This window comes from Chenopodium album, chromosome 22 (genome assembly GCF_948465745.1).
Source record: "Chenopodium album chromosome 22, dcCheAlbu1.1, whole genome shotgun sequence".
Classification (NCBI taxonomy): Eukaryota; Viridiplantae; Streptophyta; class Magnoliopsida; order Caryophyllales; family Amaranthaceae; genus Chenopodium; species Chenopodium album.
In genome coordinates, this window is record NC_137855.1 from 8384507 (window position 1) to 8512139 (window position 127633).

The 127633-nt window shown below is 34.3% G+C and overlaps 12 protein-coding genes and 2 pseudogenes across 23 annotated transcripts; 7 read left to right on the forward strand and 7 right to left on the reverse strand.

Moving 5' to 3' along the window:
• Nucleotides 1–24: 24 nt before the first annotated feature.
• LOC145605573 (DNA excision repair protein ERCC-1-like) lies at nt 25–5700 on the forward strand. The gene is made up of 9 exons (XM_081661647.1): nt 25–336; nt 414–480; nt 2706–2809; nt 3339–3438; nt 3607–3683; nt 4117–4216; nt 4409–4480; nt 4559–4627; nt 4923–5700. The coding sequence occupies exons 1-9, from the start codon at nt 56–58 to the stop codon at nt 5226–5228; spliced, it is 1176 nt and encodes a 391-aa protein (XP_081517773.1). The 5' UTR covers nt 25–55; the 3' UTR covers nt 5229–5700.
• A 1839-nt stretch (nt 5701–7539) lies between these two features.
• Nucleotides 7540–11247, reverse strand: LOC145604979 (putative serine/threonine-protein kinase PBL7). The gene is made up of 6 exons (XM_081660976.1): nt 10637–11247; nt 10256–10503; nt 9089–9474; nt 8595–8727; nt 8390–8479; nt 7540–8295 (listed from the first exon to the last, which is right to left on the reverse strand). Exons 1-6 carry the CDS (start codon nt 10965–10967, stop codon nt 8119–8121), a joined length of 1365 nt encoding a protein of 454 aa, XP_081517102.1. The 5' UTR covers nt 10968–11247; the 3' UTR covers nt 7540–8118.
• A 5892-nt stretch (nt 11248–17139) lies between these two features.
• LOC145605697 (uncharacterized) lies at nt 17140–20891 on the reverse strand. Of its 2 annotated transcripts, none has more exons than XM_081661768.1 (4): nt 20760–20891; nt 19614–19825; nt 18793–18892; nt 17140–17504 (listed from the first exon to the last, which is right to left on the reverse strand). In XM_081661768.1, the coding sequence occupies exons 2-4, from the start codon at nt 19791–19793 to the stop codon at nt 17248–17250; spliced, it is 537 nt and encodes a 178-aa protein (XP_081517894.1). In that variant the 5' UTR covers nt 19794–19825; nt 20760–20891; the 3' UTR covers nt 17140–17247. The 2 variants fall into 2 exon arrangements, with proteins under 2 accessions (XP_081517894.1, XP_081517895.1); XM_081661769.1 differs by having other exon boundaries at nt 19614–19856; nt 20760–20880.
• Nucleotides 20892–35130: 14239 nt separating this feature from the next.
• LOC145605518 (uncharacterized) lies at nt 35131–37525 on the forward strand. The gene is made up of 3 exons (XM_081661587.1): nt 35131–35393; nt 35495–35570; nt 35799–37525. The coding sequence occupies exons 1-3, from the start codon at nt 35364–35366 to the stop codon at nt 37268–37270; spliced, it is 1578 nt and encodes a 525-aa protein (XP_081517713.1). The 5' UTR covers nt 35131–35363; the 3' UTR covers nt 37271–37525.
• A 7807-nt stretch (nt 37526–45332) lies between these two features.
• Nucleotides 45333–52481, forward strand: LOC145604594 (cation/calcium exchanger 5-like). Its single transcript, XM_081660491.1, has 2 exons — nt 45333–46230; nt 51039–52481. Exons 1-2 carry the CDS (start codon nt 45427–45429, stop codon nt 51801–51803), a joined length of 1569 nt encoding a protein of 522 aa, XP_081516617.1. The 5' UTR covers nt 45333–45426; the 3' UTR covers nt 51804–52481.
• A 1389-nt stretch (nt 52482–53870) lies between these two features.
• LOC145606060 (nuclear transcription factor Y subunit C-3-like) lies at nt 53871–60656 on the forward strand. 3 transcript variants are annotated; one of them, XM_081662125.1, is made up of 4 exons: nt 53871–54038; nt 54346–54411; nt 58716–59483; nt 60341–60656. In XM_081662125.1, the coding sequence occupies exon 3, from the start codon at nt 58717–58719 to the stop codon at nt 59464–59466; it is 750 nt and encodes a 249-aa protein (XP_081518251.1). In that variant the 5' UTR covers nt 53871–54038; nt 54346–54411; nt 58716; the 3' UTR covers nt 59467–59483; nt 60341–60656. The 3 variants fall into 3 exon arrangements, with proteins under 3 accessions (XP_081518251.1, XP_081518249.1, XP_081518250.1); XM_081662123.1 differs by having other exon boundaries at nt 60344–60656; XM_081662124.1 differs by having other exon boundaries at nt 53871–54032; nt 60344–60656.
• Nucleotides 60657–61304: 648 nt separating this feature from the next.
• On the reverse strand, nt 61305–63965 carry LOC145606059 (increased DNA methylation 2-like). The gene is made up of 3 exons (XM_081662122.1): nt 63902–63965; nt 62079–62954; nt 61305–61699 (listed from the first exon to the last, which is right to left on the reverse strand). Exons 2-3 carry the CDS (start codon nt 62929–62931, stop codon nt 61425–61427), a joined length of 1128 nt encoding a protein of 375 aa, XP_081518248.1. The 5' UTR covers nt 62932–62954; nt 63902–63965; the 3' UTR covers nt 61305–61424.
• A 2016-nt stretch (nt 63966–65981) lies between these two features.
• Nucleotides 65982–73169, forward strand: LOC145605070 (alpha-crystallin domain-containing protein 22.3-like). 2 transcript variants are annotated; one of them, XM_081661084.1, is made up of 3 exons: nt 65982–66094; nt 70373–70677; nt 72462–73167. In XM_081661084.1, exons 1-3 carry the CDS (start codon nt 66075–66077, stop codon nt 72707–72709), a joined length of 573 nt encoding a protein of 190 aa, XP_081517210.1. In that variant the 5' UTR covers nt 65982–66074; the 3' UTR covers nt 72710–73167. The 2 variants fall into 2 exon arrangements, with proteins under 2 accessions (XP_081517210.1, XP_081517211.1); XM_081661085.1 differs by lacking the exon at nt 65982–66094 and adding an exon at nt 69333–69378 and having other exon boundaries at nt 72462–73169.
• A 2290-nt stretch (nt 73170–75459) lies between these two features.
• LOC145605069 (root phototropism protein 3-like) lies at nt 75460–78548 on the forward strand (annotated as a pseudogene). Its single transcript, XR_014104999.1, has 5 exons — nt 75460–75665; nt 75749–75988; nt 76087–76159; nt 76843–77975; nt 78118–78548. The product of XR_014104999.1 is annotated as a root phototropism protein 3-like (transcript).
• Nucleotides 78549–80486: 1938 nt separating this feature from the next.
• LOC145606090 (uncharacterized) lies at nt 80487–90711 on the forward strand. Of its 2 annotated transcripts, XM_081662148.1 has the most exons (11): nt 80487–80952; nt 83572–83921; nt 84005–84088; nt 85186–85430; nt 86454–86662; nt 88076–88416; nt 88503–88760; nt 88958–89267; nt 89930–90027; nt 90107–90156; nt 90455–90711. In XM_081662148.1, exons 4-11 carry the CDS (start codon nt 85196–85198, stop codon nt 90484–90486), a joined length of 1533 nt encoding a protein of 510 aa, XP_081518274.1. In that variant the 5' UTR covers nt 80487–80952; nt 83572–83921; nt 84005–84088; nt 85186–85195; the 3' UTR covers nt 90487–90711. The 2 variants fall into 2 exon arrangements, with proteins under 2 accessions (XP_081518274.1, XP_081518275.1); XM_081662149.1 differs by lacking the exon at nt 89930–90027.
• Nucleotides 90712–94029: 3318 nt separating this feature from the next.
• On the reverse strand, nt 94030–96019 carry LOC145603875 (uncharacterized; annotated as a pseudogene).
• LOC145603426 (BRAP2 RING ZnF UBP domain-containing protein 2-like) lies at nt 94499–101944 on the reverse strand. Of its 6 annotated transcripts, XM_081659323.1 has the most exons (19): nt 101734–101944; nt 101549–101598; nt 101311–101429; nt 101159–101184; nt 101010–101065; nt 100587–100700; nt 99075–99240; nt 98942–98985; nt 97791–98064; nt 97591–97644; nt 97325–97468; nt 97130–97165; nt 96856–96997; nt 96428–96517; nt 96242–96310; nt 95844–96127; nt 95617–95755; nt 95412–95511; nt 94499–95097 (listed from the first exon to the last, which is right to left on the reverse strand). In XM_081659323.1, exons 9-13 carry the CDS (start codon nt 97866–97868, stop codon nt 96953–96955), a joined length of 357 nt encoding a protein of 118 aa, XP_081515449.1. In that variant the 5' UTR covers nt 97869–98064; nt 98942–98985; nt 99075–99240; nt 100587–100700; nt 101010–101065; nt 101159–101184; nt 101311–101429; nt 101549–101598; nt 101734–101944; the 3' UTR covers nt 94499–95097; nt 95412–95511; nt 95617–95755; nt 95844–96127; nt 96242–96310; nt 96428–96517; nt 96856–96952. The 6 variants fall into 6 exon arrangements, with proteins under 6 accessions (XP_081515449.1, XP_081515452.1, XP_081515448.1 ...); XM_081659326.1 differs by lacking the exon at nt 97130–97165; XM_081659322.1 differs by lacking the exon at nt 97130–97165 and having other exon boundaries at nt 97308–97468.
• Nucleotides 100911–116213, reverse strand: LOC145603876 (uncharacterized). The gene is made up of 8 exons (XM_081659849.1): nt 114070–116213; nt 113279–113443; nt 112115–112155; nt 111425–111529; nt 101379–101429; nt 101170–101184; nt 101010–101065; nt 100911–100916 (listed from the first exon to the last, which is right to left on the reverse strand). The coding sequence occupies exons 1-8, from the start codon at nt 116211–116213 to the stop codon at nt 100911–100913; spliced, it is 2583 nt and encodes an 860-aa protein (XP_081515975.1).
• Nucleotides 116214–116292: 79 nt separating this feature from the next.
• On the reverse strand, nt 116293–117350 carry LOC145603877 (uncharacterized). The gene is made up of 2 exons (XM_081659850.1): nt 116906–117350; nt 116293–116753 (listed from the first exon to the last, which is right to left on the reverse strand). Exons 1-2 carry the CDS (start codon nt 117348–117350, stop codon nt 116293–116295), a joined length of 906 nt encoding a protein of 301 aa, XP_081515976.1.
• Nucleotides 117351–127633: the final 10283 nt, after the last annotated feature.

The window sequence follows — 127633 nt, forward strand, 5'->3', positions numbered from 1 at the left end:
CCCCCCAAAATTTCCTACCAAATCCCACACAAACAATTCCAGAAATCAATCAAAAATGGCAGAAAACCCAGAAGAACCCCAAAATCAAAGGAAGAAAAGCTCAATTATAATAGAAATCCCTTCATATCAAGAAGTTCTTCAGAATAATCAACACAAATCAACACAACCTTCTCTTTTCAACCCTTCTCAATCCTTCACTCAAGCTTTTGCTTCCATTAAAAAATCCGAATTCTACACTCCTCCTCCTGCTGCTCCCCCTCCTTCTACCTCTAATTCTCAATCTCTATCCTCATCAAATGCTTCTTCTTCGGCTTCGGCTGCGCCCTCTTCTTCTGGGTATGTTAATTTGATCTGGGTTTCAATTTTATTTTTGTGGGTATTTTTGAATTGAGTTTAATTTGTTTTTTTAACAGGCAAACTGGGGTTTCGAATAATAATTTTGTTCAGAAGACTAATGCCATCATTGTCAGCCACAGGCAGGTATTTCTCTTGTTTTTTTTTTTTTCCCCAATTTTCTGGATTAAATTGCTGTATTGTTGAATTTTTCTTGGTTGATTGTGTATTGCATAATGTTGTGTTAGATAGAATTAGAATGTAATTAAGTTGTTATGTTGAGGAATTGTAGATTTTTGAAAATATGCTTAGCTTAGTGGGTTAAGTATGCCAACAAATTAAATGGGGCAATGAGAAACTTGTTAGCAGTAGTGCAGCATGTATTATTTGTGGAAAAGTGAAGTTCTTTTTGTGATTCGTCAAAATTCTTATGATGAGCTAGGACAGTCTATTTGAGTCGAAGTTCTTATAAATTTGGGTTTGTGATTCATCGAAATGCTAATGATGTTGAGGTTTCTAGGTCGGCATTGAATGCTTGATAGTTTGGAAGAAAGAACTAACATTGGGATTTCTTTATGAGAAGATTTGTTATTCTAAAAGATGTGGAAAGTTATACATATATAGTTGAAATTAAAGCTGTGCTTGCATGGTATTTGGGCTTTATTATTCATTTTAGCTCAATAAAGGAATGGTAGTTTTATGAGCATTATAACTTAATGCTAATGCTAATGATGTTGAGGTTTCTAGGTCAGGCTTGATGCTTTGGATGAAAAAAATAAACTCGGGTTTTGTCTATTGAAGAAATACTATTTCAAAATATATGGAAAGCTATACAGATTTTGTGGAAATTTAAGTTATTCTTATATGATGTTTGGGTCTTTCTATTCAGTTTTGACTCAAGAAAGGAAAGGAAGTTTCATGAACATTAGAACTTATTACTAACTCGCATCATTATATTACTTCAGCCATTGTGAATAATTTATCTCTTAGAAATCAGGAGGTGAAAGCAGCTCAGGGTGCAAGAAGGAGATTGATGGATGCACAATTGACCATAGATGAAAGAGAAAACTGAGGTAGCTGATCAGTTACCTCAGTACATAGTGCGGTTTAGTGTGTTTATTAGTTATAGTATGATAGGATAGGAAGAGTAAAGGTCTAGTTTAGTATTTTTCGTAGGATATAGAATGGTAACAGTTCAGACATTTTTGGTTGGAAGGGGAAAGAGGAAGGGAATTTATCAATCTCTTTGGTTCATAAATTAATTAGCATCTCTATGTCATCCTCTTGCTTCTTTTTGGGTTCTGTTGGGGAACAGGGTTTTTTTTTTTTTTTTTTTTTTAAATATCTTCTCGTATCTTTGCTTTGTGAACCTCTTGATTAAACTTTGTAGTAAAGTTGAATAGACAAGAGCACAAGACTTAGTCACTGATATCTTTGATGAGGAACAATGGTTCAGCTTCTATCTACCATTATATTGTAGTTGGGAAACGAAGAAAGGAGTGGAGCATATATAAGAGGGTTAAACAAGTATTCTTCTGGTGATAGATACTCAGTTGGTGGTTAGTAAGGAAGAATGGAAGATAATTGACCTGCAACTTTAAATTGCTGAAGAAGGACCAGGGATTGGTCAAATATATTGAATCCCCTTGTTGATGCTTCACTTCTTTGTATTTTTACCTTTCCCTACCTTTGTTTACTATTCACATATATGTCCTTTAAGCTGCTATAGTAGGTCTATGGTGTTCTTGGATTAAAATATATTTGTCACTAGTCATTCATCACTGTATTTTTTGTTGGAATGGGCTTCTGAAGTTTATCTGATTTTTTTTCCCCCCTTTTTTATTAATGTTTTTTCCTTGGTCCATGGCCTGTTCAAGTATACTGCTTCCTGATAATGCTAATGCTTAATTAGTTATTGCTTGAGATCTACTGCTCAGACTGTTAGTGAAATTACATTTTGCTCTTCATTATTATTTTTGGGATATGGGAATTAACCCTGGGGCGTGTTAAAGTGTCATCAAATGACATATTTTCTTTGTAGTATATCATCATTTAGTGGTTTTCTAGCTTATTGCTGTCAATTTAATCTTTGGAGGCTTTAGTCATCATCATCATCAAGCTGCTGGCCAAGTTTGCTTCATTTGATAATTTGTTCACAACAGTTGCTATTTTTGCCTCAATCCTTAGTCATTCAAATTCTTTTTTCAAGGAAATGTCTTCAAAAAGATGAAATGATTGGTTGGTTTTAATGGAACAAAAGGCACTTGCCTTTGGGAAAGGCGAGTGCGATAGACCGGCTATTTGCTTCCTGTTGCTCTGCAGACTTCCAGAACTTTGAGAATCTAACTTTACGTGTCAATTTCCTTTTGCAGAAAGGAAACCCTTTGCTCAAGCACATCAGAAATGTAAGGTGGAATTTTGCTGAAGTTATTCCTGACTATGTACTGGGGCAAAACTCTTGTGGTCTTTATTTAAGGTTAGTTAAAAGTTAAAACATTTTAATGCAAATCTTCCCTTTAAAAATACCCTCGGGGCCTTGGGTGGTTACAACTTTACAAGGTAGTGTTTGAATAGGAGGAGTTTCATGTAAATAATGTCTTTAAGTGAATTGTAATTGTCATGACTTATGAATTAATTTCAATGTAACCCCTTCAACATATATTTTCGCTGTTTTTTCACTGAAGTTACCTACATATCTCACAGGGAAAAAAAATGCTGATATTTCACATTATAATATCGGTAGATGCTTAATATTATTTCTGGTATACTGTATTTCCTGTTTTCTCAACATAATATTATTAATTGATTGGCATGAGTTCCGTCAATCGCATGCCAAGCTGCAAAGGCATATCTTGTTTATTCAATGTCTGGTCTGAATGGCATTTATGTGAAAATTTGCCAACTTATTCTATCGATTTTAGTTTATCACATGGATTTTTTGTTGTTGTTTTCTATCATCTTCTTCAATTGTGTGAATGATATTCCTAGAATTTAATATTGTGCAGTCTCCGCTATCACCTGCTTCATCCAGACTATCTTTATTTTCGCATAAGAGAACTACAGAAGAACTTCAGACTTCGTGTGGTGCTATGTCATGTTGATGTGGTAAGCTGCTACTAGATTGACTCAGTAACTATTTGATAATCTTGGTCACTTGGTCAGGTTGATGTATGTTATGGTCCTTATGGAATATAATTATATGGCAGTGTCATTGACATATATTATGACTGCTGTAATAATAATTGTGTCCAACATTATGATTATGTTTTTCAGGAGGATGTAGTAAAGCCTTTACTTGAAGTCACAAGAACTTGTCTGCTTCATGATTGCACTCTTCTCTGCGCTTGGAGGTGAGAAAGACGCACTTCTTAAAATATATTCTCTTAAAGTTCCTTAGGGGAGTTAGATTCTGTTGTTCATGGGATTTAATGATATACTCCGTAAAGTCCGTATTCATGTTCATACCCTGATGTTTTGGTGAATGCCTCCTGACTTTCCCCCACTCCCCAAATTTCTTCTAGAATCGGTTGTTTTGGAGCTATCTCTTTTCATGGGATGATAGAATGTGCTACCTTCCTTTATGTAACTATTACATTACTAGTGTGCGTCAACATGACCAATAATTTTCATCTCACTCAATCAACATCTCCACTTCAGCATCACCTTTGCATGACCTGTTAAGCAAAATTTAGTACTATATTTGTTGTATCTCGATCCACATGCAGGCTTATACTAACTTTGCTTTACAATTTTCCTGTCAATTTCTTTCTTTGTTTATATCAGCTTGGAAGAATGTGGTCGATATTTAGAAACGATTAAAGTCTATGAGAACAAGCCAGCTGATATCATTCAAGGACATATGGACTCTGATTATTTATCAAGGGTATGTCCATATGGGATAGTTCTCTCCATAAATTAGTACTCCGTAGTGCTTTAATCCATATATATAATGCGGCCGAGTTAAAAGGCTCTTAATGGTTTGTCCTTAAACAGTATGCTATCTTATGAAAGCATATAATTGTGTGGTGAGATATTTTTTTACAAAATGTTTGCTGAACCTTCTTTCTGGTTGCAGTTGAATCATGCCCTTACTGCTGTTCGACATGTTAACAAAACTGATGTAGTTACACTCGGTTCCACATTTGGGGTAGGCAAGATGATCAATTTTGTTATAGATAAGTTTTTCTTGAAGGCAATTTTCTAATGGTTTTATTGCGCTTTATAGTCTCTTTCCCATATCATGGATGCTTCTATGGAAGATCTAGCCCGTTGTCCTGGCATTGGGGAACGTAAGGTACTTTCAAGTCTTGTCAATAATATTCATTATCTTGATCCATAGTAACATCGAGTGATATTTACGCTATCAGTTTAGAACTGGCTTTATTCTCCAATTCTCGAATTTAATCTGAGTTTTTTCAAGTTTCTCCTTAAGTACAGCTATAGTTTGCACTCAGCAACTTTACCAAAATTCTTCTCTGCATACATTTTCTCCTTTCTCTGTCTGTGTGTGGTGATGTGCTTTTCTGACATGGTGTCAAAGTCCAAATTTTGAAGGCACCAGTGACTAACGTATCTTGTTGATTAATTAGGTTAAACGTTTATATGACACCTTTCACGAACCTTTCAAACGTGTGGTGCCAAACCGCCCTGAAGCTCCTGTGCAGAATGATCCAACTCCTACCTCATTAGAAAGTGAACCACCAGCTGTTGAGAAGGAATCAGAAGACACTAGCAAGCGTCAGAAAAAAGATCCAGAAGTGATCTTAAAATCTGCTTTGTCTGCAGCCTTTGCAAAATATTCAGATAAACTTGGAAAGAAAAGCACACCATCAGATAAGGAAAGTGGTGAAAGCTCAAACATCCAAAAAGAATCAGAAGCTGATTCAGAAATTTGAAGTAAGAACTCTTACATCTGAAATTCCTCTTGGTGATTGAGTCTTGGCATAGACCCCTCGAAAGTTTTGTGGTAATATAAAAAGAAAAATTTATCTCCTGATAGCGTAACTATCTGGTGTTCCGGTTATCAACTGGTTTTTCTTTTCTGGACTGCTATAATAGCTCTCATGTAACTATATCTGTGTTGTAGCTTTAGCTTAAATTATGTTAGTTGATGTAAACTTTGATTAAGGAAATAGTGCATCTTTACAAATGTAAATTTAGGCTTAGAATGTTATAGTAGGAAATTTCCTTTGCTAATTGGCACATAACAAGCTGCACTGCTGCAGCATGCATTTAGAGCACATGACGTGGTCCCAATAGTGGCAGTGACATTTAACATGGGTTTGTATTGCTTTGAGCTATAAATTACGGAGTATACAGAAAGACTCAATAATTAATGTAGCACTTTATGATTTGTTTTTTTTCAAATGTATGTTGTAATACTCCCTTTGTCTCTAAATAATCACCCTCAATTGATTCGGAGTCAAGATAAAGGATTTTGAATAAAATTGTCTTAATAATTCATAAGTCCTGTACTCTTCAAAGTTTAATTAATATCTTTGTCGTCACAACGTCGCCCTTCCTTGGCATCCATGCCTTCTTGGTTAGGGTTTGTAAAGTTAACTATTTTGATATGATTCAAATTAGATAGCAACCTATTATAGATAAATGGAGAACTGTGTTTTTTTTTTTTCTCTCTCACGAGTCGACATGGTTATTTCAAAGTATTTTGACGGAGGTCTATATCAATATAGGTTATCACATCTTTGCTTGTAGCCTCAGCATATATTTACCTTGTCCTCTCTGTTGGTTTTACTCACTTCACTTGTTACTTTCATTTAAATCAGTGGTGTTCAGCGATCAGCATATTGTTTTGATGGCGAAATATCTCCTGACATTTTGTCATTTTCATGTTTGGTTTTGCGCATAGAATATTTTTTTTTTTTACAGTTTCACTTTGCTTTCAAATAGATCCTGGGTAGATGTGTTAGTATGTTGCATGACTTGCATTTCATGAGTGTGTATAACAATCTTGTAATTAAAAATTTCTACAATCATTTTATCTTTGAAGACAACCTTTGTAGCAAAGCAACACCATATAACCATTGAAACATAATGGTTGTCATTGCTGCAACATGATGCTTGTCTTCAATGGACAAACAGTTAGGCATAGTAACAATGTCGCGTTACACAAGTTACCATAAACTCAGTGGTAACTTCACTAGAATTTAGCTGTTAGTTGCAATTTCAACACAGAATTTACATGTACTTCCTTTATTGAACATTTGAACTTGGTACTGAACCTGACTGCTGATGTTCTAACTTTTGCAAAGTACATAGAACTTTTCACAGTTTACTCTACTTTGTTATTAAATGATAACTAAAATTCTCCTTCTAATTCATCTGTATCCTAACTTTTTAATTGTTTGCATTCATTGAATTTTTTCGTCATTAAAATCAGTTTCTGAGGCGAACAACGGTGGTTCATTGTTTGATTCCTTTAGACAAAATAGCATGTTTCTGATTGATTGCACAAGTAATAGAATTTAGACCGGCATGAAACCTTGTACGTGCTAACTGCCAGGCCAATTTTCTGCTAGAATTTACAGTAGTAGTAATGAACTGATTTATACTTCTTTGTTGTCTATATGTAGGGACTAAAAACATTGTAAGGTTGTATTCATTCAAGATTCTTTTGGTGAAATGATAGGTAAGTTTCAGATCTGACAATTACAATATGATATAAAAGACAAACTTCCCCTGTTAATTGATGAATAAAAGAAGGAAAGGAATATTTTCTTACTTGCCTTTTTTTCATCCCATAAACTTGTAAATTAGGAATGATTTTGAATTATTGGATCTCATTCAAGGTTGATTTTGGTTTACTCGGTTGGGTCACATCTGTGTCTATTGCCAATTATCTTAATATGATTATCAGTCACAATTCAGGGTGTGATAATATGGTACAGTTTAAGTTTAGGTCAAGTAATCAAATACGAATCAGTTTTTCCACGTCTATTAATACTTATATGTGTTAGTAATGCTCCCCTTGTTTGATAGTGACTTCCATAATTGATAGCTTGATATGTGAATCTTGCAAGCCTGTGTTCCCAGTATTTTATCCTCACTACCTGTTTCTTGTAGCTAATTACTTAATCATGTGCTTATTTGATGGATGAATCAAAAGCTTCTAACATACTAGTTAGGATTTTTTTTCCTTGTTTTTTTTGACATTAGAGGTCCTGCATTAAATAGGCAGCCCTGTTAGTATATGTGAATTTGACTGTAATCAAATGAAAACAGACAACTGATTCGAGATCACACTCAATTGGTTACATATTAGTGTTTGCTCTTCTTGCAGATCAAACTAAATCAAATTGCTTTAAGAATTATAAACTCAGACAACTATGTCTATAAGAGCTGGACATAATCTTCCCCGAACTTTCCTTATTCTATACTTAAGCAAAAGCTTACAGAATGATAAACCAATAAACCATTGTAGTATTCATGTACAGCATTAAATTATCAGACACCACAATGTGTTTTTCTTTTGACTTGGTCTAACTTCCAGGTACATGGATTGGAAGCTATGCCGTGAGCCTAATGCTGTTATCTTGAATTATTCCTGATGTTGAATTGCATGGTCATGCTGCTCTTTGAACTGTGTGTACTTCATAATTTACACTGCAACGTAAATCTTTTCAATAATCCTGATTTTGGCCGTGTTCATGTATTTGCATGCCATTTTTAATCTTGATCATTGGCTTGTAGGAGAAAAAAAAAGTACAGGAATCTCCATCAGATTAAAAAGAATGTAAACCAATTTTTTCCAAGAGAAGCCATTTACTATGACAAAGACGGCCTCTGAGACCTTGGACTGACGAAATTAGTGAGATATCTGGATGAACTTGAAGGAGCATATGAAAGATTTTTCACCAAAGGGATTAAAGACTGCACAACATCCGTCATTAAAGGTCTGTAATCTGGCTCTACTTGTACACAAACAGCAGCAATCGCTGCAATCTGTAGAAAAGAAAAAACGATGAATTAGGATCATTTAAATTAGCTTTGCTGTCGCATGATCATTATTTAAAGCTAATGAAACAGATTCTCTGACCTGAATTATATCCTTTTGGGAGTATTGCCCTTTTAAATTTGGATCAATCATTTCCATTACCTTCTGTCTGTGAGTTAATCTTGGAAGAGCCTGAAATTGAAAGCATGAGTCAATTTTAATCAGCAAAAATCAGTTTTTTAGTCAGTAGTAATCAGTTCAGCTCAGTAAAAATCTATCGAGGACCTAGTCATTACTATATACTAACCCAATCAACAAGGACATGCTCTCCTGATGGGCGCCTTGTATCTACGGGTACACGTCCTGTAATGAGCTGTAAAAGAACAACCCCAAAGCTGTAAACATCTGATTTCGTTGTGAGCTTCCCTGTTGAAGCATACCTGTACAACTAAAATCAATTAGAGAGCGAAACTCCAAGAGACCGAGAACAGAAGACCACATGATATGATAAGTAAATAGGACTAGTCATTATGAATTTTTAGCATTTAGTGTGTCCTTACTAATTAAGACAACATTCTAATTTCCTTCCTTTTTTATAGGTGAAGATTAGCATATTGTCCTTAGTATGATTCTTTAAGCTTCATAAATGCTATTCAGGATAATGTTAAGCCTTACATGTATACTGTAAGGACCACACTGCATTATTAGAGACTCGTAGTTTTCAGTTATATGGTTAAGAAAGGGATGCATGAGAATACAGCGGGGGGTGGGGTGGGGGTGAGGAGAAGGAAAAGCACCCACTCTGGAGCCAGGTATCCTGTGGTCCCTAAGACGCGAGTTGAAATCTGACCGTTGATCTTATTAGAACCTGTCTTAGCCAAACCAAAATCAGACACCTTAGCCCTGAAGTTATGGTCCAATAGAATGTTGCTGCATTTGAAGTCCCTGTGGATTATGGAAGGTGTTACATGCTCATGAAGGAACTCGAGGGCACGGGCACAATCAAGGGCAATACGTAGTCGAGTGCCCCAATCCAATGGCTGAGGGTATGTGTGAGGTGAATGTAGGTGCTGCTGTAGGCTGCCGTTGGGCATAAATTCAAATATTAGGAGCCTGTGATTTTGGTCCGCGCAATAGCCAAGTAGCTCAACTAGGTAAGGGGATTGTAAACGGCTTAGTAGGTCCACCTGCCCATAGAAAAGCTATCTTATTAATTCTCAAACCATGTGAATAGTTGATGAGGCTTCATAAATGCAAATTCATATGGATACAAAATAAGCACATAATCTAGTTATTCTTTACTGAGGTTTACTTAACTTGAGAAGAAAATGACAAAATATAATAGAGCACAAGTCAAACCCCTAAGAAATTCTCTCTTTTAAACTAAGGTTAGGACTTTATTTAATAGACAAAAATATCTTTAAGTAAAGCTTAAGTCCCTTTACAATAAGATAAGTACTTATCATTAAAAATTTAATCCCATATAAGTTGTTTTCATTAGATTCTTGCTAGTGAAAAAGAAAACGCTATAAATAGTTTCAAGGGTTATGAATAAGAAACTTGAGTGGCTAATAATGGATATTTAATAACGCCAATTAACCCGTGTTTTTGTCACTATGAGTAATATCTATAGTCGTCCTACATGCTATGTTTCTGAATCCTTTTATTATTCCTAGGCTGATTAAAGTCATAACTTTTTAATTGGTCAATAACCCAATTAAATTATACTTTCATAAGAAATTTCATTTCAAATCTATTACAGTAATTCAATTTCAATTTTCTGAGAGTTGACAACCCTACAAGAATCGATACAATTAGAACATTCTGACAACAGCTAATCCATCATTCTATCCTGCTGTTTGTATTGAAAGAGGAAAAAGAACAAAGGAAACATCATATGAATAGATATCTTAAAATTGGAATAAGAAATGAAAGGCCAAAAAAGAATTTAATGAAAGGCAACCTTACCTCTATTCTAAAAGCACGCTCTCCTTGCTTGCCATTGCTGTTCACCATCTTAATTGCTGTCACAGTCCCATCTCCTAGGATTCCTCTGTACACCACCCCGTAACCTCCGTGCCCTATCACATTCGCCTCGTTGAAGTTGTTAGTTGCCATTTCCAGCTCCTTGTATGTGAATACTTGTACACCTTTTTGTCTAAATTGTGATGATGTACGCCTCGAGCTTGGGTTTGATATACACCCATTCTTCACCTCTATTCAGTTATCATAAACCAGTATCCTATATCAGACTTTTACTGACAGTCTGAATAATAAAATCTTAAACAAAGTAATAATTTTTAACACTGAAGAGTGAAATCTAGTACAAGTAGTAAACATTGTTGTTACCTGGACTGCTTTCAGTAAAACTGATGGAAGTATCAGCTGGAAACTTGCAGCTGTTGTCGCTGTTGCTGTTGCTGTTATAATTGTTACACTTCGACGAACTTCTCTGTCGTCTAAGCAGTATAATAAGGACTACGATGAAAGAAAGCAGAATAAGTATGAAAATAGGTATGACAATCAGGAGAATGGAAGTCAGGGAAAGACTCCCCTGGTTACCCTGCTTATCATCATAATTTCCGGGTGGCGAATGGTGAAACGAGTGTTCACCACCGCGGTAGTTGGCTGCAGCACCGTCAGATGATTCTGCAGAACCAAGAATGGAGGAAGTTTCCATGACAAAAATGGGAAGTACAAAGAACAGAAGATTGGTTAAAAAAGAGATTTTTATTTTATGCAATTATGAACTGAAATCTGGTGGAAAAATTCTGATGTAACTTTCTGTTAAGTAAGCACAGAAAGCAATGTATGAAATAAAAAGAAGAGGAGAGAGAAAATAACAGATTTGGTAAGAAGAGGAATGAGGGGTGTATGTATAGTTGTAGTGTATTGCCTTAGTAGAAGGTCATCCTACAAGTTTAAGGCACATGAATATCTTAAGACTTTTTATCTATCTTCCCGTGACCAAGAAAAAGAGGGTTATTTAAGTTGGTTTTAGTTTGGCTGTTCTTTTGTTATTTGGCTTTGGAATAGTCTTTGTCTTTGACAAGGAATAGACTAAGAGGCATATTTTGGTCTAATTTATTTGCCTGCGATTTGCGAAACTGCAAGTGGTAAATGGGTCATCTGAATCAAGTTTAGTTCAAGTTAGTCATTTGTCGTCTTGTCGAAGAATTTGTTACAATGTACAAAATTTTTGAAATTGTGTCATGTCAAGATTAACTTAAAAAAAAATAGTACTCTTGGAATACTTCTCTATGTCACAATAAATTGGTAAAAAAAGAACAAAAAGATGATTTGTGTTAGTTAAACTTATACTTCCTCTGTTTTTTTTTTTACTTGTAACACTTTACTTTTTACGTTTGTCGATGCATTATTTCAATCGTTTATATCTTTAATTAGTAATATGTAAAAATTATAAATGTTAGACATTAAAATAGTATAAAACGAGACGAATCTAACAAGATCACACATGACTATATTTTTTCTTAGCTATAAATCGTTAAAGCTAGTCAAAGTGGAGTACATGAATAGTGTAAAAGTCAAACTGTTGCAAGTATAAGAAAACGGAGGAAGTATAATGTTTCACATATTTAATGGTAAACAATACATGTGACAAGCTACATCATGTCTTAGTTTTTCATCTTGTCCTTAATTTATCTTCATATTTGAAACACGAACTCTCCTTAACCACAAAGTCTTTATATGTGGTTGGTCACACAGAGGAGTTACTTCGCTAGTGTAATGGAGGTTACTTGGTCAGTGTTAAGGGGTTATTTCGTCATTGTTATAGAGTTACTCGGTCAGTGTTATAGAGGGTTACTCGGTCGGTATTATCGAGATTACTTAATCAATGTTACAGGGATTACATTAAGTGGCCACACGATGTGGCCAACCGCACACAAGACAGGTGCTCCTTAATTTGTTAAATTGTGTTTACTTGGGTTTTCAAAGTACTTCGTATTACAGTATTTGATTGTTCAATCTTCAGCTTAAATTTTGTGATGGTGTGCTAGGGGACCAGTTGGAAGGGACCAACATGAAAAAGAGATCCATTGAGCAACTAATGCCATTAAATATAGTTTAAAAGAATATAATCATGTAGTAATATTGTAAAGTTGGTTATCTTTAAAACAACAATATAAAGAAAAGGTATAAGACCGTTTTGAAACATTTTAAATTCATACCTCATATGAAAGCTTTATCAATATTAACCAAACATCAGATAATAAAGTATAAAATTCCATACTACATTAGATATGAAATGTAAAATTTTATTACAATTCATAACTTATTCTAACATAAACAAAATATTTTTTCAAAAAACTTATTATTAAAAGCATTTAACTAAAGAAAACTCTATAGGTAATATTAATGTTGATCTTATTGTAGGAGAAAGTAAGTTGAGCCTTAGTACCACCTTGAAGTTGCCTATGTTGAACATAATCATCGGCCACATAAATGTGATATAAGTCAGAAAGAGGTGATCTTGAGTCTTGAGACTGTAACACCATATAAGTTACATAACCTGTTTCTGTGTCATTCACTTGTATATCTGTTGCTCCACGTTCCCTAAGTTCATCCCTCTTTTCCTTGGTCATTTTGTCCATGAAACAATATTTTGGAAATGAAAACCTTTTTTTCGACCCGTCGTATGTTGCTTCATACTTGCAACTCATGATGATTCGGGCTAAATCGATCTTAAGTGTGTACGAGTATTGTTTATGTGAGAGTTAAGGTTGTATATATATCGATTCAAAAAAAATTCAACTCTATTTATATGACCAACGTGTCTAATTTTACGTTACGATTTATTTACATAAATAACGTACTTTTATTTATGTATACATTACAAAATATGGTTAAAATACAATTGTATATTATGAAATATGAACATGGCAAATTTGAAAGAATGGAAGAAGTGTGTACGTTAAAAAATAACTAAGGAAATCAAATCTTCCGTTTTAATTGTGGCGACAATTTTAGCATAAAATTTTCTCTTCCACATACAATCCTTAATTACCATATTAATGATTTTAAATTATAGCTAATTATTTTATACTAGCTTGTAAATACTTTCCATCATTATCACTCTATCTTATTTTAAGTAATTCGTGACCTTACAATAATTTTGCAAATGAAGAAAGGGAATTTTTGTTAACCAGTAAGGCAATAAGTCAAATGGTGTGAAGTTGCAAAGTTCTTTTAGGAAATTAGTGCGTAGTATCAATATACTTCGCATGATATTAAAACATATGCTAGAAATTTTATCCACAAAAAAAAAAAAAAAAAAAAAAAAAAAAAAAAAAAAAACATATGCTAGAAATGACATATGTGCTATTTTTTTCCCTCTAAAAACATTTTCCAAACAAAAAATTTCTTTATATCTTCTTTCTATATCTTTTTTCCTTGACAACCTTATTAGACAATAACTAGTTATTGGCCCGGGCGATGCCCCGGGTCATTATAAAATTTATTACTTTAATCAAAATATATATTTTTTGGCTTTTTTGTCACTAAGAGTTTAAGTGGTTTATAATTATTTTTTTTAAATTAAAAAAGGTGATAGTTTAAGTAATTTTTTGTTTTTATGAGCTGATTTGACTATAAAAATAATTTTTTTTGCATTAATAAATATAGGGTACATGATAAATCAATTAATTTGTTGTTAAAAAAATTGATAAATCAAATCTATAAATTTGATGTCAATATATACACTACGTACTTAGTAATGCACAAAAAAATATTACTCAACAATCACAATTGTAATATATGTATATATAAATCAACTCGTTTATTCTATAATTACAATTTTATTAATTAATGCACAAAAATGGAATAATTTTTAATTTCTTACAATTTTTATTATTGTGCAATTATTTAGGAGTTACATTCAAAAGGAAATTTAAATAGGGAGTTATGCACATGAAGAGTTTTTCAATTAATTAAACTAAACATTAATACTATTAATGCATGGAGTTTTACGATCATTTATGGGCTGATATGATGTGGCGCCAAATGGCAAAATCGGTGACACATGGCAAAATAGCATGTTTTGCCATGGGTTTTAATATATATATTGATTGATGTATTTGTATTGACTTTATAGTTTATATATTCCTAATAGTGATATTAATATTATCTGCTAAGAATTTTTAATTTTTAGTATATTTTAGTCAAATAGATTTAATGATGGCAAAGTGATAAGTATATGGAATCTATACGTATAGTTATTCAGAATATTGATGTTGAAATCGGCCACATGCATCTAGGAGCTAGAGCTAGAGCTAGATGTACCAAGCTTGTTTGGTGTAGTTGGTTAGAGATTAATCTTTATAGCCTTGGGGTCACAAGACCAATCTTTTCAGCTGTAGTACTTGTGAAGTTGTGAGCGAGGGAGTAAGGGTTTCTTATAGTCCCCATCACTTGCATATGTCTCAACCGTAAATATTGGATCAAAAAACTAAAAAGATTGGAGTCTGATCGAGATCTTTCTCCTTACATTGAAAAAAATATACTTTTGGCCATGTGGGTACTCTCAAACCAAGACAATCACGGTAATTATCCATACTAGCACATTGTCCTGTATTGTTTGTAAATCGCAAGTCTATATAAAGAAAATACGGAGACACATCTTCACACAATAGTAAAGGTACTTCAAATTACATGGTGCTTTAAAAGAGGGAAAGGGCTATTGCACTAGTGAGAAAGCATTGTGGAGTGTTTGTAAAAGTTGATATATAAAACAAAAAAATGTTTTAAAATTTTGAGAGCAAAATCAATAAATTGTAGAAATGCCATGAAACATTTACAACTGGGTCCGCAACTACTGTTAGCATGGATATCTCATTTAATAAAGTGTGACAAATTTGTGTTGAACTTATCAGGTGCTTCCAACTTACAATAGTAGCATGACATTTGGTGTTACTTAGGAACAAAGCATGCTTGTATGAAGCTTATACCCGTGAACAATTCTGCTTAATAGGACAATTTAAAAATAAAAAAATAAAAAAAATAAAAGTCAAAATTGGGCTTTAACACCCTTAATTATGCTTAGGCAACATAGCACACGCTTGCACCTCAATTAATAGTTGGTGGTATATTTGCTACGAGTCAAGTTCAGAGTCCTACATGCACCTAAGCTAAATTTCAAGATATTGTGGCCAAATTTGCCTGATAAAAATGCACTCGTAATGTAAAAAGAATTGAGACTTCAAAATTAAAACTTGGTTTTGTCTCAAAAACACGTTTTTACTCTCAATAGTAGAGTGATAGAAGATTCCTATAGTACTCTCTCAAGAACAAAGAAAATTCAAAAAAAAAAGTACTCGTACCATAATTTATAAATCAATACAAATAAATCCAAGCATAAATCTACCATAATTTACGATCAATACAAATAAGTCCAAGCATAAACATACGTGGGACAGTTTAAAGAAGATGCTTTAAATGTAAGTCTAGTGATACCTTTGCAACCCAAATGAGCTTGTGGCCAAGCATTGCTGTAGCCTTGGTGCCTGATTTTGTCTCTTCCAAATACAACCCTTATCTACCATATCTCGGATGGCGACGGCGTAAGCTAAAAAACACGGTGCATGTGATACCAAACTCGCTAACTTCCATCAATATTGGCGCATTAGTATGCTTAAATCACTGAAGAACAGCAGACTAAACTCTCATTTCCACATATCTAAGGCAACAAGTATCTTACTTATCAATCTTTCAACTTACATGTGATACTCATATGTTGGCTAAACGACATTCGATAGTGTTTTGATCATATATTTTGAAGATTCGAAAGAATAGTTTAGCGACTTGTAAGAAAAAAGTTTATCCTTGTATGTACGTTTTTGCTTGGCTAAGATTATCTTTATTATGATAATTCATCCCCATCCTAGTCACTCCCCTGTCTGAACCTAAACAACACTGGTACTGTATGGATGACGATTCCTGCCTTCTTCCTATGGAATGATCTGCCAAAGCAATAGGTTTACATTGCAGAGGATCTCTAGGTCAACAACCTTGGCTGAAAGGAAGCTCCTAGTTCAGCAGTTATGGACAAGACACAATAAGCCTAATATCTGTTTAATGTTGGAGCCAATTGGCCTAAGGGCCTGTTCATATTTACTTAATTTCAGTTCAGTTCAGTTCAGCTCCAATCAGTTCAGTTCAGTGCAGCTCCAATCAGTTCAGTTCAGTTCAATTTAGTTCGGCTCTTAATTTCCCTCTCACATAAAATATTCATTTCAGCTCAATTCAGTTCAGTGCAGTTCAGTTCAGTTCAGCTCCAATCAGTTCAGTTCAGCTCAGTAAATGTGAACAGCCCTAAGCCGTTCAGCTGTGGCAGTCGAAAACTACCAAAAAAAATAACTCCCCTATTCTACAATGCATTAATAGATTACAACATTATGTTACTACAAGATATTATAGCCTAAAGCTGACCATAAGAAGGCCTAGAATAGGCAATCACCAAATTTTCCAGGGATCAGGTCGAACCACAGTTATCGGCTGTAAAATTCAGCCCAACCCAGCACTGATCATGCTAGGCCAAGTAGGCCAACAGCATAAATGGCTTACAAATTCAGCAATTAAGGCCAGGCAAAACTCCAAAAGAAAGTCCAAAACAAAATGAACCGGACCACAGTTCAGGGCTAAAAATTCTCTGCATAACCAGGCATGAAGAATTGAAGATGTTTGGTCAAATCACTAATCAAACACTTCAATAGAGAAGCTAATATTTTCCATTTCAAAGATATATTTATCACTCCACTTGTGATAGTTATGACTAAATGGTATATCATCATCTATAACTGGATTACTCGACAAAAATAGCATTGTAAGTATGAGAAGAAAGCGATAATCAAGTACTGTAAATAGAATCAAAAAATATCAATCTAATTGTCTGAATTAGCACAGATGAATTTAAAATAGTTGAAGGATTTAGTAGTGTGATTTGGTTAATCTACTGGGAAACCTAAAAACCTGTTTATAAGCGTTGCAACCGGTTTAGCATCACCAGCAGGATATGGAAGAAGAGAATCTGGATTCATACTAGCAATAGTCTGGTGAAGGGTTTGAGGGTGTGCACAGAACAAGTGTCTCCTCTCTGCTAATTCTTCAGCCAGTTCTTCTTGATGATTATCCATCAAATCCTCATTCACCACGACAATTAAAGGCTTATGCAGCCGTAGTGTCTCAAAAATGCTGCCTGATCCTGTAAACAACCAGTAATATTGTGTCAGCTAGGTGAAAATATGTCTCAAGCAGATAATGCTATGCTGAACAAACATACATCAACTCTCAAGAGGCTTTTGTTAATTTGATAGCCATGATAGGAAAGGTCTCATTCACATACGAAAATTAATCTCATAAAATCTCACTACTTTGTTCCAGCACATATTTATTCAAGGAAATACAACAGTCTCTTTACCAATTTTGACCGGCTAGGTGAATGTTGTATAAAACTTAGTACCACGGCATGCTACAACAGAATACATAGTGTGGGGGTTTATCAATTGATATGATTACACAGGAAACAAATCCAATCAGCAGACCAAGCAACTCATTTAAAGTGAAGATACCTCGGCCACAGAAAAGTGAGCGCATGAAAAACGCAGTTAAACATGCTTTAGCAAGCACCTTATTCATAATACACTAAATACAGTCATCATAAGCTGAAAAGAAATCGAATGACATTGTTGGGTTAAAGAAGGGGAAAACCAAGCATGGAAAATTTTGTACATCATTGGTAACTGATAATTCTTGTGAAGCCAAAGCCAAGCCAGACCTTGACTCGCTCTTCCCAACACAGCTTATTAGTTAAGAGTATTACATAAACAAGTGGTCATGAGGAAAAATACAAAACATATCATCCAAACACTAATACAATTACATAATTGGCCACCATAGGGCAGGGAAATGATAGAAAACATTAATCAGATACGGGTTAATAGGAAAATTTCACAATATGACCAGCATCAGATATCTAAAGGGATACAAAAATTGCCAGGAGAACCATGCGACTTCAAGGATCTGTTAAAGGCTAAAAGTTATACCTTTTAAAATGAGATGACCCAAAAACACAACCCAACATATTAGACTTTCGATAACTTTTTATAGACCAAAACCCAAACGGACCTGCTAAAAACAGCTTTAAAATGGACTTAAATGAAATGATGAACTGAGATCAACTGAATTTTAGGTTCTGGTTGAGTTAACTAACTCAACCGGAACCTAAAAATTACTTAAGCTGAAATTAATCTAGACAAGTCCAACTGCAGCCACTGGTAGAGACTAGAGAGTCTCCTAAAATATACTTTAAGCAAACCAAAATCTCTCAAGTTTTGATAATAATTATTTCTCAGAAATTTCGTGATTTGTACTCTACTTCAGGCCTAGAAAATAATGCCTATCAGAAAAGAAGAAGAAGAAAAAAAAAAAAAAAAAAAAAAAAAAAAAAAAACCATCTAACACCCAATTTTTTTAAAAATATGTACAAATACCTGCGTGACTAATGACAAGAGAAGCTGATGACAGGCTCTCTGCAATGCTAGACGAAAACGTGAAGTATTCAACGGCTAGGGACCCATCGTCGCCAGTTGACTACATGTGAATCAGACAAAAACAAAAGTCAGACCCTACATGAAGTGAAGATTTCAATCAGCAGTATGACTGATGCCATTGAAACTTTGATAATGAACTTAGAATACAATTTCGCAATGCACTAATGCAGACCAGACCTGGCCCCAAAACAAGTTTCTCCTTATTTTTGTCAACATGAACTCTCAGATATATTATGGTTACATTTACTTGTGTATCCTTATCTACGATAAAGAGCCTAACATACAATGGCAATACCCCAGTATGAAGTCAAATAGAATGTGCAATTACTTTATTTTAGAAGCTTCATAAATTAGATGTAAAGCACTTTCATACCTCCAGTTGCTATTGATGGAAATCATGTTTGATATTCAACAGGCAGTTTATAAATGCAAGCTCTAATGAGAAATCAACTAAAGCAGCATTTTCTCTTTCGTTATCACCAATTTTAACCAGCCATAAAGAATAATGCAATGCAGTTTATTAATGCAAGCTCAAATGAGAAACCAACTAAAGCAGCATTTTCTCTTTCGTTATCACCAATTTTAACCAGCCATAAAGAATAATGCAATGCAGTTTATCAATGCAAGCTCAAATGAGAAACCAACTAAAGCAGCATTTTCTCTTTCGTTATCACCAACTTTAACTAGCCATAAAGAATAATGCAATGCTCTAAAACATCACACACAAGTTCGGGTGGCAACAAGGCCAAAATTCAAAATACCCTGGCAGGGATGTAAGAACCACGACCGATTTGAATCAGGAGGTGTGTATACCCTTTTGCATATAATTCTTGCTTGACTTCAGGAGTGTCCACTGCTTTGACAAGAGCATCAAATAGAGTAGTTCCTACGGTGACAAAAACTGTTCTCTTAGGAATCTTACTGCCATCGGCCCTTTCCATTTTCACAACGTATACACTTCCAAGCTTCACAGCTGTTCACATACAGGTTCACTTATTAAACACCTTCAGAAGAAAACAACATAAATATGCGGCTATATAGCTCAAGAACCTCACATGCAACATTAAGAAGACTAACTTTTAAATACAATGACAGATCAAGGGATTGACCCATGTGAGTTCGGACTTTGGAGTAGACCTGGTTATTGTGCGGTTCAGTGTTGGTAAGTACAGGGCCAATGTGGGTCAGGTTCGGGTCATGGCATAGTGCAAAAGCAATCCGGGTCGTCAATGGGCCTTTACTTATTGATATTGTGATTACCCGTAACAGTAATTATGAGTATATTCTCTCAATTCATATAATTACAATAATTTTTTTTAGGCAGGAAATGTTGAAAATACTGCTGTACAATGGCGAAAGATGAAGGATCGCTAATGGAGGAAGGCCAAAATATATAATGTTCAAAGGTCCACCAATTCCATTTGTAAATCGTACTGTAATAAATACTTTATAACAAAAATCAACAAATGAAAATTATAGGCCTAAATCGATAACTGATCAAATAAATGAAACAACAAAATTGGACCCGAAATTCAAATACATGAGCAGAACAAAAACAAATTGGTGACCTCAAACATTAATGAAATCAATCAAATAATTCAGCTAAGTCGAAAATCAAACCCTTAATTGAACAAAAAAAAAATGGATAAAAAAAGACACTTTTATACAGAGAAGATCACTTATTGAGATCAAAAACTGAGCTCAAGTGATGAAATTCAAACGAAATTCTTACAGCTTATTAATATAATTCAAATCTAGGATCCGGAAATCAATCGAAAACTTACAAATTTAGCGATCATGAAACTAGTAGAACACGAAGCTTTAATAAGTGAAGTATTAATAAGAAAAATTCTACAAATTAGCACATATAAAAAAATAATATGAGTAGATTTGTGAGATTGGTTTACCTGGAAAGCTGAATAGAATTAAGAAGCCATTGCACGGCGGTCGACGGTTGTTCAAGCGGCGTCGATTCGCCGATGAGGCGGTGAAGGTTATATAGAAAGGAAGAAAAAAGGAATGAAGAATTGAAGATCCCCTGTTTGGTTGGGATTGGTTCAATGAAAGTTTTCGTGGTTTGATCATGGGCGGAACCAAGGAATCGGGCCGGGCCCAAGTGTGGTATGGGCCAAAAAAATCATTCTATTTTAGGCTTGGCCTAAGTGGGCCCAAAACTGATATTTTTTGGCTCAGGCTGCAATGCTGCATGCATTTGATAAGGCTTTCTCCATTTTGATTCAGACTTGTTCTCTTTACTTGAAATAAGGTGCACGTAACTTAATTTGATTTTAATAAAGTCTTTTCTAGACTAAGGATCCGTTCACATTTACTTAATTTCAGTTCAGTTCAGCTCCAATCAGTTTAGTTTAGCTCCATTCAGTTCAGCTCTTAATTTCCCTCTCTCATAAAATATTCATTTCAGCTCAATTCAATTCAGTTCAGTTCCAATCAGTTTAGTTCAGTTCAGTTCAGCTCCAATCAGTTTAGCTTAGTTCAGTAAATGTGAACAGGCCCTAATACGAGTACGAATTTTTCTAATATGATCTAATTTATTAAAATGAATAAATTTTGACCATTTTTTTACTCTAATCTATAAGGGAAAATACATTATCAAATTATTTTAATTTTACTAGATTCGTCTAATAATATGTATTTTCCGAATATATGTAATTTTACTTGTGATTCCAATATTGATCTAACACATTAGCATAACATGCCGTGGATGAACCTTGATTAACAACATGTTCCAATATTGATCTAACACATTAGCATAACATGCCGTGGATGAACCTTGATTAACAACATGCAAACACACGTAAATTATATGATTTGTATGTAGGATTAATTTTTGAACGCTATATGCATTTATATTTATTTACGTACTTTAAACCATGAAAGCTTAGTTTCACATGGCAAAAGGGGAAACATTACCAAAAAGAAATAGCATGAATATAACATTTCACTCATCCATCCATAACATCATTATTAATCGACAATCTAATAGCAAAAACTGAAAAAGAAAAAATGTGAAAGACAAATAATCTTTACCCCTAAAGTTCTTTTACTATAAATATTTTTCCTCCAATTTTTTTAAACCCTTTTTATCCTTTTCATATGGTTTGAAATCCAAAAAATAAGATTTTATGAGAAAATGTGAAAGCAAAAGGAGCAAAAAAGAGAAATTATGTGGTATAATGAAGTGAATGTTAATAACAAAGGCATAAAAAGCAACCTTGGGATCTTCAAAAGTTTTGCATTTGATAATGATCTAATATTGAAAGAATTGAAGGAAGCTAGCGAACACAAACACTATCATAGTTCATAAGTTCAGTTGTGTAGTGAAGTAGTAGTGTAATTGAATAGTGAGTGGTAGTCCAATTTTTTGAGTCAAAAAGTTTGATAAAAGAGAAAGTTAAAGGAATTCTTTGATCAGAATTCTTCTTATTCTTCTTGACAAAGTCCTTTTCTTTGTTTTAGCAGTGTCATGGTTTGAACCTTCATCTTGTGTTATGTGCAAATTGTTCTAGGCTTTATGTACGGGACTTTGACGCGTCAATGAACCAAATGGGCAAACTATGTCTTTGTATGCTAAAGCATGTAGGCATATTATGGAGTACGAAATAATACTAAATATACGATACCTGGCTCAAGAATAATTTCATAATATGTTGTAATTTAAGTTTTACTAGTGTTGTAAGGAAGATTTTGATGAAAATAGAAACGAGTCAATCAAATTGATGCACTCGAGTAAAATAGAAATGTGTATATCAAACTGATGCACTCGAATACAAAAAGAGTAATAAAAAAGATCACAAAATTAGGAGTACTCCATAGTCCATATCATTTACCGCAATGTACAATCGCCTCTACCCAAAAGGAAGGCGAGTGAATAAAGTGGAGGTAATTTTCATTATTGAATCATTTGTTAGGTGGGTGTTATTATGTCACATGCCCTGAAAATTTGTATTTTAGCATCCAATTGGTTGGTTTTTCTTATTTTCGGCTTAGAATTGTGTCTTTCGTACAATAATATTAGTTGTATGATTTTGGAATTTATCAAAAAAAATCAATTCAAAACTGAAAAGGATTTGGCTTATTGGGAGAGGACGTATACAAAATGAGTTAGCTAGTGTAAAAGCAGCGTCAGTTATTTGATGATTAATGTTTTCAATTTTGGGACTCCAAAAATTGTTGCATGTCTTTGATTGTTTTCCATGAATGATGAACCTACTCACTGGTTACTCATTTATCACACATCTTCTCGCCTTAAATGACATTGCTCATTTATGATGACGATGCATGCGCATGTAAATCCACCCATTTATTGCATATCTTAGTATCTATTACAGGGTACACGGGTTAAGGAATTGTTTGTAAACTCCGATCGAAAATTGATTTTAGCACACCCATTGTATGTTGAGTCCATGAGAAAACCCACATGTGAATGGTGTGTTATCCCAAATTGATTGAGTTTATAAGTGAAAAGTTTGTATTGGGATATGTATCCCACATTGAAGAAATAAAAAAGTTGTGTTCACTTTATAAGGATTAGGGGCTACTCCCCTCATTGTCATATAGTTTTGAGTTGGAACATCCTTGGTTGTACAAAGTGGACAGTTGTGACGGGAGTGGCCTAGACCCGTTTATCCTTAGTCTCTTTTGACGCGTCTAAATCATTTTTCATTTTATCTAATGTATTAAACTTATTTTGTTTGAAGCAGCGTAGTATATTCAATTTATTACAATAAAACTTAATTTTGAGTGTATCAAAATTTATTAAAGATAAAACTTATCTCAACTTATTTGATACTAGCTTACTACGTATTTGATTTTGATATAACTTGAAAATCCATTGAGCGGCTTGTCACATAAATGCCTCTTTCATTTCTATTTTTACTAGTGTAATGAATTATATTTTGGATTGAAGAGATCAGAATACGTCTACATCATATATTCCTATAGTTGTACTCATATTTCCTCTACCTCTAAGCTATTCATATTGGATCGGTTAATATCTAACTAAAACAATTCAAATAGTAGAAAGAACATTTAGAGACGAAACTCAAAACAGTTTAGTTATTTCATTCCTATCTCAAAGATGAAGTTGTTGATATAATTGTTTTGGTCAAATAAGATCTAAATGCGCTAATCCCAATGAACAATCTCCACATAAAGTTGTTGATATCTTTAAAATTTCTAGTGTAAATGGGGATGTGATTATGTAGGCTTAACAAAAATTAATTTATACTTAGGACGTAGGACCATACTTTTGTTTTTGGGAGTGGGGTTGTTTGTGTTTGCATAGGGCAGGAGCAGGACCACTTAATTACTCTACTTAATTAATGTATTACTGGTACTAATAACGAAGTCTACAGTAATTTTAAATTAAAATGGGGGTTGTCAAATTCTGTGCAAATTCGGAACATTAAATTTGTCCGTTCCAATTGCAAAATGTATTTCCCTCTTTTCCGTGAAGTTGTGTTTGTAGTTTGTACTACCATTGTTTTCTCTAGTCTATTCTTTTGGAAAATATTGTCTTTACTTTATTTTGGACAAGTCATATACTCGTAACTCATAAGTGTATAACTTTGGTTAGACACTTAAATTATACTTAGGGCAGCTAATGCGCGCGATGTGCGCGCATAGTTAGTCTAGTCATATCTAGTTACTCTTTCGGCTTGGTCTTAAAATCACAAATTTAGTTATTGGCAAAATTAGTGACAAAAAAATATGTACACAACTATGTTTATGAGTATAAATATCCAAGACAACTAACATTAATGCATGAAAGATTGAAAGCAAATAAGTACGTAATTAAATATTAGGGTATAATTGTCCAAACACTATTCATTAAAAAAACTTGTACATATTAAGGAAATTTTACATTAAACCACCTTTTATAACACTTTAATTGCAAGAAACCACCTTATAAAAATTTTTTCGCAAAAACACACCTTAATCGTAAAATTTTTTGCAATCACACACCTTTTCCCAGAAAATACCCATTGACTTGGTTTTCAGGGGTTGACTCGACCATGAGACGCCCTAAAACTGCTAACCCTCCCTTTTCCCCGGCCACCCACTTCCAGTGGTCGGCAACCACCTCCCTCCTTCGTCGCCGACGACCTCATCCCCTCCCTTTCCCAATTCCCGTCCTTAAACCCAACCCTCAAGCCCTAAACCCAACCCTCGTACCTTCGTGAAGAGTAACATTGATCCATGACTATTGACGAACAACGGAGTTTGGGTCTGGGCAATAAATCGAACGACGACGCTTTAGGAGGAAGAGGAGGAGAGAGAATTTGTGGGAAGCGCTTTAGGAAAGTGGGTAGTGGTGGTGGTGGATCTTGGGTTCGGGTGGTGAGAGTGAAGGAAGTGATGGTGGTTAGGTGGAAGAGGAGGAGAGAGAATTCGTGGGTTGGGGGAAAGGGAAGGGAGCAAGAACGCTGGCGCAAGGGTAGGGAGGTGGTTGCCTTCGCCGGCAGTGGGGTGGGGATTTTGGTTAGCCGCCGGAAAAGGGATGGTTAGTGGTTTTAGGGTGTCACGTGCGAGGCACGTGGTCGAGTCAACCTCAGAATACAAGGTCAATGGGTATTTTCCGGGAAAAGGTGTGTGATTGCAAAAAATTTTACGATTAAGGTGTGTTTTTGCGAAAAAAATTTTATAAGGTGGTTTCCTGCAATTAAAGGGTTATAAAAGGTGGTTTAATGCAAAATTTCCACATATTAATGAGGGTATATATGTAAATGCACATTTTTAAAGGGTATAATTGGCATTACACTATTCATAAGAGTAAGTTTCTACTTTTTATAAGGTAGGGATATAGATATACATACTCATTAGTCTTCCACTATATAAAATAAAATAAAAAAACTCTTGCTAAATTAATATTCGAGGATGGTGCTTAAAATATGAGATCAAATCTCATTTGTAACATTTGTTCTTTCTAACTCTTTTTACATTAAAAAGATATTGATGCTCCCTTATACGAATCATGAAAACATTTTAACTGATTAGATGAATATGAATTAAGGCTCAAATATTGAAATATATACATTGTAATAAAAAATTTATTAAATAAATTAAATCTTTTTTTACTTACTATAGTATTTTGCAAGTATTTTTCATTGGTAAGAAGATGGAATTGAAATATTATTTATCAATAGACTCGGATTTTAGCCAAAAGCCTATTTGAATATATGAAGACTTTTTTAAGATTACCTTTTTTTTTTTTAAATGGACTTTTTTAAGATTACTTTTTGTACACCTATTTACGTCTGTTAAGCATTTTTTTTTTTTGTTTTTAAAATTTCATTAAATTAAATCAAGTTAAAGCTTCTTCTTTCAAAAAAAAAAAAAAAAAAAAAAAAACAAGAGATTATAGCAATTTAGATGAAAGGACCCTCCAATTCAGTGGCGGATCTAGGGGGTACATAGAGTTACAACTGTACCCCCATTCCGCGAAAAAAAAAAAACTGATACAAAAAGAGACCGCCTGTATCTAATAGGCGGTCTCTTAGATGCTGTTATCAGTATTCCGCCACAATAGCCTAATCAGCGCGCCTTTTTTGTACTAAACTATAAGAGACCGCCTATTTTAAAACTTGTATTAGGCGGTCTCCTAGGTGATATGTATTCCACAGACCACAGTATTGCTTTTGAACAAAGAGACCTGTTGTTACAGTAACAGGTCTCTTAGGTAATATTGTTTATTTTTCTTCGGTAGAATTGTACTTTTAATCAAAGAGATCTATTATTACCATAACAGGTTACTTAGACAATCTCTTTTTAAAAAGATATTTCGTTACTCAATTATAAGCCTTGTTGTTGAAGATAGGGTGTATAGTACACGCAAATACTAATACAATAGCTAAGAAATTATTATTACGCTCCACATATTATTTTGTATTTTGTAATTTAGTTAAGAAAAAATTATTACGGTCCACATATTAATTTTTATTTTGTAATTTTTTTTTATCAAACTTAAGTTCGTACCCCCATTCTCCAAATCATGGATCCGCCACTGCTCCAATTTCCAATAAAACTTCTTTTCAAAGTGAAAGAAACACTCGAGTACACAACTACACACTATTGGCTAGCAACTTATTTATTTTCCCTCAAAATAAATGTACGTCATTTTTAATTTTTATCATGGATGTCCCATAAACCCTGAGGTCCATGACCAATTGTACCATACTACCACAATTAAGGAATAAAAATGGTTAAATGGTACATTAGCCATATTTTTTTTTTTTAGTCTTAAATCTGAAAGATTCTTTTGTTTGAAGTCAACTAAAATTCTTACTTACTTTTATCAAATAAAAATAAAAATAGTATTATGAGAATTCCAATATATTTGCATGTTAGATATATCAGTCGATCAGCCAGCAACTGTTAAAAGAAAATTGACATCTAGTGATATTCGTTTGAAGGGTGTGATGATCGAGCTTCCCCAAGTGACTATGTTTGACTTCCGGTGAAATTCGTTACTGGTCAATATTACTCCGTATTTACAATTATAAATGTAACGATGTCTGATAATTGTTATATTCTATTTGTTTCCTGACACTATAAGCTTAATTAAGTACAATCTTACCATACGGAGTAATTAACTTTTATTTTCCTGACACTTTTTTTTGGGAGAGGTCTTATGCAGTTTTTTTTTTTTTTTTAAATAAATTTGGTTACTTTGTATAAAAACAGGATATAATAATATAATCATACAACTATACAAGTATTGTTTGTTGCATTCGATATTTGTGACTCATAAAATCAAACAGGGTGAGCTACATGAAGATAAATTGATAGGTAAGGTTGTAAAGGACAACATATGTTAATTACGGAGTAGTAGTTTTTGATTCGAATCTAATAATATTCATTGCTGATAGTGTAATTTGAATGAGCACTAAAGTAACAACAACTAAAATTAGGGCATGTTCATATTTACTGAACTGAATTGAATTGAACTGATTGGAGCCGAACTGAACTGAGCTGAAATGAATGTTTCATGAGAGAAGGAAATTAGAAGTTGAATTGAACTGAATTGATTGGAGCTGAAGTAAACTAAACTGCAGTGATTGAAACTGAACAAATTTGAACTGAACTGAAATTAAGCTGAAGTGAACAAACCCTTAATCCGAACACCCAAAAATGAATATTATTAACATTAGTATTTACAAATCTACTTCACTGACAGAGTGAGACTTTAATTATTAGTTAAAGCATCAAACAATCACATATAATTAACACTCTTGAGTCTTGACGGTGGAATAGTTAAGGATCATGTGAATTTCAAGGGAAGCGGTGTTTTGATGTGTTTAGAATAAACTAATTGACTTTATTTATTTATTTATTTTATTACTATTATGAACTTATCGTATATAGTGATGTACTTTTTATTTATAGATATGCGTAAGGAATGGGTGACAAAGTATAGAAACGAGACTGAAAAGAACTTGCAAGATCACTAATTAATTATGATAAAAAAATATTAAGTCTACTAACTAAACATTAACCTTAACATGGTACTCTAATACGGAGTATTATAAAATTCCAAACTATTAAAGGCTCCCCAAAATTTCCACATGATGTGATGATTAAAAAGTCCTACTTATTTTTTTATTCAATTAAAGTTTACAAAAGTTAATTAGTTTATGAAAATAGCAAATTTAAATCAAGGTTATAACATGTTTGATAAAGAGGATTCAGATCAGGTATAGTTTTTTGACATAAAACATACATAAACTTTTTTAGTCGTTAAATACTCATAGCTTATTAATGTGAGTGTAAGCAGTCTCAAAACAGGCATATATATGTGAAAAGTGCTTCACAGACAAAGAAAATTAAGAGTATTACAAAATAATACCGAGTATATCACTTGTAGTTGAGGCCGCTTTTAAAATGTATTCATACTAAATATACAAAGGTTATATTGTAAGTTGTAAGTAGGATATTTTTAAATAAATAAAACACCATAAAGTTGAGTAATTTGATACAACTACGAAGATTGGTCAATTCTTTGGAAAAAAAAAAAGGAAGATTGGTCAAGAACAATGACTGAGACATAACACTCTCTTAACCTCTTGGTCCTCCTCACACGATGTATTAATGAGAAGATATTGAGGTTTTTCTTGCTTTCATAAATTTTTGCTAGTAGTTGTGACTATTAAATGTCTTTAATTCTAATAATTTGACATTGTTATTAGTGTGTGTAATTTTGTAAAAGTGAAATGGTCAAATGCACTTGATATTATTGTCCTTCAAAAAATAAAAATGCACTTGAAATTGAAGGACCTGTGGCACGAAAGCTGCCCTGAATTACTAATGTTGATGTGTGGATGAGGGCATAAGTCATTGTGAGAGGTTTATTGCCTATTGTGAGACTTTCATGTCTCTTACGGAGTAATCAATACGACTCATAAATTTTTTAACTACCAATTTAATTATATTACTAATATTTTTGTCTCCGACTTTAAGATCAGAAGTCATTTATACGGAGTAATAATTATGTCAATGAGATTCAAGAATGTTAATGAGGTAGGTTTAGATAGAGACACGACTCACATTTGCTCCATATAAGTGGGGATGGGTGAGATCGAATAGTACTCTAATGGATGTTGGGAAGAAGATAGGGATATTATAATTTTTTTCATAACATTATACTTCCTCCGTTTTCTTTTACTTGCAACACACCTTTTAGGCACGCAGTTTTAGGAGATAATTAGTGAGGGTAAACGAGCGATTTTATCAATATAATTTTTACACAAAGATTAGAATAGGGTTAAGTATCATTTGTAAAAATTATAATGAATAATTTATCCGTTTACATTACATAAACCCGACCTTAAAACACATGTCACAAGGCTGTGTTGCAAGAAACGGAGGAAGTAAAAGTTAGTAGAAAAATTCAAAAATTGGTCGGTCTAGGTTTGGATCGGTTTTACCGGTCTGATTCAAGTCCATTCCACTGAACCCCGGACTCGATAGCCGGACTGAGGGAGCCTCCCGTATTGGTCGTTCTAGTTCAATGCACAGTCTAACAAAGGGAGATGTTCAGATGTACAATATATACTGCGTATAATAAATTGCTCACATATGTCAGTAGGCTCAATGATCAGAAATTGTTACTCAAGTGAGTATATAATCTTAATTTGACCTTTAATTATAGAATCCCAAATTCACAATTAACTCTTGGGTGTCGTTTGGTTGCTATGGGAATTTATTTCCCATAGAAATTTGTATTTCATGGGAATTAAATTCCTACATCAAAATCATGGGAATTGTATAAAGTTGTCTGGTAGGCATGAGGGAAGTTGCAAATCATGGGAAATTTGACTTACCTAGGGGGATTAGGTAATTAACTTCCCATGTTTTGTGGATGTCACAATTCCCATGAATTTGTAATTTCCTTATTTACACTTTTTATTGTCAACCAAACAACTCGTGCATTTTTAAATTCCCATGATTTTTCAATTTCCCCGTCTTCTTTGTGTAACCAAACAACCATGATATACTACTAGTAGAGAGGGAAAAAATAGCAATGCATTAGTGCGTGGTGTCATATCGTGATGTGAAACTGTCAAAGGAGAATTGTGTCTCCACGACATTACTTTTTTTGTTTTTGGACACGGTTAGCGTTTTTCATTAGAATTAGAGGGAAAACTAAAATTCGTTTTAGCTTCATAATGCTACGGTCCTAAATTATTTGCCAATTGTCACCAATTGGCCGGCATGTAATGATAGATTTAGGAGAAAAAGAATGTAAAACTGCTTAACTTATACTCCGTGTCTCCGTATTATGTGATTCTATGAGTACATATAGTACTCCGTATATGAGTAAGCAATAGAATGCAACTAAATACATTTGAGCGTTTGACTAAGTACATTAGCTAAGAGATAGAAATATTTTTTACTATCATTTTAAAAAAGTAAATTAAGGGATTACATAATTTAACAATTAACACAAACATGTTCACCAAAAAAATAAAATCAATTAACACAAACATGCTAAACGAATTTTAAGAGTTGGAGTAAAATTTAAATGGATCTGAAATACTTCGTATATACCCGGTATATATAATTTGATTCAAATGTCAAAAAAGGGTTTATTTAAATTTTCATTGGAGTATAAGTACAAAGTATATGTCCACATGGTTTCAAAAAAAAAAAGTATATGACCATGTCCGGGCACAGGAAAAAGAAATGAAACACAGCACTCGACATAAGAAAGGAGCAAGAAGCCATGAACTCCGTATGTCATTTTGACTCCAAAAAAAAAAGAAAAAAAGAAAACAAAAACGTGTAGTTTCCAAAAAAAAAAATCTATGAAAAATCTTTATTTGAAAGTGATGAACCCAAACCTACCATTCTTCTTCATTCGTAGTTTGTAGCTTTGTACAATACTTTGTCCGTTCTTCTTCTAGTAACACGTCTTTTATAGGGTTTGTTAATACTCATAAGTAATCATATGAAGTATTGAATATAATTAATCGTCAATAAATAAATTACTTCGTATTATTTTCATAGTTTGTAAATGTTCTTTTTATTTGGAATCTAAAATACCATTTACAGCTTAAGAGAATCTTCTAAATTATTCCACATAATAAATATAAAATATAGCAAATGGGATTTTGTTTTGATTCATCTCAATTATTATTTTTTTTTAGAATACTGAGTATTCCCTCCGTCCATAAATTGCATTTCTACTTCTCTCTATTATGTGAGAAATAAATGTTAGAAGTAGAAATGTAATTTAGGTTTGGAGGGAGTACGAAATTTCAAACTCTTACAAAATACGAAGTACGGAGTATAATTTTCACAAATATGTACTTTGTGTATTGCAAAATTCTATATACTAATATACCGTATTTTGCAATATACCACGAGACAAATCTAACAATATTTCGCACAACAATTTTTGTTTGTCCAAATCACCAAAATTAACGAAAAATAAAAAGAGTCGTAAGAATGATAGAAGTACAAAAAAAACCTCTCGTTAAACCCTGATACCCCTACAAAAGAAGAAAAACGTAGGTAAGCCACTACACCTTGTTTCATGCATTTGGAAAATTATGAAATAAAATTGCCTTTTTCTGTGCCACTGTCACCCTACCCTCTTTCCTCCCTTCTTTGAATTAGCCGACAACACTGCTACAACACTACAACGAACATAGAGAGAGAGAGAGATTTTTAAAGTGAGATGAAACCCAAAAGACCCATTTTAATGCTCCTAATCTCTTTTCCCTTTTTCTTTTCTTTAAATTTTTTTTTTTTTCTTTTCGTCGTCTCCTAAATTTACATGCTTTTAATGACGATCACACAAATGATCAATGCAATTATAAGTCCGAAAAAAGCAACACAATTAGTGAAAATTAAATTGTACCAACTTAAAGTTAGCTTTGCTCTTCAATGCCCCTACTATCTTTCTAGCTACTTAAGTGGTTACTAGCACCACTCCCCTCCTTTTTTTTAGTTTGTTTAAGGTTAAATTGTTTATGAAGTTTGATCCCTATATCTCAGGGATATGACGTATTACTATGTCAGAATTGTTTGACAGTTCGAGTTCGGTTCGGTTTGAAATCGGTTCGCTATTAAATTGGGTCGGTTTGAAATCAATTTAAATGTTTCGCGGGTCGGTTTCAATTCGGTTTAAATAGTTATCGATTCGATTCGGTTTTGGTTTATTCTTGAACGGTTTTAATTCGATTCGGGTAGTAAACGGATCGGTGCAGACGGTTGCGGTTTGTTAATGGTTCAGTGTAAACGGTTTTTATTACGGTTCAAACAGTTTCGGGTTGGGAACGGTTTCGGGTTAGAAACAGTTCGGTTCTTTTTAGGTTCACTTTATAATTAGTTCGGTTCAGTTTATAACTGGTTCGGTTTTTTTCGGTTCAGTTTATAACTAGTAGGTTCTTTTTCGGTTCACTTTATAACTAGTTCGGTTCTTAAATGCTCGATCGATAGTAAACATGTGTGCATAATTAAATTTCATTTAAAACACATTTTTACTCGATTTTAATATTCTTTTTATAGTAAGCACTTTGTAGCCGATTCGTTTATAAGCGATCCGGTTCATAAACGATTCGGTTTACAAGCGGTTCGATTTATAAACGGTTTGGTTTATATACAGTTTGGTGCAAATGGGTTGCGGGTTGTTAACGGTTTTGTGTCAACGGTTTTATTCCCGTTTCAAACGGTTTCGGGTTGAAAGCGGTTTCGGGTTAGAAACATTTCGTTTCTTTTTCGGTTCGGTTTAGAACTAGTTCGGTTCATTAACGAGTTCGGTTCTTATACGGTGTAACGTTATTCGGATCGGTTTGGTTTAGGGTTCATTCACATACGGTTCAAGTTGGTTTTCAGTTTCAAAAAAATTGGTTTTTAATCAATTCGGTTCTCATTTGGGTCGGTTCGTTTCGGGCAGTTAAACGATTTTGGTTTGAAATTTGACAACATTTGGCGTATAAGTGATGCCACTACGTACTCCATCACCTCAATGTTAATAGTATGAAGCATTAAACATGTATATTTAGGGCTTGTTCTTATTGACTGAACTTAGCTGAACTAAACTGAACTTATTAGAGCTGAACTGAACTAAACCGAATTGAACTGAACTGAAATGAATATTTTATAAGAGAAGGAAATTAGGAGTTGAACTGAACGAACAAAATTGAAATGAATATTTTATAAGAAAAGGAAATTAGGAGCTGAACTAAACTGAACTAATTAGAGCTGAATTGAACTGAAAATAAACGTATTAGAACAGGCCCTTAGTAGTATATTTGTAGAAGTATTAGGTTTTTATTTTTCAATTTCTATGAATAGGGTATATATGCACTAGTAATCTCCTTATAACAGGAAAGACAGTTAAAAATTTGAAATTATATATATTTAAAGTTTTAAATCTCAAGGAAAGGTGTAAATATAAAAATAAAAATTCATTAAGTATACTAGTAAAAATAAAAACAAAACATTTAAAACAAAAACCACAACTTCTTAAAGAAGCTAAAAAAGCTTCTCTAAAGCTTCTTTAAAAAGCTAAAACCAAAAGCTTCTGAAAGAGGCTAGAGCAAACAATGGTGAACAAGGAGATGACAACCACCACCAAATCCTCGGGAGCTAAATTCAAAAGGTAACAAAGAAGCAATGGCCAACAAGTGACGACTAAGGTCTTGTTCTGATTTACTGAACTGAGCAAAACTAAATTGAACTGAAATGAAATGAATAGTTTATGAGGGAAGGAATTAGAAACTGAACTGACTAAAGTTAAACTGAACTAATTAAGCTGAAAAGAACAGACCATAAGGCCTTGGTCTCTTGGACTTATTTTGCAGTATTTCAACTTAATTTGGTTCAAACCACTTATGCGTAGATTATTCAATCTAAACTTACATGACTTAGGGTCTGTTCTGAAACGATTATTTTCAGTTCAGTTTAGCGCTAATAAGTTCAGTTCAGCTCCTATTTTCCTTCTCTTATAAAATATTTAGTTCAGTTTACTTCAGCTCTAATAAGTTCAGTTCAGTTCAACTGAGTTCAGTCAATGTAAACAGGCCCTTAATTGTGTTTAAAGATAAGTTAAGCCGTTAAGGTCAGAAAAATGAATTGAATTGACCTTGGATCAGATCGAACCCAAGATAACCAATATAATCTCTGCTTCTACAAAATTTGAAAATCGATCTGATCTTCAGACTAATTCGGTCCAAAGTCTCATAAAAAGTGATTTGAAGTTTTCAAAAAATATTCAAAATCCTTCTGCATCACACTATCTTACCATGTATGACGTGTTATAAACCAAAATAGACCATAAACATCATATTACACTGAACTTAGATCACACAAATATGCAATAATATTTTTTTGTTTGAATCGATATGCAATAATATTAATATACCTACATCAGTATAATACAATCCTCAACATATCTGGACTTAACCCAATATTCATTTTGAAAATGTACTTTACTAATTATACCAATAATACAAATATAAACATATAAAATTTGTTTTAAGTGGAATACCCCAGCTCATTTCTACTAGTCGTACTAGCTAGTAAGCACTGTACCAGCATACTCTATTCGTACAACAACCAAACTTTAATAATACAACCAAAAACATACATAAAAAATAAATAAAAATAACAATACTAGAAATTAAACAAAAGATATTTATAATTCATTCTTTACTTGGCCAAACTGTCCACATCTTACACTATTCATTTTCTCTCTCCTCCCTCACTCCCCTAGCCTATCCATCTATCTATACATAGTTACATACAAACCCTTCGAAAACTAACACCTAAAAAAATAAAACATAAAATAAAATAACAATTTAACTTGAATTGCATTTTCTATCTCCTCTTTAAACCGCCTCCCTCTTTTTTAGCTTGTGAGCTGCTCTCTACTCCACTTCTTAGCCACCTCTTCCTTACTTTCTCTCTCCTCTTTTTCTTCTCTCGTTCTTTTAATACCCTTCCATTTCAACAGATCTCTTTCAGTATTCACACTTTCTTACATTATGAACAAGCAAGATTTCTTAAAAACCCAGGTATATTTTTCATGATTTTCTACTTTTGTTTTTGTAATTTTTTTGTTCAAATAATTACAACTAATGTGTACTAATTAATGGGTTGTTTTTTTGTTTTGTAGAGTTGTGTTCTTAGAGTGAACATACACTGTGATGGCTGCAAGAGTAAAGTCAGAAAAATTCTCCAGAAAATTGATGGTAATTTCATTTTTTCTTAGATCTGGAATTACTGTATTTTTGTTACACTAGTTACATGAGCTTTTTTATTTTTTTTTTGGTATGCCAGTAAATATATAGTGTAACCTTGGTTATATTGTACTTTACTTTTATGTCTCGCAAATAATACCCTTTGTTGCAAGTAATAAGAAACGAGGTTGAATATGTTATAACAACGGTCTAATTAAGTTGGTTAATGGTTTTGTTCAGGGGTTTATAAAACAGAAATAAATTCAGAGCAAGGGAAGGTGACGGTAACAGGGAGTGTAGACCCAGAAGTATTAATCAAGAAACTTGAGAAAAATGGCAAGCATGCCGAGTTATGGGGCCCAGCGAAAGGCTCTAACAACAACAACAACTTCATGAATCAGTTTATGAATGTTAATAATCAGATGAAAAACTTCAATTTAGACGGGGGTAAAAATGGAAAAGACAACAACAAGGGTCAAAAAGGCGGTGGTGGTGGTGGAAAAGATCAGCACAAAGGCGGACAACAACATCAGCAACAACAACAACCTTCACAGCAACAAATGCAACATTTGCAGTTTATTCAGCAACTTCAGCAACAGCAACAGATGAAAGGAGTACAAGGTGCAAAAATGATGGCTGCTCCGCCTAAGGAGCAGCAGCAGAAGGCGGTGAAGTTTATGGCCCCACCTGAGGACGATTTCGATGACGAGTATGACGATGATGATGAGTTTAGTGATGAATATGACGAAGAATTTGAAGATGAGTTTGATGAGGATGATTTGGATGATGATGTTTATGGTGGAGGGCATCACCCGGTGAAGGGTGGAGCTGTTATGATGGGTAAGGATGGAAAAGGCGGGTTTAATGGCGCGGGTGGTGATAATAAGAAAGCGAAGAATGGTGGTGGTGGTGGAGGTGGAGGTGGGGATAATAAGAAGGGTAAAGATGGAAAGGGTGGTAAGAAGGAAGGTGGTGGGATGGCTAGTATGATTAAGGGTATGTTAGGGGGTGGTGGTGGAAATAGTGAGAAAAAGAAGGGTAATGATGGAAAGAAAGATGGTAAAAATGGTGGGGGTAATAACAAAGGAGGAGGTGGTAAAAGTGGTGAGCATGGTAAAAATGGTGGGGGTGGGGGTAAAAATGGAGGAGGAGGAGGAGGAGGGGGTGAGGGTAAAGTGGTAAAACATGTGACATTTGAGAGTAATAATAAAGGTGGTGGTAAAAATGGTGGTGGTGGTGGGGGTAAAAATGGAGGAGGGGGTAAAAAAGGGGGAGGCGGCGGGGGCGGTGGTGGTGGAGATGGGAATATGATGAGTATGGGGCAAAAGGGTAATTTCCCAATGGGTCAAATGGGAATGGGCCCGGCCGCGGCAGGGTTGCCAGCTTCTCACATGATGATGAATGGTGGTGGGCCCGGTGGTGGTGGGTATTATCAAGGGATGGGCCCAGGTCCAGGCCCAAGCCCAGCCCAATTTAATCCCCAGCAGCAGCAGTATATGGCAATGATGATGAACCAGCAGAGAATGAATGGCGGTGAGGGTTACGGGATGATGCCGCCTCAGGCGGCTCAGCCGATGAATATGATGTATGGAGGACGGCCACCGATGGGGCCGATGGGCTATGCACCTTCAATGGTTCCTCCTCCGGGGTACCATGACCCTTACACTTCCTATTTTAGTGATGAAAATACTGATAGTTGCAGTATTATGTAAATTCTTCTCTGTAATTTTTAATTTTGGTAATTTATTTTGAGGATATGTTTTTAACTAGGTTAGATTAATTAAAAATCTAGTGTGTGTTTTTAGAGCCTAGTAATTTAGTTTCATGTGGGCTTTTTAAATTTTAATTTTATTTTGGGGTAATTTAGTATGAATGTAGTGCTTTTAGTTCAACTTGAAGAGTTGATAATGATAAGTGTCATTCTCGTGTAAGAAGAATAGGAAATGGAAGTTTTTGTTTATTGGTAATATATGGTACTCCCCACTAATCCACTTGAAATCTTTTATTGTGAATTTCATGTTACTTTCATTTTCATGTGTTATTATCTATATTGTCTTCATCAACTAGTTTTTGTCCAACTTTTGATGTCTTTGTCACATTTAGTGAGATTTATAACTTTGGTGAAGAGTTAATATCACGTTTTCATTTGTCTATAATAACATATCATTCCGTCCATCATTTGTGTAAAATTTCCGGGTTCATGAAATCATAAACATGATTGTATCTATTATCGTGACAACTAAATCTGAATGGAGCGTAGAATGATGAGTTTTGCCAAAATCCGTTTTGACTCTAATTAGGAGTGAATTTTACTATGCCGGATTATTATAATCCAACTATGCTTCTAAGCTGGTCCATCCAAAATTGAGTTTTGACCCAAAGATGAACTTTAAGTTGACAGGATGAGTTCTCCCAACTGAGTACTGAACACCTGATCTGGTCATGTGTGGTATTGACTTTTAGATTAACTACATTGCTTTTTTGACTAACGGACTGATTTGGGTGAATTTGGCGTGGTTACCAAATTTTATAAATTAAAGCTGTTTTTTTCGATTTTGTCACAACTAGTTTGTTTAACAATTAATGTATTCTGATTATTCAAATGCAATTTTATGGGCATTCATCATATGATAATGGTACTAGTACTATTAATGTTTCAATATTGCCACAACTTTAGGAGTGTGTAATCTAACAAAATAAGGTTTAGATTAACAAAATATATTCATATATCATATATGATAACTTGAATATGTTACATAGTAAGTTTTTAACTACATAGAAAAGTACCTAAAATAAAAACATCAAGTCAGTAAAATAGTAAATTTAATAATTGATAATACAGTATTCCTTTTTATAATTGGTGTTAAAAATCCAATTGACAAGATCAATAAGTTGTACTCGGAGTTTTTATTTTTAATAATCGACCGAATGAAATATCAAACCTCATCAACAATCCCTTTTCTCCAATTCAAGAAACCCAAATTGGAAGTTGCCGAGATTACCAAAAATTGGATTACTTTGTAGAAGAAGAATCAAGGAACACTCATTATTCACTCAAAAATTAGATTACTTTGAAGAGGAATAATCAAGGAACACTCATTATTCACTCAAAAGAAGCTGCTTTCCCTCAAAATTTCAAAGGAAGAACTTTACATAATTGCACATAATAATAACAGAAAAAAAATGTTCTAACAGATAATTTTCCAATTATACTATGTCCAAGAATGAATTTTTTGATGGCCAAAATTGAATATAACAAAAAGTTTCCCTTTTTATTCTTTATATACAAATATCTTAAAATACATAAAATGAAGTACTTAAGTACTTTGTATAAAATAATGTCAAAATTTGTACTAGAGACTAGGTATTTTTAATTAAATGTCAACTTGATATAATTTGGTGAAACAATTAATAGAGTATAATAAATTAAACCAACTAGAAGGATATAAAATATGAGAGGGGGGTGTTTGACAAGTGAGGGAGGGAGCAGGAAGTGATAAGGCACTGGCAATTGAAAGCTCCATATATGGCATTACGCAACTTGGGGGCACATGGAGAAGGGTCCCTTCTCTTTATGTTAGTACACCATTATATCAACAATATGTAACTCCTAAGCTAAACATATATGGTACCAATTATTGATAATTTGAGCTGGATTAGCTTCTTCAGTCCACTTTTTTCGATCGCAAAATCATACGATGTATGTAGATAGGGTTTACTCGATAATAAGTTGGAAGTTTTCGGATAGTTCGTAGCAATAAATAATGAGATGGAATAGAACTGATTATGAATGTGACCGTAAAAAGGGACAAGTGAATGGGCTTGACCGATCCAATCCGTTCATATTAGTGGGTGAGCGATGGCTAAGCTAGTTTAAAAACTTATATGCCTATTTTGTTGAGTCCCATTTATGTCACGTGTACAAGTGTGTTGTCCATGTCTTACATAAGTCGCATTAAATAATTAAGATCATAAGCGAAGAAGTAATAATTAACATATTGATTGCTAAAAAAAAACCCCACTCGTATAACACAAGCATAAATTGTTTGAAGTATTATTTAAAATTAAGAGACTTAATTTTGAATTTCCTATAAAAAAAAAAAAAAAAAAAAACCTTGTTTTAAGACATATTTATCCGTTACAAATAGGGTGTTATAAATGACCTTTCTTCCACTAGTGAATAGTGATCACTAATAGAGCACGTATACTTTAACTCAAACTAATGGTCTGTTCTCTTCAGATTATTTTCAGGTTAGTTCAGTTCAGTTCAGTTCTTAAGTTCCTTCTCCCATAAAATATTCAGTTCAGTTCAGTTCAGCTCTAATCAATTCAGTTCTTTTCAGCTCAGTTCAATCAATCAGAACAAGCTCTAACGTCACCATACCCAATTTGAGACTAAACCGTATTACATAGTACATGAAGATGAACAAATTGGTCCTATTTAATCATGAGTGCGTTAAAGGCCATTTAATACATCCTCCAAATTAATCATGATTTAAAATAAAGTTTTCTATAAGAATAGAAGATTCCTAAGGTGTCAATGCATAATTAAGCTTATGATTAAAGAATAAAAGATGTTTCAAACTTTTTATTATAACAAGAGGGATTTTTCTTACATATCCCTTTGTCGGAAAATATATCTTGGGGTTCCTTGTAAGAGCAAATTCAATGCATCATATGATATTCATTTGATTTTATTTCTCCTCTCTACAAAAATTACACGTTTCGTGATAATTGAACTTAGATACATAGAGTTCTTACAATCAATTATAAAAATGAAGTGGTATTACGTATTAGTCGAAATGGGGCAGGGAATTGAGAGATTTGCGGAGGTTAGGAAGCATTCAATGTTTTCGTTGGGAATGAGATGACATCTTAGATTAGACCTTAGCTTCTTCTAAAATGGACAAACATGCATGTAATATTGTAATTTTAGTTTGGGGGCTTTTGAACATTTTATCGACTTTGGAGACGTTTTTTTGTTCACTTCTCAACGTATCAGGTTTTCCATAAGGTATTTATGACCAACCTATTTATTCGGGTAGAGTTAATTTTAGACCTACGTATTATCTTCACAAATGAGTCATTCTTATATTATGATTATTATCTCCGTTTCACAATATGTGTATCTAAACTAATAATCAGATATATTATTCTATAAGAAAATCAACCATATACACGTGTTAATTATTTTGAAATAAAGGCGGTATTAGGGTACGTCAATTAATTCGTTGCTTAAATTTTGTTTTTCTAAGGATAGTAGGGCTGTAGGGGCCAATGTTCAACTCAACAAATTGAGTAGAATCCTAAACTAGGATGCTAAATGATCAAGATTTCTCAATATAGACATGTGACTTCAATTTTCCTCTCTTTCGTTGTAGGCGCCAACAATTAAGAATATTTTGCATGTGAAGATAATTTCATTTCATTTCTACTAAATTCTAAATCCTCTATTCATTACTTTGTGGGATTTGGAGGGGCTATTATCAATTAAACATATATAATTAAGCTTCAAGGGTAATTAAACCATCCATTTTAAATAATTATTAACGGTTACATAGTACTCGATCGTATTTTGTATCGTATAATCCTATTTGATCACGAATCTATGCTACCGTCCTGCCGATACTACTTCTTTCGTTCTAAACTTATGTATAAGGAGAGGAAGGCCCAACTTGAAATAACAAATGCATGCATTCATAGAGGAATATCAATTAATTAAATCATATTAAGACCTAATAATACGTAAACCTTAGGATAAAGTAACATTAGTTAGAGTCTATTCGCATTTACTTAATTTCAGTTTAGTTCAGTTCAGTTCAGCTCCAATCAGTTCAGTTCAATTCAGCTCCAATCAGTTCAGTTCAGTTCAGTTCAGTATATGTGAACAGGCCCTTAGAACTCCAATTGAAATATTGAAGTGATGTTATAGGCAAAAAATGGGATTAGTGGATTACTTTAATATAAATCCTGTATATTCCTAGATGACACAATTAGTAGCTCCATGTGGGCAAGTCCATCATATTATAGTAGCTAATACTTCGTTCAAGTAATTAATTGCATTTCAGAAGAAATATTTATCGTTCAATAATAAAGAGATGCACGTGCTACATGCCTATTATCATGTATGATTTGTGCGTAATTACACTCATAAATGTACAAGCAGCAGTCAATTATAGACCAATCTTATAGCTTAATAGGTTAATAGGCTGTTTCTTGTGTAAATTCCTTCATGCCGTATATCAAGATTTTAACTATAGTAACATGATCTTATTGTCACTATTAAAATCTTATAGAGATCTTCACTAGGGATTATATTATTCACTCGATTCAAGAGTTGCCTATCTATATATTTTTAGGAGTTTGGAAATATAATGGATTAATGGTCATGTACATAACGTTTTAAATTTGATTTTACCATATATGAGCTAGCTAAGCTAGGCTAAAAATCATCAACTTGAATTGGTCGTCTTACGGGTAATATGTATTACACACTCAATTGATGATGCAACTTAATCAATAACCTCATCAAATCAGTACCTGTTTCTCTTAATAATTTCTTAAAATTACTATAGATTTATTGACGGGTAACATTATAACTTATTAATTACTTCAGCTTTTTTGTGTATGTATTGTCAAAAGTTTAATCAAGAACCCCATACATACATTGTCAGTTCTCATTTGAATCGATACCCACATAAATTGTTTCGCATTTCAATATATATCACTAAAATCATTTGAATCTGTCACACCATCAACTAATGGTATGACATGTTACATTATTGAGCTACGAAAAAGTCACTAAAAATACGGAATAACCATTAACAAGCAATTGAGATACAAAGTACTATATTTGACCCTAATTTCCAAAAAGAAGGGGTACACAAAAACAAGAACAACTCCCACCTCATTGAATTTCTCCCCAAAAACGCATGCAATCTATCCCATACAACCTGAATATTCAAATGAGTTTCCTCAAGTTATTGTCGGAGGTATATATAAATATAATTCCATGCTTTTCAAACCATAGTGTATATTTTAATTATCAAAACTTTGAGACTTGTATAATTTTCGCGTCGTGGGGTGAATCGCATCTTAGTTGTACAATAGTACAAGAATCTACATTACCAAAAAAAGGTGCAATGCATATGAAAATTAATGATTACATGCGTTAAATTTATGAAATGAACAAAAAAAAAATAAAAAAAATCTAGACCCACCAATTTGATTGAAGAAATGTTAGTGTTAGGCATATTTCGCATTCTATTTCTACCGACCAAAGAGCCGTGTGATTGTCGTATAATATATGATAGATAGATGTAACTTTTATATGTAACTTTCATGATAATCTCTAATTTAATTAATGTATGTAACTTCCGCCATGAAATATGAGGCTTATGTTACATAAATTCATCATGAGAAGTTGTTGTACATTTGTGTGGTTAATTTTCATAGTGAGTCAAAGGTTTGAAAAAGTTATGTTGAATTGATAACTTTGTTTACATGTAATTATTAAGCACTTTGGTTGGAATTCCATTAGTGTCAACTACCAATTATTTTGACGCAATTGTTTTTTCTTACAAACACCTATAAAATATTTAATATTTAATCATTTTAATGTATACTAGTCAGCAAAACAAGAGGTTTAACATTTATTGGTGAGTCTTGGATTATGACTAAACTTGGACCAAAAATGTAAAAAAGGTGGTTCAAGGTTGGAACTATTGCGTTATTTTCCTCATGCGTTTAATAGAAAGAAAATAATAATTTATTTAAATATAATTTTCGAGTCTAAACTATCATTGCATATTTGGATATGTACAATGTATTATCATCACTTTGTTCTATTGAATATCCATATGATAATCGTTGCTCGTTACTAAAGATTGATGAGCTCGCTCAAATAGCCAAAGTTCAAATTAAACTCAACTTATACACTCCCTTCATATCTAAATAATTACATCACTTAGACCAATTAATGTGCCAATTCACAATTTGGCCTTTGACATCTTTAATTTCGTATTAATCAAATTTATAGAAATCGATATTATGAAGCTATACATTATGACGAATCTAACAGAATTTTACATAATCAAGTTGGTAAATAAACAAATCAATGTTACGACTTACGAGTAGTATGTAAATAAATAAGCAAAAGTCAAAGTGCATCACTATAGATAATGGAACAGTAGTGGTGAATCATGCGATGGATCTACTCAAAACGGATTTTTAAAATTTGGGCTCTACTTAACTTTATGGACTACGGAGGCTTAATTAGGCTAGCGTTTTGGGCTTCTGTACATTTGGGCTATATCGTATGGCAGGCTAGCAGCTTGTCATAAAATGAAAATGGAACAGTAGTGATGGGCTTTTGAGTATTGGGCCAATTGACTTTTTTTCTTCACCACTTAAAGGCCGACCATGCTTTCCAATTACTTCAACAGATTTTCGCAATGAACACTTCGGTTAATTAAATCCAGTTAAGCCGCTAGGATCATTAGGGTTCTTAACTAGTTCTTAAGGTTCCTAGTCTAATTTAATTTACCAAACACCATGTAAAATTCTAATTAGAACGCTCCACAAATTGTGGTGCTTACAAACCAAAGTTTATGGGATAGATGACTGGGTCATTACCGAGTCACTTTGTAAAAGGTCAAATGTGGATTGCAAGTTAATAGTGGGTGGGTCGATAGACAAGCAAGGTAATGAAAAGATGAGAGAAGTACGTACATATAGATTGTGACCGTAACTCAAAACTTATTGAATTTCCCCGTCCTTCAACAACCCTCACAAAGCAACTATGATTCTGAAAGACTATAAAAGGTTACTTGACTAGCTCATTTGGTTAAAGCGTCGAGATATACCTAATCTATATTAACTCAATGACAAAAAAAAATGAGAAAAAATTGATAATAAATACGAAGTATGGAATAGAATGATTATATGAAATTTTGATACCCATAAAGTACAAGTGTTGTGTCCATAGTAAACATAGTTGTGAGATGTGCCTCGAGATGGCTCCGCATTCCTTGGCTAGGCCCAACCCACGATTAATTCCACTCGCTACGTGTTGTGTTGAAATCTTTAAAAGGGTTGTCATGCGAAACCCAAAAGTTCATGTGCCATTGTATCGTGCTTGTGTGCTCAATCAAATTTAACTTAGTTTAGCATGCTTTTGTTGTGTCTCGAACTCTAGGTCATATTAAGCACATTCTCTCTAACTTTTCGATACAAAGCTTAACACTTACCTGTTACGTATAACACAATTACATAGCATTACAAAGATAAGTTCAAGTTTAGTATGAACATGGACAAGTATTAGAGAATGAATCCACATAATGTTTTCTTGTTAGTCAACACAATTACATTAATACTAAAAGTTAAATTCCCACAAATAATCACATACATTCAAATCCTTCTATTGATTAATGCTCATCTCAGCTGTAAAATTCTTACTTTAAATATACGATACATATTAGGTTGACCATTCCCCATATCTTATTGTGTTTTTAAAAAAAGTAACCCTCGCCTAATCGGCTAATCCACAGCACAAGACTAACAACACCATGCCATGATGAGTTTTTTTCACATTGGTTCGTATGTAATGGTCAAGTGCCATCCTTATTCCTTACTCATAGCTCAAACTCGACATTGATTTTTTTTTTTTTTTTTTTTTTTTTTTTTTTTTTTTTTTTTTTTTTTATTGTAATCAAACGCGTATAATCTAGCCAGAAGTCAGCTGTATCCCCACAAAAAACTCCCTGCAATCTCCACTGTAAACCCTTTACTCTAAAACAGTCAACTTCACCACTAAAAAAAGCAACCTTATTCTTCAAAACTCCATTTTTGGAGCTTCATCTCTAATGGCATGGCAATAATCTCTCTTCAAACCCTCCATTCTTCCACACTAACCCTCTTCCTTCTCCTCACTCTCCTCTTCTTCTTCCTCACAACCCCTTTTTCTCTCTCCTCCCCTTCTCACAGATCTCTCCTCTCTTCCCCCACCTCAAAACGCTGCTCAATCCTCTCCATTAATGGCGGATTCCTCAATTACCTCTCCCTCCATTCCTGCTTCTTCCCTTCCAACCCCATTTTCTCTCTCCTCATCCTCTTTCTCACCCTATTACTCCATTTTTACATCCTCATCAAAACTGCTCAAACTCGGTTTTCAATCATTGTAACTACCCTTTCTTCCCACCTTTCTCTCTCCCCTTCAATGGCTGCCGTTACGCTCTTAGCTCTCGGAAATGGCGCTCCCGATGTCTTCGCGTCTGTTGCCGCCGTTGCTGGCGGCGAAACTCGAACTGGGTTTGGGGCAATTTTGTCGGCGGGAACTTTTGTGTCGGCTTTTGTGGTGGGGTTTGTTGGGATCTATGCGGCGCCGTTTTGTGTTGATCCGTCGTCGTTTGTGAGGGATGTGTTGTTCTATTTGATGGCTGCGTTTCTTCTGTTTTATGTGTATTTAAGTGGGGAGTTGTATTTTTGGCAGGCTTTTGGATTTGTGGTGTTCTATTTGTTCTTTGTTGGGTTTGTTTTTTGGATGGATTTTGGAAGTGGGAGTAAGAAGATTGTTGATTTTGAAGCGCAGAAAAGTGTTGAGATGATGGATTCTGAAAAGGGTGATCATCATGTTCATGAAATTCATTCTGGGGTTTTTCCAAATTTAAAGAAGGTATATGATTTTGATTTTTTTTTTTAAAACTTTATATTGCTTCTTTTGATTGAACTGGAATGAACTTTGATTGTTTGAACTCACATTTTATTCACCTGAAATATTTGTATGTAGATGATTTTGCAACATTTGTTTGAGACGAAGGTAGAGTTTGGTTTGCTGAGTTGTTGATAGATATTATGCATGATTGAGTTGATTCTGTTATTTGCCTGATCAAGTATTGGTGGTGAACTTGCAAACATAGTTTAATACATTAATATTATGCTGCTGCTTTGCTTTGAGGTGGGATTCCTTTCCATTTCCTTTGGAAAATGGATGGGTGTATGGAGAGGAAATATATGGATGGTGGTGGACAGCGTGGAATGGTGGTAGGGGAGGGGTGGTTGTTTCAGCAGTTGGTTGGTTTCTGATTGTAAAGATGCATATATTGGCTTATTTTGGCTGCTAGTTTTAGAACTAACTATGTAGCATAGCAAATAGTGTTGATTTGGTCTTTGTTGTTAGGGATTCTGGTTTACACGAGTCAGGGCAACTAGTGAGTGTGCTATATGGAATAGCGTAGCTAGTAGAGTAGTTTACTGGGTTCATATGATGCAAGTATGTGTATCAGAATAAAAGGCCAAAAATCATTTTGGTTTTTAAGGCTTCAAGCTATAGTATATGTCTGATTTATATGTATGTAGATGATTTTTGCAACATTTGACTGAGAAGAAGCTTGAGTTTGGTTTGTTTAGTCTTTAGTGTTGATATATTGTGTAAGATTGGGTTTATTGTGTTATCAGTGGTTAGCTTGCAAATATAATCTAATATGCTACTGTTTACTTTGCTTTGAGGCGGGATCCTTTGCATTTGGATCGTCCATTTCGTAGAAGAAAGGTTGAGGATGCATGAAGGGTAAAATATATCTGGGGGGATAGGGGTTAGGGGAGTGACTGTTTCAGCAATCGGTTGGTTTCTGAATTTAAAGATGCATGTATTGGTTTGTTTTGCTTGCTAGTTATAGAGCTATGTAGTACAGTGAATAGTGTTGATTTGCTCTTTGTTGTTTGGGATTCTGGTTTAGAAACAGGACAACCAACTAGTGAGTGTGCTATATGGAATAGCATAGCCAGTACAGTAGTTTACCGGGTTTATAGACCACAAGTATGTGAATAAGAATAAAAAGTAAATAACTGATGTGTTCTTCGAGGCTTCAAGCTATAATAGCTGTTTTATTTCTAGATAGGAACCCTGCCAATTTGGTGTATGGCTTGCAGTTCGCAAAAATAAGAATGCTGCTTTGAGGATTTATGGAGTCATAAGATTAGAAATGGTGGGGTGAAAACTTTCTTTTTGTTCATTGGATATTCTCTTCACTTGGTACTTTCCTATTTCGTGGGTTGCTACCATCTCTTGTCATGTAGACTAAGATTGGAATACTACTTGTTATGATGATAAATTGAGATGACTGATGACCATCTAATCTGATTCTGGTTAACCAAAATCTGGCCTGAAGGCCGTAACCATATGATTTTATTTTATACTTGCAATGATTTTTATCAATAATAATCGTTTTTATTGCTTGAATCAAGTTCCCTTACCTAGTTGTTTATACCTTGAATAAGTTTATTCAAATGATTTGCAAATTAAACCTTTTGATTCTAAATCACAAAGCAGAAAGGAGGAAATCATGGGGAACATCAGATGGATTAATGGTCTCACAAATAAAATTTAGGGATTGCAGTATCCACTGGATGCCGTGGATTCATTTTGCTTACTCCAGTAGCATTACCTTGAGTTGACTAAGCGCTTATTTTTTAACTTTAGATTAGGGATATACAAAGGTGTAATTATTTAAGAGTGAAGAGCCAAAGCACACTAGGTGGACAAATGTGTTCAATGGTTTCAAAGCATTCCACAAGCATTGTTGGGGATATTACTCAACAAATGCAATTTTGAAATCCACTGTAAAAATAACAGCTTTAAAATGTTTCTTTTTGTTGCTTCAGCTTGGTGGAAACAGAATACTTATTATGTTAGAAGTAGAGAACAAACTAACTAGAATGATTGTTAGAATGCCTTCAAGGTTGATAAAATGTATGGATCAAATATTGTTGCGGTGTAGATACAATTGTTGCATGTAAATTGTGCTGCTTTTATCCAAAATGATGACATGTATGATTTTGCATAAAGTGTTTTGAAAGAAAGTGCAAGCTTTTTTTCTTCAGTTTTCGCATATTGTGCGTGATTTGATTGCATTTGTTTTTTGCTTGACTAAAAGATATCATGTCGCTGCTGCTTGCTTTACTTTGGCAGTTGTTTGTTTCCTTATTGTAAAGATGCAAACATTAGCTTGTTCCACAATAGCTTATATTGAATATTATAGTACCTCCTATGAGCCATCCTTGGAATGATTAGAATCTTAACCTCAAATAGATCTTGCTCTGCCTGTTTCCTGGCATCTGTTTGGGACTAGAGCAACTTGTAAGCATGTTATAGCTTTGAGTGATTACCAGGTTCATAGTAAGTAAAGTTGGTGTGTTTATGAAGGCTAAACAGCTGCTTAATTTTAAATTTTTAACTGGATAGAGAACCTGGTAGATATTCACACCACTGGACTCTGGTACAAACAAAAAAATCAAGATGAGGAGAGGGGTGTCAGAAATATCAGAACGTCTAGGGAATCCTTGTACTTATAGTGGAGTGAAAACTCTGTTCTTGTTGAGTTGATAGTATCATCTGCTACACTCAGATTTAATTGGCTTGTTAATATTTTCTATCTACTAAAGTATAGATACAATTTACACTTCTAGTTACCAGTCTTATGTAATGATCTGTCTTCAGGGAGGGGTATTATGGGTAGTTTAGTTTGTTAGTAGTGATCAATGCAGTACATAAGAAGGGTAAATAGGCAATAAACTAAGAGATGCCACCTGTGCACATGAGACAAAAAAACTCAGTCTAGAATAATCCTAGGGAGGGAGAATGTAATTATAAAAAGGGAAGAGAGAGATTGAGAAAGGAGGAGAATTCTGTGTTGGAAAAGCTAGAGAATTATGGCCTCAAGCCATTATTAGAGATTGATAGCCTCAAGCTATTTAGAGCATAAAGCTATTAACCCTATTGTTTTGTAACCCTTCCACCATTATCTATTAATATCAAAGCTTCAATCTTTTGTTGAAATCAGAAATTCTTGCTGTTATTTTGGTTTTGCTGTGTGACTGATCTGAATCCATTGCATATTACCATGCAAAAGCTGAGATGGGTGATGACCACAGAATCTGATTCAGGAGAATGGAAGTCTGTCCTCTAAGGTTAGAAGATGGGATAAGTGTTGAGTGCTGAAAAGTAGCTACATATTGGGTTTTGTAGGTCAATTAATGTGCTTAAGTCAAGACCATGGCTTCGGAAATACACAGTACTTGGGAAAAGTTGGTATATCTGGTTCACTGGATACGTAATGGAAGGAGCCATAGTTTAAAGACAGAAAGTATCATTTGTATCAACATTTTGTGAGAAAGGCCCTTTCATAAAAAAAGTGGCAAATTGGGACCTTTTTTGATTTTTGATTTTTGATTTTTTTTTTTTTTTGGTGAAAAGGGACCTTTAGCCGGATTATGAGCTTTGACTTTGTTTTCCGGCTTTGACTTCACATGATATTGGTTTTTGCCTTGTAAAATTCCTCACCTCCCCAACCTCCATGTCCACTGTCATCCCACCACTAGCCCACCCCCAACCTCCCTTCACAACCACACCAAAACCCAACCCCACCTCTTCTACCTTCTTACCTTTACTCCCTCTTCCTCATCTGAATCCACCAGCAGCTGCTCCATCACTCCATTTAGTACTAATTGTCGCTGCCCCAACAGAACCCATGACCTCCACACATATTCAAGCACCACCCACAAGCACCCTTCCCATTTTCCCCTCTCTCTAGTAACTCTTTCTTTTCTCATCTATTTGAACACATCACCGTAACCACCATATATGGACCTAACACCTACTGGCGACCCGCCACTGCCAAGCTGCCATCCATGCAACTCTCCTATTCCCTCTCCTCATTATCCACATTTGGATGTAATTTTAAGCATTTTGCATATTACACTTGCAATTCATCATTGAAAAGAGGAGTTGATTTTATTTGGTTTGTGGTGACTGGTGAGTTTTAATGGTACAGAGTAAGAAGTTGGAAGAGATGATGGTGATGAGAGGGGAAAGATTTGGATAGATGGTGGCGGGTTGGTGGTGGGATGGTGGGTGTAAAGGTTGAGGAGGAGAAATGACAAAACTGGAGGTAAAATTCAAGTCACGTGATGGTCAACGTTGGAATATGACGGTCAAAGGTTGGAATCCGGCAAAAGGCCTCCATTTACAGCAAAATTTTCATTTAAGTTCTTAATTTGCCACCTATTATTTATTTATTTTTTCTATAATTTTAATGAAGGACCTTTCTCACAAAAGTTTGAGGTCCTTAACAAATTTTCATAGTTTAAATAGGAATCCACCATCTGAAGTACTTGTATGAGCATACTTTTAAAATACTTTGTCGTTTGCCCTCAATGTTATCTCAATGCAATGCGGTTGATGCATGGAATTGATGTGTACGATTGTGTTTCTTTGATATTTTGCAAAGAATGTGATTGCGAAGTACCAAGAATGTGATTGCGAAGTACCCCCCCCCCCCCCCCCCCCCCCCCCTCCTCTTTTAATTTGTAAGGTTGACTGTTGGTGAGTCAGTTTATAATTGTCATCTTTGTCCTTATCAACTCTTTCTATTTGTTTGAACTAGCTTCGTTATTTAATACCAATTTTCTCTCTGTTATGCTTAGATCTCAAAGATATGGGAGGCTCCAGTCTCTCTGCTTCTGAAGCTGACTATTCCCCAGACTTCGCCATCCGAGTGGAGCCGGTTTTACCAGTCAGCTAATATTGCTCTTTGTCCACTTGCGCTTCTTTACTCTTGCAAATCATTTATGCCCATGTCACATCCTGTTATATTTTTGATTCCACATATGCATCTTCCTCTATGGTTAGTGGTACTCTTCTCAAGCTCTTCTCTTGCAATACTCCACTACATTGTTGAAAAGGAACCTCCCAAGACCGAGCAAATCCATGTTGTGCTAGTTGCATTTGTGATGAGTGTCTTCTGGATATCCAATGTAGCTGGAGAACTACTCAACTGTCTAGGAGCATTAGGGAAGATTCTGAATTTGCCACCCTCAATTCTTGGGCTAACAGTGCTTGCATGGGGGAACTCAGTTGGCGATCTTGTTGCTGATGTGGCAGTTGCTAAAGCAGGCCAGCCTGCATTGGCCATGGCTGGATGCTTTGCAGGCCCAATGTTTAACATGCTTATTGGGCTTGGCACGGCTTTAATGATACAGACAGCCAAGTTCTATCCTGAACCATATGTGCTCCATTTCCATGTCAGCATTGTGATAGCATTTGTATTTTTATTTTTGAGCTTGATGGGATCACTCCTAGTTGTGACTTGGTCAAGATTCCGGGTTCCAAGGTTCTGGGGTTTCTGTCTTGTTGGCCTCTATGTTCTCTTCATCTTTGTGAGCCTTGTCATAGCCAAGTTTACTGCCTGATCAACTTACAAAGACCACTTGGATGATACAGGGGGCCAAATATTCTTATTTCCTAAACTTGCTAGTGCCAGGTTAGGCACTAGGCAGTAATATGGGGTGTAGTGATAACTCTGATGATTAATCAGTTTCCATTATACGCTCTTTGTTTGTGCATAGTCTGCTATCAGAGTTTGGAGCAATAGAGAAGCAAGGTCACTGGTTTTAGCCTTTATCAGATTCGAAGAGAATCAAGATCACAGGCTGATATCTTCTTCCACTGCAGAGTGATTGATCTGTGGAATATATTGATGCCCGATTGCTCGCTTATAAGAGTATAAGGGCTTCCTTCCTTCCTGGTATTTTGTTGGAGCTCAGATGATGTTAACTGTCAGTAAAATACACTGTATATTACACGACCAGAGGTGATTCTTTTGGGATGTAAACTGCCACGACTATGTAAAGGTTTGCTCGGATTGGGGACAATGGAGTGGATAGTAATATTGGGCTGTCCAGAAGGTGGGGGGTGCGTAAGGGTGTGAGTTCTGGCTCATTTTTGTTGGCCGGAACGGGGGATTAATGCCTGGGAATTGTCATCTATTTCCTCACTGTAACTGTAAAACTATACTTTTGATTTCTGAAATGAAATCTTTTCTCAGAGGTCAAGATATTGAGACTTATCCAGAGTCCAGACCTCTTATACCCTTGTTGCATGACCTAATTATACTTAAACCCGTTTGCTTAACCTATTTGCATTCTAACTGTCCCCTATTAGTTCCCTAACTAATATTGTCTTATAGTTTATCTCCAACTGTAAAGTGTATTCCAACTGTTGCGATTCTTCAATGATTAATCAGTTGGAGTGCCACCAATCTATTTGTGGAAGTAAAAGAAGCTAGGTTGCTTTGATACCCATATGAATGGTCATGAATTAAAGTCATCGGTTGGAAAAGACATTGATTCCAACTGGAGTTATATTACTAGCTGATCATGCTGTACTAGGAGTACTAGATATCCTCTTTTGAAAATTCTCCTAAGTTTTATTTTGGCCTGAACAACATATCGACTGATACTCCCTTTATCTCATAATATAGTGGCTATTTAAAATAATTTGAATACTGATGGTCAATATTTTAAAAGGAATGTTTTGAAAACCTTTCAAATGAATACTAATATTATGAGATGGAGGGAAGAGTATCGAAGAAGGGGTTAAAAAAGAAATTGGCAATGTTGAAGGAGCAAATGCACGTGAGTCTTCTCATATTTATAAGCTTACCTTCTCGAGTACTTGGTTTTTTACTTTAAACCACCCAATTTATTTGTTTAAAACTCTAAATAAATCACCCTAGAGATTTCAAGGATTGGCTAATTTTTAATTTTGTAATTTTGTAATTTATTTGTAATTTTGTATGTAAGGATTGTTAGGTGTGTTGTTTCATTCCTAATTAAGGTTTAGGTTTTACACATGGTTAACTACAAACAAATATTGTACATAAAAACCGGCGGGATTAATGAGATGGTGTGACCAATGTTGTGACTTTGTAATGATTTCTACCGAAATTTATTTAGAATTTGGCAAAAACAGATTTAAACTGAATACGTAAGAAACAATTATTATTTCTATTTTGTCACTATTATCAAACTTAATAAATCGCCTATATGATTAGATTACTCGAAAGTGATAGTATTTTTCCCAACCAAAAACTTTAACAATTGCATTCTTCAAATTTCAACATTACCTAAAATAAATATCATCATGAATAAACCAATCAAGAAAGTACATGACTTCATCCTTAATGATAGATTGATAACCTACCTAGATTTTATATTACATTATTATTTTAGGGGGTGGAGGTGGCAAATGCTTTCAATTTTTTTTTTTAGTTGGTAAAGTGAGAGTAGGACACATAATTTGTGACATGAAAGAAAAAGACAATTTTCATTTAATTTAAACCAAAGTTTAATTTAATTTGATTATTTAATTATTTATTATTCCATTTCCTAAAAGGGTAAAATAGTCAATGCAAAAAAGCTTCCCAATTTTTATTCAAACAAAATATAAAACCCTTCTATTTCTGACATTGCTAAGTCAGAACAGAATCAAACTCTCTTTCATTTCTTTCTTTTCTCTCAGCTTTGATCAAACAGAAAAAAAAAACCGAAGTAAAAAAAAAAAAAAATTATATAAATAAATTAGAAAAACAACAGAGAAGATTCATTTGTTTGCAGCTGCCCGTTGTTCTTCAAACCTCTGCAAGTGTACTTTCTCTCTCCTCATTTCTTTGATTTTTTATTTTCTGGGTTTTCCCAAATCAAATCAAAACCCTAAATTTAGAAAAAAGAAACGATTTTTTTTTTTTTTTATTTATTTTTTTCAAAGATTTGATTTTTATTACATATCCCCACCTTCCCAAATCATGGGATCAATGTTAATTTTATTTTCTGATTTTAATTCTAGGCACCCTTTAAATTTTTATTTCATGCAATTTTTTTTCTTTCAATTTTCTATGTAATTAATGGTATTTTTTTTGATCGGTTGAATTGGTGTTCTTGTTTCTTATTTCAGGTGGTGGCGTACTAGACTACTAGTAGAAGGAAATTACTGGGAATTTAATACTTTTCATTAATTAAGGTAATTTGGTTTTTTTAATTTCTCTGTTTTAATTTTGCATGGATATAGATTTGCATGTAATTTTATTGGATTGTAATTTTATGGTGATTATAATTTCGAATTTTAGACCCTATAATTTTGGTGTAATTGATTCATGGCAAACTTAATTTGTTGCAAATTTCGGCTATTCGAAATCGAAAAAGATGTTTGATTATGTGAGTTTAATCAATTTCAACGCTTTATATGAGTAACAACTCAAATTCCCAGAATGTAAATTGATGTTTGCTGGTCATATAGTTCAATTTTCATTCGTTTTATGTCTATTTTCGACTGTTTCGATATCTCTCCCCTTGTGTTTTCTTGTCAAATTAAGGTTAAATCAGCTTTTATTGAATAAAATCCTTTTTCCTTGTATGTTTAATGCTCAGTAAACGTGTTTAAGTATGTGTAAGCTGGGGGGTTTCTATGGACCACCTTCATGAGATGTCTAATAATTCCAAACTAACATTTGCCTTTGTCTCTGTCTTTCTATACAACTAGTTACAACAAAACTGCTCCTATGTATGTTTTGTTTTCGTGTTTTTGGCGTCGTCTAGGGTATATGTGGAGTACTTTTTTGTAATGTCTGTAGTGATTATTTTTGTGACCTAATTTGGTATGCCCCAATAATATCTTGCGTCTAACGGTCCAATTTAACTTACATTGTCTTTGAAATCTGTAACGTTCACTTGTTTGGTTTGTTTGTAGTATGGAAATCTGTGAGAACATTAGAGTTTTAATTCAGTTAAGATATTCATTAGCTTGATTTCCTGCCTTTTTTCAATCACTTTTGAAGTAAAAACTATGGAAAACAAAAACTGGCAAAGTACGGAGTATAATAGAAGGTCTACGGTACTCAAACTTGCTCAGTTTTACTTATCCATAATTTATCTTCTCAGCACCCAAATTTTGTGAAACTAAAAAATTCTCGGAATTTTTCACTTTCACATTGATTTCCTTATTAATGCTTGGCGCTCCCAAACACACTGTTGAATATTAGCCCACTCAAATTATATATTCTTCTTTTTTTTAACTTCTTCCAAATTTGAAACTTTAATAAGAAAATTTGAGAACTGGATATATTTTCTAAAATAACCATAATGTTTGTAAGGAAAGTTAAGGTACATATTCAATAACAAAAAAAAAAAAAAAAAAAAAAAAAAGAGAAAGAAAGTGTACACATTGATTGACTGTTTTGGGGGAGTGATGGCTACATTTTTGGATAGTTGGGGAAGTCACAAAGTACACCATAGTTGTAGGAAGAAAAGTGAATAATCTTTGAGCACGAGTAATTGAAATGCATTTTGGGATGTTGAGAGACAGAAGACAGAACTGAAGTGGGTTTTTAGCACTATATAGAAAAAAAAAGCCCTTAGCTATAAGTTGGATGAGTGTCTAATTAGTTTTGTTGTAACTATCAAGTTTAGTACAGCTTCAAGCAAGGTTGTTGAAGCAGTAATTTTCTCTTGGGCGAAAAAGAAAAAAGAGGGTATTGCACAACATTATTGTGAGTAATTTGATCACTTGGACATCTGAGGTTGGAAAAATATGTTTTGGATAAGTACCTTTGGGCAATAATAGATCTTGAACTCTACAAAGTTATATAATAATCTATGCTTTCCATGTAGGTTATTTTTGTTTGTTTTCTTTTGAGCCAGGTTCCCACTTTGTTTAGATGTATTGTGTACTTCAACCTTGCCTTATGAGAATGCATTTGGATTGTCTTTCATGGATTTTTGCTCATAGTCATGTAATCAGGATTCCAGTTTTTTTAGCCATTTTTAGATCACATATTCACATATGAGATTGTAAATTTTTAGATTGAGGGTACCTTGAAGTGTTGAAGGGTGAAGCATGCAATTGGATTTGTTTGCTGAAGAAGCTTCTTTTGATCATTATTGTAATATTCCAGTTGAAGTGCCTTGTGGAGCCTTGACTGTTATGAATTGATTTTATACTGTTAAATTGTTAATCTCAGATTTGCCTAGTGTCTTCATGACAACTCTTTCTGAAAGGATAATGATGCAGTCAATCAAACAAATAGAAAGGTGAAATAATTATGATTTGTGTATGGAAGGAAAATATGTTATGACATAGTGTTCTTGATGATATTGGATTACTGGATCTTCGAGGTTGTATTTCTAGTTTTCTAGATATTTTAAAGAACTCAAAGGGACAATTGGATTAAGATGATGAAGATGAATCTACCTTGGTGCTTCTCCATGATATCCTGGAACTGTTGGCAGCAATTTTAGTTGCTCCATATGTAGGGTTTGGGAGTAGGGGAGCCATACATGGTACACGTTCTTTGCCACATGACTCTATTCTTTTCTATGGGATGTAGCTGTGGTGAAGATAACTTGTTAATGAGTTATTTGTATTTATGCCTTTTCTCAAGATACTATATCTTGTTAATTTTTGGAGTAACTTAATTACTTGATAAACGTATGAACTTTGAATTTTACATATCTTTAAGTTCTTTACATCTATGTATTAGGATGTGTTCCCCTTTCTAGGATTATGAACCATAACATGAACTGATTAAACGGCATGTAGTGATATCATGTTTACTTTGGAGTATTTGAGTAAATTGGCGCTATAGAAAACTTACAAAGCAGTATTTCTAGAAAAAGTGACAGATGTCTGATTCCCAAAAGCCTGAATAAAATCTAATGCTGCTCTGAATGTGTTGCTCTTTATTGCAATATTGCTATAGTAAATTTCTCCTTTCCTTTAACAATACGACAACCACCAGACAGCGAACTTTCTCAACAGTGTATCTTAATTGTCTCTCAAAGATGTGAGACACTTGAGTGGGTGGTAAGAGTGTTAGACTACTATATTTGATAATTAGGATGGACTTTAAGTATATGTCTTGTAGAAAGTGTAACAGCCCATGAATGTAATTAGAGCTAGAAACCTGGTAAGTGAACTTGGATATGCCGGTGGATTGTCATATGGCTTATGCTTTAGTGAACCTTTTCATTTGGATTTATTACTATTAATACTGCATTACTGCCAGTTTTCCGGATTTGTTGCATTAATTTATGGGATATTACTTGATTAGAGTTGCCTCTGGTTCAAGGCAATATTAGAGGTTTGGTGGGTTCTAAACTTACTATAGCTTCAACTTGAAAACACCAAGAAGCTTGCTAATTATATTGCATTGTGGTTGGTAAAGGGAATGCTGGAGGAGGTGGTTTTTTCAATTCAAATCATAAATTTACCTTTCCTTTTATTCATTACCCCTGGTTTGCTTGTTAGCCGACCTATCTACGGCTCAAGCTCTAGATTATACTTTCACGGATATGCTATTTATAGTGCATTATCTTTATTAAGTTATTGTTTGACGGAAATTCAATTATATTAGTCTTAATTATACTTCCCTAATTCATGACTTGTTTTATTAAGGTTCACCGTATGGGCCGATGTAGGCTTGTTTTCTGGGCCGTGAGAGTAGAAACGTAGAATTTGGACCAAACCCATTTTCCCACCAACTAGCTGGCATTTTGATCGATCATTCACTGTCTTTCGTAGGTTTTGTGTTATATTATGTATTTTGCAGCCGCAGTTTTGTAGAGAGATTTAGCTTTCATGAGCTCTGTTAAAAAGTTTGCTTTCATAATGCCTAGGTGTGCTGTCTCATTTCTTGTTTATCTGTTAAGTGTTGTGTTATCATACTTTGTTTTGTTTGAATTGAATTTCTAATGTTATCTTTGGGTGCTTCACCATGATGCAATCACATGTCCAGTTTGTTCAGCCATTTGACTTTTAATCTCTTCATCTTGCATGCGTTGACTACATTTCTATAATTCTTTATGAAGATTCTTTGTTCCTTGATTTGCTACACTGACACTTGTCGGGATAAAATTTGATAGATTACACAAGGGCATGGGAATTAAAATTTATTGACATTTCTCATTTATGATGCTATCATTGGAATTTTGTGATTCAGCTTTGAATTGTAGAGATATTATATGCCATGTTTACAAATACTTAAATTGGCTAAATATATTGACTAATTTTGAGATAAAATCATCCTGAATTTTTTTGGATAGTGTCTGCTAAGAAATCGGGTGTTTTATCATAAAACTGTGTGAAGCAGACCTGTTGATTACGAATACCATATTGCTGGGAAATTTTGATCAGTTGTTATTCTGGTTCCTGTTATTGTTTTTTTCTTGGAACTCTATGAAACTCTCTGTGATCTTTAGTGTACAAATACCTAATATGATTTGTAGTAAAGTTTCAATTAAATGATATTTGTTTCTTTGTGATTATTCCAGAATGGACCAGCAAGGGCATGGTCAAGCTCCGGTAGTAGGAACAGTGAGTGGTGCCGGTCAGGTTCCATATGGTGGTGCATACCAACCAAATCAAGTTACTGGGGCACCTGTCCATGGTTCTGCACAACCCTCTGGGGCACAGATGGCTCAGCACCAGCTTGCTTACCAGCAGATTCATCACCAGCAGCAGCAGCAGCTACAACAACAACTCCAGTCCTTCTGGCAGAATCAGTACCAGGATATTGAGAAGGTCACAGATTTTAAGAACCACAGCCTTCCCCTGGCAAGGATCAAGAAGATCATGAAGGCTGATGAGGATGTCCGGATGATCTCAGCTGAGGCTCCTGTTGTGTTTGCACGGGCGTGTGAGATGTTCATACTTGAGCTGACCCTGCGATCATGGAACCACACTGAGGAGAACAAGAGGAGGACCTTACAGAAGAATGACATCGCAGCAGCGATCACAAGAACCGACATCTTTGACTTCTTGGTAGACATTGTGCCAAGGGAGGATTTGAAGGATGATGTGCTTGCTACTCTCCCAAGAGGAACAGGCATGCCTGTTGCTGGCCCTGCAGATGCACTTCCCTACTACTATATGCCGCCGGCACAAAACCCAGCTCAGGCTGGACCTCCAGGTGTGATGATGGGAAATCCTAATGCATATGCCGCACAGTCTCAGCCATACATGGGTCAGCCAATGTGGCCTCAGCAACCACCTCAGCGACAGCAATCTTCTTCTGATGCTTAGCATCCTTCAATGTAAAGGTAGGTGTGTACCTTATGGTTTTTCCTAATTCAATAGCAAATTGTCCAACTGTTGACTCGCACATAGCTGGATGCTTGACGACTGAAAGATGGAAGAAATTTTAAAGGTTCATTCTGTGTTCACAACGTTAACCATCAAGTAGGGAATTTTATTTAATTATTTATTTATTTTATCAGGATCTTTGATCGAAAACCATCAACTGTAGAAATTTATGAAGTGTCCTTTTTGAGTTTATCTGCTTGCAAATGACTAAGAACGACGTTCAAAAATTGACACTGAAATTGGTCATTTAATTGTTAATGGCACTTAAGATTGGTGGTCAAAGGGCTATGCTGTGAAAACTGTTTAAGCTGTAGCCTTTTGACTGCAAGTTTCCACTTTATAAAGTAATCCTTCATAACTGGGGTGTTGATTTGTATTTGGAGATCCTATTTGAAGGTGGGTTTTTTTTTTTTTTTTTTTTTTTTTTTTCTATAGCTGTCCAACTCAGTAACTCACTAACTAGGCAAATTCATTTGTAATTTTATATTAGATGTTTATTTCCCTTATTTATAAGCAGAAGTCACCCCATGTCTTGTAACAAATCATTGGTGTCTTATCGTATACCTGTTTACCCTTAATTTATTGAAATTCATTTGCAATAAGAGCCAATTTTTTTTTTTTGTATCCCACGCCTAGCTTGGCTGAAGTGATACAATCTCCCCGCCCTCTCCTTCCTTCCCCCTCTCACATTCCTTTCCCTGGCCAGTTGAACTGTCTTTCACTATGTTAATACTTGTTAAATTTGTCTAACTGATTGATTTTTCTTTCAAATATGTGAAATTCTAACTAGACTATTCTTCTAACTGGTTCTTAGCAGATGGGAATGAGGACGCGGGTGCTGAATGCAAGCTGGGGATAGAGCGACATTTTGGTTTTCTGTAATCAGAGTATCTTTATCTTTGGTAGAACATGTGTTTTGTTACCTTGTGTAGTCTGTTTTAACGGTTAACCTCAGTTGGTACTGTGAGGTACTTGATTTAATGGCTGTCATCAATAGCTCTGCTACTAGAGATCAGTTGTTCTTTACCAAATTAGAATGCATAAGTAGGACAGTTCTGTTTTGAGTTTTCTATACTCTTGCCATTGTAGCCTTTTGGAAGGTTGAATGCATGACTTATCTTTACAGTTTAGTTATTGGTGTGCATGTGGATATATCTTCTATCTGTATGTATAAAAATTCAGGGACTGTTTGGTGATTTGGTAGCTCTGGTGCCTCAAGCTGACTTGGTCCTCGGATGCTCGTGGGGAGTATGTAGGAAATGGGTTACTCTTCAAGTTAAATATGTGAGCTGGTATTTTAGTGTAAACTACAGCTACCCTCCGTTTCTGATATCAAACTCTCTCACTCTCTTGCTGTACTTCGTATCATTTGAGGTGTCATCGGTTCATGTATTATTCGAGCAGTACTGCAGGAGTTGTTCAATTTAGTCTTACTAGTATAGTTTGGGTGAATTGGGTCTAACAAGTTAATTCTTGTGATTTCATTTTATTTCAAGGGTGGGTTGGGTGATCTGAGACAGGTTTAGTTTTGCTAGGTCTAGTTTTGTGGGACTGTTGACAGAAGATTACAATTCAAATTTCACTAGGTTTTATTTTGTTTTCTTTTTTTTTGTTTTTTTTTTCCCCCTTCTCTAGTTTTTAATATCACCGATTCATTTTTTTTTTTTGAAAAACAAACTTCACTAGTTTTTAGTATTACCGATTTACCGGACATAAGTGAAGTCATACTACTTAGGTTGACAGTCTTGTTACATTCTGGTCATACGGAAATTAGCTAGTAGCTACGAATATTTACACACAAGGTGGGATGTCTATCAGCTAGGAATTTACAACGGCTTACTATTCATACATTGCTTACTGGGAATAACTAGCAATGCGACATTTTTGTTAAACAGAATTTACTGCTCACCGCCAAATTTGATTAATCTTGTTGAAGGCATCTGCTTCATTACAACACCCTCGAGGATAGCATCAGAACCAAAACTACCTTTGAATCTTTGGGGATCAACTGGACCTGGCAGCTGAAATGAGACAGAAAAGGGTCCTGTTGGACACAAGTTTTGTGTTTGCATGATGAATGTTTGTGAAAAGCGGTAAACTCTCTTCTCGCCTGTGATTGTTTCTCCCTTTATCACCACCCTGCCATCGCTATCTACCTCACATTGGAATGCTCCTGCATATACATCATCAAGGAGCAAATTTAAGCACAAAAACAATTTGAAGCAGTATTGGCATGTGCCAAAATGCGTAGTATGGACTAGCTACTGCAATTAACCTTAAGACAACCAATAATCAACCCGAAAAAAACTTAGCTTTCAACCTGGAATCAAAACTAATCCAACTTGTATCATCTAAAATTTGCCAACTGATTTTTTTAGACAGAAGTTCTGGGGTTAAGATCGAAAACAACCTGATTAAGTCAATATTGACCAAACCAACTAACCACCTGTATGAATAATCAATCAGCTGCAACGAAAATTTGAGAAGTTGTGTAGAGGCACACAATTATGAAAATTTAAAGATCATGTGTACAGCTAGAGTGTGATACTTACTGTTTTCTCTTTTAACTCCAGGAAGGGCAACACGGAATAGGTATGAATCCTCAGATTCACTAATGTCCATCAGTCCAATAACAGATCCCACCTGACCCTTTGCTGCACTTCCAGTCACTGCATATGAGTTTCTTGCTATCTCCACAATGCGACGCAGTTCCTCTCTGCTTGGCTGGGAAGGGAGAATAACAATACCAGGCCCATCTCTCACTCCAGATGGTGGCAAAGCCAATTGAAGTGACTGTGGTGACTTCAGATTCTCAGTTTCCAAAATTTCCTCTAATCGACGTTTCCTTTTAGGGCTTTTACACTCACGAAAGTAACTTCCGATGGGCTCCTCTTCAGAGTCATCATCGTCGCCCTTCTCCAGATATATACCATTTGGCAGCCTTACAACAGTGTTTTCTATGAAGAGCTCTTCTAGTCCTGTCAGCTTCTTGAACCTCTCAATATCCTCCTGTTTGATATAAAAGATAGCTGGATTTCGAATAAATGCAACACTTGCTACAATTCTGCTATGGTTAAGTGACTCTGTTTGAGGATGCAAATGGGAAGGAAAGAGTGTAAGGAAGTCTTCACCCTCGGAAGGATGATTTCCTTGAATGAACTGTAACAACACGGGTAGTTTGACGATGAGTGACTTATCTGCTTTCCTTACAAGATAATAGTAAATTTGCTCGATTTCAGAGGTTCTGATGTGGGAATCTGCCAACTGATCCAGTGTATAGGGAGGAAGATCTTCTGCTATCCTCTGTAACGCCGACTTTTGGGTCTTCTCCCCTTTGAGATCAGGGCCGAAATATGTGCCCATAATGAAGTAAAGGAGAAAGCAACAATCCTCATTTGCATTCATCTTGATTATCACGTTGCTGATACCTGTATAATCAATACCAATTTCAAGTCTAATCAACAACAATTTACGTTCGAACTAGACACACCCTACAATAGAGTTATTAGGAGATAGATGATTTACAATAGAAACAACATACTAACATAGAATCCGATCAGTAAGGATGGTGGCGAAGCATATAGATCATTCATTCCAACTTACTGATAGCACAAATATCAGATATCTACTAGTCAATTATGGACTATACTATACGTTAACACTATATTGCAATGTTCTGACCAAACCCACTTCTAGCAATTTGTACCTATACGTACATAGAACCTCTATTATGCACCCGAGTGTACCTCGAGCTAGGTGCACCCAATAACTACCCGAGGGTGTTTTTTGCTACTACATAGTCTACATTTGCTATTTAGCTCTATATATTATTCAACCAGCTGCTGAAAATCAAGAGATTAAAGTTAAAAGGAGTAGATTCTGAATCTTACAAATCTCACTGAATAAACACTTTCTAAATAATACTCCATATTAATTTAAGCAAGTATCTGGTATTAAGAAATAACAGCACATTTTACTAAGTTGCAGTATCAAAATACCCCAAAATTAGTAAAAAAATTATAAAGAAAAATTGGAAAGCAATCAGACAAATTCCAGAGAATCAGCAAGATATATACATATTTTTTAAAAATAATTTCAACAAAATAGCTATTTTCTGGGTTATATACCCAGATGGTAAAGGACACATTCGCAGCTTAATTACACAATAATAACAACATAAAATCACAATCATACAAAATGGGGTTACTCAAATTGCTACAATATCCAACATTTTGAGCTCAATTAGTTGAAATCTAAATGGCAAATTTACTATAAAAAAGAAATTAATTCAATCATCAAACACAAAAATACTAAAATTACTAAAATGCAGCTAGATTATTAGCCAAAATGAGAGAGTGAGGAGAGAGAAAATGACCTGAAATTCAGAAATGGAGGATGAAAATCAGCAGAGTTGAGAATAAAGAGAGTGTGAATTTTATGAGGAAGAAAATAAAAATAGAAAGGAAAATAAATAAAAAGGGAGAATTATTTATTTATAGAGTAAGCATGCAAGAAGGCTCATGTAAAACATGACACATGTGATTAGTCAAGGATAAGTAATGGCAATTGTCATGCTAATTATGTTGTGGGTGTTAATAATATTATATTAATTTGGGGTATGTGTGTGTTTTGTTTGAGGGAGAGTGAAAAGATGATGGGTAGTATAATTTAATACTTGCATAACTTAGTAATTTGCATGATACTCCGTATTTTGTTGTTATATTATTGTGTAATTGTCATTATAGATGTGAAAGATTGGGTTATTTACGATTAAAGGTGTTTGGGCTTTATGATCTATAATTAGTCGGTCCAATTCTGTTAAATGGATGTCCATTGAATTATTATTATTATTATTATTATTATTATGTATTCTTACAACTCTATGACGTTGTTTGACAATTAGTTGAAGGTTGTAAATTGTCTATTACAATGCTAGAAACTTAAGTTATAAAGTTATAAAAAAACTCTTAATTAATTTATGTCATCAATCATCAACTATTAATTATGTAGTGTTATACATATAAGGGAATGGCCGAATGGGTACGAACGTTAATCAATAATGCAACCAATAACCAAAAACCTTAAACATTAGACAATTGATATCTATTTTTTCATTAGGGTAAGGCAATGAGTCTTGGATTTATCTATATAAGTCAATTGTGAAGATTATTGATAAGTTTTTGCATTGGATACAAGAAGTGAATTTGAAATATACTGTATTTAGGATTTTATTTTATTTTTTTAAATTTTTTTTTTTAATTTAAGGTATGATTAAAACATTAGAATATCTTCGAATTCTTCACCAAAAGTACAAAATGTAATAATGCATTATGTTTAGGATTTATTATTAAGAAAAGTTCAATATTCACATAAGTTTCATTTTTTTTGTAATTTTTTTTAAGCATGAAAATTTACAAAACACAATAAGCTATAATTAACTGTTGTTGCGAGTAAGTGGCCTTGTGTACCCTATCGCGATCCACCATGTGAACACTAGCTCAATAAAAACCTCCTTTGATTCGATGTATCTTATATTCTTATCTATAGTACGACACATAGTAATAATATTAGTTACTTGTGGATCCCGTAGCAGTTGCACTATTGTCGATGAACCTGTGTAAATAGTAACTGCCCGAACCAATGCCCGCTGAGCTGCTCATTGAAAACCCCTCAGACAAGCTTCAATTCATCTCCGCATGTAGGTTGAAAGTACAAGGATAGAAGATGCACCTCCCAATAAGCCCTATGCCCCTTGTTTCTTTCTCTTCGGGCACCATCTTACGTTAGGAAGAATACACGTGTTTCAACTTTTCAAGTAGTTTTCATAATACTTTCCTTAAGCGTTAATATTGTTTGGCAGCGCAAGTTTTAGAGTATGAATAAATGCAATCATTTTTGAGTATTTAAGAGCATCAAATAAAAGTACTAGAATAAAAATTCATAATGCAATGAACGTTCATGCATATATTAATTAAAGAGTTGTTTATAACTTATAAGCATATTTAGATATTTCATTGACATAACAAAATTAAGAAATTTCATTGTTTTAACTTCACACAATTACAAATTATAGCATCATTCATTAAGAACGTGCATGGATATATTATTACATACTTATTTTATAACAATTACGTACTTAACTAATACGAGTACTAACATATTGGTAATTTCACATAACAAAAGATAGATTCAATGATTATTTTCTAAAATACGACTCCATAGTTGACTCCTATAAACCTCAAACTATGTTTCCTTAATTATTTTTTGACACAGTATTTCCTTAATTAAAACACTTGGTTATCAACATATAATTATGGACTATATCCAATGTACTCCGTATTTATTTTTAGTTGTCAATTCTCCAAAAATGTTGTGTCGTGTTTCTTCATTTAGCCATTTTCAGGTGTATAAATAGTGTTCTCCAAATAAAGGGCACATATATTACCGTTTTCCTCTCTATTAAACTTTCCCCATTTCAATTTCCTCTCTCTTTCTCTCTCCTCAATCACTTTCTCTCTCTTCACTCTAGAGCTTCAACTCCAACTTTCATGGCGGCCAATTCCAACAGGTACTCCAAACAACGCTCTCATTTCACTCTTTCCTACAATTTTTTGCTCTTTTTTCTCTTTTATATGCTTAACTGTCGATTTTTGCCGCTATTTTTATGTTCTGATCTCAGCGTAATTTCTCAAATTATTGATTATTGGAAGCTTTGTTTAATCTTACTTTAATTGCGCCTTTGAAGTTTATACTTGACATTTTTGTTGTTTGATTCTGGATTTCAGAGTGTTTTTTGTTGTTTTTTTTGGTCATGTTTTGATTTTTGGAGGTTGCATTGAATGAAAGCTTTAGGAGATAATGAATGATTAGAATGAATTTTAAATAGAAATCGTTTAATTAGGGCTGATTATTTATGTATATAGATTTAGGTTTTTTTAATGTTGTTTTTATGTTCTTCATTTAAATGAAATTGATTGCTAGGCTATATCTGATATATTTCCGTTGAGTGTTTGTGAGAATCAAATGCTAATTTTGCGGTTGGGTGTGACAAATAGAGTCCAGTTTTTGACTAGGTTATCGTGGTGTCGCGTTAAAGCTTATGCTATAATAATCATGTGAAGTATTATCGTTTGTTTATGTGTGTAGATAATTACTTATTAATGTTGTTTTCATGTTATCTTTTTGATGAAATTGATTGCTTGGCTATTTTTGTTGCTTGTTTTGGAGAAACAAGTTTAGCAATTTGTATATTTGCGGTATTTAGTGACATAGGGGATTAGAGTCTGGCTGTGTAGAATAGGCCCTTAATGTGTCGTGCACTCGTGCCAACACTTACGGTTTAGATATCATGTGGTGTGACCTTTTGGAGGAAGACCACGTTCGCTTAATTTTGAGATAATTGAAGATCTTCAAGTTATTGTAAGAAATGATTCCCTATCTGTTTTTGTGTGGAATGAATCATTCATTACCATTAATGTGAAATATGAATTTTTTATTTTTATTTTTATCATAAATGTGTTTAAAGAATTAATAGCTACCATAAATGTTAATATATGAGTCATGTAATCAATGAATACGTCTAGCAGATAACGATTCACTGCTGAGCCAAATTCCGGCAGCCGTGATCCCTAGAGTCATGATCCCAAATTCCGGCAGCCATGATTCTCTTGCTCACACCCAAATTTCGGCAGCCATGATCCCTAGAGTCTTAGGCATACCATTTAAGGCTTGTCTTGACTACTCCTATGGCTTTAAATCCTCCAACAGTGTACTGCTAGCAGTTCTATTGGTTGTCCTGGTGTCACAGGTATTTTGGCTCTGGGTCACGGACTAATAGTGTACTGCTAGCAGCTCTATTGGTTCTCTGATGTCAAACATTCATAGAATGGTTTAAGATACTAGACCTTATTAACACAATTAAGAGCTTGGTGGTAAATTAACAAATTTGGCAGTATTAACTATTTAAATTTCATTAATTTGTTTCTTGTTTCACCTAACTTAAAAGGCAAAGTATAACATGCATTCATCTCAAAATACAATTGTGTGGTTCACTTCTCTCTTTGATAAGCTGAGATAGAGCCACTGAGCATATTCTCTTACAATTAGGGTATTGAATTTTCAATTTGTGGAAGGTTGTAATTTAGTCTGGGATCAAAAGAAAAATTTGTCTAGTATGCAGCTGAATTTTGAGTGGCAAATCAAAAACTTAGTGCTATCTTTCTTTTTTTTTTTTTTTTTTTTTTTTTAACAAAAATTTAGTGCTAATTTTAGTCAAAAATATGGTTTCATGAATGATTTAAAAGTTAAATTTTCAACAGTATTGGCAAAATTTTATACATGGACGTACTGGGTTTAATAGATATGTTTATGCTCCTGAATAAGTGATGCTCAAAGGTAATAAATGATGTGAACTCTAAAACAAATGATGTAAGGGTTTTTAATTAGTGAATTAGTTATAGACACAATTTACCAAGTTGATTCAAGTAATATGAGATTGAAATTTTCATTCGGTTTGTCGAAGAGATTAATGATCTATTTTCCGTTACTACTATCTTTAGTTATAATTTTATTGATCATCAAACCAATCATTGCCAATTGATTGAATACATAAGTATTCAACAATTTGGTCAAGTCAAAATATTTTAATCTCATATTGTAATCTATACTTTTTTTTTTTTTTTTTTTTTTTTTTTTTTTTTTTTTTTTTTTTTTTAATGTTGGAGGGGCAATACATGCCATCTAAAAAACTCAGCACAAGATTATAACTCATGCTTACCTTGCATCCATAGACTTCACGTCTCTAAACTACTGTCAAGCTTCCAAGTCAACTTCATAAAAGTCCTATTAATATTGTGTTAGAGTACATGAAGATTCCATTATTTAACAGCATCAGATGCACAGTTGTTAGATTAACTTAAAAAAGAGAGAATGAAATAGTTAATCATCACACAATTTACTTAGGCGTATAATACTCAAGAAAGGTTACTGAAAACCCACAAGCCAAAGGTTTCTTCTTTAAATTTCACTTCCTGTCTTATTATATTTTTTTTCTAAGAATTATGTTGTACTTGTTGTTCTTATGTTATAAAGCTCACTTGGTAGCTTTGGCAGTGAGAAGTTGATAGATACTAGGCTCCAAGTGTTTTTTTTTTCCCCCAAATGCAAATCACATACAAGTTTCATATAATGTCATGGATGTGGGTCCACGTCATCCATTGAAATGGTATGGCATGTCTTGTCCTTTAATTATATGAACAGTACAGATTTTAAATTGCATTATAGGAACATAATATGAATTTTAAATGTTATTAAGTGGCTAGAACTTAGTGGTCTTTTAGAATGATGGCACAAAGCTGTGTTGCCTTACAACATCTAATACAGAGAGGAAGACATTAGTACTTATTTCTATTAGGTTGTACAAATATATTTTTTTTTTGCATTTGATATTAATTTTCAAGGCGACACAATCTCTCTTTCTATATATATGATGCTAAAGTTGTAAGAAGTAATGAAGATTTAAAATAGGAAACTTTGTAAATAACTAACCTCAAAACACACTATTTAGAAACTAACCACCCTTTTCTATGAAATTATAAAATTTTAGTTTAAAAGAGTTAACGATCACCATCCCTTCTTAGATTCCGGCCAATTTTCCGACATGGGCCCCACGTAACGGCTAGTTTTTTGTTTTTTAAACCCTTGTACTCAATTTTTTCCTCTTCATATTGAAATTTGAACTGCTATGCTCCTCAACATAACTCCAAATTCACCCAGAATTCTCCAAATTCTCTAAATCCTGTCAATAATTCATTTAAAAGTGTAATTCAGAACAGGTTGAAGCGAAAAATTAAGGTAATTGAAAAACAACTTCGTTGATGCTATATAATGAAAGGCAATTCGATTAATAGGTTAATTATTGCTAATTATGTGTTGAATTGCTAATTTTTTGCTTTAATTGTTGTATGAAACATTCAATTTGACCTGTTGGAAATTAGGGTTCTTGAAAATTAATTTGGGGATTTCTTGAACTTGACCCACAAAGCCCGATTAAAGCCCAAAATGAGCAAGCCACCTTGACTGGGTACTGATATATTGGTGGTGGAGCTTAGGTTTGAGGGTGTAGCGGCGGTGAAGATGTGGTGCAGTGTTCTGGTTTGTTGTTGTGTGCGGTTTGGTGGAATTGGGAGAGTTGGGTGACGGTGTTGCAGCCCTTGCAGGTTGGAATCGCTGGCGTGAGGGAAGGTAGGTATTGCAAGGGTTGCTGCGGTTGGTGGTGGTGGATGAGTGATGGACTGATGGAGCTTCGAATAAGGTGGCGGTTTGATGGTGGGTTTCTAAGATGGATCTGAACACAACAAGAGAAGGAAAAAAATAAGGAAGAAATATGGTGGGACGGTGGTGATGAGCGATGATATGATAATGATTTTCGGTGGTACAAAAAATATCGTGAAAACAGAAGAGAAAAAAATGGGCCCCAAGTCGGAAAATTGGCCGGAATATGAGACGGGGTAGTGATCGCCAACTCTTTTTGATTTAAGGGGTGTTATTTCATAGTTTCGTATAAAAGAGGTGGTTAGTTCTAAATAGTGTGTTTTGAGGGATGTGATTATTTACTAAATTTCCTGTAAAATTTCTTATGTTGAATTTCATGATTGATGTGAAAAGGCCATAACATATAATGGTGGTCACTTGTATATGACTAATTGCATACAATACTCTCTGAATCAGGCATCATGTATTTTCATTGCTGTGGGGGTTATTTATCTGTTTAAACTCACCCATGTCCCTTTAGTTTTTATTCTATGTTAATATACTGTATAATTAGCTTATTTTTTGTTCGTTATAGGGCTCCTCTGCAGCCAGCTCTGAACGTAACTCCTCTTAACAGCATGCCCTACATTGATCCCATTCCACCACAAGGTAGTGATATCTCATTAGATCCTGTTGATAAGGCCAAACCAGCTTTGGTATATTTGCCTTCTGAACCTACTAAGGAGGAATGGGGTCCTATCTTATCTGCTACGAAGGGCGGAATTGGTTTGGGTGGCAGTGCAGCACTTGGAACAATTGGGCCGGTTCTTGGGAAGTTGGATATTAGTGAAAGTGAAGATTCTTACCTCTTTCGAGTGTCCCTTCCAGGTGTTGCAAAAGGTAAAATTATGCTGCCTTTCTCAATTTTGCAAAATTTACTTCATTTTCTATTTGTTAATCTTATTTGTCTTTTTGGAGATTCTCTCAAATTTAGACAAAGTTCAAAGATTCATTATTATGAATATCTTATATTCTGGCTCCTTGCATGTACTGGAACAATGTGTTTATTTTGATCATCTTTTGAGATTCTGAACAGAATTTGTTTGGTTTTTTTTATTTATTTTTTAATTTTATTTTATTTTTTGTCTTCTGAACTTTCTAAACACAATTTTGCAAATTTAGACATGAGTTTTACATTCATCATTATCTTATTTTCTGGCTCCTTGCACATACTGGAATAATGTTTTAGTTTTGATGTTGGGTATGCATTGATAAAATGTGGCTATTTATTGCTCCTTGCACATACAGAAATTATGGTTAATCTTAGATATTTATCTCCCCTGTTAGTATAATGAAGTACTTTGGAAATTTTCTTTTTTTATATCTAGGTTCATTCATCTATACGTTCAAAGTTAACCCTGTCAATTTTCAGACATTGACAGCATTAAGGCAGGTAGATTTACACAATAACCCCCCCCCCCCCCCCCCAACCCACACACACACACACACACACACACACACACACAAAAAAAAAAAACACAGAACTGGTAACAAACAGAATAGTTTCTGGATTGGGACTTTGGCAGATTAAAAAAATGAAAATCAAGATCTGAGCTCTTGCAAATATGCCGTTTTGGTCAAAGTGCATCATCTTACATATCCCATATGAGAATTATTTTTGCTTTGCATTAGTGCATTCCACTGTATCACCTCTCTTGAAAATTGATTAACTTGATATTAGCCTTCAGTTCCTATTCTCAAGATGAATGGGTAACAAATCCATCAGGATCTTTTGAGCAGTAGTTGTCGTTGTAGCAGTTATTTGGTTGATGTGGGAAAAGCCAGAAGTTGTACATGGTAAGCTATATGTAATTATGTAAGAACCACTTATGGAATATGCGAATTTCTCAGTTCCCACAAGATAAGTGGCTGACCTACCTCCCTTAATAGTCGATTGATTTCCTTTTAATTAACCAAACAATTTTAAGCAGTTCTCACGAAATTGAAAATTGAATTTGAAAATTGAAATTTTCTTGAAATGTAATTATTTGCTTCCAACCAAATGGTAACTTATTCTATATATTATATACATATTGAAGTGCCTAGGAAATAGATTTATATGTATTTTTACGAAATTTCATGATATTGATTCTTAACTTCAGCTTATTAATTTCCATGTTTTGTCTTGTGAAGAATAATCTACACACCCATTTGATGTATTATTTTGGCTGGGAGTAGAATGCTTTTGCTTTTGTGTACATATCTTTAACATATTGATTCTTTGACTTGGACTTACTATATAAAGTGATAAACCAGCTTGGCTAGAAGGCCTAGAACATGTTCATCACACTGCTTGGACTCATGAAATGGTTATTTAAACAATATTCTTTTGTTTGAAAAGAAAAATCACCCACATTTAATTGCCAAAATTTCTCATTTATGAGTCTTGATTTTCAGTACATCAGTGACCTTCTTGTAAATGCATTTGAGAGACTAAGATGAAGAAATTTGTCCTCCACAGTTCACTTTACCTCAATTCTGAGTTATATTGGACTTGGTCAGTGTGCTAAACACAGAAATCCTATTCATGGTGACCTTGATGCCCTTGACCTGCTTATTTATCACCCTTGCTATTTTTAGAAAATGCCGGATTCTGATTAGTTGTCTACTTGTCTTGATTACAGAAGATTTCTCATGTGATGTGGATCCTACTGGGCATATAACTATCAAGGGTGTTACTACAACTGGAGAGAAGACTGTGTACAAGAGTTCCTTGAAATTTGAGATGCAATCTCAGAACCTGTGCCCACCGGGTCACTTTACCATCTCATTTAATCTGCCAGGACCTGTTGTTTCGCCATATCTCTCTGGCCATTATGGAATTGATGGTGTTTTTGAGGGCATAGTGAAAAAGAAGAAACCATCAGCTTGATGTGTTTGTAGAATTCTATGTACATTCTTTAGTTGTCAAACCATATCATAGAACAAACAGATAGGCATGACTGCCTATTGATTTATTTAAATTATTATACCAGAAGTTGCATTGGAGTCTTCTTAGAGCAACAGATGGGCCCATCCCGATTGACAGCTTAACAAAAGGAGGTTTGATTGATCCATTCTATCGAAATTTGCAATGTACAAGCAACATTGTTTTGGGTTTTTGCTACTGGTACTACTGGCAAGCAGGAGACGCAGTCCATTATGCGTTTCAAGTTTACTTGCAGTTCTCAAGCAGACCTTCATTTTGTTGTGGCTTTTGTACTTGAATGTTGTAACAGTTCAAGTGAAAACTTAGAATTATCAAAAAAAATTGGGCTTGGTTTTATAATTTTCAGAGTTTTTCCAATTATAGACAATGTCATTCTATCTTCTTCGAATCCAAAACTCTATATTGCAGGTGGTAGATTTTTATGGTGATTATCAATTTCTGCTGCAGAAAAAGAATTATTCCTCTCGGAACAGCTTCTTTTAGCACTCAAGGTATCCTCTTTTCAGTTTTACGTCAAGAGTCTACAATTTTCGCACTCACTATACATCTTTGTTTTCCAGCCAGCACATTCTTTTGCTAGTGCTATATACTTGTGATAGTTGTGAATGTTGGTAACATTGAACTAAACTTTACAAGAATGAACAATATGGCAGGCAATCAAACACTTTGCTATAAAATCATTTCTTCTCATTAACAGGTTTCGATTACAACTATTCGGGTTTGCGCTAAAGCAAAAATCGCAACCCTAAGCCTAAACAACAATAAGTAGTAACAAAAACAGGGTAAACTGTAAAAAAACAGAAAATTACAGTACATTTTCTCTTTTGTTCTTCATACTTCATACCCATCTTCTACCTTTTCTTCTCTTCTTTTTTATGATAGAAAAATTCAAAGAATTAACCCTAAATTCATCAACCAATCTCACAAAATTTTCATTATTTCTTAATCCGAAACCCATTAATGCAGCTCCACAAGAAAATCCCAACACCCAATTTTTAATCTCTCTCCTCCATCCTTTCACCAAGCAATAAACAGCAAATGCAGAAACTAAAACCATGAAAACCCAGAAAACCAATTCACTATCATTTCCTCTCTCCAAAACAACCCATAATGCCAAACTTGATGAAATTAATAATAGGTTTTGGATTTGAATTTGTGGGTTAGTGAAATTAATGGAGAAATTGAGGGTTTAATGAAGATTAAGGAGATGGGTTGAGCGATTTGTTGCATCTCTGTGTTTGGTTTTTACAGGGACATCAATGTTTTGGTTTCTATGTGGAGAAAATTGAGAGAATATTGAGAGAGAATAAAAGAGGAAAAGTAACCGTTTCAAATGATAAAGAAGGAACTGAGGATAAAAGGCTCGGTCTGAATTCAAAACAGACACTTAACATTACTAAGAATTTTTGTTATTTGGGGGGACAATATAATATTTAGATTGGGAAATTTGATCAAATTGAAAAAATTAAATTAATAACATTTCTTTTTTAAAAAGTTTCTCTAGTCACATAAAAATAAAAAAGTAAAAGTATTAAAATTCTCTAGTACAAAATCGTCTTCTTATTTAGGGTAGGAGAATTGTTAACTATTACGAATAATGTGAAATATAACCTTTTTTTTTTTTTTTTTTTGGAGTGGAGGTATATAAATATTTTATGTGTAGCCTAATGTTTTTTTATTTTTATTTTTTTAAAATAATTATAAGTGCATGATGTGGCGTGGACATTCTTAGGAACACCTTGTGCATGACGTGGCGTAATGAGGGGATTCTACGTGACACGTTGACGTTTTTATAAACGCCTTTTAATTTATTAGTATAGGTAGGTAACTGGTGCAACGAATGGAAAAAAAAAAGACCACTGAAGGAAATAGGCAAATATTGTTTTGTTTTGTTCGAACTCTAATTTCTCACATTTTCTTTGGACATATTGTCAAGATGTTTTTTAATGGTTTGTTATTATGCTTTTATCTAATAAAAATAAAAATAGGCTTAAATGTTCGACATTATTCAACTACGATAATTGAGTCCCTCAAAGGAAGCTGCATCGTTTATAGTTGTAAGCACTCTTACTTAGAGCTAGGATAACTCTCAAAGGATTCATAAGTAATGAACGCAATTCAACTTGAATGTTTTCAGCTGCAAGGCCTGCAGGCATGTCAAAGTGTCACATTACATGCTAGCTTGATCTCATTTTCGTCCTAGTTTGTATACTGCAGATTGTGTTAATATACATTCATGACTCAATCTCATATGCCTCACTAGGCTAACTCCTCCTACAGCAATGCAATATCGCAGTTGGGAGTCTTGGGACTAATTGCTTATTATGTTAACAAGAGATGCATATATTCACAGTACTTGTGGTTCGTACTCAATTACTATGCTATTTCTCAAATTTTCTACTGTGTTTCTTGAACTTAAAATTATCATGAAGTTGACACACTTTTCATAGCAAATCCCCTATTTCTTATAGGGGATCTTGGGTGCAAAGCATTAAAAGTTGACTAGTCGTTCTTCGCTTATGTCAATTTAGTAGTAGTTGTGCCATTATAGCTGCTGGTTATCTGTTCTTATCATCAACCTTGCCATAGATGATTTGATCCCAAAACTGTACACAGTATCATCTATATTCTCAATACATCGTCCATTCATTTATGCTTTGTCAATTATTTTGTCTAACTCGTTTTCCATTTCTTTCAGTGTATTCATTACACCGAACCACAACCACAAGCATATGGTATAAGATTAAAGATCATACTCATATAATCTAGCCACATATCTTGCATTTGGATCAATTCTACTAAAAAGTCATGCAGATGTTAATATCACATTTTGGGAGATGTTTAATGCGAAAACACAATAATGCTAGCCCAAATGACATTCTCTTGGTCCCCAACTGCAGTAAGTAAATCATTTATTACACATATCTCAATCTGTTCTGCTCTGTGCAGAATTCTTGGCCATTAATTCACATATATATACAGTGTTCAAGACTACAAGTTATTTCTCCTCAAGTCACTGCACAGAAAGATTTTGGAGTTTGGACCATAGCTTGCAAGTTACAAATTTGCAATGAAGAAGAAATCTCTTCCAGTTGTGCAAGAGAAAGCCGCTATGCTAGGGAGGCGAAGTTCTGTATCTGCAGATAAGCATAACCGCTGTATGATTGTTCCATCTACAGTTAATATGGTTGCAGAAGCTATAGAAAGAAAAGACTCTAACTGGTATAATTTTGCCTCCTAACTCTCCCCTTTCAGTTCTCCATATCTGCCTATTGTTAATTTTTTGGTTATCTCGTTGTGCTGAGCACTTCTGGCTGCAGGTTTGTTCGGACAAAAGTACCTAGCGATCTGGTTGTACAAATTGGAAAGAAGAGGAAGTTCCACCTGCATATTGTATACAAGTTTCCCTCTCTTCTTATTTTCTAAGTCCTGCCTTTAAATTAAATTTCTTTCACAATTTATTCTCATGAAGTCATATTTCATTTATTCTATTCCTTACTGACTGTATGTAACATAGCTGTCATATATATATACACATTCTATACATCTTGTTTATTAAGTACAGATTTTTAATGTGAAACAATGAGAAGTTTTCTAAGGATTTTGGGTTCATTGTTAATTTCACGGATGTAGTTATAAAAATGTTCTGCAGAATGTTTTTATAATAAAGTTACAATGTTGTGTGTAGTCTTTGAAGATTCAGGATTTTGTGAAAATGCTAAGATCCATCTAATAAACTTAGATATGAGTGAACAGAAACAGAACCAGACATCTTATTTTTAATCAGGGGATATCTATTTTGCATATCATGATTCTTGAGGGTGTTATTAAGTTATTTGGGAACTTATGGAGGATGCATTTGGGGAAGCCTAGAGAATTGTTTAGGTCTTATGGGTTGTGATACGGATGTGTTTTCGTATGGAGTTTTATAGTTCAATCCTTTTACAGTTTAATCTAGTTATCTAAGCTATTGTCTCATCCTGCTAAATTCTTGAGAAGTATGGCTACATCCCATGCTTCTTGCTCTTTGCCGTCCTTGGCTAACATATTACTTCTTTGTTCTTGTTCATATATAGCTTCCTATGATCTCAAGAAGTGCCTATCTGAAGAGAATTGTGTTCGAGAAGAAAAATGCTGGCATGAGCATTAACAACTTACATCTCGAACTCTGAATAACCTTCCGGGTGGAGCAGAGGTATTCGAGCTGATAGTGAAGTTCTGTTATGGTTGGAAGGTAGAGCTAACAGCTAATAATGCTGCACCATTATACTGTGCTGCAAATTTCTTGGAAATGGTTGATGAACTAGAGATTGGTAACCTCATTTCCAGGACCGAAACTTTTTTAAGCTTCATAATATTTTCTTCCTGGAAAGACACATTCCAAGTTCTGAAGACCTGTGAAACAATTTCTTCATATGCCAGAGATTTGCAGATCCAGAGAAGGTGCTCTGAGGCGATTGCTTGGAAAGTTTGTACAAATCCAACCGCAATCTCTCTTGGCAATGATGAATCACAATGCTTCAATTTTTGGGTGGAAAATCACACTGATTTTTCATATGAGAAAAAAATAGCAGAGAATTGGCGGTTTGAAGATGTTTCATTGCTTAGAATTGATCATTTCATTGAAGTAATGACTTCCATTAGGAAGAAAGGAGTTAAACCCGAGGTTTTGGGGTCCTGCATAGCCTACTGGACAGCTAAATGGCTATCGTGAATCTCATTTGGGGTTCGGATACCAACCCACAAAAGCATAAACCATCAAGTAAGAAGGGTGATTGTTGAGAGCTTAATTAGGATAACACCTGTTGAAGAAAACTCAGTACCTAGCAATTTCTTGCTTCATCTTTTGAAGCTTGGTTTGATGATGAAAATCGATGGCAGTTTATTGTCTAATCTGGAGAAAAGGATCGCCTCAACCTTGGAGAGCTGCCAACCAGTAGACCTCTTGGTTAAAAATTATGGAGAAAGTGAGACTTTGTATGATGTTAACATTATAGCAAAGATAGTGGATGCTTATGTTTCACTTGCTTCTAGAAATTCTGCGTCGAAGATCTTTGTAGTTGCAAGGCTAGTGGATGGCTTTCTGGCACTTATAGCAAGAGACAAGACTCTTCCTGTTGATGATTTTCGAATGCTTGCAGAATTGTTCCGAAAGAATGTTCGATACTCTGACGACAATCTTTACAGAGCTATAGATAGATACCTCAAGGTATGCTCTCAATAAGATCATTTTACTAAGTTTGACTCAATGGTCAATTTTTTTTTACTAGTATTTAACTTTATGCAAGTGTGGAGTACTGCATCCTATTTGCAATGTGTGTTGATTTGAGTCGATTATGTTTAAAATGCAGGCACACCCAAACTTGTCCGAGGAAGAGAGGGAAGGGGTATGCAGAGCCATGGAGTACCATAAGCTATCACAAGAAGCACGTGAGCACGCGATAAAGAATGATAGGCTGCCATTGAATATGAACGTGCAATTTATGCTGCTTCAGCAAGTGAACATGGTGAAGTCAATGGTAAACGAAGGGTCGATGTGTAGAAGAACAAGTGCACAGATGATTATCAGCAAGCAAAGTGATTGCTTTAAGGTTCAAAAGCAGATGAAGATTATGAAACAAGAGGTTGAAAGCTTAAAGAATGAGCTGAATAAGGTGCAGCTATGTAGAGTAAATATAAAAAAACTCGCTAGGAAATTGTAAGTTGAAAAAAAGGCTAAATTTCTGTTTATGGTACTTTGATATGTCTTTAAGCACCAATATAACGAGATAATTCAACTTTATACGTTTTGTCTAATAAGGGTGTGTGTGCTAATGCATTGGTAAAAAGCATTATTCGTAACTTAGTAAATTTAATCAGAACATAAGCGATAAATATAAGACAGGATCAACAAAAACAGTAAGTCTAGAGTACTATTATATTACTAAATTGTATATGTATATATATACATACTTCGTTGACTAATTTAATCGATACAAACAAGTAATAAAGCAAGTAATCAAACTACCAAGATAAGCCAAGTAAATCAACTAATATAGTAAAATATTATAGGCTATTAGGTGTAGTTTATATATTTGCTTGATTTTCACTCAAACTTTATTATAACTTATTTAATTAGTTACATTTTTCAATTTGTGTAGTTGGTATTAACCATTTATTAGACCTTTTTTTTTTTTATTTATCTTATTAAAAAATAGAAATAAAAAGATGAACAAAATATGGCCTAATCAACAAGATTGTTGTTGGGGCTTGCCCCTTGTGTGCACAAAAAAAAAAAAAAAAAAAAAAAAAAAAAAAAAAAAAACAAGATTGTTGTGAGATGGAATTCTAATTTTTCTTCCATGTTTTTGCATACATAACATTATACTATTAATAGATCGACTTAGGATACTTGTATGATGAGATAATGACAAAAATTATCACTAACAACTTTCATAAACTTCTCAAATTTCCACACTCATAACAATATAACATAACCACTCCCTTTTTGGATGGATAAAAATTCTACGGCAGTCGGAAGAAGAGAGGAGCCGGATGCAGGTTGAATTTTTGAAAAAAAAAGGGTTAAATAAAATATCTTTGCATTAAAAATCAACTAGTCAATGTGCAGCCTAGTGGTAACTTTTGGAGCATGTCTTATTAATCCCTCCCACAACCCCTTTTTTAACTAGTCGTCCGCTGGCTTAAAATCGCTTGAAAAAGCTAGTCTTTTAAGCTTTCACGAATGCTTGCACAAACATATTACTATCAACCCAACTTATTTTATTGTATGACCACCTAATATTCCTATTATTTGAGCAAAAAAAAAAAAAAAAAGGTAATTCAATAATTAAGCTGGGAAAGTCAAAAGGGCAAAGGATGACATCAATTCATCATGAGGTTAAAAAAATATTAGTTTCCTGCTTATATAGGAATTGTAATTGTAGGCAGAGCATACAATCCATACAAGTATTTGACAGCAAAGGTGAGAATATAATCCCTAAATTTACCTAAATTTTTTTCTGCTTGCTCAGTTTTTGCAGCTTCATGTATCTTTCAATGAGCCCTCTCTGTTTTTCCAACTCCTTCCTAAACACTGAATAAATAACATAGTCATATTATGAATAGTGTTGCCATCTTTACTCAAACTCAAACTACTCAAAAGCATCCGTCAGATATAACTAACTTATAACAACATTTTCTTTCCCACTAATATACCTAGGCTGGTTGCTGCAAAGTTTTATAAACATGCCAAACTTTATACACGAGGTGACAATTTATAGAACCACACAAAATGCTGAAGCAACTTAGTCTCATTCTTGTATGTGAGATGCCTAATTCAATCCAAATAAAATCAGCAGCCCAACCATAGCAGAGTCCTTATATAGGTGATTGACATGTTCATACAACAATGTAACCAATTCAGCAAGTTGTTTACAACAATGTAACCAATGTTCATTGATGATTGACATGTTCATACACCTTATCAAATTCAGCAATGATAAGGTGTAAGATCGTTCTCATAACAGACTAAAAATGTGAGCGTGTGAGCTTGTGACTAAGCACTACAAAGATCGGTCTCATAATCAAATTCAGGTGTAAGATTGTTCTCATAATCTGTTTTAAGGTGTGAGCATGTGATTGAGCACTACAAAGATCAACCTTAAGGGATATATTTTTATTTTACTATGCTCATTGCTTATTAAATTAGCCCATCTTTTTGTGAAACTTTTGGAGCATGTCTTATTAATCCCTTATCCTCCACAACCCAAATTCGTTGCTGACTGCTTCTCCACGGCTCCACCATCTGCCCAGCAGCCCAGCGAGTAACGGAGTAAGGTACTCTACAATACTACATTTGAAGCACGCAACCCTACGGCGACGCGGCGACGACGCCTCGTCGGCTTCTCACAACGGAACAAAACCAAACGAAACTCAGTGTCAAGCGACACAACCCTAACTCCCTCTCTGTCTCTCTCACATCATTTCGATCGGCGACCACCAGGCATCGTACCACTACCGCAGTAAGCACCAGCCACCATCTACGACGACAACCAGGCACCAGCGCACCTTAATGCTGTAGTCTGTAGATCTGTGACCACCAGTCCTCACTCTCCTGCCTGCCGCGCCGCCACACCGCCTGCCTCCACCGACCGGAGTGACCGAGTGAGTGAGTGACCACCATTGAAGCAGAGCAACTGAGCAAGGTATTATTGTATTAAAATTTATATTATGGACTATTTAATTTGTTATTTAGTTTTAATTTTAATTATGTATAATTTTAAATTGAACTGAATTGTTGATTTGTTGTTCATTATTGTGTTATTACTTAATTAATTATGATTTTAGTTTTTTATAATTTCATAATCTTGACAGTACTTTGACAAGGTTGTTCAATATGTTCATTGTGGTGTTGAAATGTTGAATTGAATTGAACTTTATTTGGTAAAATTGGTACTTTGTAGTCTTGATTAGTTGGTTATTGAACTTATTGTTTCATACTTTGATGTAATGGGTAGAGCTATCAAGTTTTGTGCTTTGTTGGAATCTGGTGATTTGGTTTATGCCCACCAACTGTTTGATAAAATGCCCCAACCAGATGCTTCTATATACAACACCTTTTTTTTTTTTTTTTTTTTTTTAAAACACTTCTATATACAACACCTTAATCAGGAGTTATTTACTTATTTGCAATGCTATTTGGATAGGGAATGCTTGATTTTGTACTTACGAATGTTGCAGGACTCTGTTTTGCCTAACAATTTCACGTTTCCTTCTCTTGTTAGAGCTTGTCGCATTGATAATTGGATTTTAGAAGGCAAGCAAATTCATGCCCATGTTGTCAAATTTGGGTTTTTAAATGATGGGTTTTCTCATAACAATGTGCTTTACATGTATGTGAGTTTTGGGTTTTTAGAGAAAGCTCGTCGGGTTTTTGATAAGATGCCACGAAGCTTCGAAATGATGGATTCAAAATTTTTTGGTACTTTTACAGGTCATCAAATTCAGGGTGACTCACGAGCTGAAATGCAAAACTGAAATCAGAAGCTGAATTTCAGTTCTGAAATCAGAAGCTGAATTTCAGTTCTGAAATCAGAGCTATATTTCAGTTCTGAAATCAGTGCTGAATTTCAGTTCTGAAGTTCAGAACTTAAAATCAGAGCTGAAATTCAGAACTAAAATAATCAGAGCTGATAATTCAGAGCTGAAATTCTACTGTAATTGTATTTTGGCTGGTGGTTGTTATATTTAGAGCTGAAATTCAGAATATAATGTCTAGTAGTTGTTTATGGCTGTTGTTCTATTGTAAGTATATTTGCTTGTTTCTAATGAACTTGTTCTAATAGTTATATGAATGAAGAATCTCGTATGTTTGTGAAGAATATGATAAGAATATGATAATGTTCAATATATATTCATTGTGGATTTGTGGTGTCGAAATGTTGAATACTTGAATTGAATTGAACTTATTTGATAAAATTGGTACTTTGTTGTCTTGATTAGTTGGTTATTGACTTTATTGTTTCATACTTTGATAGGTCGATTTGTTTTAGATTTGATTGTATTATTTGTATTCAAATGAAGTGAAAATATGTATACTTGATTGATTGTATATTTGAATTGCTGAATTTTTTGTTATTTATTAAATGATTTTCAGAATGAAGCGGAAGCGTACTTCAAATAAAATGCATAATATTGCTAGTTTCTTCACTAAATGTAATCCTTCTAGTCAACAAAACTCTTCTCCAAATGAACAAATTTCCACTCCACATCATGCTAGTGAACAACATACCTCTCCCACACAAATTTCACCTCAAATTTCCCCTCAAAGATCACAAAACTCGTCGTGAACAATTGTATTGTACTATGTGCTTGTAATATATTATTTGTAATACTTTCGGTTTGTAACTTGTAAGATGAATTTTTTAAGTACTATTTGTTTGTATTATGGATTTTTATGTCTTATTTGTTTGATTGAAATCAAGTTGGTGGTCAGATATATATATTTTTGTTAATATTTTTGGATTCGAATTTTTTGTTGGTACTTTAACAGGTCATAAATAATTCAGGGTGACTCCGCCACTGTCTACAATAATTCTACATACTTCAAAACTTAATTGTTAATTCAATTAATTAGATTGTAAATTTGTAGTGTTTATAATTGATTGATTGAAATATTGAATACTTAGATTCTTAGGGTTTGTAATTGATGATCGTTGTTAAATTAATTTGATGTCTTAAATTGCCATTTTATTTGTGTGTACTGTGTTACTGTGTAGTTGATTAATTGTATGATTGTTGTATGATTTGTCGTGGGCATGATGAAAGTGAAGAGTCTTGGAGGGGTAATTTTATTGCACTCTTAACATGGCTTGCAGAAAATAATAGTGTGATGTTGCAAAGGTTGTTCTTAGTAATGCTCAGGGCAATAATCAAATGACTTCTCCTTTAATTCAAAAGGACCTCATTAACTCTTGTGCCAAAGAAATCACTAAACTTCTCATTGATGATATTGGGGATGATTATTTTGGGATACTATCCGATGAATCTAGTGATATATCTCAAAAGGAACAAATGGCATTTTGTTTACCTTATGTCAATAAAAAAGGGAAGATAACTGATAGGTTTCTTTTGTAGGTTTTTTGTTTTTTTTTTTTTTAATTTAATTTTTTTACCATTTTATGTAAGTGTAATCCATTTGTAATTTGAAATTTGAACTAATGTATTGGTTATTTAATTAATGTATTTGCGTTCCTTTTTTTTTCCCGAGACCGAACCCGCTGTTCGGAAATTCATCCTTTATTTTATTTGAACCTTTATTTCAGGAAAATGAGTTTCCAAAAGGGGCTTCAAATGTACAAAAAAAAAAATAGGATTATCGATGCTATCAAGTTTACTGTCAGACATATTATAAAATGTTTTCAAGATAATTCTACGGATAATGCAAAGGTAGCTCAGTTTTCTTCAATTATCAGTACCTTTGCTTCTGAGTTTCCTCGGTTAGGTTTACCGGCTGAATGCATGAGTAGATTAGAGCACCTGGTGGAGAAGTTACTTTCTGCTAAGATAGTAGACGACGTTCTTGAGTTGACTGCTGCACCATATCCTGCTGGTTTTAAGATTCATTTCTTAGAGCTGCGGATGCGGGTATATTATGCTACAGGGAACATGGAGGGTAAGCTTAATACTGTTATTAATTTTTTATTGTTATTGTTGCACTTGTTCTTGTTGTAGTTGAAATTTGTTTTTATTTTCCAGGATTTTGGGAGGATTTTGGGAGGTTGCTGAGGTGTGGGAAACAAATGAGCTGTTTGCTTATCCTGAAACAGCTTATATCTTCGGGTAAATTTCTTTCCTTGTCTTTTCTACAATTTTGATTATAATATTATTTTTACGGCTATAGTTTTTTAACACAAAATAGGAGATATATATTAATAGATTATCCTTACATCGAAAATATTACAAAGAAAAATGATGAAGGTAATCCCATCACAGCAAGCTAAGCACCAAGTACTAGAGTTCCAAAGATAAAACAAGGAGTAATTAAACAAATTACACAAGATTCCTTCCCACACCATCAGTAGTTATAAGACATCCAAGGAAAGGGAACAGGGAAGAAAGATTAAGCATCAGGAGCATCCACAGCTGGCTCCAAGTCTCTCTCATAAAGCCCCTTCACACAATCAGGAGGAGAGAAGTAGCTTCTATAACCAATGGCCATATCGTTTCCAACCTCAGCAAGAGTATGAGCCAGATCTCTACGAATGTGATATAACTCGAACTCCTCAAATTTCTTGATGCTTGTAGCTATGTCATTAATTGTGGCAGCAAGTTGGTGATGAGCATTATAATTCATCGTATCAAACATGACTTTGATTGAAAGAGCATCTGTGAAAAGCTCAACCTAAGGAATCAGCCATGGCAAGAGCATCTCTGACTGCATACAGCTCAGCAGCAAGAGCGGTGACAGCATTATACTTACTAGAGAAACCAAGGAACCAAGTACCATCCTCATTCTGAATAACAGCACCACCAGCATCAATGTTAATTTGTCTCCAAGAGCCATCAACATGGATTCTTTTAAAACCAGGGGGAGGAGGAGTCCACCCCATACCAGCAGCTTTACCAACAGCACTGGGAGGACCAGTTCTGAGAGTAAGGAAAGGGGCAGCAGACTCACCCCTAATATCAGAACAAGAGCCAGAGATGAAAGGGGCAGTAGCCTTACCCCTGATCTCTGAACTAGGGCCAGCAGAAACAGCTCCCAGAGGAGGATCAATCACCATATCATCACTAGAACAGGCAGTAGCAGAAGAGGAAGCAATTCCTTTTCCTTTGTCCTGCATATTTTTACAGCTATAGACTTTATCTTTGTTTATTTAGTTTAAAGTTTTTTTGAAATGATCTAATGTTTATTTATTTATTTATTTTTTTTATAGGACTAAGTTGATGGACTCTGGATCTCTGCAGAAGGCAATTAGTATCTTTAAAGCAGGATATACTATTGCTGAAAGTGAAGAAAAAAAAGAAAGGATGAAAAATTTGCTTAATGAGGCAGAGACAAGAATGAAAGCTGGAAGAGAACATGCAGCACCGGAAGAAGAAACTGTACCTGTACCAGATGAAGATGTTCAACAAGTAGCACAAGATGATCAACAAGCTGAACATGAAGCCGAAAGACATGGTAATAACTAATATGAGCTAAACTTAAAATTAAATTAATTTGATTATTTATTGTAAACTTGTAATTTAAGTACTTCACCAACATTGTCACCTAAATAATTCATGAAATTTAGCAATATTGAAATTGAGAATTTCGAAGTTGATATTGTAATGAAAAAAACTCAAGACTTGTGATTTTAGATTTTACTATTTGTGAAGTACAGCGTGAGTTTGGGTTAGAGGAATAAAAGGATAAACTAATATGATATTTCTTTGGTTAGGACTTTAGACTTTGAGAAATTAGAGCCGAAAATTGAATATTTTATTATTTGCAAAGTGCCCTTTCTTTCTTTGATTTAATCTGTAATAGTGTAAAACTATAACAAAAAGGGAAAATTCCAAGCTAAAAGTTTCACTCTAATAGGCTAATTTTACATGAACACACAATAATGGGGTAAATGGAAATCGGTAAAAATAAAATTGACTACTAGAAGTTTAGAGGAAATTTCCCGCCTAAATTTAAATCAAATGACCATAGGATTACTAAATTATGGCCTTATAGGAATAGGATGGTCTACTTGAAGTTACAGTGAATATTTATAACCTACATTTTCACTCTAATTTAAGACATTATTACATATGATAGAATCATAGAAGTATTGATGTGTAGTCACTAGTCCATCTCATATCTGTCTGAAATTGACTAGAATCTTAGTGAGCATGAACAACCCTTACCTCATGATTGATTCTTTAAATTATCACCATGCTCCATTATGCATCTATACAAGATGACATTGTCATGTGCTTTTAAGTACTTCAAATACAACTGATTTCAAGTTATACGATCTAGAATTAAATCAATCACTAATGTATTGAATTCAAATTAATTGAAGTAAATTGATGTGTTTAATTCGACCCAAAACTGAATCGATTATTAAGTCCCGCCTCTGGATTTATGTAGCGTTTTTTTTTATACAATTTATGTGAACAATATCAAAAAATTTCTTGATTACTAATCTTGTTTAGTTTGTGATTATAAAAATAGCAAAAGAGCTTTTGGCGGAGGAGGATGTGAGAATCACTGCGGAATCAAAGAGGAAAGCCGAGGAAGAAGAAATGAGCAAAGGAAAGCAACTTTCAATGGTCAAGAAAGCTGTGGAGGTAGCAGATGAGTCGGATAGAAAGGTTTTGGAAGAAAAGAAAGAAGACAAGGGAAGTGGATCAAATTTGGTCAAAGAAAGAGAACCGCCGGAGGTAAGATCCTGTTATTTATCAATCTATTTGTTTAGGAAAATTAAACTTGTTAGAACATAAAAAAATATGTTTGTAAGAGCTTCATTAACAATGAGCCAATAAAAAAAGCGAAACCCTTTGTGGGCCCTATATATTGGGAAACTTTTTTTGTGGTGGCCTTGTCACTACTTGAACTCTCCATTGTAGCCCGAAAGTTTGGAATTGTTTTTCAATGTGACCAACAAACGGTTTTTTTCCTGTCATGTTTGATATTGAAACTCTAGCACGCGAACTGAGTTGTTTCTTAACACGTAAAACAAGACTTGGTCATTTTTTACAATTTTGACGTCAAAACGATTCTTCAAGAGACACAAAGACCCCTATTACCCTAAATTAAGAAAGTATTATTGGTATGAAAAATGAGATGTTTTCTAGTGCAAAAAACAAGGAGATTTGGTTATTTTGTTCCCAAACTAACTACACTACCTGTTATTTGCGTCTTTCAGTTTGCGTTCTAAGGTTACAAATTAAAACTTAGCAGCGGAAATCTTTAGTTGGTCATGTTGGAGGAAAATTCTTAACTTTATAAGAGTTAGAATGGAGAATTCAAATGGTGACAAGGTCACCACATATAATTCCCCATAGTCCCAGACACAGGGTCACCACGTAGAATTCCCCCAACAATAACGGTTCATGTTTTCACTCTGACCTACATTTCTTAAGCAAGTGTTGTTTTGCACAATATGCTCCTCCCTTGGTTTCTTTTTGACGTGTCAAATTATTCTTGTTAGTAGGATCTGGTGTTGAATGCTTCCTTAGTTGATCCCATAGTGTCTGATTCCAAGGATGTATGTCCGGACATTATATAGAGTTCAATCAAGTGAAATCTGTAAGCAAAAGAAATAAACCCAAGATGAATAATCAAGGAATTATAGCTACTGTATAAGAGTAACTAAATTATTATATAAAAGCTAAATAATAACTACTGTCAGTACTGTGTAAGTGAATTATAGGCTTATAGCTGCTGCATAACTTATATAGTGAATAATAGTTTGGATTTTAGGCTTATAGCTACTGCATAAATTATAAGTTTATAGTTGAATGGTGATACAAAAAGCTACTGTACAGATTGAATAAAATAAAAACAGAGCACAAATAAGCTACTAAATAATGTTTAGTACAAATTAGCAGTTATCATAACTCACATTATAGTATACAGGACTTCAGGGCGCACTCAGACTTCTAGTCCTGTTTCATACCCATCATCCTTTTTTTTTATTTTTTCAGATCTGACTTTCATAGTCTAATTGACAAATTGACATAGCTACACATTCTCTTACAGAATTACTACAGCAAATTTACCTTTACATTCAGCATTAATTACAATATTTGGCATCAAACTTAGTATAAAGTTGACTTCTATTTTATTTGCAGTTTGAGCTGACTATGTCTGTTACGATGGAGGACCTTGATGGAATTTCTTTTATGGGATCTACAATGATTAATAACACTGCAAAAGTCAAAAAATCATTCATTGTAGCTGAGCCGTCGCATATAGATAACATTCAAGAGCTTGTTTCTTTGTGTCTTACTCATGACAATCTTTTGAAGATTGATCAAGGCTTCAAGACATTGAAAGGTAGCCTCATGCTGCTTTCTAGTGAAGATGTGTGCAGTATTGAGTGTTTTTTTAGGCGTGAATTGCATAAGATTGCCCCTCAATCACAAGAATCTTGGTGGGAATCAATCAAAGATATGTTTTGGAAAATATTCAGGTGATTTTTTTTTAGGTTATATTGTGTTTTTATTAGTTTTTAGATATAACTGTTCACTGACAATCTGTTGTTTATAATATGTATAGAGACGTGACTCGGGGGCTTATGCACCTATTTGTAAAAGGTGAATCTTGTGGCGATTTGGTGTTCAATGCGTTTGTCACGTCAAAATCAGAGGGTCGAATCGTTCCATCTATGAAAAAGGTGAAACAACAAGAAGACTTGAAAGGATTGGTAGATTTAATGCAAACTGTGATCAAACTTCCTTTTCCTCACCAAAGCGATCTATTCTTTCTCCCATATCAGTTGAAACATTTTTTCAAACTGATTGCTGAGTTTAATGCGTAAGTATTTAATTTTCAGTTTTCCACTTATGTATCACTATATCTTGGGGTCTATACATCTTATTCTATTATACTTTATATTTGTAAATTATAGTTTGCTGTTAACTGAAAAGAAGACTTTATTTTTTCTTTATGTAAGTTTGAGATTTTTCTTTATTTTTTTAATTTTTTATAATTTGTTACTTTTGTATCAACAGGTCCGTTCCTCTGGAATTCTTAATTGACCATCCTTACTTCTGGAATGTGGCGGAAAAGATAGATTTTACATTTAAACTAAGGAACTTAGTTAAGCGAACAACTACACCTTTTTATTCAACACTTCGTGCTTTGAGTTATTTCAAGACATGGAAGAATGACCTTAGTGGTGTGTATCACTCAGTATTAATGGAGGCTTCTAAGCGCAAAAAGACCAAAGCGTACAAACAAAATGTAGATATTGTACGGTATTTATGTGCTGTTTATACCCATATTAATGAGTACGAATACAAGGCTGCTCGAGGTTATAAGGTTTGAATTTTGTTTTAACTTTTTTATTCATTATCTTTTTATTAGCTTTGAAGTTATGAAATGGTAGATTGAAATTGAACATTGCATAGGGAATTACATGATAAATGATTATACGTCATGTGGGGTTAAATCAAGGAATAGTCATACAGTCTTAAAAGTGATATTCTATATATTTACAGGTGCAATCAAATGAGCATAACTAATAAGAATCTCGAGTCTTCTTTTATATGCTTAAAACTATGTCTCAATTGTCATCTATACTGATGTATGAACCCAGCCCTTCCTTCTTACTATTAAGTACTCATTAGTCATGAGCCTGATTAGGCTCCAAATTAGCTAGTAGTGATTGTATTTAAATATGAAATTGTGGATGCACTTTATCTTGTTTTGTTGGAGAGTACAAAATTATCCCACCCTCCATATGCCACATTCATCAAGTACAATTGAGCTGGTTATTTCTTTAGCTGCAAGTTATTATTCATAAAAATTGGAGCTTTTAGCTTTCATTACCTTAAGCAACAGTGTCTTAGCTTTCATTACCTAAGCAACAAAATGTCTTAACTTTTTGTAATTGAAGTATAAATCCCAGTCTCGAAATCTACACCTCTTGTTTTAATTAGCTTTTGTTATTCTATGATTTACTTTTTTCTTTCTTTTTGTAGACATTTTCAGATGAAAAGATCGAGTCAGATCTTGCAAATATTTTTCCCGACTTTTACATTAACATGTTTCGCTGTTTGTGCTTCTGCTTCCATAATGGGTATGTAACATAATTTGATTTTTTTTTAAAGTGTCATAGTTGACTGATTTTAATATTTATTTTTTACCTCTACTGTTAGGCACCTATTCTATGCAGATTTAAAGGGCGTATCTCCGGTTCTTTCTCATGGTGAGTAGGTTTTAACTTTTTCTTATCCACTGTTTGTTCTTGTTCTGTCTGTGTCTAGTGTCTTTGTAGTCTGGGGGTGTAAAAAAGGGAAAGGATATGAATGTTGCCACTGAGTGGTGAGTAAATACTTGTTTACCCAGGGTTATGTAAATTGTTTATAAGATTGGTTAATTAGTATGTGCTAGTTTAATGCACTATTATATCTATGCTCTATTGCTCTTTGGTCTATTTTTTCTGTAATAATTTGTGCAGTGGCATCTTGTGTTACTATTATTACTATGCCTTTTCATGCGTGCAGTGCCTGAAGTTCCTGAAGAAGAGATTGTGTAGCCTTTGCTCCCGCCTCCTGCTCTCTTTATCTAACTGTAATTATGCCAAGTTATGGCCTATAGGTTCCTAAATTACATACTGTAATCAACTGCTGTATTAGTGCAACTTTTATTCAGCATCTTTTGAACTTTTATTAGAGCTTCATGCTCTATATGCTGTACGTGCCTAACTGTCTTTTGTCAAGGAGGCTTAGATCTACTTGATTGATTTTATATGAAGTATATATTTCCCTTTTTTGCTAAAAAAAAAATGTACTTGTATTATTTAGGATATATTGGTGAAGATTATACATGTTTGATCAAAGCATTTGACCTTCTGTAAAAGCTGTGAACCTTGTCATGATTTATTCATGTCTTGGGGATTAGGATCATGGATGTCTGCAATGTGCATGCTTAGCTGCTGTTGCAATGTACGTGGAAATAGGGGTATATTCTGTTACTCGGAGCTTCCATTTCTCCCTGCCATTAACAATCTTTTTTTATTAGTCGTTGGAGAATTTCCCATTGAACCAAACACATGGAAGCTTTTCTATTAAGAATTGATCACAGGATGAAGAGTACATTGTAACCTAAGTTTACTGTTATGCTTGCTGAAATATATGGATGAATAGATGATCACCAGTAGGTCCAACCTTCGACAGCCCAAAATCAAAGAGCTTGGCATTGAAATGAGTGTAGTAAGATTTTGGACAGTTTAAGGTTGTGATAGATGCCTGCAAGAACGTCTTTATGGTGCATATATATATTCTGATGTTCTAGCTATCCCCGCCTAAGCTATTTTCATTCTCGTGTACCAACCTAAGCTATTAATGTTTTTCCTAAAAGAAAATAATATTTTTTTTTTTTTTTTTTGACAGGAAGAAAATAATATACTTGATAAATGATAGTAACTGTTATAGACCCCTCTTAACTAAAAGCCTAAGATAATGGAACTCTCCGTTTTCTCATGGTCCATTCATATCCAATTGCTGACGATATCTCAAAGTTGATCCTTCAAGGAAATTATTACTATGTATTTATTAAAGTAAATACTGGTATTAATATTAGGGGCGGAGCTTATTAAAGTAAATACTGGTATTAATATTAGGGGCGGAGCTACAAGGGGTCTGGCAGAGGCCCGGCCCCTGTAGCCCAAACGCGGCCCTTAATTTTGTAAACTGGCCCCTACAGGTTTTTTTGCAATTAGTATTATGTGCACCATGGTGCACCTAGAAATAGGTGCACCACAACTATATTTTTAAACATTTAGTAAAAAAAATTGAACATTTTACAAAAAATGAAAATGAACATTTTAGTAAAAAGATTATGAACACGTCACAAAAATTGAACATAAACATGCAATTTTTATGTTCATATTTTATCAAGAAATGTTCATTTTGTATACATTAAATGTTCAGTTTATATTACAAAACTATTGAATTATTACAAGTCAGTTCAAAATTTGTCTGGCTCGTAATAATTTAAAATTTGTGATTGTTCAGATTTTTTTTACTAAATGTTCAAAATTCTTGATTGTTCATATTTTTTTACTAAAAGTTCAAAATTATAGGCGTGGTGCATTGCGATTGTTCATATTTTTTTACGAAATGTTCAAAATTGTGATGTTCAGATTTTTTAACTAAATGTTCAAAATTCTTGATTGTTCAAATTTCTTTTACTAAATGTTCAAAAGTATAGGCATGATGCATTGCTATTGTTCAGATTTTTTAACTAAATGTTCAAAATTTGCGATGTTCAGATGTTTTTACTACATGTTCAAAATTTGTAATTGTTCAGATTTTTTTACTGATTGTTCAAAAGTATAGGCGTGGTGCACCTAGAAATAGGTGCACCATGGTGCATCTTAAAATTTGCCCATGTTCATCATTTCATATCCTTCTTGTTAAAATTCTAGTGGCTCAATGGTGAGTGGGCTTACAATATCCTCTTTAGGTCCAAGGTTCGATTCTTCTTAGTGTGCATTTATTTTTTTTTTTTACAATTTTTTTTCCTCTTTTTTTTGCCAAAATTCTATACTAAACTTCTTCAACTCCTCCATAAGTAAATTATCTTCAATCTTCTACGTTCTATTATTATTTTTTTTACGAGTACATTTTATTTTTTCCTCTCTTTTTTTTTTTTTTTTTTTGCCAAATTCTATACTAAACTTCTTCAACTCTTCCATAAGTGAATTATCTCTTCAATCTTCTACATGTATTCAATCGGATAATTTTATCCAATTGTTTAGTAATAATTTGTCTATAGATCACCTTTTTTTTTTGGATAATATGATTGGTATAATCATAAAATAAGAAGCTCTTAATTTTAAAGTGAGTGGTTGATAGTCAACCAGTGAATTTACACTGATTTTATACATAAGAAAATAAATTGCCAATAATTTTAACAAGTAAGCTATTATTGACATTTTTTTTTAATATGAAAACTCATAAATTGCGATTCAGCAAAAAATTTGTTATAATATTAAGCCATATACAATATTTATATATTGATTCAACCACCGACCCCCCTAGCTTAAAAATCCTGGCTACGCCCCTGGTATTATAGTTGCACTTGTATGGCATATTTCGTATAACTAGTTGTGGACCCGCGGGCGATGCGCGCGGTTTCCCAAGTTATCGGTATTACTTATTAGCTAATTGTTTTGACATCAATAATAGTTACATAGTTTTGTTATGTTGTGGTTTTATAAAATGTGTAATCAATTATTATGATTTATGAATACAATATATCAAGTACTCTTATACTATGAGCCTGTTCTCATTGACTGAACTCAGCTGAACTGAATTGAACTGAACTAAACTGAACTGAACTGAGCTGAACTGAACTGAACTGAACTGAATACTCCTTCCATTTTTAAATACTTGCTCCACTTTCCATTTGCGGTCGTTTTTAAATACTTGCTCCATTTCCTTATTTGGTAAGCTTTTACAATATTTAATTAATTTCTCTCACCTAGTGGACCCAATATACAGTCTCTCTCCACTACTTTTGCTTTCTACATTTTTTATTCTTCCACCAACCCTACTACCTCCATATTTTATTACTTTCTCCAATTTCTCCTAAAACTCCGCGCATTTAGGAGAAATGGAGCAAGTATTTAAAAACGGAAGGAGTATTTTACAAGAGAAGGAAATTAGGAACTAAATTGACCTGAGCTGAGCTGAACTGAATTTCAACGTAAGAGAACAAGCTCTAATTTTCAACGTAAGAGAACAGGCCCTAATATTGTACTTCTGACCAAAATTCATAAACTTTGCCAATCATATTTAATTTTATTGACGCTGACCCGCACCTTTTGGATTATATAAACCGAATCTAAATCGAATTTGAATTCAATCCAATCCAATCCAAACTGATATAATTCGGTTATGGAAATTGAATAGTACAACTCCTATAGCTTATTTCACTTGTTCTTTGAAACTTTACATTGTGAAATTTGTGACACGACATGCTAAACTAAGGTGTTAGGAGATCTATTCTTTTACATTGTGTTGTGGGCAAGGCTCATTCATTAAACTTCCAAAATAAATTGCTTGGGACGGAGTGAAGGACAGTGCAAAAGAATCAATAATCGCTTCATTTATACAAAAACTTGATTTATTACAAAATTATCTATGTATTAATCTTACAATCAATTATACTACGTACTTAACTATGTATTAATCAATTACACACAAAAATAAAAAAAAGACTCAAGAATGGTTTCCTGCAAGACCAAGGACAGAGGAGTGATTGAGTGATCAACAACTCTATTACTCCGTACAAAACAATTGAGGAAGAAAATTGATGAACAACGAAACATTGATCATGATCCCTATGCCCTTAACTATTCGTAACTAAAGCTTCTTAGCTATGGATAATCCCTCCTTAGTTTGGTCCAGATCGCTCATTGCGACAGAGATTGATGGCGTGCCTCTAAATCCTCTAAAGTTATTGTCAGCAACTCATTTGAGTCCATACAATCAAAGCTAAGCCTAAGGTCCAAATACTCCCAAGCATTAACCAACAATGGATCAATCAAACCACCATTCATTTCCTGGCGTTGCTTTACAATGGTTTCTCTCTCAATTCTGCAATAGTATCCAAAGTGCAGAGAGAATGTAACCTAAATCCGTATAATAAGCTACTTTCAACTTGGCTGTTCATCTTTACATGGATAATGTTGGCAAGATCCTTAGAACTAAAATCATCAAAATAGAAAAACTTCGTCACCCTTTTACAAAATCCTTCATTGGAACATATTACCCGTTTCATAGCTGTACACAGCGAATATGACCACTATCTTCCCATTTTCCATTATTGACATCATCTCTTCCAAAGCCTCCCACCCATAATCCTTATCGTCTGATTTCTGCATTGGTATAAGACGGTAGGCTTCATCCACAAAAAGAATCCCCCCCTCCCTTCAGCTTCTTTAATCTATGCAATTTGAGGTCATTTAAACCCACAATGTTTGACAATTCACACTCAAGTTCATCCATCTTAGATATTGTCAGACTACAAGTTTCAAGGGCTTTGTGCTTCCTCTGCTCCTCCAGATATTGCTTTAATATTTTCTGCAATTTCTCACTACCAGGACACAGTGCAGATGATTTAGAGGGGTCAGGATATCCTGCATCAGAAACATAAGAAAATTGTTGAATATTAGCCAGCTAGCATTTAAAATAAACTTGAGTTTTGAATATTTAAGCATGGTGTCCATTGACCCACGTCGTCCTTAGCATTGCAATCAGCATCATACTCAAGCAAGGTATTCACTGTAGAGCAGTCATTTGATCGAAGTTAATGCCAAACACCAAGATGCAAGGACATCATTCCATTTGCACAGACATAAGTAAGAGGTCTTACAAATTCTAGCAGGTTTACCAAGTCCTCAGCATTATATTAGTAACCATATAACAAATGGAGAGAGAAAAGGCAGGTTACATTGGCTTTAGCCTCCACAAAAGCACGATGAGAAAGAAGCAGCTTAGCAGCTTCATTGCAGCCATTCTTTGTTGCCATGTGTAATTGGAATTTCGCCATACTGCAAATATCAGAGTACTATTAGAGATTGAAATAACAAAAAAGTTTACAACTCGCTGCAATATTAGCACTCTTGCACATTTAACCAAAGTGCACAAAGCCATACCATATTCTTGGCTTCCATTTCAACCTTCTCTAAAGTCTAATCCCTACCAATTTAGCAAAATTTCAACAATCTCAACATTGTTGTAGCCGCACCAACATGAAGAGGAGTTAGCAGGGACAGCTTTCCTCTCCTTCAACCCCTACAATAAATATAGAATTTCAAGCTTTAAGCACTAACACACAAGCACGGACTTCACCATTTGATAGTTAACAGAATTATACACTTACAGTATTCAACTCCTTGCGAGCTTTCTGCAACTCATCATTGCATTTCCTTTCCTTATTAACTACCAGAGCCTGAGTTAGAGCCTCTATACCTTCCAGTTCTCTACCTTTTCCTTCAGCTCTTCATTGATTTCTTCCATCTTTTTCTTGGTTTCAGTATCCCTTCCCATAAGTTCCATAACTTGAGCAGCTCCTTTCCATTGTTCTATCTGCAACTCTAATGCTTGCCTCTGATCAATTTGCTTTTCCAGATCAATGATTTTCTTGTGAAGCACCTCCTATCCCCTCTGGAAATCAGTGTATATATAGTGTACAAAGCAGATTAGCACAGTAAGTATTCATCATGAAATTGAAGGTAAAACATTTACACAAACTTAACAAATAAAAAACTAAAATCTTACAGAGTCCTAGTGATTTGGGTGAGGTCGATAGTGATTAGTGAGGCATGGTCCCTTTTATTTTCTTCTGATCTGCAACCACAAATCATTAAAAAGTGTTTTACCAAAAAACAAGAGATACAATCAATAGTTAAAATCAGGAGAGAGAGAGAACATCAAAAATCAATAGAAAAAAACAAAGAACAATACATCAACATCTTCTTCATCCACAAGAAAGTGTTATTCATCAACCAGATATTAAAACCCTCTTGCTGCCATGAGAGAAGTTTCGTCATCTTGCTGCAAACACACACCCAAAGCAAATCAACACACACGCATAAAATCAACACTATTGAGCAGTTTAAAAAGGGTTAGGGCTCAAAGAATTTATCTTGACATCCATTCAGAGCTAGTTAGAGTTGTTCATATGGCAATGATATAGCTAATGCCCACAGAATTAGCCATTCTAGACAGATATTTAGTATACAAACCACCAATTTAAGGAAGTAAGTTGGAAGGGTAAGATTTAAGCAGGAAAGGTTGAGGCGAGTCATAAACATTATAGCTAGTATTTTGATCTAATCTAAAGATATGGAGAAAGACGGAACAAGGACAATATAGATATACAGCTTACTGACCTACAACTGTTTGATGTGATGCACCGGCTTCCTTCAATCCATCGAGCCCCCATCCCATATCCTCTACTATGAAAACCTCTTGTGAACAATGACCATGCTAGGCAGCTTGGCAAAACTGAGGGGGTGTTCCAAACTCGAGATTCTGAAATTGAGTTAATAACACAATAATCAATACAATTACAAATTTAATAACACAATAATCAAGCTCCAAAACAACATGAAATATATTTTATTTTTTAAAAAAAAATAAAATAAATATTAAAAAAATATTAACCTCAAATAAGAACTCAACATCATTCTCCACACACTCCTACGGTACCCAAAGAAAACAACAGTATTATCATAGACATTTTTAAAATTCCTACATTCATAAAACCGCCCAAAATATAAACAAATATATTCATAGATGACAGTAGCTAGCACAAGAAATCTATCCAGCTATTAGCCAGAACCTGAGGCAGACACATACATCATCCAGAAATTTCTTTTCTTTGATACATCTATCTAATTTTGCTTGCAATTTCTGCAATTTCAAGCTCACAGCCTTGCCAACAGATTCAGCTATATCTTTTTCAGTCTCTTCTTTAATCTCTTGCAACAAAGATTCAAAATACTGCAAATACAAACCAAGATAATGATCTAGTCAGATCAAGAAACGGTTAAAAAATTCACAATTATCATTTCACAAAGAACAATGCACAAGACATAGCAAACAAATTCATTAGGTTGCCTCACCAATTTCTGATTCTCAAGCTGTGTGGAAAGAAGCTCATTGTATTCATTTACGATCTGGTAAGATAACCAAGTGCAGGGAAATTTAATCTCTGCAATTTGTAGCAACAAACCAAAGATCTATAGCTTTAAATTAAGAAAACAAAAAAAAAAAAAAAAAAAAAAAAAAAAAAAAAAAAAAAAAAAAAAAAAAAAAAACATACAGCTTCAACTTTACTATTTACAATAGCATCGTTTCTTCCAGGATCCCCACTACATTCACAGCTTCCACAGCCATGCATAGCATGTGAACAAGGAACATTAAGCTCAACGCCTCAACCAACTTCCCGTCAGTTTTGGACTGTATTAAACGGTGCATATTGTTGTCACCAACATAGTCCCAAACACGCCTAGTTTCCAAGTCCAAGGAATAACAGTGCTGTGTTTCTTTCCAATGCATAATAGCATGGCCCTCTTTATACCTGGATTAAACGCTTCCTGGTCAAAAAATTTAACAATTAGAATATCTTGTCTATTTGACAGGTATATTACATATATTGTTTGATGTTTTTATTTTGATTTTTTTTTTCTTGAAATTCCTTTGGCCATTTGAATAATGATAACAGTTTCTTAGCATTAGCTACTTGAAAGTTGAAACTCGGGGTTATAGTCGTTATACAATGCAAAAATTTTCTCATAGCAGAAAAAGAGTTATTACTTTCCACAACCTACAAAACCACATATTACGCATATCCACAAATTCTCTAAGGTTTGACAAACGAAACATGTTGAATTATCAGGTTGCTGCTGGCAATATTGACAAACCTATATGATGACCATAACAGAGTAATGATTAAAATCAGCAATACCTTAGCAGAATAGCAGCACATAACGGAGAAAAGGTAGGTATTCCAGGGTTGGTACCTCTAATTCCAGAATAGGAAAGGCAAAACAATGATCAATAAATCTCCTAACAATTTTAAGCAAGCAAAATCACAAAGCCGGAAACCAACAAGACAACTACCACTCTTGGGGTTTGGAGGAAGGTAAAACTGAATCATGGCACCAAAATTTCACAACCCTGGCTTATATGCTTGGTAGAAATGACAAAATGTTCCTCATTAGTTATATGAAAATTCTGATTTATAGAAGTTTTTAAATAAAACAAGCACTTAAGCTATAGGCGCAATCGCACAAAATATACTCAAATAGAAATAGAGTAATCAACACACATAAAAGTTACAATGTTTTATTTGGGGAGTCTGAACTCTAAGCATGTGACATCAATTTTCAGTTCTTGAAGAATGAGCAACATAAGCACACCAATAGCACACAAAAAAATTGAAGTACAAATTCAAAAAAGATGAATATCTACCAGTCATTTTGTGTAGCCTCGAACTGTTTCCGAAGCTCATCGTCCTGAAAAATAAAACGATGAAAAGAGCGAAAGATTAAAATCAAAAGTCAGATCAAAAATTAAGAAAATGGAAACGAAATTAGAGGCTGACCCTATTAAATCCAGAGAAAACCCCAAAAAACGGCGACTTCGAAACCATAGGAAGGGAGCTTGAAGACGAAAACCCCAAACTCGGGAAATAGTGACATTATTCTGTTTTAAGACAAATAACATGGTGTTTCTGTGTGTGTTGACATTATTTTGTGGCCTTGATCATACTACACAACATCAAATCAAATCGTCACATCTCAATTCGCTTAAACAAGATAGTCTAAATCCAATGGTCCACCCATCTCTACGGCAAAAAGCACTTGATAAATGGATTATATTATATATCATTATATATTTATATCAACCATATCCTATTCTCCTAGCAACAAGTAATACAAGTTAACAAGAAGCTCATTATTGATCCCACTTTCTCTACGATTGAAGATTCTACTGTAGTACTTCGTACATAGTAATTTGGAAGCCAATACTGAGACTCGTCCTGAAAAACCCATGTCCTAGCTATAAAGTATAAACAACCTCACATATCCATCTAAATCCTACCCTCTTACCCTCCCTCAATTAAGCAATTCTTGCATTTAAACATACTACAACTCTGACATTGATGATTTCCACAAAGAAAGTTGACTCACCAAATGACAATATATACAAAATTCACTAAACTTTTAGCTTATGAGACAATTTTCCTATTATGTTACCATATACGATGTGCATCAACATTCTTCAATCTCCCCTAGCGTAATTAATTTCCATTTATTCTCCTCTTTCAGAACAGTTTCTTCCAGTTACATGACAGCAGGAAGTGAAGCCTGTTAAATTCTTTCGCTTTTTTTTTTTTTTTTTTTTTGTGGGTTTGGGTGGGGTGAGAAAGGTTTGGGGTCAGTAGGGTAGGGGATTAGTTTGGGCTGTGATTGAAGGAAGGTATAACCGCAATAAGGAAAGAGTCACATGTCATGTTGGGAGGAGGTGCTCAGGAGTCGGGACTGATGAGAAGGCAGCAACATCACCCATCAGGAGATCGCTAAACTAAAACAACCATTATCTTCACCTCGAAACAAAAAGATACAGTTGTTATGAACTTCTCTCTCACATGCTAACTTCTTCACATAACCCAAACCTTAAAAGAGTCTTGTTTTTCTCACAAGAGGACATAAGATGAGATTAGACATTGCAGATAAAGTAACAAATCTGATTTCTTATGAAGGGACAACTTTTCTCTCCAATAAATATTCCTAGCTTCTAGAGTTCCCTCTGACTAAACATAGTGGACACCCAAGTCTCACATTATCATATTTATCAGTGACATGAGTGAAAAACTGAAAACCAGATCTTTAGAAACTGGTTTAAGAGTGTACAAGGACTTGACAATCAAGAAACATTAAAACATTAGTGCCATTTATTACTATAAATCTTTGACATAGATTAGGCAATGCAGAGACTGCTAGACATCATGTTCATTGTTGCTGAAGGAAAAATTCTATGGTGTCAGGCGTGTCAGTTCTCAAGATTTTGAGCAAAGTCACTTGTGTTAAGTATCTTCCCATTATTGACATACCTTCCACTTCTTGGATGGTGGTCTTGAAGAAGCAATCCTCTGATTCAAAGAAGACATAAGGTTCATCTTCTTTCCAGCATCTCGAATAACCTTTGAAGCTTCTGTTATAATTACCTGTTGATAGGACACACACAAATCCATCTACTTAGTCTAATTAAATTTCAATTCAAAAGGCTATCAATTTTACCCAAAACTAATTTAAGAACCCATCAAACAATTTCATTCAGCAAAACTAACATCATTTAATTTCAATCAATTCAATAAGCAGTAACAAACTTAGCATCATATTTCCAATAAAAAATTGCAAACCCAACAACAAAATAATTACACCTTCAATTAAAGATCAGAAAATACTTTGTAAATACTGTGCATATGAGAATAATATTTGAACTCAAAATCAGAAAAATGAAAGAAAGATTATACCTTGACACTGATCTGTAATTCTTTAACATCATCTGACCTTTTAGCATTAGTTGTACCTGTACATTAATGGGGTTTATTCAGAATGTTAGATCCAAAAAAATGGGAGTTGGAATTAGAGAAGAAAACAGGGGAAGAACGAAAATAGTTACCTATAACTTACAATTAATCAAATTTACTGCAACACAATGACAAATTAGTCAGCAAAGATGAAATTTAAAAATCAAACCAATCAATCAAAAAATGGACCAAAATGCAGGAAATCAAAGTAAAATAACGAAAAGAAATTAGGTCTGCAAATTACCTGAGATAACAAAGGATTGAGGAGAGAAAGTAACCTCCTCCTACACCACCGCTGCCACCCAAAATCACCTGGCATCCTCCAAAAGCAGCATACATCCAAAACTTGAGAATCACAAAAATCTAATGCACAAAAACAAAATTAAAATCAACAAATCATCAACAAACACATAATAACACTGATTAAAATCATTACAAATCCAAATAAAAATTACAAAAGATTGACGAACAAAGCGGTATACCTGACATTCGCGGATGTTGAGACGGCGGAGCTGCGATTTCAGAGCTTCGACTGTTTTTTTTTTTTTTTTTATTTATCATGTTAGTAAAGAATAAAATTCAGATCTAAAGTTTGTCAAAATTCGTAACTTACGTTAATCAAACCCAAATTGTATAATTCATTAAGAAGGGAAAAAAAATTAAATACCAAATCAAAACCCTAACTATAAGATCTGAAGGAGAGAAACAATTGGCTGGAGGATGGAACCCTTCCATTATCGTGGCTGCCACTGCAATCTTCTTCTCTGAGCTGGGTCACCGGAGCTGAGCAAATGAACGGATGATCGTGAAAGAGAGGAGAGGGGGGAAACCCGAAAAAGTGAATAATAGGGGGGTGTTTCCGTGTTTGGTAAATGGGAATTGAGGGTGGGAATGGGAATTTTAATCCCAAATAAAACAAAATCTCTTGTTTGTTAAATGGGATTGGGATTAAAGAAGGGAATGGGATTGGGATTAAACGGGGTGAATTCCTACCATTTTATTACCTTAGGGAGAGTAGGTAATAAATGGGTGGGAATGAGAATAAGTGGTAAATGACATTTTTGCCATTAATGAAAAAAATGGAGGAGAAAGATTAGTAAGGGTAATTTTGTATTTTTGTTATTTATTTCCCATCTATTCTTATCCACTACCCAAACAAAGTATTGTCATATTTTTCTGTATTCCCAATCCCATTCCCATACTTTAATTCCCAAACTCTCATTCCCACATTCCAAACGCCCCGTAGAGGTCAGGAATAGAGGATAATGAAGCTGACAAATTAAAGGCTGGAAAAGACGAAAAAACAAAATCAAAAATAAAAAAGAAACTAGATGAAGCCCGTGCGATACACGGTTTGTTTGAATTTTTTAAATATTTTTTTAATATATATTCATGTGCTAAAATTTGTTATATATTTAGATAAAATTACTGATATCAAAAGATAATATTTTATATTTAATTAATTTAAACTGAAAAATCTCATTCGCCAATTTTGTTTACGTGTCATTTAAATTATTTAATTATAAAAGAAATTAATAATCTCGTATTTAATTGGCTACCACTAAAATTTATTATCCTACATGGCTCGCTGAAAAAATTAAATCCTACGTGGCTCTCTAAAATCTCGAGAAAAAACTCCCCTTTAAATATATATATTAGATAGATTAGATTGAAGAGGGGAAAAAGGGAAGGAAAGCATTCGCCAAGAAAAAAAGAAAAAAGTGCAGGGTATAAGCGTCCAAGCACTGTTCATAAGGGATTTGCTAAAAGTAAAAATTCCTCCACCCAATTTGGCTTTTATAAGGGTTATAGATACTTATAGATAGATATAATCTCTCTGTTTTTTTTTATTATTATTATTTGCATACTTGAGAATGCACAAAGTTTTAGGAGAGTAATAAAATATTGTGAGTGGGTGAATAAATTATTATAATAAAAGTAAGATGGTCACCATGAAAGAAAAGTATGTGAGAGAAGATAAATATTTTTATTACTTTAAGTGGGTACCATGGAAGAGAGAGAAATGACAAAATAATTTGAGTGAAGTTTAAAGTAAGAGAGAAAAATAATAAAATATAGTATAAATTTACCAAATATAGTGATGCATTTATAAAAAATAACACCCATAAAAGGAAAGTGATGTAAATAAAATTAAAAAAAAACGAAGGGAGTATAAATTAAGTATATATAACTTTATTGTCTTAAATAAGGTGTCAATCAAAAAAAATATAAAAAGTTAAATCAAGTTATAATATATTTATTTTAGGAAAGTAGTTTTTGGAGGGAAAAACGACACCAGGAATGACACATGTCACTTCCTGGTGTTTGTTGTAGTATTATGTTACTCCCTCCATGTTTTTTGTAAGTGTTACAGTTTGACCGGCACATAGTTTTAGGCAATTTAATTGACTTAAATAAAATAAGAGGTAAGTGGGGTAGTTGGAGTATTAAAAAAATGTAAAAGAAAGATAGTAGGGTTAATAGTTTATTGAAAAGTAATGAATGTGAGAGGAAAGATATAATAAAAAAAGTAGTAGTGGGTTTGGTGGGGACCATTAGAGGAGAGAGATATAATATTTTAATGTAGCTTTTTGCCAAAAAAGGAAGTGTAACACTTAAAAAAAACACGGGCGGAAATGAAAAGTGTAACACTTAAAAAAACACGGAGGGAGTATTGATATATGATATACTTCGTTTCATTGAGCTATCTCACTAAGTGGTGAGCAAAAATTCCGGGTACCCGGAATAGGAATCGGAACCGGCGGGTCCGAAATTAGAATTGGATCCGGTGATTCCAATTCCGGGTAATAATTTAAGGACCCGATTGCAACCAGTTCCAATTCCAATTCTTAATTTTTTGGAACAAAAACCGATTGGGTACTCGGATACCCAACATACATTAAACTAAATATATTTAAAAAATTGTTGAATGTAACTAATTAGTAATATTAAAAAAAATAATATTAATATTTAATATAAATAAAAATAGCTTAATGCATATAAAAATATAAATATTAAACACTGAAAGTGAAAATAAACCAATAAAATATTATGAGTTGTTTTATATTTTAACACTTACTAGTTGTGGCCCCGCGCGCTTCGCGCGCAATCCCCCAATGGTAGTGATAATTGTCCGTAAATATTTATATAGTGGTATTATTACATGTTTATTATGTTTGTGAAATGTCTAAATTTTTTACGCATTTTAATTATTACGGCCATTGTAATAGGGAAACATTTAAACCTTGAAAAAAAGGAGCTTCTCCCATTATTGTTTGGAAAGTGATTAAACTATGTATGCATTTAAATTATTATGATTAAAAGTAACTTTAATTTACAATTTTTTTTTTTGCTAGATTTTCAATAATTTGATGCGTCATTCAAAATAACAATTCTTTTAAAATTCTAGGTCTGATAACACTCAGTGATTTGATAAAAATCATCATATAAAAAACAAATAACCTATATCATTATATTAGAAAGAAGTAACCTAAAGCATGCTAAGTTTGATTTTTTGCTAATACAAAATAAAATTCTCTTTAACACAATTCACTTTTTTGTCAAATAAACTAATGTTAATAATAAAATCAATTCATGTTAGCTTCCCTTATTCTTTTATCACTTGTTTTAAAAAAAATTCATATCTCTTCTTCCCTCATTGTTGTTGTGTACCCTTTATTCTAATTTCCTAAGTCAATTGCGCTATTTTTCTTAATTGGTCTTTCTCTCCCTATTTCTAATTACCCGCCATCTTTCTTAAGTGATATTTCTCTCTCTCTCTTTCTCTCGTAAGCTTTTTCCTAAGCTAATAGTATTTTCCTGCTAATTGTCCTAATTTTCTTAAGTGTTCCTTCTCTTCCTATTTTTAGTTAATTGGCTTGATTATTTTATGTGTCTTAATTGTTCTCTTGTCCCTACAAAGCTAATAATCTCATTTCCATAATTGATTTCTTATGAGTGACCTCTCACTCTTTTTCTCTCTTAAGATAAGCCATGATTTTCTCAAGTGATCTTTCTTGTGTTGTCTCATTTTCTCTCTCGCATTATTGTAAGCCTTTTTCCTAAGCTAATTTCCCTAAATTTCTTATGTGATATTTCTTAAGTGGTCTCTCTCACTCACTCTTTATTTCCCTCCCTATCCTAATCTAATTTCCTTAATCTCCTAAGCTAATTGCCCCGATTTTCTTAAGTGGTATTTCTTCTTAAGCGACTTTTCTTCTTGAGTGATTTTCTTTTTCTTGAGTGATTTTTATTCTTATGTGATCTTTTCAAGTGGTCTCTCTTTCTTTATACTTCCTCCGTTTCTTTTTACTTGCAACACAGCCTTGTGGCACGTGTTTTGAGGTCGGGTTTATGTAATGTAAACGGATAAATTATTCATTATAATTTTTACAAATGATACTTAACCCTATTCTAATCTTCGTGTAAAAATTATATTGATAAAAATCGCTCGTTTACCCTCACTAATCATCTCCTAAAACTGCGTGCCTAAGAGGTGTGTTGCAAGTAAAAGGAAACGAAGGAAGTGTCATTTTAGTAACTCTTTTTTCCAAAATTAATTTCTCTTTTTTTCTTAAGTGTTTTTTTTTACGTGGGTTCTCTCTTTTTGTTAAGCGATCTTTCTTAAGTTGTCTCTCTCAAATGATCTTTCTTAAGTGGTCACTCTCCCTCGCTCTTAAGAGATCTTTTGTATGTGATCTCTCTCTCTCTCTCTCTCTCTCTCTCTCTCCCTCTCTCTCTCTAGAAAACATAATTAGCCTAAATGCTCCAGCATTTTAGTAAGTCTTTTCCTAAGAAAATTACTTTGAATTTCTTAAGTGAATCTCCCCTTCTCTCTCTGCCCCTCTATATCTATCGCATTTTAGTAAGCATTTTCTTAAGCTAATTGTGTTTTTGTAAGCTAATTGCCCTGAATTTTTAAGTTCTTTTTCTTAAGTGGTCTTTCCTTTTCTATTCTAAGCTAATTGCCTTGATTTTTTTTAATGATATCTTTCTTAATTAGTCTCTCTCTCTCTCAAAACCCAATTGACCCGATTTTATAAAGTGGGCTCTTTTTTTTGGTCTCTTAAGCTATTTGCCATATTTTTCTTTAGTGATATTTGTTGTGTGGTCCTATCTCTCTCTCTCTCTCTCTCTCTCTCTCTCTCTCTCTCTCTCTCTCTCTCTCTCTCTCTCTCAATAAGCATTTTTCCTAGGTAAAAAGAGTTTTCTTAAGCTAATTTCCCTAACTTATTTTAGTGATATCTCTTAATTGCTCTCTCTCTAAGCTATTTTCCTTGATTTTCTTAAGTGCTTTTTATGGTCTATTGATTTTCTTATGTGTTCTTTTTTGTTTTTAAAGTGTTCCTTTTTCTAAAGCGATATTTCTTTTCTTAAGTAATCTTTCTCTAGCATTTAGGAAGTACTAAATGTATCAATTTTTATTTTGCAGGTATTATAATTATATCCAAATTGTTTTGATGGTTTTGTTGATATTATAAAGTCAATTTATGTTAGCTTGCCCTTTATTATAAGGAAATTGATTTTTTTTTCTTAAGTTAATTAATTGTGTTTTCTTAAACATTTTAATAAACTTTTTCCTAAGTTAATTGTGCTTTTCCAAGTTGATTGCCCTTTTTCATTCTTCTTAAGTGATCTCTCTCTCTCTCTCGTATACTAATTGACCTGATTTTCTTAAAAGATCTTTCTTAAGTGGTCTCTTTCTCCTAAGCTAATTGTCTTGTTTTCTTAAGTGATCTTGCATAAGTAGTCTTTATCTCTTCCTCGTGCGCATTCCAGTAAGCCTATTTCCTAAGCTAATAGACCTGAGTTTTTTAATGATCTTTTGTAAGTTGTATTTCTCTCTCTTCTAAGCTAATTGTCTTGATTTTTCTTTAGGGGTTTTTTTATTTTCTCAAGTGGGCTTTCTTCTTAAGTGATCTTCTTAAGTAATCTCTCTCTTACTCTCTCCTTACCGTAAAATAGTTACCTTTATTTTCCATGATTTTCTTAAGTGGTCAATTGATTTTCTTAAGTGATCTTTCTTTGCTTATGTGTCCTTTTTCGTAAGCGATCTCCCTATCTCTCTCTTTCTCAATTGATCTTTCGTAAGTGGTCGTCTGTGTCTCAAGTAGGGATGTCGATGGGGCGGGGCGGGGCGGATGTTGGCCTTCCCATCCCCATCCCTACCTCATACCCACAATCTATATACTTTTATACTATTTTATAAAATAATAACGTGAAATAAAATATAAATTATAATACTTTGTACTACACTTATATTATAAACAAAAATTTGTGTTATATTAAGAATGTTTTTTTTTCCCCCTTCAAAAAAAAAAAAGAATGTTTTTTTTAATATTATAATCCTTATTAATTATGTGGCATTGTGTATTTGAGAGACGGAAATTAGGTGTGTCTTGGGTGGGGATTAGGCTGGTATTTGTTGGGGATTAGGTGGAGATGGATATTCAAGTGGGGGTGGGGCGTTTTGCACCTCTATTCTCAAGTGATCTTTCATAAGAAATAACCTTAAGAAAACGTAATTATCTTAAATGGTTCAACATTTTAATAAGCCTTATCCTAAGCAAATTGCAATTTCCTAACTTTGCTCTGATTCTCTCTCTCTCTCTCTCTCTCTCTCTCTCTCTCTCTCTCTCTCTCTCCACAACATTTCAGTAAATCTCTTCCTAATCTAATTACACTAATTTTCTTAAGTGATATTTCTGTAGTGGTCTCTCTCTCTCTCTCTCTCTCTCTCTCTCTCTCTCTCTCTTTATCTCTCTCTATCTCTTTCTCTATCTTCGTCTTAGTCGCAATGTATTTTAGTAAGTATTTTCCTATGTTGATTGTGTTTTCCTAAGTTAATTTTCATGACTTTGTTAAGTTATCTTTCTTAAGTAGTCTTTTTTTTCTTCTTTCTCCTAAGCTAATTTCCCTAATTTTCTTAAATGATATTTCTGAAGTGTCCCCCCTAAGCTAATTGACCTGATTTTCTTAAGGGATCTTTCTTTAACGCTATCGGCCTATCGCTCTCTCATATGCAATCTATCCTAATTTTCTTAAGTGTATTTCTTCTCTCTATGGCTCTCTGCTAAGCTAATTGCCCTGAGTTTCTTAAGTTAATTACCCTGATTTCTTAAGTAATCTTTATTAAGTTAAGTGATCTTTATTAAGTGCTCTCTCTCTCTATCTCTCTCTCTCTCTCTCTCTCTCTCTCTCTCTCTCTCTCTCTCTCTCTCTCTCTCTATGTATATATATATATATATAATATTTATATGGAATTTAGTACCTTTTTCTAAGCTAATTTCTCTTAATTTCTTAAGTGATCTTTCTTTAGTGGTATCACTCTTTTTGTTAAATGATCCTCGTAAGTGCTCTCTCTCCCTCCCTCTTAACAAATTACTTTAAGAAAATGTAATTAGCTTATGTAGCCATTTCTTTTTTTTTAAAAAAAAAAAAAAAAAAAAAAAAAACGCTTATGTGGCCATCATTTTGATAAGCCTTGCAACAAAAGAAGCAAAAACAACAAAATAATTACCAAACGACAATGAAATTTAAAGAAAAGAAAATTAAATTACAAAGTAAAAATGCTCAATATCTATTCCTGAAATATACTTTAAAAATGGCTTTAACAATGCTTTTCTTTTTATTGCCTTTTCTCTCTGTTTTAGGTTTGGCTTATAAAGTCAATTCCTACTTGATCCTACTCCCATCTTCTCTTTTTATCACTCTTCTTGTAGTTCTCTTCAACTTTTCCTTCCCGTTCATTGTCTGGTATCTTCTCTTGCATATTTCTCCATCTTTACTATCTTTTTTCTCCTTCCTATCATTCTTCCTCAAAGCTTTTTGATACCTTTGTCTCCATCTAGCTCCTATTTTACAGCTTGAACACTTTAGTTAGTTTAATCCTAATTGCCTCCTACCCCATTTTACCTTCTTTAGTAATTATATTTAACGTATTTTATAATCATCCTCAACTTCACTCTAGAAATGGCCTCTTAAAAATGAACTTACTCTTTCTTTCTCCATTCTTTTATAAAATTGCAAAGTTATAGTCAACTCCTAGTGCATATATATATATATATATATATATATATATATATATATATATATATATATATATATATATGTATATATATATATATATACATATATATATATATATACATATATATGTATATATATGTACATATCTATGTATATATATGTATGTACATATATATGTACATATATATACATATATATGTATATATATATATATACATATATATATATATATACATATATATATATACCTAGCTCACCTAGTTCCAGAAGTTCATAATCCAACCTTAAAATAATAAAAAGAAATTTGTTAGAAGGCACAAGTTTTAATCTTCCATTAAGCAACTTTTCTAAACTAATGAACAAATAGTTTCTATCTTTCATATAACAATCTTCCAAATATGGAAAAGAAAAGGACCAGAAGAGTACCATGCCCAATTTCCCCATGGCTCCACCTTTAAAATTCGAAGAATACTAAATATGTGCTCATGATTGTTCTGGAAATTAAAAATCAAATGTAAGTAATCATAACTTGAACAAAGTATAGTTCTCATACATAATTTCAATATAATCCAGGTAAGAGGTAGTATTTAAAGCAAGCATTACACAACAGAAGATGGTATGTATTACATTCTAACTACAGATAAAGCAATACACAACAGAAGGCATTATTAGATTTTAATTGTAGAGAAAGTATTACACAACAGCTAAAGGTATATATGTATTATACTCTATCTGCTAAGAATTATATAGAGCAGCAAAATACCCAAAAATTTGCCTGGATAAACCAACAAATATAATAGAATATTAAACTCTTGGATACCAGTTTCCTTTGAGGCATAATATTCTTTAAGTTCAAACAAAAATCATAGATCTTTGACACTTTAGACACCCATAAACATAATCCTTAGAGTGATTCCCAAACACTTGCAGTTTTGACAAAAAGAAACAACAAATTACCAACTCCATTCTTAATTTCACCCCTCTTTTCATCCCTCAAATATTAGGTTAATCTAGGTCTCAAGTTTATTTTGGGATTACATGATGAGTGACCTTTGTTCATTTTAGGGCTAAAACAATATTATACAAGTGACCTTTGTATAATCAAATACAATATTATAATCAATATAATTAAAAAATTGAGTTGATTAACCCAATATTATATGTTCCATGACCTTTGTTCATTTCACCCCTCTTTTCATCCCTCAAATATTATCAGCTCCTTTACATAACCTAGTATGTACACTTCATAACATGTTTCTATTTCAAGTATACTTTTTTTTTTCTCTCTTCACTCTTCATCATATCAGCTCCTACAATACTTCTAAATCTTTCAATCTATCCACCACCATAATTTTTAATATTTTAACCCACAAAAAAATGATAATATAATTAAAGAAAGGGTGGTATACACTACACAGACAGGATAAATAAAACAACGGATATTAATTAGAATGGTAAAGCAAAATGGCAATATATAACAAGTAAATTTCATACTATAAAGAGACGTCACAACATCTCATAAAAGGCACTCCTTTATGGAACATTGAAAATTTCATAGTAGATAATCAAGTTGGCTGTGCTGAGTATTTATTTTAAAAGAGCTTTGTGATATAATGTTGTAAAGCGTATGATCGGTAATCTATTAGCAAATTTAACTCCTTTGCTAATGCCAATTAAACAGGATGCACCTAAAAGGTCATTTATTATTAAGTGTCATCAGGAGGAAAGCATAAAGTACATGTAACTAACATTAAAAGTTTACAGAAGACATAAACAGGGCATATGTATATAACTACATGATGTATGATCTCTGCGGAAAAATCGATACCCATCATTAAAGTTTTTGAAAAAATAATGCATCATAACTTTTATCATAACGAAAAGACTTACCCAGCAGGAAGTAGTAACACCAATACATACGACAAGTATTTGAATTTCACTCGAGCATGTTCGGATGTTCCGGCATTTTGTGACGCTCCAACCACCCAAATCGAGGGCATAAAAGTAACGTGAACCCAAATAGAAATCCTGATATATAGCCTCCAATTTGGGCAAAATTGTCAACATGAGGTTGGATTCCAATTGTCAAGTTGATGGCGATCCCATGGTCACAAGTGTGAACAAAGTAGAAGCTTAGAAGAACGTAAAGAGATTTTGAGACCTAAAAACATGAGGTGTGCTTCAATATATTGCAGAATAACTAAAATGAGCTATAATGACACAATCAGAACATAAATCCTAGAGTTTTCAAAAGGCACCTTGTGTAGAGAAAATGAAACCTTAATTTCAGGATTATCTTCAAAATATGAACTCTTAAAGATAAAACTTACCCATTTGAACGGTGAGGATTCTGAGGTTGACATTCTGCAGCACACTCCATAAGAGGGTGAATAGCTTGAACTTGTTCCTTCTACTCGATCTCATCCTCTTTTGCACTGAAATTTAACAAAGAAGTCAGCAGACCAAAAATATAAAGTATGATCATTCTCATAATCAGCTATACCTAGATGTCCTAGCCTCGAGATCAAATCTCATGCTTGAATTATTATACTTTGCTTTGCTTCAAAATGTCAGCTAAAATGTAGCCAAACTCATCCTTCCAATTCCGTACATAATTCTAAAAAGGAAAAAACCATATTCAGAACAGAATACTTATTTTAATGCCCCGTGAGCATTGATTGTGTTCAATCATATACAAAGTAGCAAAAATTCTAAAAAAAATTAGAAAAGCATAAACAAAGAAAGCAGTAGCTCATAATCCACAGATATTGTTTGAAGCCCACATGTACCCACATTGGAATTAACCAAAAAATTTGTTGCAGAGAGTACTAAATCATCTTAAAATACTTCTTATAACTTCCATTTCCCCACAAGAAACTCAGACTAATCACATAAAGTCGTATCAATTTAGTGACATCTTTCATAGTGATAAGCTTGTGGGTGATCACATCACTATTGCTCAAGGAGGACAAAGCTAAGAAAGTTTACTAATTAATAGAATTTTTACCAATAATACATACCTCCAGGTGCTCTAACTGATAACATCAAACACAACTTTAAACTATAACAGCACAAATCCAAAAATATAAAGATTATAGATGCAACTACAATCTCATGTTCAAGTACTTCAAAAGACAGTAAAGCGTTTGATTGTCTGAGTTATGTGTTATTTCTATGTACATAGTATAATCTAAGTATATTTCCATTCGTATCGGACTAAAAATATATACACAATGATTTAGATTGCCTCACTCAGCATAAAGATTCAAATTAAGAAATTTTGTAATGAATTACTAACTCCACCTTTGTAAACCCCCATGTCACAGGCTACATCTTAACATTCTGTACAGGAAAGAAGCAGTAGCCTGATCACAATTTTCAACCCAGCTCAATATAGGAAAGAAGACAAAGACCGTAAAGCTAAACTCTCTTTAGTACTCCAGCTCAATGTAAGGCATTTTACTCACTTCAAGTCGCATTTGTTACAAGAATTTTCCATATAGAAAGCTTTTCCTTGGATAAAAATGTAAGATAGTGTTGATTTTTTAAAGCAATATCAATATTTGGATAAGCAATATCAATATCTTACAAATTATAATGTAGTATAATGCAAAAGCTAGTATACTAATATCTTATAACAAGATATTTGACATTGGATAAAAATACTTTGTACAATGCAGCAGAGGGGAAAAAAACTATTATAAGATATGCCAAAATGTTAAATTCTTGGATAAAAATTCCTATTTTGTAACTATGTAAGATATAGCTTTTCAAGCGGATTCCGATAAACACTTTGCAGAAATTATGTTGCTTGGCAAGGGAAAACTCCAGCAGGAGGAAGCTCAAAATAGTGTGAGGATCGAGCCTAACAAAACTTGGTTTGCCAATAAAAGAGCAGGCAACTACTGCAATAAAGATTAGCGTGATAGTATGTTGAGATTGATGGTACAATACACTCATTCTCTTCAATTTATTGCCAACATTCGGCCTAGTATAGCTTGGTTTATTCAGTATTGTGCAATATCAAGTAACAACATTGGATTAATCTCACAACTTTTTATTCAAAAAAAAATTCTCACAACTTGAAAAGAAAGAATATAACAGCATTGAGAACACAATCTGTAAGATGCAGCAAATGATCATATTCTAAGAATTGGCATTAGTAACAGAATAGTAATTCATACCATGAGCTTAGACCATGGTCCCTTTGAAGGTGTGGCCTTGATAGGATCACGAGCGCTGAAAAAAACTGAGGTGTAGGAGGATTCGGACGTATAGGTGATACATTTGCCTCACGCTTAACATTTTTCAAATTCAGAGAAATAGGGATGTTCTCTACTCCATCTCTCCTGAAACATGCACAATTGAAGCGTTAACCTCTTGGGTATATAACAAAAAAAAAATCTAATCTACTCAAAATTTAACCCAAAAGTAAAATAGGAAATAGATTCAAAGTGAAAAAAAAAATGGTTTTTTCATTTCAAAAAAATAAACTTTATCTTTGTCTGTAAATAAATACTCGAGTACTACGTAAATAATTACCCGATACACTGAAACATATCAAATTAGTTAATTAGCAGACCCACAGAAATAAAATCCCTTTATGCATGCACCAAACAACTATTGAATAGCTTCAAACACTCAATCACGGGCATTAACCATTTAAAAATACTTAACAAATAAAATTATAATCAAAGAAATGAATAGTCTAGAAATTAAAACACCTCCAAGGCCAATCATGTTCTCATCAAAGATAGTTGCATCAAAAATTAATCTTGTAAATGCCAGCACTTGGGCTCTTCCATATTGAAAGATCATCTTGCTCTTCCCTAGCATTTCCCTCCCTTATCCCTGTCTTTTCACATTCGCACGCAAGCTGCATTGCTTTGTGGATTATCTCTCCCCTCTCCCATTTCTTTTTATCAAACACCCAAGCATTCATATTTCCCACAAAATACACCAAAAAATACTCCACCATCTCATATCATTGTGAACCACAGCAATGTTACAACACCACTTCTTAAAATTAACCCCTCTAAAATCATTCACATTCATTCTCAAAGGGGATTGCAGCCACACAATACTAGCATGTGAGCAGTTCACAAATAAATGGAGAATCGTTTCTTCATTATCACCACACAAAGGACAAACAGGATCAATATGCATACCTTTTTTCACCAGGGCAGCACGCACAGGCACACCATTCATTAAGGCCTTCCAAGCGAAGACTTTTAGCTTTGGTGGAATGTCAGAACGCCACAAATTGCTCCATTTGAAGGCAATAGCAGGCAAGGATGAGGAGGCACTATTTTGTTTTTTATCCTTTAGCAAAAGATTATAGGCACTGCGAACTGAAAACTCCCCATTTTTGGAATGCACCCACGACCACCAGTCTTCAGCATTATACATTGAAGTCGGGATTTTCTTTATAGCATCAACTTCAACTCTCGAGAATAAATTCTCCAAAGTAAAAATATCCCAGCTCCCCTCTTTCAGCAGTTCATTGACCATATACGGCCCTTGCTCAGTCACTCTGCTAGTTCTTTCAATTCGGAAATCGGGTAGTGAAGGGACCCAAGGGTCCTTCCATATATCAACAGTAGCACCACTCCCTATCATTTTCCTCACTCCTTTTTTAAGCACCCATCTTGCATTACAAATTGATTTCCATGTGAAACTTGCTGCAGGGCTGACTTTGGCATCCAGGAAGGTCGAATTAGGGAAGTATTTCCCTTTCATAACCTTTGCCATTAAGGATTGATCATTTGTGAGAATACGCCATCCTTGCTTCGCCAATAAAGCATCATTGAAAAACTTCATATTCCTAAAACCCATACCCCCATCTTTTTTGGAGTAGTACATTTTATCCCATGCTACCCACATTAGCTTTCTCTCTTCCCCTTTTTGCCCCCAAAAAAATTGTCTACGCAATTTTTCCACAACCTCGAGGATGCTTTTCGGAAGAGCAAAACACTGCATCGCATAAGAGGGAATAGCTTGCGCTATAGCTTTGATGAGCACCTCCCTTCCCGCTTGTGACAAAAATCGTTCCTTCCATCCCTTGAGCTTTTTCCAGACACGGTCTTGAATGGATTGGAAAATCTTCTTTTTTGACGCTCCTACATAGGTAGGAAGGCCAAGGTATTTTTCATGGTCATCAACAGCCTTAAAGGTTAACTTCGTTTGAAGCAAATTTCTCTTTGCAAGCTCTACATTTCGGCTAAATGACACCTCAGATTTATCCATATTCAATTTTTGTCCGGAAGCAGCTTCATAAATAGAGAGAATATCAAGAACCTCATCAACTTCTTCCTCACAAGCTCTAGGGCTAATAGGCTCCACCTTCCTTCCTATTTTAATACCATGAATGCTTTTTTTCATCTCCGCATCTCTCAAAAGAGCCGACAAACCCTCGGCACAAATGATGAACAAAAAAGGTGAGAGGGGGTCACCTTGACGGAGACCACGACTTGGAGAAAACCACCTAGAAGGCTGCCCATTCACCAACACCGAGAAAGAGGTCGACGACACACAACCCATAAGAAGGCGCACAAAGTGAAGAGGAAACCCCATCTTAACCATCATCTTCTCCAAAAACCTCCACTCGACCCTATCATAAGCCTTGCTCATATCAAGTTTAAGCCCCATGTAACCCTTCTTTCCCGTCTTCTTCTTCCTTAAAAAATGAAAACACTCATAGGCCACTAAAATATTATCCGTGATGAGCCTCCCCGGAACAAAACCACTTTGAGTTTCGTTGATAATAAAAGGAAGAACTTTTTTCAACCGGTTTGCTAGGACCTTCGACACAATCTTATACACCACATTGCATATACTAATTGGCCTAAAATCAATAGGAGACTCACATGTCTTCTTTTTTGGAATTAAAACCACATGAGTCTTATTATACGGGCCAATATCTTCACCATTATTCAGCACCCCCAACACCATACTACACACATCTTCCCCAACAATACCCCAATACTTTTGATAAAAGATGGCAGACATTCCATCCGGGCCCGGGGCCTTGGTGGGATGCATTTGATCAAGGGCCTCCTTCACTTCCTTCCTATGAAAATGCCCCGAAAGAGTACTGAGCAAATCGGACGGCACACACATAGAAACTTTGTCAATGACAGGGTCGCATTCGACATCATTACTAGAGGTGAACAAATTCTCATAGAAGCTAGCAAAAACCTCAGTAAATTTGGTCTTCATTGTCGTATAAGATCCCACCCTCATCCTTAATTGTTGCAATGTGGTTTCTAGCAACTCGCTGCTTTGCTTTTTGGTGAAAAAAAGCTGTGTTTTTATCACCACTAGTGATCCATTCTTGTCTGCTCCATTGTCGCCAGTAAATCTCTTCCCTCGTCTCAAGTTCGTCCATTCGATCATCAAGGGCTCTAATCTCGGCAAGGATGGCATCAGTTTGCTCCTCCCTCATAAGCGAATCCATCCTACCTTTACAATCACGAACTTCTTGAGCAAAATCTCCAAACTGCTCCCTGCTCCAAGATCGAAGATTAGAGGCAGTAGCACCAATCTTGGCATCAATTCCCCCTCCCTTAGACCACGCTGACTCTATAATCTCAGCACAATTCGGATCACGAGTCCACATCTCCTCAAATCTATACATTTTCTTTTTTTTTTTCTCTTCTCCTGCACTCCAATCTTTTTCTTCAAGCAAAGTAAAATAGGAAGGTGATCCGACCGTCTCTTCGTAAGATGGGTAACAAAGGACCCCGGAAACATTTCTTTCCACTCGACAGTAGCAAAAAAACGGTCAAGCCTTTCTTGAAAATTAGCCTCACCACCCCTATTATTGTTCCATGTAAAGTCATATCCCACATACCCAAGATCCTCAAAGTGACACATATTAGCAGCTTGTCTCAATATTTCTGCCTCTACAACATTAAACACATTGCCACCTTGTTTTTCACACGCCATCAACATCAAATTAAAGTCCCCTCCACACACCCAAGGTAAATCATTCGACCCCGCAAGAGTCTCCATCAAAACCCTCGTCTTGAACTTGTTTTCTTCTTCCGGGTGGCCATACAAACCAGTAAAGTGCCATTCATCATTATCATCACTAATGACCCTCGTATCGATGTGGTTCAAAGAAAAAGATAAAATAAAGACCTCAAAAGCAGGCCTCCACAAGATGGCCAGACCACCCCTTCTTTTTCGACCCTCCCCTTCACAACTCACAGCAAACAAGTTCTCGAACCCCAGCTTAACATTCACTCTTTCCATCTCGAAAGTTTTTAATTTAGTTTCTGAGAGAAAAATCATTTGGGGATGTTCAGTTATTACAATGCGTTTAAACGCATTCACCGCATAGGCACTCCCCAAGCCTCTGCAGTTCCAAGAGAGGATGTGATTCATAAATCACCGAGAGCCCATGGAGTGGGGCCCGCCACATTTTCAGTTTTCTGATCCGAAGCTCTTCTCTTTACAGCTACTCCAGCTTCATTCTCGATAAGTTTGATTTCAATTACCCCCTCCTCCCTCCTAGTCCTTTTAACACCAATGCACACCTTCTCCTTCCCACTACCCTTGCTTCCCTTCTTTTCAGATTTGCTCCAAAGTCTTTTTTTTTTCCTTTCACCACTCCCCTCACCATTATCCAAATCCACCATATCAGCATCATAATTCCCCTCCTTTTCAATCATATCTTCTTCTATACCCTGCTCTGTACTCTCCCCAGAAATCCCTTCGATAGTATCATCCAAAGGAACAAGATCAGCACCTTGGGAGCTAGACACATCAAACGAACTCATCTTTTTAATCATCATTTGCACACTCGGGTCTGTTTGCTTCTTCTCACTTGGTTTTGGTTTGGTAACGAACAACTTTTTTACACATGAACCAGCTTGCTGCCCTTGTCCCTCATCATCCCTACCTCTATTCCCTTTCCACAGAGATGCTTTTAGCCACATCCCATATCCCAGCACCTCAGAGTCCAAATCTCTACATTCATCACAGTCCTTTACTCCATGACCAAGCAGCCCACAATAAAAGCAAAATAAGGGAGGTTTTTCATATTTTACATCAAATGCCTACTCTACACCACCTCTCATCTTTAATTTAACACTTCTACGCAGGGGTTTACGAACATCCACTAACACTCTCACTCTGATAGATTTATCAATCCCTATAGAAGCTGAACTATCCATTTTAACAAAGGTACCCAGTTTATTCCCTAACTTCTCAACATTTGTCACATTTAACCTCCCTTTAAAAGGCAAATTGTACACTCTCACCCACATTGGCAAGTTAAATAGTTCAACATCAGACGGTTTATCATTACAGCCAATTTCTCCCAGTATTAAAGCATGTTTGTCAAAATGCCAAGGTTATTCCTCCAAAACCCTTCCCTTATCCCTCCAATGATAAAATTGGATCATGAAAAGGTTTTTTCCTACATTCCTAATGTCGACACCATGTTTAGGGTTCCAGACATTTTTCATAGTGCTAATAAAGGCATTGACATTAATAGAACGGTCAGTCCAGATCTTACCAACGAGGCTTAATTTAACCCTAGCATCCTCGTCTTCTTCTCCTCCTTCATCCCATTCAACTGCTTCCTCATCTGCGTACGAGTCAGTCTTTACATCCTTATCAGTCGCATCTTCAGTATTACGGTTGTTATCGCCAGGCACCATCTTTGCAAGACCTTTTGTGTTTATCCCAACTATTTGTTTAGACGAATTCTCCATGGAAAACCAGTGAAAAATCTCGAAAAAAAACGAGAAGAAACCTTCAGTCGAAGGAAAACCTAGAAACCCTAGAGAAACCCTCCCAAGAGACGTGCTCTAGAGGGAACTTTTATAACAAATTAAACAAATTAATTAAATTAAAATGATCAAAACCTTCATGTTGAATAGATTGACGTAGCTTAGAAGATAGAAATTAAAAGGTTGCTTCACAATTTTTTTATTTATAAAAAAAAAATAAAAAAATAAAAAAAAATTAAATTTTTCGGAAATTTGAAGTTTGCTCTTCGCTGGGTTTGTGCACAAGGACAGGGCGTGTTAACAGAGGTCGGAGAAACCACCAGCAAAAAAATGGCCGCCGTTAACGGTGGTCGTCTAAGAAGAGGGGCATAACGGTCCTCATGACCTTTCCTTGCCTCACTTTTGGTATCTTATTAACAATTAAACCCTAGATTGTTAAATTGATATTCGACTATTACACAAAAAAAACATCTTAACCTCAGAAAAGTTGTCTCAATGAAATATAGATAGAAAATCTGAAGCCATGGAGAGCTCACAGGTACAAAGCTCATATAATTAAAGAAAACAACAAAAATTAACACCCAATTTCAACAACATTCAAGACGACCCCAGTTCCCAAATTCAACAAAAACTCAAAACTCTTTTCTCCAAATTCATTAAAATCAAAATCCCATTTCACATATTACAGAAGAGATTAAGAACATACCGCATGAAAAGATTACGTTCATTGAGAAGGGAAGGGTTTTCCTTAAGCAATCTCTGAAACCCAACAAGATACCCAGATTGAGCATATCCATGAATGTTAACAGACTTCAAAAAAATCCATTTCAAACGATCACCGCAGCACACAAACCAATCAAACGAACGGCAAATCCAACAACACCAATAACCGATTCTATTCCAAAAATTTTTAATGACCATGGAAAAAAAAAAGAGAAAACCAAAACCAAACAAGATCAAAAGACCAAAATGAGTGATAGCAAAAGCAAATGATGATGAGTGATAGTGAAAGCCCCAAAGATGAGTAATAGCGAGTATTGAAAGCCCCAAAGATGAGTAATAGCGAGGAAAACCAGAAAAAGTAAAAAGAAAAAGAAGTAACAAGAACAAATGGCAATTTCGTAATAAACATATGAGCAAGAGGGTAAAAGTGACCGTGCACTGGCCTACTGTTCATAAGGAACAGTGCCGGTGGTCTTCTCTCTTTTTAAAGAGTGTAGATGTAGATGTATAAAAGTGGGTACCCGGAACTGGAATCGGTACCTGTTGGAACCAATTCCAATTCTTAAATTTTAGGACCCGGTTGTATCGGTTCCAAATTTTAGGAGCTGGTCCCAACCAATTTCAGGTCCGGAGCCTAAAATGTAACACCCCAATAATTCTCTCTTTAAACCTCTGAGGACCCTGAACAATATTCAAGAGAATTACTGGCTGTAGGGTTCTATAGGTACTACGCAGCGGATATAACATATATGAATCATATTCAATAAAGTACCTAATCCCAAGAATCGCATGCATAACACACAAGACACATAATCATACCTTTGAAGCGTGAATTCCACGAAGCTATTCGACAGGCAAATCAGGGAGAGAATAGAGCCCCAAGTGTTGCTCCTCTACTTAGTCCACGAGATTCGAACGAGCCGTCCACCAATACTAGATTGGTCGAGTGATTGAGGAAAACCGCGATCACCACCTTTTCGGACAACCGACCACCGCACGAACCACCACCACCACGAGACACCACCGGCGCCGGGAGGAGGAGAGTGACGTGAGAGAAGGAGTATGAGAGGGGGTTGGTTTCGTGTTTGCTAATTAGGGTTTGATCTAAAATGATCAGTTAATTCCTTCATGCAAACCTAGGCACCTAGTCTATTTATAATCTCATTATAATTAGACTAGGGCACGAAGCCCAATAGCCTCTCAAAGCCCCATATGGCCGGCCACCTAGAGTGATGAGGCCCATGATGGGCCTCGTCCTCTAATGCTCGATCTAGCCCCTTTGTGTGACCTTATAGGATCCGTCCAATTGGGCTTTGGCCTATTTTACTAGTCCAAAGATCGTAAGTACCTCTAGCTATGGCAAAACGACGACCCAAATGTCCGGACTTAATTATCTCCATAATTTGATCCAATTATATATCTAGTAATTGCACACGACGAAGACATAACTCCTTCAATCTCCCACTTGTCTGAGACAAGGGTGCAATGTTCAAATTCCTTAAGTCAATGTATATGTCGATTTGATAATATGATTGCATCACATGTCGAGATCATATTAATCTACAAATCGTTTCTCGAAATCTGAGTTAGAATTACAAAACCAAATGATTACTGAGTAATGCATTTGAACGCGACCACGTATTTTCTGAATTCTCCCTCTTCAAGCGGCCATGACACATTTCCTAATTTAATAGGTAGACTCTATCCAATCTTGTGGCAACAAGCCTCCCACTCAACTTCTGAAATAACCGGGAAACATCCTTTATAATCTCCAGTTACGGGTAGACGTTTGAATGTACCACAGTTATAACATCCATTGAATGAAATCAATGTTCCACTCATGTCAAAGGAATCCACTAATATATACGGAAGCTCTATACTTGAACTTCAAAGTAGGTCAATAGTTCGATCATGCATCATTCATGCATATCCAAGTGATTGATCGAGCATCACTATGCCCCTATAGCCCATGAAACCGAGCTATCCAATCAATCTTACATGCTAGTCCATTCATTGAAATCATTTATGTCCACTTTAATGATTTCGAACTAGGAACTTAAATAATATGTGGATTTTGTTCACCTGTGGGGTTTCATACACCAGGTCTCTATCAGATAGATAACCTGATGAGCCCATCAATCCATAATTATTTTGGACATTTTATTTAAATTTTAAAACCATAATTAAATAAGAGAAATAATAATTTCTGTTTTAAACATAATTCTGCAAATTGATGTATTTTCTCATGTAATATGTTTCCACAAACATACACAACTTAAATTACATAATTTGCTTCAATCCAAGACTTTAATATGACTTTCATACCTTTGTCTATGGAAGGGGTTTAGTGATTTCTCACTCATAATAAAACTTTGCAGAACGTGACCTTCCGCCGGTCAATGATCTCATAACTGAGGCGATATCTTATATCCATTTGTTTGGATTTGTGATGTGACCCTGGCTCCTTTGTTCTTGGGCAAAGGTGACCCTTTAGTCATATTACATTTTAATCCGAACTTCCTCTAAAACTATCCGACTATAGTTTAATACACATATTCTGACATTGAGCATGCAATAGTGCTCTGCTTTGAACTTTTCAAGCTCACTATACTTCTCCATACTGACAAAATTGTGCACCTAGATCAAAATCTAGAGTCATCTTGCCTGTTTGGAAAGAACTTGCATTCGTAAAACTTTTGACAAAACTTGTTTACCTTTAACACCATAAACTAGAAAAATTCCTTTAGTGCTTCTCAAGTACTCAAGGATTTGTTCTTGGTAACTTTCGGTATGCTTATTCTGTATTTGCTTGAAACTTGCTACACATGCACAAGTCATATGTAACAACTTGCTTTGTACATTTCATGGTACATGTAATGGTCCCTTTTGCAAAAGCATTAGGTCCACTGCCTTTACAACTCAACTCAACTAGCTTTTAGGGCACTGAGTTTTACTGAGTGTAACACCATGAGACATGGGAAGAGATCCTCTCTTAGAATCTTGCATCTTGAACTTGTCAAGAATCTTATCAACATAAGTCTCTTGATTAGGTCCAGTCATCCTTCAAGATTCACTTTGTGGATTTTGATTCCCAACATGTACTCAATTTCTCCTAAGTCTCCCATATAGAAACAATCTTTCTAACCATTGCTTGATTTATTCAAGCATTGATATATCGTTTCATATGAACTGTATGTCAACTACATACTAGACTAAGAAGACCAATTGCTCCCACTAAACTTCTTGTTTCTACAAGATTTCTTTTCATTCTTCCAAGGTAATCAAACTGTTTGATTTCCTAATGAATATTCCAACTCCCTAATGCTTACTTCAATCCATGAATGAACTTTTGAAGTTTGCAAAAAACTTTCTAGGAATTTCTGGAATTCAAAAACTTAAGTTGTATCATATACATCCCATCCATCAAGAACATTTCATGAAGGTGATTTTGATTTCCATAACTAGAAATAATCCGAATAGGCTTACATGACTAATAGGTTTGACCCTATTTGTAAGACTATCATGGACTAGCACATCTTTACAGACATGGAGTCCATTCTGGATTTCTTGGCTTTAAGCCATTTCCTGAGTTGGCACTTGTCCAAAGCTTGCTTGTAGGTATGGATTCCAACCATTCTAGTAGGAAAATTTTAGAATCCACCTTTTACTAGAATTCCAACAAACTGTTTGTTTCGATCCTAAGTAACCTACGATAGGTGTGAGCGACAATAGAATTATTCTCTTCAACTCTTTGAAGTATTTCATTCTAGTAGGACGATAGAAGTCTCGCTAGTTGAATTAGCTTGCTTCGACACATGTTTGTTCAAATTAGCTGATTTCATGCGCATTCGTCTCTGATGTAGTGTTATCTACATCCCTTTGTTGCTCGTCTCGAATCTCATCGAGATCTAACTTTACTCCCACTTGGCTTTGTAGGAAGACATTTCTTTCTAAAAAGACACTATCGCGAGCAACAAACATTTTGTTTTACGCGATTGTAGGAATAATACCTCTGAATTAGGGTTTATTATGTCATCTTTGTAAACATTTTACATAGATTTCATATCCCTCAATCCTGTTTAGAAAGGATTATTTTGGAATATTTCCATCCTTTCTATTGCTTTGGTTAAGTTTCTATTTAGTATATTCGCAATTGTTGTTGTTCTAATGCATATCCTCAAAACGATATTTGTAAATCATTAAATCTTGGATCGAACCATGGCAAGCAAAGTTTGATTCCTACTTTATACATACATTTTAATTGTAATGTTCTTGGATTGTGAACTAATTCAACAATTCCTTTAGATGATCATTTGTTTTGAGTTAAACATTTATCACAACAATCATATTGTGGTGCTAAATTGTTTATCCCAAATTTGATTTTACATTTCATTTTGGAATTTTGAACATTTCAATGATTCCAACTTTTATTTCATTAAGTAATCATCGACATATTTACTTAAATCGTTAATAAAAGCAATGAAATAGTTAAATCTCTTGCTAATTTTGAATTTATGGTACACTCACATCATGTGTTTGTGTTCCAAAAGGTCATTTTAGCTCTTTTACCCTTTCAACTAAAAGGTAACTTGGTCATTATACCTTATTAAGCATGACTTCTAATTCTTAAGTGATTCATAATCATATAAGAGTAAGAGTCCATCCATAACTTTGGATGTGCAAATGGTTTATGTGACCTATCTTTACTTTGTTATAAGTATGTTTGCTTTGAATCATCTAAATTTACTTTCGTGATCTACATATATCAATGTCATAAATAAAATTAACTCATATCTAGCAAAATGAAAACAATTTATTACCTTGGTCATGGATCAACATTTGTCCAAGCCAAGTAAAACCAAATCAGTATTCAAAACAAGAAAACCGAAATATTGTCTCATCAAAAACTGGAAATAGTTCTAAATGTCATGATAAACTAATCAGAAATTAAAACTATGAAGCTATCTCTGGCCACTCAAATACTTCTAGTGCACCTTCAAGCTCCATCTCCACGCTAGCTTCACTTGCTTGCAGTTCCTGTGCAACATCATAATGTTAAGCACTGCAACTTGGTATCACATACCTTAGTGAAGGTTAAAATGTTTATAACATAATACCTGAGGTTGATGCTCCATTCTTCTTCTTGAGGAAATCAAGGTATTTCTGGCAATTGCGTTTCCAATGCCCCTTCTTCTTGCAGTAAAAGCATTCACTCTCACTTGCAACTTTGGGTTTTGGATTCGCCTTAGGCTTTTCAGGAGCCTTGGCAACTTGCTTGCCTTTGCTCTTGGCACTAGCCTTTTGCCCCTTCTTCTTGAACCCCTTTCCCTTCTGAATCATAAGAACTTCCTTCTTAGGTTCCTTAGGGATTTGTTTCTCAGCACTAACCAGCATTGCATGCAATTGACTCATAGTCTTTGCATTCGCAGTCATGTTAAAGTTCATGATAAACTGGTTGAAACTTTCTGGAAGTGAATGGAGAATGATGTCTGTTGCCAAATCATCACTAAATGGGTACCCCAGTTTCTCCATACTTTGAATTAGGCCGATCATTTTGAAAACATGATCATGAACTGTGGCACCCTTCTCCATTCTACAATCCATAATCTCACGATGAAGCTCATACCTTTCAACTCTAGCTTGTTTCTTAAACAAAACTTTGAGCTCTTCCATGATTGAATAGGCATCCAGGTCCTCAAAACGCTTTTGAAGACTAGGTTCCATGGTAGCAATCATTAAGCAAGTGATAGGCATAGCTCTATCATGAGCTTCCTTGTGCTTCTTGATATCTGCCGCAGTTGGATTTTCTGGCAGAGGTCCTGGTAATGGGGTATCAATGATATCCTCCTTGCCCTCAGATTTTAGAACAAGCCTTAGCATTCTTTCCCAGTTGGAAAAGTTTTCCCCTGTCAACCTATCCTTTTCAAGGAATGGTCGCAAATTGTAAACGCTGTTGTCATTGTTATTACGGCTACTCATCTATGTCAAAATAAGGCAAAGTTTAATAATTATGTTTAATAAATTAAAGTACCATAAAAACATATTCATTTGGTAACTTTAAAACACTTTATTCAATAATTAAATGATCCCAATTGAATTTTAAGTGATTCCAAGATCCTTTATTTGTGCAATAATTAACCAGAGTGATTCCCCGCATCAACCATTACATTTTCAAGGTGAGTAAACTCTTTACTGATTACAACTCTTGTAATTCTTGGTTGAATAATTAACCATCGCATGTTTAATTATTACTCTTAGCTTCAAGGTTCTAAACGATTTAGGTAACCTTGTTGAATATAACCAATTAAAAGTGTAGTTATGCAGTTCTACCCCCACTTCCCCAAGATATATTATGATGCTCTGCTGAGAGCTGACCCATCACAAACGATCAAGGTTTTCGTCGGGTTTTTAATTGGAAAAGCTGCATCAATATTGCTGGGATCTAGATTTATTATGCTGTGATTATATAGTGAACTCTAGCGCATCATCAAACAACATAAATAAACCTAAACATGCATAATCTTCTAATGCAATAAAATAAATATGACGTAGTATGGCCCCTTAGTCCTAAGAAAACTAGAAATGAAAATGCTCCCACTTGAATCATTATGGATCTTCATCCACCTTGCTCCTTTGGGCCTTCACTTCATGGGCTTCTTTTGGGCTAACACCATTTAAATAACTATTCTATTTACATTAAATAAAAGTTATAAAAATACTCAACGGTACGCAGACCGTATTTAGATTACAAAAATACATCACGATACGCAGATCGTATTTGAGAATCTATGGGCCATACTAGTCTATATACAGCAACATAATATCATATATTATAAAAGTGCCATATAATAAATCACTCAACATGCTTGTCTAAACTACAACATCGAATGTTTATAATAAAGTCAACGCATTTCCTAAAATATCTTATATTTTAATCATAATTAGATAATATCATATATTATTCATGACGGTTCATAAAATATCATATATTTAATTTAGTCATGAGATAGAATCAAATCATATTTTAATCTAGAAAGATAAAATCATATTTAATCTTCCATGATTATCCTAATTTAGGAGATTCTATCCTAATTACTAGCCAATCAAATAATTTTAAAATCAATTACATCCTAATCTAATTATGGGATAATCACATTATTTAAATCAATTATTATCCTTTTGGAATATGCTCAGAATATCCTCATCAATCTTATCCTTAATTAACCACTTTAATTTAGGATAATTATCAAAATAACAAACTAAATATGGATAATATCAAATATAACAACTTTTGAATATTTGATTTTATCCTAAAACAAAAAGATTTTATCCAAATAAAAAACAACTTTATCTTTTAAAATAAAGGATCATATTTTGAAAATATTTTAACTTATCCAAAATAAAACCGATTTTATCCCAAAATAATTCGTAATTATCTTGAAATAATATTTTTAAAACAGAATTTTTTTTTTTTAATTTCCGCAACCACCACGCCGGCCACCGTGGTTGGCTAGCCGAAGCTAGCCACGGTGGCTGGCTGCCGTGACAGCAGCCACTGCCGCAAGGGCAGCAGCGTGGCAGCTGCTTTGCTGGGGCTGTAGGCCACCGTGTGTGGCCAGCCGAGGCTAGCCACGGTGGCTGGCTGCCTTGCAGCAGCCACTGCCGCGCAAGGCAGCAGCAGCACCCAGCTGCAGCCGTGGCAGCAGCCGTGCAACGGTTGCACGCTGCTGCCCACAGCCACCCTAGACCACCGCCCTCCCTTCCCTCCCTCTTGGACGCCACCTGGTCGGCAGCCGCCGTGGCTGCGCCACCCAGCCGCGGTTGCCGGCCAAAATAAATTAAATTTTTTTTTTTTTTGTGTTTTAATTTAATTAAAATAACATTTATCCTAATTAAATTAAATTAGTCCATAAGATTAAAATTAAATCATATTCAATTTTAAAATAGGGTTCATCATAAAATTAATCCTAATTTAATTTTAACATTTAAAATTAAATCTATGATCATACATAAAACATTTTTATGCATGAATCAACCTAATTAAAATTATGTATAAAACATATCGAATTAAATCAA

Coding starts and splice junctions, on each gene's coding strand:
- LOC145606060 (XM_081662125.1), top strand. CDS start 58,717: ATGGACCAGCAAGGGCATGGTCAAGCTCCGGTAGTAGGAACAGTGAGT.
- LOC145605697 (XM_081661768.1), bottom strand. CDS start 19,793: ATGGAAAGGGCCGATGGCAGTAAGATTCCTAAGAGAACAGTTTTTGTC. Junction 18,893..19,613: donor GTTCTTACATCCCTGCCAGG/GTATTTTGAATT, acceptor ATTCACATGTAG/TCAACTGGCGACGATGGGTC. Junction 17,505..18,792: donor TCTTGTCATTAGTCACGCAG/GTATTTGTACAT, acceptor GGTTGTTTACAG/GATCAGGCAGCATTTTTGAG.
- LOC145606090 (XM_081662148.1), top strand. CDS start 85,196: ATGGACTCTGGATCTCTGCAGAAGGCAATTAGTATCTTTAAAGCAGGA. Junction 88,417..88,502: donor ATGTTTTGGAAAATATTCAG/GTGATTTTTTTT, acceptor TAATATGTATAG/AGACGTGACTCGGGGGCTTA. Junction 90,157..90,454: donor ATCTCCGGTTCTTTCTCATG/GTGAGTAGGTTT, acceptor TCATGCGTGCAG/TGCCTGAAGTTCCTGAAGAA.
- LOC145605070 (XM_081661084.1), top strand. CDS start 66,075: ATGGCGGCCAATTCCAACAG. Junction 66,095..70,372: donor ATGGCGGCCAATTCCAACAG/GTACTCCAAACA, acceptor TGTTCGTTATAG/GGCTCCTCTGCAGCCAGCTC. Junction 70,678..72,461: donor CCTTCCAGGTGTTGCAAAAG/GTAAAATTATGC, acceptor TCTTGATTACAG/AAGATTTCTCATGTGATGTG.
- LOC145604594 (XM_081660491.1), top strand. CDS start 45,427: ATGGCAATAATCTCTCTTCAAACCCTCCATTCTTCCACACTAACCCTC. Junction 46,231..51,038: donor TTTTTCCAAATTTAAAGAAG/GTATATGATTTT, acceptor TGTTATGCTTAG/ATCTCAAAGATATGGGAGGC.
- LOC145604979 (XM_081660976.1), bottom strand. CDS start 10,967: ATGGAAACTTCCTCCATTCTTGGTTCTGCAGAATCATCTGACGGTGCT. Junction 9,475..10,255: donor AGCGTGCTTTTAGAATAGAG/GTAAGGTTGCCT, acceptor TTCTATGGGCAG/GTGGACCTACTAAGCCGTTT. Junction 8,728..9,088: donor ACAGGATACCTGGCTCCAGA/GTGGGTGCTTTT, acceptor TTAGTTGTACAG/GTATGCTTCAACAGGGAAGC.
- LOC145603877 (XM_081659850.1), bottom strand. CDS start 117,350: ATGGAAAGAGTGAATGTTAAGCTGGGGTTCGAGAACTTGTTTGCTGTG. Junction 116,754..116,905: donor ATGGAACAATAATAGGGGTG/GTGAGGCTAATT, acceptor ATTGGAGTGCAG/GAGAAGAGAAAAAAAAAAAG.
- LOC145605518 (XM_081661587.1), top strand. CDS start 35,364: ATGAACAAGCAAGATTTCTTAAAAACCCAG. Junction 35,394..35,494: donor AAGATTTCTTAAAAACCCAG/GTATATTTTTCA, acceptor TTTGTTTTGTAG/AGTTGTGTTCTTAGAGTGAA. Junction 35,571..35,798: donor AATTCTCCAGAAAATTGATG/GTAATTTCATTT, acceptor GGTTTTGTTCAG/GGGTTTATAAAACAGAAATA.
- LOC145603876 (XM_081659849.1), bottom strand. CDS start 116,213: ATGTGTGTGCCGTCCGATTTGCTCAGTACTCTTTCGGGGCATTTTCAT. Junction 112,156..113,278: donor GACCATGGTCTAAGCTCATG/GTATGAATTACT, acceptor GTGCTGTTATAG/TTTAAAGTTGTGTTTGATGT. Junction 101,430..111,424: donor AATCCTCACCGTTCAAATGG/GTAAGTTTTATC, acceptor TTTGTGCATTAG/ATTTTTGTGATTCTCAAGTT.
- LOC145603426 (XM_081659321.1), bottom strand. CDS start 97,329: ATGATGTATGTGTCTGCCTCAG. Junction 96,518..96,855: donor ATCACATCAAACAGTTGTAG/GTCAGTAAGCTG, acceptor GTGTGTTTGCAG/CAAGATGACGAAACTTCTCT. Junction 96,311..96,427: donor TGGATGAAGAAGATGTTGAT/GTATTGTTCTTT, acceptor TTGTGGTTGCAG/ATCAGAAGAAAATAAAAGGG.
- LOC145605573 (XM_081661647.1), top strand. CDS start 56: ATGGCAGAAAACCCAGAAGAACCCCAAAATCAAAGGAAGAAAAGCTCA. Junction 481..2,705: donor TCATTGTCAGCCACAGGCAG/GTATTTCTCTTG, acceptor TTCCTTTTGCAG/AAAGGAAACCCTTTGCTCAA. Junction 4,628..4,922: donor CTGGCATTGGGGAACGTAAG/GTACTTTCAAGT, acceptor TTGATTAATTAG/GTTAAACGTTTATATGACAC.
- LOC145606059 (XM_081662122.1), bottom strand. CDS start 62,931: ATGAATGCAAATGAGGATTGTTGCTTTCTCCTTTACTTCATTATGGGC. Junction 61,700..62,078: donor TGGAGTTAAAAGAGAAAACA/GTAAGTATCACA, acceptor ATGTATATGCAG/GAGCATTCCAATGTGAGGTA.